Below are 144,179 nucleotides of genomic sequence, written 5' to 3'. Positions count from 1 at the left end.
TATAATTAATTCTATTGTCCAAATTCCTTTGAATAAGACCAGCCAAATTACATCAGTATGCTATGCAAAAGCATTTGTCATTGGCCCCAGAATATCTTGTTTTGACTCTGAAGCAACATAGATAGCAAACATGTCTTTCCCTCAGTCAGTGGTGTTGCATTCAAACACCCAAGCCACGGATGCCTGTGTGTCTGACATGCTTTTGAAGGTGCAGAAGCCAGCTCTGCTAAAGCTGGTGAAATAAAAGAAGTCCCCAAAGACCCAGTCAGCTCAGTTCTTTTCTAACTCTAACTGGTGAAACTGAACATATTCTGAAACTGGGAAGGCAAGATTGCATGGTTGTCCCAGTGGGCAGAACAGGCATTCTGTGATTCACCCACAACAGGAAGGCACAGGTAGGAGACTAGAATACATTCCTACTTTTATTAGACTTGTTCTGAGAAAACAAAGGACTCCATATCTTCCCACAAAAGTGGAACTGCACAGTCATGGGTACAGACTGTGAAAGCAGAATTGCTTGGTTCAAATTGTAGTTGCGGTATTTCCTATCTTGTATCATGAATAAATTACTTAATCTCTCTATGCTTCTGTTTCCTCATCTGTAAAGTGAGAATAATTACAGGGTTGTTCTAAGGCTCAAACAAGTTAAATGGGTACAGAATATAAAATGGAGTCTGAGTCATAGAAAACACCATGAAATTTTTCTTAAAAAATATAAAGTGACATAGGTATGAGTACTCACCAAAATTTCTCCAGAGAGGATGAAATTTGCCCAAAGTTTGATTTTGATAAAAATTCAGATTGTACTAAGTATAATGCTTAATGGGTCTTTTTAATCCCTGTCTCATTTATTCAGGAGTTTAGCCCCACAGTATCTTCTAGTAATCTCTTTCTATCTGAGACACTTCTGTTCCAGCTAAAATTTAACAGAAACACATACTAATAGAAGGTTCTTACATCATAGAGTATTATAGAATGCTAGAACATTTTCAGTGTGCTCCCTTTGACGTCTGATAAGAAGTTTTATTGTAGTCACTGACTAGAAGTAGACCACATTTTGCATTCTGTAGCATCAAAGCAAAGCATAAAACACAAACATGATACTAACAGCAATGAAAGAGAATGTTTCCATTTCCTTTTACTTAAAAAGAAAATCCCCAATGCCCTTCCCATGTTACCTTGATGACAGCTACATATTATTATTTAAAATGCCTGCTTCTGAATCTCAATTATGCAACTCACCATGCAGCTTCAAACACATGCTAACACAGGATAAGAGGAAACATCGGTTCACCTTCTAAGATCTGAATGCAAGAATAGTTTCTAATTGCTTTTCTTCTGCAGTGAATTTTATTTTAGTCGCCAACTGGAGACATACCATGCTTTGCATTAATCTGTAGGGTCAAGGTAAGCATTAAAGCTACCAGAAATGTTTCCTCAAAGCTGTATTTCCTAGAAGCTAAGTCCCAATTTCAGCTCAGTGTCTTCAGTAATTAGGAGTCAAGGCAGTGACAGCCACTTAGCTTCTAAATCTGAAATTGGCCACAGTTGAGAGGGCAGTAATAATCGTAGTCATTGGGTGTTGAGGAAGGCTGTAACTTGTATTCACAACCAAAAATGTTTCTGCAGGAAAGAAAGGAAGTTCATTGGAACATCAAATGTAACATATATTTTGTTCTAGAAATTACATCTGTTTTTCAACAAAGCTAAACAAAAAATAAAATCTCCCCTATAGTCCACATTAGGTAAAGTCTTAACAAGCCTTTTTCCAATTGAAGAGATCATAGACTAGTGGCCCCACCCTCCACTTAAATAATCCAGAAATACTAGTGGTTTATTGATCCTATTTCAAATTAGCTTGATGAATAACAATTCAAAACCTTGTCAATCAAAATGCTTAACACATTTTAAGCTTAAAAGCTCATTCTTTTTGATGGGTTCTCTCTTAACAGGTTTTAAATTAATTTCCTTTTTCCCCATTATCTATGAAAAAAAAGAATAAATGGTTTATTTATTAAATCATGATGATAGTGATAATATAATAATAACAGCACTAGCTGCCACTGAGTGCTCCTTGTATTTAAATATGATGGTAAATTGTTTATTCATTAACAAATTTTATTCTCAGAGTCATCCTAACAAAGCACTATTATTCTAATTTTATAGATGTGGAACTGAGGCTTAGAGGTATTAAGTGACTTAAAGATTAGATGATTAGATATCTGATAATGCTAAAATCAAGATTTGACTGGCTCCAAGGACTCTTCATCTTAAATCCTCTTTCTGTCTCTCTCTGCCTCTCTCTCTGTCTCCCTCTTTTTTCTAAAATTTATCTTTATTGTTGATATTATTACAGGGTGTCCCAAAAAATGTATATACACTTTAACAGCTGATAGCTCAATTGATGTTTCTTCCTTTTCAGATTTTTTTTCTTTTTTTTCTTTTTTTTATTTTATTGCTTAAAGTATTACAAAGGATATTACATATGTGTCCTTTTTTCCCCCTGCCCTTGACAATCCCCTGGCCTCCCCTACCCCCCAGTGTCTTATGTCCATTGGTTATGCTTATATGCATGCATATAAGTCCTTCGGTTGATCTCTTACCCGCCCCCCCCCCCCCCCGCCCCCCAACCCTCCTTGGCCTTCCCGCTACAGTTTGACAATCTGTTTGAGGCAGCTCTGCCTCTGTATCTATTATTGTTCATAAGTTTATAATGGTCTTTATTATCCATGAATGAGTGAGATCATGTGGTATTTTTCCTTCATTGACTGGCTTATTTCACTTAGCATAATACTCTCCAGATTTAACACATTGGAATTAATAATTCTTCAAAGTGTGTATACATTTTTGGGACTACCCTATATGTGTGTGTGTATATATATATATATGTGTATATATATATATATATAATTTTTATATATAATTCATATTATATACATATTTAATGTATTCATAATATATTTAATTATAAATATATTAATGCAGGTATTAATATATTTAAGAAGTATTAAACTCAAATTCCCTTGATTTTTTCTTTAATAAGTATTTATTTATACTCAGACCACATTTTATTCATATCTACATTTCATAAAATTTAATTTATCTTTATTATTGGAAGTATTACAGATGTCCTCAGTTTTTCCCTCATTGACCTTCTTCTCCCCTCTCCCACCCCTTCCCCAAGCCTTCATCAAACCATTGTTTGTGTCTATGGGTTATGCATATAAGTGATTCTGTTAATTTTTTCCCGCCTCTCTGCACCCCCTTCCCTTTGAGATTCATCAGTCTGTTGCATGCTTCCACACCTCTGGATCTATTTTGTTTGTCAGTTTATTTTGTTCATTAGATTCCACATATAAATGAGGTCATGTGATATTTGTCTTTCTTTGATTGGCTTATTTCCCTTAGCATCATATCTCCAGATCCCTCTATGTTGTCTCAAAGGGTAATAGATCCTTCTTTTTTACTGCTACATAGTACTCCATGGTGCAAATATGCCACAGGTTTTTGTCCACTCATCTACTGATGGGCATTTGAGCTGTTACAAGATCTTAGCTATTGTAAATAACGCTCCTATGAACATAGGGGTGCATATACTCTTTCTAATTAGTGTTTTGGGCTTCTTAGGATATATTCCTAGAAGTGGGATCACTGAGTCAAATGGAGTTCCATTTTTAATTTTTTGAGGAAACTGCACACTATTTTCCATAGCAGTTGTGCCAGTCTGCATTCCTACCAACTGTGTACTAGGGTTTCTTTTTCTCCACATCCTCATCAGCACTTGCTGTTTGTTGATTTATTGATTACTAGAGGCCCAGTGCACAAAAATTTGTGCACTCGGGGGGTCCCTCAGCCCAGCCTGTGCCCTCTCACAGTCTGGGACCCCTCAGGGGATGTCCACCTGCTGGCTTAGGCTCGCTCCCCCATGGGATTGGGCCTAAGCTGGCAGTCAGACATCCCTCTGGCAGCCTGGGAGCCCTTAGGGGATGTCCACTTGCCAGCGGGGAGCAGGTCTAAGCTGCAGTTGGACATTCTTAGCACCGCTGAGGAGGCAGGAGAGGCTCCCTCCACCACCTCTGTGCTGGCAGCTGGCAGCCTGGCTTGTGGCTGAGCAGAGCTCCCCCTGTGGGAGCACACTGACCACCAGGGGGCAGCTCCTGCATTGAGCATCTGCCCACTAGTGGTCGTGTGTCATAGCAACCAGTCATTCCCAGTCATTCTGCTGTTAGGGTCAATTTGCATACTACCCTTTTATTATATAGGATAGCCATTCTGGCAGGTGTGAGGTGCTACCTCATTGTTGTTTTCATTTGCATCTTATCTCTCTGATGATTAGTGACTTTGAGCATTTTTCAGATGTCTCTTGGCCATTTGTATGTGCTCTTTGGAGAAATGTCTATTCAGGTCTTCTGCCCATTTTTAATTTGGTTGTTTGTCTTCCTTTTGTTGAGTTGTATGAGTACTTTATATATTTTGGAAATTAACCCCTTATCAGATGAATCATTGGTAAATATATTCTCCCATACAGTGGGGTTCCTTTTCATTTTGATGCTGGTTTCTTTTGCTGTGCAGAAGCTTTTTATACAATGTAGTCCAATTTGTTCACAGATGACATAATATTGTATGTAGAAAACCCTAAAGACTCCACCAAAAAACCTATTATATTTAGTAAATGAATTTGGCAATGTAACAGGATAAAAAATAACACCCAGAAATTGATGACATTTTTATACACCAATAATGAACTCTCAGAAAGTGAAACTAAAAAAAAATCCCATTTACCATTGCAACAAAAAAATTAATATATTTAGGAATAAACTTAAGCAAGGAGGTAAAAGACCTGTACTCAGAAAACCATAGAACACTGAAAAAAGAAATAGAAGAAGAAATAAACAAGTAGAGGAATATACTGTGTTCATGGATTGGTAGAATTAACATCATTAAAATGTCCAAAGCAATCTATAGATTCAATGCAATCCCTATTAAAATACCAATGGCATATTTCACATATCTAGAACAAATATTTCAACAATGTATATTGAACCAAAAATACCCTAAATAGCTGCAGCATTCTTGAGAAAGAAGAACAAAGTTAGATGGATCACAATACCAGATATCAAGTTATACTACAAAGCCACTGTAATCAAAGCAGCCTGGTACTAGAACAAGAATAAGCATATAAATCAATGGAACAGAACAGAGAATCCAGAAAAGGGATCCAAGCCATTACACTCAATTAATATTTGACAAAGGTGGCAAGAGCATATAATGGAATAAAGACAGTCTCTTCAATAAATGATGCTGGGAAAATTGGACAGGTACATATAAAAAACTGAAACTGGACATCCAACTTACACCATACACAAGAATAAATGGAAAATGGATACAATATTTAAATGTAAGTAGTGAAACCATAAAAATCCTAGAAGAAAACATAGGCAGCAAAATATCAGACATTTCATGGAGCAGAATATTTACTAATACATCTAGGGCAAAAAATAAAAAAGGAAAAATTGATTTTGGATACAAAAAAACTCTCATCCATTATGATCCATTCTCCAAATGGAGTTTAAAATACCCACATAATTGCCTGGCTAGTGTAGCTCAGTTGTTGAGCGTCGACCTATGAACCAAGATGTCATGGTTGGATTCCCAGTCAGGGCACATGCCCGCGCCCGGTCCACATTGGGGGGCATGCTGGAGGCAGCAGCCAATCAATGATTCTCTCTCATCATTGCTGTTTCTATCTCTCCTCCTCTCCCTTCCTCTCTGAAATAAGTAAAAATATATTTTAAAAAATAAATAAAAAGAATCAAATACCCATATAACTGGCCAAATTTTAATGCATTAGAATTAGAAACTAATTGCTAGTCACAGTTTTGTCTCCTCAAGATGTTGTACCAGCTGATACATACACATGGGATGTGATAGGAATCAATATACTAGAATTATTTCAGATAGCATAGAACCGTGGTTTCCTATGCTTTCTTTCCCCTTGAGTGGAACTTAGGCACTTTGTTATGGAGCCAGCAGGACAATGCCAAGCCTGCCAGGCAGAGGCAGAGGATACCGGGTAGGAGGCAGGTCTGCATTACCAAGTCTGGTCTACACCCCAATTCCTCAACCTCACCAACCAGATGAACCTTCCTTCTCCCATCAATGGAAAGACAACGAAACAGATGAAAGAAAGAGCTGAGGTTTCTTCAAAGAAAGCTAAAGCTCCTCTTTAAAGGAAAAGCAATATCCTTGGGACGAGTAGAGCGAGGAGGTAAAACATCGTCCCTAACAGAAAACCAATTAAAAAGTTGTATTCTTACTAGATTCAGAAGGGTGCAATTGTTCACGTCTCTGGGAAATAGTTTGTATTATGATTGATTGCAAAAATGCTGGAGTCAGACAGTAAGGGCTCTAATGCTGTCTCTTCCCAGCTTAGGCAAGTAAATACCACTGTCTCAGTTTCTTCATTTCTATTCCTCAGAGTTGCTGTTGGTTGGAAAATTACTGAGACCATACATCTACATCAGATACAGTATTTTTGACATTGATGCACAATCAACATTTACGTGCTATTATTACTAATAAATAAAAGATTATCTTGGAAACATAAGATTCTTGCTGAATCAAATCCAAGATTACCTAATATTTGTTTTGAAATCGTACTTTGTGAAAGGCTTAATATTATTTTTTTAAATTGTCCCCAAATCCTGTGTGCCACGTTTTGTTTATTCTAATTTCAGCAGATGACTTGGAAGCTCAGAGAGACTGAATACCTCATTCAAGTTCACCTGGCTAATAAGCAGAACTGGGATTCAAACTCACGTCTTCTAACTTGATTTATTTGGCATCATCCAATCACATTCAACTGTGATTACGTTTGAACTCAGTTCCTGAATCAGTTTTGTTAAAGGAATCTGACATATTGTAAATAAATGCTTATAAAAATCCTCATGACTTAGGAACACATTTCCTGAATAAGAAACACAGTCTCAAAGTGTTTGTTCTAGTCGGGATATGTCCAGGATCCTATCCCAACATTTTTATTGCTTCCAGGGAATGCAGATAAAACTAAGATAGTCATCACCCTTATTGGCCTTTTAGCTGATCAAATGGGCAATAATAAGCATTCTAACCCTGCCATAAAACCCATCACAAATGACATTTCTCTCTCCAAGGTTTTCTTAAGGCTGCAAAATAAATGTATTCAAGGGAAACCTTAAATTTCCTGATATTTTACCTATATATAAATTAATGAGTACTCTCCCTCTCTAGATTCTAATTTTTAACTGTCAAGGAATCAGTGTTATTATATTTAGTTTTTTCATAACACCATCTCCCAGAGTGCTTTTACTTTCTGTATACTAAGACCCTCCAAAATACTTGTTGAACTGAGTTCAGTATAAGAGATTTCCTTCATACGATAATTTTAGAACCAAGAAAATAACTACAAAAAAATAAAACAGTAAATTAGTTCAAATTTGGATTGATGCAGTTTAAATTAACTTATCAAACTAGGAAGGAAGTGACTACACCAAATAAAATGATGCATCTGAGATAAGATATTCAGCAAATGAAAATTATTACAGTTTGGGGAATTAACTATGACTTTCCTTTTGTTTTCAGGTCTTAGTCTGAAGCCATCTCTGTTTTGTACTTAGTGCAGGGAGTGCATTAATCATGAAACTGTTGATAGGTTTAACTATGGGGAATGGGATGGTGATCTCAGTCACTCCCCCTGGGAATGAGATTGCTTCATGAAAGCTAAAGTGAAAATGGGATAATGTTGGATTGTGGGGGAGAGGAGCCAATTGAGAAAGTTAAGAGTATTGTTCCCCAGGTTCTATGAGGCCCAGCTGCTTTGATAAAACCAGGGGAAAGCTGAAACTCTCTGACTTGATGGGGAATTCAGGTGGAAGCAGCAACTCTTGGGATCATGGATGAGTTTTGAAATGGGTAATTTTATTTATGCCTTAATGACTCATGCTTCCTGAGTGGTGAAAATATATACGTTAGCATGCATTCTCATCATCGCTGTCAGAGGGATGCTTCCTTATGGAGTGGTTATGTAATAGATCATCATGTGTATCTCTCTACTCCAGGAGAATCATAAGGCACATCCTAAAACTCATTTTAAAGTGACAGATGGGATTATCCTTTAATTGGTTGAGTATCTCTCAGGTATCTTTGTAGCCATGGTGACTTGTCCCTGTATATGAGCATTGCTTAAATGTTTGTTGATGATATTTAGATTAATTACTTGATTTGTTCTTTTGTCCACATATTCACACAATTACTGTCATATTAGACTAAATTTAAGTTTTCAAATAAAGTCACATTACAATTTGCTTAAAGAATACAGTAAAGTGACAAAATAAAATTGACATTAAAAAGTTTTATTGTGTTACAATAGATTTTATTATAAAGCATTTTATGATATATTTTCATTGTGATAATTAGGGATAAATATTATAATAAACCCATTTCAAAGATTAAGAAAGTGATGATCAGAGATATTAAATGGCTAATTTAGTTTACCTAATTACTAGAAGGCATAAATGCATGAGCTCAGGTCTTCAGATTCCAAATCTAGTGCCATGTCCACTCTGCCATCTGCATTCTCTTCCTTCCTCCTGGATACTCTGTGTGTACACTATTTCCTCCTTGTACATGTATATATTATACATTTGTTTTTTCCCATTTAGTCTGATGTAACAATTTGAGACTGCCAACTGACTGGTGGTTTCTTTGGCTATGATCTACACATGTAACCAATGTTTTTTTTTAGAGGAATGGAAGAAAGAGACCAATATATATTTTTGCTCAATTATCTTTAGAAAATCTCATACTGATTGTCTGTACAAAGACTTTGAAATAAAGAGTCATCTTAATTGCTACCAGAATATATAACTGTTAAAACATATTTTAAAAGAACATGACAAACATTTAAAAACTGTGCTATAACACTATACATTTTAAGTAAAGTGGGATTTTAAATTTGCAGGAAGAAACACAAAGAGCATATTATTACTATTATGTTATAATATATAGAAAAAAATAAATGAATTGTGCACACATGCATAGGATGGGGGTCATTTGCCTTGACTTTCTCAGGGGAGGGTGACCCTAGAAATTTTTGGAAATCTCACAAAATATTACTGATTTTAAAATGCCATCTAACTAGCACTCTATTGAAACATCTCCAAATTTCCCAATAATATAATTGTTATCCTATATAATAAAGAGGTAATATGCAAATTGACCATCACGCCCTTGCACAAGATGGCTACCTCCATGTGGTCACAAGATGGCTGCCCCAAGATGGCCGGCAGAAAGGGCAGTTGTGGGTGATCAGGCCAGCAGGGGAGGGCAGTTGGAGGTGATCGGGCTGGCAGGGAAGGGGAGTTGGGGACAATCAGGCCGGCAGGGGAGCAGTTAGGCGTCGATCAGGCTGGCAGGGGAGTGGTTAGGGGGTGATCAGGCTGGCAGGCAGAAGCACTTAGGGGCAATCAGGCAGGCAGGTGAGCAATTGGAAGCCAGCTGTCCCGGATTGTGAGAGGGATGTCCGACTGCCATGATCGGGCCTAAACCAGCAGTTGGACATCCCCCGAGGGGTCCCAGATTGGAGTGGGTGCACACTGGGCTGAGGGACACCCTGCCCCCAGTGCACAAATTTCTTGCATCGGGCCTCTAGTAATTTTTAAAAGTGGCAAACATTAAAAAGAAGGAAACTTAAGATTGAGAGCAAATCTATTGCCAAAACTTGGAGAAATTATCAAAAATTATCTGGTTGATAGAATGGATTGGAAAATGTAATTGATGTATCCATTTGAATGAAGTCCAATGAGAAATAGAGAATGATGTTATATCCCACTTGATTGTCTGCCTCCTTCTGTGGATATGCAATATCTAGCTAGACGGTAAAGTGAGTATATATATTCACACATAATTATACAACTTGTCCTTTTGTATCTGGCTTATTTCATTTAGCATAATTCTATCTTAACTAGCAACTCCACTTTTACATCCAATTGGTGATTTCAGTTCTTTAAAAACAGCTGGGAATAAACTACGCTTGTGTGTCTGTTGTCTGTTGGGTGGGGCTCTGTGAGGTGGACAGGTGCCCCTAGTGGTGACTAATTGCATCATGGAATACAAGGAAAGAGATGGAAGAGTCAGTAAAAGCGATGGGAGCACTAATCTATGATTCTAGTTTTTATATATTCTACCTGTTCAGAAAGTTAAAGAGGTAGTAGGGGCTCTAAGCTTCTCTCGATAAAACCTGCTAGGCAACAACAATTGCACATCTTGACTTCCTAGTAGGATGTAAGAATAGAGCATCTTTCTATGAAAAAACACAGGGACATCTATAAAGGAAAACAGGTAGAAATGAAGACACAGAAGCCAAGAAGGAAAGGGATACAGTTATATAAGGAAGTCTTTAAAGAAAACTTAAAATGTGGTAACAACGTTTACCTGCTAATTGATGCAATAAAGAGCAGACTTGACATTGTGGAAAATACATTCGTGATGCAGAGTAAACTTGGGAATTTCTCCTATAGAGCAAAGGAGAGAATGACATTATAAGAATGGTGAGTTAGAACAGCAAAGATTGGTAGGCAAAACAGGGTCAACTTATAGATTAAATTTCCCTGAGGAAGAAAGTAGAACAATTGAAATAGTAACAATAAGAAAAGTCATAACTAAATAAAGCTTCCAAGAATTGGAATAATTCCTAATTATAGATTTTGACAAATTTCATTTTTTTTTGGATGAAATCAAAGAAGAGCAACCACATCAAGCAAGATACATTCAGACAAAACATTTTTGAAATGTACCAATAAGATTGCTTTAATAATATAAATAAAAAGGCAGAAATTTGGACTCTTTTTGGACACTTCCTCTATAACACTAATTTCCAGGAGACACAAGGCATAGACAATATTAATTTGAGGGAAAATGGGTAAGCTTTAAAATTGAAAACACAATCTAAGATATTTTACTTGTATTGAAAACAGAAGGACTTTTTTTTCAGCTGTGTAATGCTGATAATATATTTATTACTTAGGTACTCTAATTTAAAATGTTATTTGATATTATAGTTCAGATAATGGGGGAAAATCCAAAATAAAGAATTCAAGAAAGAGGAAGTGGCGGTATAAAGGAACTAGTGAACATGCAGTTAACAAATAGATTTCCCAATAATTTTTGTACACAACTCATACATGAGTAAAAATAATTATTAAAAGAGAAACAATGATATCAATACTAACTTTAAAAATTGGGGTCTAACATGTAAGTTACATTAGTTAAGTTGAGAGACAGGGTAGTAACTTGGATGGGCAGTAGAAGATGTGGAGAGGAGTTCCTCAGCAGTACTCTGTATCTGATGTTGTTATTCAGGAAATACATGTTAGATTTTTGTTTCAAAAAATTCAGTAGTAGTGATTAGTAGAACTCAAAAAGGAGATCATTATCTTCCAGTCCTCTAGAAAATATTAGAACAAATACAAGATGATCACAGTTTGTGTTGAGAAATGCATTCCCAAGGAGAATGGAACGCCTCACATATTAAAGAGTAGCTGTATCTGGATTGTGAGCCTTTACACTTTTTCCTTTAAGCTTTTCGTTATTTTCTAAATGTTATTCAAGAGCATCCATTACATTTACAAGCAGAAAAATGAATAAACGTCACGCAAGATATTGTTAGACGGCAACGTCAGAGAGAGAGAAAGATCACACTAGACGAGGGCAGGAGTTGAGGGGTGCTTGGTTATTCAAGGACCTTTCCCAAGGCAGGTGTCTGGAGAGAAGAAAGCTGGAGACAGTGGCCTCAGAGAGTCACGGGGCCTCAGCAAGATCACGATAGCACTAGGAGACCACATTAACGATTTTGCTTTTGATGTTCTTTAACAAAATAGCCATTGAAAACAGACGAGGTTTGTGTTTTTTTTTAAAAAAAACCACAATTTTATTGTTTGCCGTTGATTCAGGAACACAAGGTTTGTGTTAATCATGAAGCTGAGCATTTCTCCCTCAACCATGTAGATGTGTCTTTGATAAGAAGCCAATGGACTCTTAGGGTGACTTTGAGCCCCAGAAAATAAATGGGCTTTAGTAATGTGTGTGTGTGTGTATTTGTCCACACGTGTAGGAGGGGCAGTGCTAACAAATTTTTAAAAGACAAAGACTTTAAATATGTTTTTATTGATTTTTTTTAGAGAGAGAGGAAGTAGCCAGAGAGAGAGAAACATCAATGAGCGAGAAACATCGATTGCCTGTCTCCTGCACGCCTTCCACTGGGGATCCAGTCCAAACTGGCACACGCCCTGGCCAGGAATTGGACCAGTCACCTCTTGGTGCATGAGATGACTCTCAACCACTGAGCAACACCAGTTGGGCTGAAAGACAGTACTTTAAAAGTATAAACTATGAGGCAGCAAACTCTCTCTTTTTCTATAGAATCTTCATTCTACCTAATCACAAATTCGAACACCATTACTTTACTCCCCTGCCCCTATCATTTTTTTTTAGAAGTGACTATTTGCATCAGGGTTATGTAGATTACATGTATATGACCTGGTCATTTGGACTAGTCTCTTTATTTCTGTAGTGACAACCATTTGTGGGCTCTGCATTTTCAGAGCCATAAATACTAGTCGTGGGATGACTTGGATAAGCAAACGTAAATGGAACAGAAAAAGCAACGAAAAAGCACAGCTCTTACCTGCCTCCTAGGCACTTTGTTTTCACGCTGGGATATTTGCGGTGCAGAAATATTCTTCTCAGAGGTGAAGAATATATGAGAGCAAAACGAATTACTCTGGAGTTTCCTTTTCTCTTCTTCTATTCCAAAAATGGTTTGTAGGTAAATCATCATTTCCATGGCTAAATAATTAGCAAATTGCCACCAGGGCTCATTCCTGACACTGCCAGCATAGCCTCAGGGTTCAGAGCCCAATCAGTTATCTCTGAATCAACAAAACCAGCGCTCCAGAGGAGAGAGATCTGGAAAGCTTTTCTTCTCAGTTCTCTCATATGTTTTGTTTTAGCTTAATGTGTTTGTCTGGATACTTAGACACCATGGCGATAGGCGTCATAGAAATAAATAGAAAAAGACATAGAAAAGAGCTGAAAAATAAAACGAAAACTTGGAAAGACTAGGAATGACACTTGTTTCTGAGCACTTTTTTTTTTCAGAACTCAGTGAGGGGGAAATTAAAAAGGGACTCTGTGTCAGACAGGCAAGTTAGGGAATAATGTTTCTAACAGTGTTATTTTGCTGACACTAGATGAAGGGAGCTCATTAGCATGCTGTGGCTATTTAACTCTAAAAACTTGTGCTGTAGCTTTTGCTTTGCTGGATATTCCTTACATCTCAGCTCAGCTCAGCATTAGAAGAGTGGTAAGCCTGTTATAATTTGGCGGCATGACATGTGGGAAGAAAAGACTCTTTCGAGTGAGAAAGAGTAGGGTTTGAATTTTAGCACCGACCTTTATTACCAATGTTCTTAATCCTCCATGAGACTTCATTTTCTCATATCTTAAAGGTTCATGTTAATACCTACCTCAAACATTTGTGGCAGGATGAAACGCCAAGCGAAAGCTCCTATCATAGCTCCTGGTACATAGAAGCTTTTTAATAAATGTTTGCTCCATTTCCCACTGTCTACATCCTCATAAATCATTTGGTTTCATTTAGTAAGACGAGTGCCCAAGAAGAAGGAATGAGACACCCAGCCTAATTTGGATCTGCTGAATGATGAATGTCCTCCAGACATCAGAATCACTGTTGGCTGTTGCCCTGCCCACCGTCTCTCCAAGGCCAAAACCAAGGCCAAGACCAGTGTCCATGCCAGGAGGTTCCGGGTGTGAATCTTCCCCTCTGACTTCTGCAGATGCAGCCTGGTGTTTCTGTATGAAAAGAAATAATTAGAATGGGTACATCAGATCAGTTAGATTGTGGGAGAACAGCATTCAAGAGCTCAGAAATAAAAAGAGCCACATTATTCTCTCCAGTAAAACAACAACAAATAGAAATGCCCAGTCCTGGCTCCGTTGGTTGATTGTTGTCCCTTACACCCAGAATCATCAGTTTGATTCCTGGTCAGGGCACATGCCTGGGTTCGGGGCTCTATCCCCAGTAGGGGGCATACAGGAGGCAGCCAATTGATGTTTCTCTCTTCCTTCCCCTCTCTCTAAAATCAATAAAAAGATATATTTTTTTAAATGCCCAGAGATATAGGATGGAGCTGAGGGTTTTGATCTGACATGAGAGGCAGGGTTGGCAGATGTGTGCTCCCCTTCATGTTAAACATGAGCCCATAGCAGTAGACATTACCTGTTTTAGTTGTTGCAGAGAAAACCAATGACCTAATTGTTTTCATTATTCTAGCTCAGAGTGACATTGAATCCCTGCAGAATGGTGAGTAATAAACTCATTTCTTTGTTATTAGTCTTTTGATGTTCTCACTGGCCACCCTGGAGGAGGAGGGCTGGGAGAGTTTCCACCAAAGGTTTAGAAAGCCACAGCAATACAATTCTGTGCTTCTACCTGGCTGGTGCAGTGGAAAAAATCTTACTTGTCATGTCAGTCACTTCTGAGTGCTGTGATTTACCCAAAGACATTGAAGAGTATTTCTCTTTTCCTGACATTATCACAAATAATTTAAATGAATAAAACTGTAGATTTCTTGGGGGAAATATGATAAATGGAAATTGGGGAAAGCCATTCCTAAATTCTCTTATAAATGCCAAGCTTATTCCTAAGATGCTAAAGTCAATTCAGAATCCAACACTGTGTGCAAGTAGTTTTCATTTTTTTTCCTTCAAACTTCTTCTTGCATCTCTTGAGCATCTTATATCACCACATTTCCTAATATTTTTGTTGAGAAAGCAAACAAATTTAGATGTTCTCTTTCAACTTTGCATATAAACTTAAATCTAAACCCTCAAATATCATTTCTCCTTATTCCTAATCAAAATAAGCTCTGGGAGTAATTGGTGGGAACAACATGCAAGCAAATGGAATGTCAGAAAAGTCTTTTCTGTAAGCTTGGGCTGGTGCCGTTAGCCCCAGGGCAGAAGTAGCCTATTCCAGAATGAGAAGGCATGTGGCCATGCAGATTCCTGGTTCTGATGTCCAAAACCAAACTGAATGCATAATGACAACAGTTTGCCTCTTTGGATGAGCTGAAGCTGCCTTCTAAACAGTGGGCAAATTCTCTTGGTTGAGAAAGATAAATCCAACTTAGGAGAAGTTCATCAATCAACCTATATGTGCTGACTGCCCACAATGTGATTTGTGGACTGTTCTCAGGAATGTGAAGATTGTCGAAGGAGAATACCATGGTCCTGCCCAAAGCAACACACAAGCTAGTTAGGAAAACAGAACAAATATCCAAAAATTAGAGAATAATCAGATGCTAATGTATGTGCTGCTGACTTTCAGTGTAATAGGAATTCTTAGAAGGGGAGGATTAGTGTATGCAGAAAGAATTGGGAGAGGTTTCTTTGAAGAGATTGGAGCTGAGGTTTTAAGAAGGGGTATGACGGAGGAAACTCACCGCAGGAAACAGTATGTACTCTCATTGTGCCATAGCTCCTGTGGCAGAAAGGGCCAGTGGAATGCATGGTAGGAAGGGGTTGAAATAAAGATTGAAATGTAGGGTGGGGTGGAACTATTTGGATTTTATGTGACAAGAAGGAGAAAGCTACTGAAAAGTTTTGAGCTGGGAAGTGGCCTGATGAAAGCCATACTTTTACAAATATATTCTACGAACTGTGCATAGAATGAAGTTAACTTGATGTTGGTCTTTAAATGACTTCTGACAAAGATGAGAAAACTATCTCTTCTATTAAAGTAAGTGAAGGGGTAAAGACTTATATATTCCAACTTGCTCAGTAAAGCCCCAGTTTCTCTGGGATTGGAAAAACATCACAGAAGTTAGTGTCAAAAGCTTTCAGTAGTGTCAGTTTAATTTTAATCCCTGGCTCTGCACTTCATGTATGTTTGACTTAGGCCAGGTAACATATTGTCTCCAATTAGCAGGTTCCTCACTAGTTTTGGAGGAAGTTGAAACTACTTCAAATCTCAGGAGTGGGACCTAATTAACCTAAGTTAACTTGGCACATTCTCCAAAACCTGGCCTATCTCCTACTACTCCCCTTCCTTCCTTCCTTCCTTCCTTCCTTCCTTCCTTCCTTCCTTCCTTCTTCTTTCCTTCCTTCCTTTCTTCCTTATCTTTCCTCACTCTCTCTCTCAAACAATAAATATTTTGTTTTTTTATTCCTACTTTCCTTTCTACTATTTATAATCTATGATGTTCTAATTGGTACAGGGAACTGTTGAGAACCATGAAGGGTCTGATGTTTTATCCTACTTTCAAATGAACATGTTAGATTGACACAGTTTCATGGATCATAAATACTAATCCATGAAACATTCAAAACTCCTGGATAAAAACAACAGTGCACTCATATCAGTAGCAGTAGTCAGCATAGCACCATGGTTTGTACTGCTTTTCGTAGCTCTGATTCCTCCAGCGTGACTCCAAGGAACCCCAATGGCGCCTATAAACTCAGTGGGTTGCATTACAGGAGTGGAAATCTGAGCTTATGGACCCCAAATCTCTTATAACAGGCAATAAAGATGGCTGCCTTTGTTCAGGAGGGAAACACATGTCTTCCAAACCTATCCAGGAACATGTTCTTTTATCCAGAAAGAAACACTGTGTCTGTGTTCCAAGGCTCTTCTCTCTTAAAATGATAGTTTCTGACAAAGAGCAGTCAGTGCCTACTTCAGAGGACATGAAAGAATAAGAGACTTATGGAGAATGTTCTCCCTATGGGAACCATCAACATTTAGATAATGCCACTCAGATTGAGTATATAGAGTATAGACTTGGTCTAGGAACTGAAACCCAGGAGCCATAGTGTTTTAGGAGTAGATCGAAGAGGAGCCTGTTGGAAAAACTGAGAGGAGGCAGCCAGAGAGGAAGGAGGAAAACCAGAGCCAATAAAGAAACCAGTGGTTTTATGGGGAAAGAATGGTTGTCAGTGCCAAAGGCTTCTAGAGGCCAAGTGAGATGTACCCGTTGGTTTTGGCAATGAGAAAATGACTTCACCAGATTGCAGCGATTGAGCAATGAGGAAGTGGAAGCACTGAGAAGAAATGCTACTTTGAAGAAGGTTGGCCCACTGAGAGGCAGATACTCTGCCAGGTACATTAAAAAGAAGGTTTACAAAATAGGGGTTAGTATTTTTTCAAGGGTTTCATTCCCCTTTGTGAAAGAAAACACAGCATGGTTCTCTGTACAGGTGGCTGGAGTGTCAGCTATATGGATGCATAACATAACACTCAATCCAGTTGAACATATGTCTCATACCTTGGCATCAGGTTCAGAATGGCAATATGAGGCAGAATGCAGGCCTCATTTCTTATTTGGATACAGTATAGGCGGTGGAAAGGGCATTGGCTGTGGAGTCAAGTGAACTTGTATTAAGATACAGTTTTCATAATGTATTAGCTGTGGGATTGTTGCTCGAAACTAAATATCTTCATCTTTAAAATAGAGCTAATAATACATAACTTTAGGGGTTACTAAGATAATGTCAAGCACCTAGCAGTGGGCCTGCCATGTTAGAATTAGTTATTTTTAAAAGTGGACCCCTTTAACTGCTTTGGAGGCTAGGACAAGACCTTAATAGAATTAGTTGTATTAGCTGTTATAGAGGCAGTAGTGACAGTCTAGGGCTTGAGATTTAACTCCTGTGCCACCATTTTTCCCTGGTACAGTACATAGGGGAAGGGAAATATATCCTCACCCCCTAGCTTTATATATCTACTAGAGGCCCAGTGCATAGATTCGTGCACCAGTGGGGTCCCTAGGCCTGGCCTGTGCGGATAGGGCCAAAACCATCTTTCCAACATTCCCCGAGGGGTCCTGGATTGTGACCGGGCTGTTCTTGGGTGACACACCCTGGAATTGGGCTCTTTGGTTTCAGGTGCATGACCTGAGAACCACAGCTGCCAAGTCACTGCAGCTCAGCAGTTCCTGTGTTGAGCATCTTCCCCCTGGTGGTCATTGCGTGTTATAGCTACCGGTCAGATGGTTGGACAGTCAGACAGTCGCTTAGGGTTTTATATAGATAGATTAGCACCCAGGCACACCTGTCAACCAGTCCTGCAGGCTTGGCTATCAGTTATTTTAGCTTTAACTTTCACAATAAAATTATTATTTTATGTTTTCAGGGATGGGAATCCTTTTTTTTCTGGATAGTGATAGCATCATTCATGGGTCATATGAAATTATCAGCTTAAAAATTAGCCTGTTATATTTGGTCAAACATTTAATTAACTCACCCCTAATGCCTTGGCAGGTCTAGACCGAATGATTTCAAGGTCCCACGGGCCTAATGTTCTCCATACCAGGCATTTACCCCCCTATAGTCTGTGTCCCTTGGCTATGCTTATATGCATACAAGTTCTTTGGTTGATCTCTTACCACTACCACCTTCTTCCTGCCCAGCCTCCCTTGCCTTCCCTCTGAGGTTTGATGGTCTGTTCTGTTCAATGCTTCTGTGTCTCTGGAAACTATGTTTTTATTCACCTTCGATAAATCATCCCTCATTCAGAGAAGACATTTGCAGCTAGGTCACCAGAGGTGTAAGAATGATGCTTGTTATGCCAGTTCTATGTGTCCTGCAATGTATTGTGTTATTTTTCTCTCAGGGAGGCCGGTGGAAGGACTGGTAACCAAACTGACAATTTAGAGACCTATGAAGGTGCTAGATACATGTGGGGTTTTTTTTAAACATATAAAAGTGATTATATGAGATTGAAATGAAATGCATTGTTATGGGGCATAACCTTTATGACATTTCATTTAAAGATGGCTGTGAATCCAGTAGAGAGCACTGATTTACAACCAACCACCAGCTTGTGTCATGGAAGCAACCTCCAGTATGGTACTTAGCAACTAATTAAACTAAAAAGACAAACACGAGGCTTTTACATTTTTAATTTAAAAGCTGCTAAATATAATTCTTGTTATAGTGGTACCTAAGTATGGTAGCGAAGCCTGCATTTTAAACCTCTTAATCTCATTATATTAATTAATTTTGTAAATAAAAAGGTCTGTGTAGGGGTAGGAGATATATTATTTGTTTGTTTTTCTAAACATAAGAATGGTACTGGTTCCTTTGCAATGAAATGATTCTTTAGTGTGATTTTTCTCTCAGATGAATTATTAATTTGCTTATGTCAGTAATTTTGTCCAAATATGATTTAGACTAAAAAGTTCACCTTGAAACAGTCTTGCCAGATATAATTTAAAATCCCTTTTTATTTCTGCCTTCTAATTTTAAAGATAATAAAATTAGAATTCAAGTGATCTTGAATCTTACTGAGTTATATTGTGGATGCTCTGTTTCTCATCAATCTGAAGGCAACATTTCTTTCAAGCCATTATTTCATTGGAGAGGAAACAGGAGTCTTCAAAATCTGGCTGCTTCTTCAGATTATATATGACCTTGAGCGAGGCCCTTAGATTTTCAGCTATGCAAGAGGGATCATGGTTGCTAATAGAAATGAATGGGTAATACTCAGAACCAAGGAATATTGGAGTGAAAAGGAAGCAGGAATGAACACCTGATCCCATGCCTTCATCCTACAGATGAGTAAACTTGCATCCAGAGGTAATGAATCACCCATCTTTTCACTTAGGGCAGAAGAAGACTGACTGATATATCTGGGCTTCAAATCCGGTGCAGATGTCACTCTGTACTGAAGATTTCTATGCAAGTGTCTAAGGTTATATTGAAAGTATAGCATAGCATCTGTTTAGCGGGGGGGAGAGGGGGCTGAGTAAAGTAGTTAAATCATCTAGAATTTTGGGACAAATAATAAAGTGTTTAATAAACTAATAGGCAGTGTAATTAAATCAGAAGGACATCCTATTGGGTTTTTAAAAATCCTATTAACATGATCAAAGTTTTAACCTTTTTAAAACTTAGTTCATTTCTTAATACTAGGCTGTTTTTGAAGGAAAAGAAATGTCTTGAAGGCTCCTTACATCTACTGCAAAGATCGTTTAAGGCTGATCAAGAGTTGATGAAGTAACATGTCCCAGATTCCACGACACCCCTTTTCCAACGACCAAGGTTCATTTACTCTCCCTGAGAAACCCCAAACCTCAACAGGACTGCATTCACAGAACACACGATGTCTGTGCTACTTAGGAATCACTTATTGTAGCACCATGAATAGGCAACAGAAAGTGGAATAATAAACAATATTAAAATTAGAACAAAAAAAAATAGCGATGCATTATTCAGCACCAAGATAAGCTGATGTTCAGATCAGATAGAAGGTCACTGTCCCTTGGTAATCCTCCTCTCACACTGGGTCAGTACCAGCTCTTTATAATGAAGTCAGCTCTTTGCAGAAGCGATTTGCATCCGGCTAGGGAAAGGGGGCACATCATCAGTTTTCAGCATAAGCACTCTGTGCTGGTTTGATCCCTCTCCAGGTGCCAGGTGATGATTAACCAGGCTGCCTCCCCATATGCACATTTAGAGTTGCCGTTTTCTGGGAATTTCTCTCACCAACGAGACCACAAAGGTATCTCCCACGTGGCTCCAAAAAGCATGACCCTTCCACTGTGCCAATGCAAATAGTTCAGGAATTTACTTCCTCTTATCTGACCTCGCACATTCTGCTGTGCCCTCACTTGACTCGGAGTAGGAGCCCTAATCAGAGTTAACAGCCGGTCCTGACCTGGGGGTGTTGACACTGCTAAGCAGAGGTGGGAACCCGGGAGATACAATCTTCCTGGCTGGCTGCTCAAGGAGCTTTCAATCAGTTTCCTGACATACCCCGGGTGTACAATAGTTCCTCCTAGCTCTGATTGATTGCGTGCCCTGCATTTGTTTGTAGCTCTCTGGGCCCTAGTTTGTAAGACTGCTAACTGGAATGATTACAGCGATCATTGCCAGTCTTTGTGACTTTAATAGTTAGATTTACTTTAAGAATGGAAGTAAGTTATTTCTCCTCAAGGGTGCTCAGATAGGTGTTCTTTTCTGTTCTTTTTTTTTTGAAAAAAAAAATTATAGAACTACAGAAGTGTTGCTCTATTGCATGATATCCTTGGTGAATTTTAATATTACAGCTCATGAATGCCACCCTAAAAATAGCAATAGTTGTGGGAATTCCCCAAAGAAGTTGATATTGTATGACCAGTCTCATGTCTTTGGAAATATTTTTCCCTTCTCTTTCCTCCTACAGGAGCAATTATGTGAATTGCTGGTCCCCCAGGCGTCATATGAGAGGTGAATCACTTCTCTCTCTCCCCCACAGAGATGATGAAGCTCTTGCCAACTGCCAGCTGTATTAAACTCAGAAGGTTTGGGGAACTTGCCAGTCTGACAGTACATGTAGTATCACTTTCCCTTAATTTAAATATTGATTTAAAAGATAAGGGCAATAGATTAAGGAGAGCTTACATTTATAAACTATTATTTCTCCAGTGTACAAAGAACTTTCACATTAGCATCTCCCCCCCACTCACAATAGTCTTGTAGAAAAGTTTATTTATTTATGAACAAAATTTACATGTTGAGGCACTGAGCATGAAGGTACTAGAGGTACAGTCAACACCCTTCTAGTATTTATAGTCAAGTAGGGGAGAATGGTATTACTGAAGGAATTACACTTAAAAATAACATTGTCAACTGTGATTGAAACTGTGAAAGAAAATTGCAGGTCACATCATAAGGGGAATCATAAATAGGGTGGGGCAAAAGTAGGTTTACAGTTGTTTGTATGGAAAATAATTAATAAATAATAATACATGAATAATCTGTGTTTCTTGTACTCCCACCCTATATAGCCTGGGAGTACTACTAGTATATCCAGGAAGAGAGACAAGATTCAAAGAGATTAAGTGGGGGAGAGAATGTCACCGTGGACTCACTGCATTGGTTTTTTTTTTTTTTTTAAATATATTTTTATTTATTTTTTACAGAGAGGAAGGGAAAGAGATAGAGAGTCAGAAACATCCATGAGAGAGAAACAGCGACCAGCTGCCTCCTGCACACCTCCCACTGGGGATGTGCCCGCAACCAAGGTACATGCCCTTGACCAGAATCGAACCTGGGACCTTTCAGTCCGCAGGCCAACGCTCTATCCACTGAGCCAAACCGGTCTTGGCCACTGCATTGGTTCTTAACCAGAGTTCTCAAACATATAAAGCAATAGAGAATGTGACAGTATGATGGAGTTTTTTTTCTTCTGTGGTATATTTTTAATTGGTGCAAATTAGTGGGAAAAAGTAATACCAATTCATGAAATAATCTATAATGATGAGTTTACTGTAAGGAAATTACATTTTTAAGTTGTCCTTAGTTACTCAAAATGATGTGCTTGGTGTGTACTTTTTTTGGATTTTGATATAAGGGGAATTTTTAAGGTATGCTGAAGTATCTTGCGGTATAGTGATACAATGTGCAAATACATTTCATGAAAATGCCATTGTAGACAATTTTCGGTAGTACTGTATGTATATTTAGACCAACTTCAAAACACACACTGTACATTACTGTGGAGATGCAAGTATAACTGAGAATTTAAAATTGTCTCACAGTAGAAGACCCATCATCTATGCAGTTCCATGGTTGTTTTCCTGATATTGGCAGCCAAGATGTGGTTGTGTGTGTGTTTATTTTGAAATATATATATATATTTGTATGAAACAGAAAGGCTAATGAGCAAGAGTATAGGAAACTGACAGAGTGCTTGCTACTGGCTCTGTGGATCTGGAAAAGATTATTTCTCCCTTTGGCTCCCCATCTGTACAAGTATTAATCATTGATTATTACAGTGGCTAAGTGACAGATGCATAACAAAACTCAGTTTATCCTCCATCTCAGTGATATAAAGGTCAAAGGAGATGGCATTTCCCCACAAAATATTAGTTTTAGAGTAATCCATTATGAATTTAGCATTCATTAATTTATCTAAGCTATTTTTCACCAAGTCATTAACCGAACTACTTTGGAATAATGAATAGCACAAAATCATTACCAGGTGTGGCTTGGATTTTAAGAATAAAGTTGGGTGCAAAGATGGACACGAAGATATTGGGGCGGGCTGGATGAGGAAGACATAGGGCCCCTGATCAAGGTCTTTGCTCTACTCTCAAAAATCCTTAGGGCTTAAGGAAGCAGTTGTGATTGATCCAATCCCTTACCACTGTCCTAAGAGAGAACAGGCTTCTATAGACATAAGATTGGAGACTTTGGAGGGTATTCTTATGAAGAGCTAGTTCATAAGGGTCACACTTATTTTCTCCCTCCAGATTTCCTGTTCACCTAATATGAGCCGTATCTCAGTTATTGGATATGCCTTTTGTATATGCTGACTGATTATACTTTTTACTGAAACCAAAAAGTCACATGTCCTTCAGCCTTTCCTGTCCAAAGAACAGTATCCTGAAGCCATCCTTATCTTGAATGCTAATCTGTTGGAATTTTTTTAAGTGCTCACTTCATCGCTCATGTGCAAACTGCCACTATCTAAAGCAGGGGTGGGGAACATCCGGCCCATGGGCCATATAAGGCCCTTGAAATCATTAAATATGGTCCTGCTAAGTTAATTATATTGTTTAACCAATATAGCAGGCTAATTTTTAAGTTGATAATTTTGTATGGCTTGTGAATGATGTTGTAAACATCGAAATGGCCCTTGGCAGAAAAAAGGTTCCTCACCCCTGGTAAAGCTTTGTGAAAGGTGTGTATAGAGTTGAACACCCTTCACAGAAACAAGGATCATCAGGATATAGCTCCCCTCCCCAGTGGGGCAGGGGCATGGAGGCATTACAGAATCATTTAGAGAAGTGATGTGTTCTACTGTGTCCCTAATTCGGTCTGTCCAAAGGCAGGGTCCTCTGTAGGCAATTGTGGGAGATGGTGACCAGCGTGTGCGGGACCAGCCAGGCCAGGCTGCTGATGTGGTGGAGTCAGTGTGCATCTTGGATCTTGACCCTTGTATTAGGGTTACTCAGGGTCCATACATACACTATCATATACATGATACAGGAGGCACAGTGCTCCTTGCCTGGTGACCAGGCCACTCAGATAATATTTGCATGTTGTCCATAAAAAATGTTATTCTCTGAGGAGCCATTAGGAAAGCTGAAGACCATGACCACCTATTGGAATTCTAATGTCCCCTGATTTTCCTTTAATGCTGATGCTTAGTATGTTGGTCTTTTTAACTACAGAGTTAAAACGGTCTAATGAAAGGGACATAGGGTTTAGAGGCAGCCGTGGGCAAACTACGGCCCACAGGCCGGATCCGGCCCGTTTGAAATGAATAAAACTATTGGAAAAAAAAGACTGTACCCTTTTATGTAATGATGTTTACTTTGAATTTATATTAGTTCACACAAACACTCCATCCATGCTTTTGTTCCGGCCCTCCGGTCCAGTTTAAGAACCCATTGTGGCCCTCGAGTCAAAAAGTTTGCCCACCCCTGGCACTGAGCCAGAAGACAATTTTGCCGGAATTTGACTATGGGAAAATTATTTTGCCTATCTGAGTTTTTGTTTTTAATTCTAATATGGAGGTAATACCATGTACATCCTAAGACTGCCTTTATGATTAAATGAGTTAGTTTGTGCATGTGTTGAAGCAAAGTAGGCACTCTTGAGCATTTAACTGAATCTAAATGTTAAGTGACCTCCCAGGATACAGTCAGACTTTCCCAGGTTGATTACTCTGTATTCTATCATCTTATGAAATTTTGTGTAATTTCCCCTTAAAATCATCATCTTAAAATAACCTTCATTAAGTAATAATTTTAAGTAACATAAGTAAAAATGCTTTAAAAGTCAATCCAGAGGTGGTTTTTGGTGAAATGCTTTCTCATCTTCTTGTAACTCTAATTGTTTATTCCCCCAATAAAATGTAATTTTAAAAAATTTAAGGTCATAACTGTTCCATCCAGAAACTATCTAATAATTTCTATCATGTTTTTTATAATAAATAAGGAGCTGGTAGAATTTCTCTTGGTTTGTAATGGGAAACTTTGAGCTGTCAAGATTTATAGTGGTAGCCTAGCTGGCATGACTCAGTGGTTGATCATCCTATGTATCAGGAGGTCATGGTTCGATTACTGGTCAGGGCACATGCCAGGTTGGGGGCTCTATCCCCAGTAGGGGTGGTGCAGGAGGCAGCCGATCAATGTTTCTCTCTCATCATTGATGTTTCTACTTCTCTCTCTCTTCCTCTCTGAAATCAATAAAAATATATTTTTAAAAAAGATTTGTAGTGGTAGATTGTGCTTATATGAAAAATACTTATTTAAAAGTGAGACTATTCAATAATTTATATATTTACAAAAAAGTTATTATCTTCAAAATAATTGCTATATAAAATTCTCTCTTGTAGTAAACAATATTGCTTTTAGATTGCTTTGGATATTTTCTACTAAGAAAAAGTTTTTAACCTGCATAAAAACTTAATGTTTTATAGTTGCCTGTCAGATTTATTAAAACAAACAAATAAATAAGCAGTGTTATTTTGACAAACCATCTACTGCCGTTGACAATTCTTGTCACGAATTATTTTATTTATTCTAAAAGATCAAATTCAATTTCAAAAGACAAAGGTTTGCCAATATTTATAGAATCTGGAAGAATATATAAGGAAAAATAATAGTACAACAAACATTCCAAAACTATATTGAGCAATGCCATCATTAGTGAAGTAAGTGGGTAGTTTCCAAATTGGACTACCCTGAAAGTGGGTAGCACTCATGGGATTGTATGAATCATATTCTTGTTGTTTAAAAAAAATAAATCAGTATAAAGTTACAGCTCATGTAATAGTTGATTTCCAATTTCAAGAAAAGAATTAAATCAATCATGTAATTGTTCATATTACAGAACTGAGCTCCATGGAGTCCTGAGGAATCCATCAAGCATTATTCTCAATAGTGGTCAGAGGTAGAGATGCGGCCTTTAGCACCTTCCCAATCAGATTTTACCAGGAAGTTCCACAATATTTAGTTTTATTTATTGGGCCTCGGTAAGCAAATTTAATTATAATATAAAATTTCATGCCTTAAAAGATTGAAAATGAATGAGTTTTATTATTATACTTCTGAAAAGTTCTAAATGTCATTGACTACCTGAATGAAAATCTTTACAGAGATCACTTTACATTGGTTGTTTATCCTTCACATGGAAGATAAATGAGAATTATTTCATACCCTGAAATAAATACAGTGTAATAATGACACAGATGAATCTCTCTACTTATTTATTAACATCTCAATGGGTTAAGATAGGAGAGTCAGTTCTACCTGACTTTCAATTTGACGACTAAGCACTGTTGACAGATGGGTAACCTAGTAACAAATGATGACTAAATACCAACAGTAATAATAGTTTTACATTGGCACAAAATAGGAGATCTTTTAGATGAGATTCCCTTCCTATTGTAGATGGGATATTGGCAGCTTTTCACATGGTGTTTTGGTGGTTTTGTTTTGTTTTGTTTTGTTTTGTTTGTTTTTGGTCATCTTTGTCAGAAAATGGAGAAACATTATCTTACAGCCATTGCTCATCAACAATAAAAGCCACAATTTCTAGGGCTACCATGTGTGGAATGTTGACTGTATCTGACCCCGGTCTTTGCTCAATTCATTTGTAAGAAAACCCAACATAGTGGCCATGATGGTAGTAGTGCATTAGGTGTCTATAGCAAAGAGAAAGTTAGGGTTTGTTCATTCAGTGTTGGCGTTATTGCCCCAGAAGTTGAAAGTCACTTGGTCATCATCAGAATCCATCTTATACTATACAGTAACCACAGTTCAGTCTCCTATTCTCTGTCCCTCCCAAGCCACAACCCTTGTATGGTGAATGAATCTTATTAACTCTAACATAAAAGGCATGGGGGCAATAAGGCACATGTATCTTAACCAGTTGTCAGTGGCTTAGACATTATTGTAGCTCAGGGGAAAGAATGAAGAGAGGGAGAAAAATCTGGGTTCATATCCCAACCATGTATTTTGTAGAATTAGTGTGAAAGTAAATACTTAAAGTACAGACAAAAATAAATGACTGCTGGTTATTATTATTTTGTTAGTAAAAAAAATCCTATAAAACCCTCAGGGGATGACATAATATATATGAAATATCTAAATACATGGGGCAGTATTTGTATGCATCTGCTTTTAAACAAGCTGTTTTAATGTCTCGCTGACACAACCTATGATCCCCAGCAGTTGTTCTAGTTAGCAGAAACGTTTATATTTTTCTATTTTTAGTACTGTTTTTTCTTTCTCCTTTTGAAGTGTCTATTTTCCTACTTCTGACTTGTACGGAAATTCCCTTTAGAGGAATGAGTAGGGGATAATGGAGATGATGAAGGGCCAATCCAGAATAATCTCTGTCTTACAATATTTTTAGCCCTCTTTTTGCCCAAACCAAGAGATTATGTAACAAATTTGTTTATGAAAACTTAATTGATAGCCACCTTCTCCCTAATTTGACAATTTCCTTATTCTAAATTTATTGTACTATCATCAACTAACGTAAACAGTTCTGAAACTACAATGTTATCTTAACTGGCTTTATTTAATGCAAACATAAATTCATTTGTAAATAAATGATATCTCCTCCTATACCAAATTTCAATCTGGTCTTATAAAAGATCAACAATATGAGACACATTTTTAATATCCTGTGTTTATCAGATGTTCTGAAGAATCAACTCATTGCTGAAATTTAAAAAACAAACACGACATTCCATCACCGTAAGTTGGTGGTTTCCTTTGCCTACCCTGTGATGCTTCAATTTTAAGGCTGATTTTTAAAGTTCCATTTGGACACTATGTTAACCCTCAGGCCACAGAGTGTTGGCAAACAGTTGATTTCATTTTTCCCATTGGCATAGCTGCCGTTCACAGCAGTGCTCTCCGCGTTTTCTTTTGTTTAAATTGGCTGTGGTGTTTCTTGCTTAAGGCATTTACCAGAATGTGGCCATACCTGGGATTGAGCTACGCTCAGGATAAAGAACTGGGAGTGGGGAGGCTATAAACTGACCACTGGGTGGGTAACATCATTCTTTCAACTACTCAGCAAATACATGCACACCATGAGCCCTGACGTTCAGAGTTGGAAAATGAACTGAACATATGGTAAAGTTAAAAATTAATATTAATAAATGGAAAAGCTATTTCCCCAGTAGTCATTTTCAGATTGTCCTCTAGTGGGATGATTTATTTGACTCTCTAATTTACTTGAAATGGGCAACAGGTTAAAATTGTAAAGAACACTCAATGCAGCAGCGAGAAAGCAATGGCTATTGTATCTAAGAAGTATATTAATTCAAATTCTTGTTCAAGGCAATTTACACAGTTTGCTAAAGAAAACTTTATTCCCCTCTATTCTGAGTTTCAGGTTAGATAGCATATAAGAAAAATGCTTAGTAATGTAAGGTAGGCATTGTTATCATTTACTTATGCCTCTATTTGCACATTTATTTATTAGATTGAAATGAACTTGAGATGGAAAGAGAAATGGACCCAAGGTAAACAAAGGCAATTCTGTGTGTACCTAAAAGAGTTTTATAAGCCCTGACTGGTTTGGCTCAGTGGATAGAGCATTGGCCTGCGGACTGAAGGGTCCCAGGTTCAATTCGGTCAGGGGCATGTACCTTGGTTATGGGCACATCCCCACTAGTGGGTATTCAGGAGGCAGCTGATCATTGTTTCTCTCTCATCGATATTTCTAACTCTCTATATCTCTCCCTTCCTCTCTGTAAAAAATCAATAAAATATATTACAAAAGAGTTTTATAAAAGATTGTGTCAAATACAGCACTTGTAAACTTAACAATAAATTCTATAACTAGACCAGTTTAGTCTCCTTTTGTATCTGTTTCTTTTCCTTTTGTATCTAGATGACATCACATAATGACATGAATCTGAAAGAAGTGATGGAATCATTGATCTAGTAGTTATTGAGATATATAATTTCAACCTTCACTGAATCCATTATACCTGTCCCTCTCTCCCCTACTTTTCACCTGTCTCCTTTTATATCATTATAAACATATATTTCAATCAAAACAGATAATTGTCATTTCATTGCATTTTTCTTGTTATCCTAGGGTTTTCTATTTGATAATCTACTGACTAGTAACTGAAGCTTATTGATTGATATGGCAATAAAAGTGCAAAAGCAAGCAGACTCTGCTCATTGTTCATTAAAGAGAATTGTGTAAATGTAACACTGGTAGTAAATACTGGCCCTAAACTGAAGTTATTACTAGTTAATTTATTCAACAAATGTGATTATTTTCACTTAATGAGCTAGGCCTGCAATATTCAAAGTATGGTCCATTGGCCCCATTTGGTCTCCAAGATTCTTTTAGTGGCTCTGCGAGGTCAAAACTATCTTTATAATAATACTAAGAATGATGTTCATTATTCACTCTCATTCTCCCCCAACTGTACAGTGGAGTTTCCCAGAGGCTACATGAGATTCAATGGCATCATCTTTCTTTTTTTTTCTTTTAATTAAATCTTTATTGTTCAGATTATTACAGTTGTTCCTCTTTTTTTCCCCCCCTAACTCCCCTCCACCCGGTTCCCACCCCACCCTCTGCTCTTACCCCCCCACCCCCGTCCTCATCCATAGGTGTACGATTTTTGTCCAGTATCTTCCCGCACCCCCGACACCCCTTTCCCCCCCGAGAATAGTCAGTCCACTCCCTTTCTATGCCCCTGATTCTATTATATTCACCAGTTTATTCTGTTCATCAGATTATTTATTCCCTTGATTTTTAGATTCACTTGTTGATGGATGTGTATTGTTGTTCATAATTTATATCTTTACCTTTTTCTTCTCCTTCCTCTTCTTAAAAGATACCTTTCAGCATTTCATATAATACTGGTTTGGTGGTGATGAACTCCTTTAGCTTTTTCTTATCTGTGAAGCTCTTTATCTGAACTTCAATTCTGAATGATAGCTTTGCTGGGTAAAGTAATCTTGGTTGTAGGTTCTTGCTATTCATCTCTTGGAATATTTCTTGCCACTCCCTTCTGGCCTGCAAAGTTTCTGTTGAGAAATCAGCTGACAGTCGTATGGGTACTCCCTTGTAGGTAACTGACTGTTTTTCTCTTGCTCCTTTTAAGATTCTTTCTGTCTTTTGCTCTTGGCATTTTAATTATGATGTGTCTTGGTGTGGTCCTCTTTTGATTCCTTTTTTTGGAGGTTCTCTGCGCTTCCTGGACTTGTAAGTCTATTTCTTTCACCAGGAAGGGGAAGTTTTCTGTCATTATTTCTTCAAATAGATTTTCAATATCTTGCTCTCTCTTTTTCTGGCAACCCCATAATTTGGCTGTTGGTACGCTTGAAGTTGTCCCAGAGGCTCCTTACACTATCTTCATATTTTTGGATTCTTTTTTCTTTTTTCTTTTCCGGTTGGGTGTTTTTTGCTTCTTTGTATTTCAAATCTTTGACTTGATTCTTGCAATCCTCTGGTCTGCTGTTGGAACTCTGCATAATATTCTTTATTTCAGTTAGTGTATGCTTAATTTCTAGTTGGTCCTTTTTCATAACCTTGAGGGTCTCACTAGATTTCTTGAGGGTCTCACTAAATTTATCGGCGGTTTCTAGAAAATTCTTGAAAAACCTTATAAGTGTGGTTTTGAACTCTATATCCAGTAGTTTGCTTTCCTCCATTTCTGTCATTTGTGACTTGTTTCTTTGTCTCTGCATTTTTTATGCTTCCCTGTGTTGACAGAGTGGCTTTCTCTGCTAGGTGTCCTATAGGGCCCAGTGGCTCAGCCTCCCCAATTACCTGAGGTGGACACTCTTGGTGCACCCCTTTGTGGGCTTTGTGCACAGCCTTGTTGTAGTTAAGCCTTGATTGTTGTAGGTATCACTGGGAGGAATTGACCTCCAGGCCAATTGTCTGTGAGAATCAGCTGTGTCTACAGTGGGAGAACTTCTGTGCTGGAGACACCCTTCTGGGGCAATACTTGCTTCAGTGGGGCTTTGGTGCTCACTGAGTCTGCCCCCTGAGTGTGTCCCTTATGGATCTGAGGAGTTGTAATCTGGATGGTCCCACTCTGACCTCTGGGTACACTGACTCTTGGATCTCTAAGGAGGTGCTAATTTAGTCTCTGTCTGAGGCTACCCAGCAGGAGCTATGGAGAGATCTGCAGATTCCTCTTCTTTGTTTGGGGTTTGGAGGTGCCCAGATGAGGCCCAGCTGTGAAGCAATGCAAGCTGCTGTGGTGCCTTGGGCCTTCTTTTGGAAGTTCTGGGTCTCTCTGACCCAGCTGCAGTTTGTTAGGTAATTTTCAGGTTGCAAAGGGCCAGGCCTTTCATATGCAAAAGCCTCTCTGCACACAGCTTGAGTGGGGCGGGGTCTCAGGGGATCAACAGGACGGAGCAAGCAGCTATGGCTGCTCCTCAGTCCTACCCTAAGAGGCCCAGGGTCTCAGTGTCCTGGTAATCACTGCAAGCAACTCTGAGAGAAAGTCGCCTTCGAGTTCCGACCGATGCCACACAGTCCAGTTTCTCCTGTATGAGTCTGGGTCCCCAGAGATTTGCCCGGGACTGGAGTTCAGAGCAGTCAGGAGCTTGAGACTCCCTCCTGATTGAAAAAGACAACAGTGTCCTCAGTTGCCAGTCTTTTCCACGTGCGCCTCTGTACCTCTGCACTTTACTTCCGCACCTCCTCTGAGTCTCAGTGTGCTTTTCTCTTTCCTTCTAGTTGTAGAATTTCCACTCAGCCAGCCTTCCTGTGGTTCTGGATGATGTCCGTTTTGTCTTTTAGTTGTATTTTTGAAGTGGTTGTGGGAGGCAGCAATTTCCGGTGTTTAGCTATGCCGCCATCTTTGTTTTCCTCTGGCATCATCTTTCTGATGCTAATATGTGTGCATGTGGACTATTGTATTTATAATTTTGTTTCTATTTGGGTACAGTAAATAAACATCAATAAATATAGCTCACATAAAATTGCTTTATGGCTACTCAATAATTTAAAATGTGTAGATGGAGTCTGAAATAAAATACTTTGAGAACCTCTGTGCTAGGCAACATGTAAAAAAAAAGAGTGAGATGTAGATATTACCTAGGTTTCTTCATAGGGTTTTTTAATATAGTAGCTGAGAGAGGAAGAAATCTTCCTAAATCTATCATTTCTAGCCATTCATGAAGTTTATTCCTCATCATTTAGGTTTGACTGCTGTCATTTTAGAGCTATTTGTATTCAGTGCTTTAGAATCAGGGATATGTAGAAACATAAGTGCTGGCCTTGTGGTGGGTTAAGTCAAATTTGTATCTGTCAAGAACTGTGTGTAAGCAGGATGCTCACATTTCTATTTATGGGGGTATACTACTTGGTAATGGTGGTATTTGGCCTGTTAGAGGTTGAGCTAAATACCTACTCCTTTAACGTGCACTCTGTTAGAAAACCAGCAGAGGAATCCAGGAAATATATAGATTATCACTTAGTAATTTATATTTATATAACATGGTTATGGAATTAAAACTGGTGATTTCAGAAGAAAGGATAAAAAAACAAAAACAAAGCCCAGATAGTGGGGTTACACTTTTTTATTGATAAACATTAGAGTTTTTTTATACATTTTCTAAATGAAACTTAAATATTTCATTTAATGACTCAGTTATGTATTTTTTTCAACAAGCATTTATTAGAGGTTTAGTATATATACTAAGCATTTAAAAAATTTTTATTGTTGAAACTATAACAGATGTCTTCCATTCCGCTCCCCCTTTGCCTACCTCTACCCAGTCCCCATCACCCCTCCCCTGGCCTTCATCACTCTGTTGTCTGTGTTATGCTAAGTATTTTGAATATATAGATAAATAATAAATAACCCCTCAGGGAGCTCACAATTTACAACCCCAAATGCAAAGTGATGTAGAAGCAGAGAAGAGAGTATTATTCTGTTCAACATCACTGCAGAAAGTTTCACAGATAGGTGTGGAATATATGTGACATATACTATTCAGGTATAAGGAATAGCATGAATGAAGACAGATGTGATAAAACTCTTTGTATGTTCAGGGGCCAGCAAGAACCTATATGATTAGGTTATATGAGTAATGAAAGAAAATAGGCTAGAATTTTAGGTTGGGATCAGGTTGTGAGGAGGTTTGTAGGCCATTTTAAGCAGTTTGAATTTTAAACACTCACCAGAATTGTATATCCAATGGTCTGCATGAACAGGCAAATAAAGTGATAGTAGAATAGGATTTAAGCTTCCTCCTTTTGTTTTGTAATTTTGTTTTGTCCTTATGACAGTGATGTGCTGAAGATGGTATGAGAACTGTTTAGTAGCCTCCCTTGTCAATCTTGAAGTCAGTGAATTCATGTTGGTAGCATCAAATTTGGCAGAGGGGAAGTATTTACACCAGGGGAATTGGCAAATAGGACAAATCAGAGGGTTTTTTTGTTGTTTTGTTTTTGGTTTTTGTTTTTTTGTCTGTTCACTAGCACACTATGGTTTTGCCATTTGATGAAAGTACAGAGGATATTTCTCTCTCTTTCTAAAATTGAACAAGCCACCCAATAAGTGGCCACTGACAACTGCAAATATGGGCAGACTATGTGGACTGTGACAAACAGCAGTGTGAATACCCTACCCAACTTTAAAGAGGATAGTGGCCTCTCAGGTCCAGTCTAGGTGGGGAAAGGGGCCTGCTATGTCCAGACATCTCAATTTAACAACCAAAAAAGTTAGAAAGTCATATATATTGAGATAAAAATCTCCTGATTTTTCAGTGTTAGGAACTAATTTTATAACAATAGTAAGCATTACCTATACACTAAATTACAGTCTGCTTTTGCTGGAGGTAATAAGAAATCATTGAAGGTTTTTAAGCAGAACCACTAGAAGATGGGTTTTTACTTAAGAAAAGCAAGTCTGGAGAATGTATAGAGGACAGATTGAAAAGAACAGAGATTAACAACAGGAACTACAGTGATGGGGATGGTGAAGACTGATTCTGTGGAATCAGTGAGAGCCATTTTGAGGTTCCAGGATGTCAAGGATATGCCTACATAAACCAGGTAAAGGCTGTTTTCCAGCAATGGCAGACACATCTCATTCTGGAATGCTTTTTCCATTACCAACACTGTTTTTTTTTAGTCAACAGTGTAAGTGAGGACCCGTTTTCTCACCTGCAGTGAAAACTCCCAAAGCAGTCACTCAAGTGGTGGCTCAGTGGATTCACCTTTATAAAGGACAGCATTAATATTGATTCTGTTGCTCAGGCACATTTTGAACAAGCAGAGCAGATGCTGCTAGTGTGAAAGCTGTTACCTCAGTCGAGTTCACTGACATATTTGTTTTTCAGATTTAAACCCGGATGTTGGCAGATGAGTTTATCTGTGCTGCATACCTGATGGCTGTATTCCAACAGAATAAAAGATATTTAAAACAAAACAAAAGTGCTTTTGAGTGCTGTGCAGTCAATGCAAATAGGGCATTGGCAAGGATTTCTCCAGAAAGCTGCCCAAATCCCCCCCCCCCCCATTTCTTCCTTCCTTACTGGTTTGGGTAAATAAAATATTTATGATTTGGTAATAAATAAGCCCTTTCATATATCCACAAGGTGTGGGAATCTTCAGAAGAACCAGGTCTTAGGCACGGCCCTTCAAAGGGATTGTGTCACTTGAATTTCCTCCTCAGGTTGTTCTCAGTCTCCAAGAAATCTAGATTAAGTATTTGATTGGAATGGCACAGTCAAAGACACATGCAGTCCTTTTGTTGAATTTTCCCTTTGGGAAAGTTTCCAGATTGTGTCCTTGCAAAGAAAATCTCCTTAATGAAAAATCATGTGATGCTTCATTTTCAAATTCATAATGACTGGGTTCTGTGGACTCCAGGTTCAATTTGATTATATATCTGATCTCTGAGGTGAGATGGGCTGGGAATGGAGTTCCATCATATGGCCACTGATTTCATCAATCATGCTTATGTACTGCCCCACCAAGACCTCGTCCTCCCATCCCTCTGACACTCACCACCTTGTTGTCTGTGTCCCTGGGATAGGCACATATATTCTTTGGCCATTCTCTTCACCTTCTTTCATCCTGTCCATCCCACCCACCTCCCCACTGACATCTATCAGTCTATACCACGTATCCATGACTCCGGTTTTATTTTGTTCATCAGTTTATTTTGTTCATCAGATTCCACATATAAGTGAGATCATATGTTGTTTTTTCTCTGACTGTCTTATTTCACTTAGCATTATAATCTCCAGGTCCATCCATTAATTGTGAAAAAAGAGAAAAAAAAATTGCAGGTGCATTCACCATTTCTAATCTTCCTTCTAATCACAATTATTCTCTGACCTGGTGCTAACTCTTTCTCAGCTGAACACAAGTAGCATCATACCAACTGCAGGACTCCTCACGTGTTTCTGGTCCCCAGCTTCTCCCAGCCTTTCAGGTTCTCAGGCACGATTTCCTTGCCTGAATGTTGTGCTGTGTAAAATGGAGACAATATAGTAACTACCTTATGCTGCCATGGTGAGAATTAACTAAGAAAATGCATATAAAATACTTAGCAAAGTGTCCAGTACATAGAAAATACCTATAAGTGTTGACTATTATTACTCTTGTTACTGTTGTTATTATTGTTAATGTTTTTATTACCCTGGACAATAATGTTCAAAGCAGATGTCAGATAATTTAGTGAAAGCCCTAGGGAAACGGAACCTTTGGCACCTTAGCTGCATTATTTGATAATCTTTATCTTTTGCCCTAATCTCTTCCTGACTTCCTACTATCTGGGTTTCTTGGTGCTTGCAACTTCTTTATTCTGTTGACAGATTGGGGGACAGATATCTAATATGATATCCTGGCCATTCCCTTAGGCTGTATTCTCTATCTGGAGCCCTCAAGGCTGGAGTCTTTTCTTCTAATGCCCCTCATCTGACATTAGACCTACTCACCATTTGACAACAGCACGGCCTGCATTTAAGTGTGAGTCTCATTTTTTACTATAACCTACCCTCATCTCCTGATATTTTACTAAGGGTCATCTCCTTGACCTCACCTTTATGTAAACATCATCTGTGATTGTGTATGTAAATCTCTGATTGCTTCCGCCCTGGTATTCCCTGCACTCCTGCTATACCTCTCCCCACAAACACCTGGTAGCCCTTCCTTCAACCTAGCACATTCCTGTGGATGATGTTGACTTCTACCTCTGATTTCACTAAGATGAGAAAGATAGCCTGTCTCTTTGGGTTTGTATTATTGTCTTCTTTTGGCTAATTCTCAAATTAGAGATGCTCTTTTCCACCCAAAGTGAGCATAGGTCAATATAATTTTGGCACAAATTACACAGAGGTAGCATCAGATGCCATGGGTTGAAGGGCTCTGGGCCCCACTAAACTACCCTCCTCAGATGCCAGCTATAACTCTTGGGGATCACTCCCACTTCTGGTTCACTGGCTATAAATGCAGGGTTTTTTCATGATCCTATCAGGGTTGACAACTCTAGACTCAAAGGATGTACTGAAAGCACTACATTCATGATTGCAGTTTTGTTACAAAGAATACACATAGGGCAAGGTTGATAGCTTCCATAATCTCTCTCTGTGGAATCAGTGTGTTACTCTTCCAGCACGTCAGTGAGTTCACCAACCAGAAAAGTCTTCTGAGTCTCACAGTCCAGAGTTTTTGTTGGGCTTGTATTACTTAGGCAAGATTGATTAAATCAATGGCCATATGATGGAACTCCATTTCCAGCTCATCTCACCTCCACAGAGATCAGTGGGGCCCAAGTTCCAACCTCTAATCACATGGTTGGTCTTTCTGGTGAGCAGCCCCCACCATGAGTCACCTCATTAGCATAACAAAGACACTCTAATCACTCAGTATATTCCAAGGGTTTTGAAGTTCTGTGCCAAGAACCAGGGACAAAGACCAGATGTATCTTTTATTATACCAAAGAGAACATTTAAATTTTAACATTCATTGTGATTTCTGCCTAAGCTAAAATGCTGCACCAGTCTCCCATTATGGAGCCCAAGCAATACCTTGACACTCTTTTAAATTTAGGTGAGTTTCCAGCCCCAAAATATTTATCTTTAAGTGTCTCCTGTACTCAAGATTGTTAAGTTCAATTTTCCAGGGAACTGACCATCAGTCCCCAAATACTTGTTCACTGGTTCTTCTAATAGGAATATTAGATTCTCCTGGGAATCAGGCACCTGGTGGTGGACTATTTAGATAACTCATGATTCCTCAGACACATGCAGATTAGGGTCCTTTTGGGGGAACATAGCTCCATGGGCAGGACTTCCATTTTTATCGGCCACTTCAATTCCCCTTATCCAAAGCCATCAGGCAGAGCTTCTGGGTAGGACGCTGTTGTTTAAAGCTGTGGATAGGCCGCTAGAACATGCCTGTCAGGGATATCTGACTCTAGTCTCAGGGGTTTGTTTATATGGAATGCTATATACCAATGTGTTCATTTGGTTACACTATCACAGGGTTAACAGACATTCTTTGACCACCCTTCAAAGTGTATGGTGTCTTATTTCTCCACAGACATAGGAAAAATAAATCCGTTCACAATTTCTAACATCATCTGCTTATTTCACTAACAACCCCAACCCCCCCAAACTGGGCACCTTTCTAGAAAATTAGCATTCAAAAGAAATTTTGATATCTTTGGAATTTGGGATTTAGTTAAGGTTCTTTTTCTTCATTTATACCAATTCATATCTAGTGACATGTCTGAATTTTACAAGAACACTAGATGCCACTTGCTCAATAAACGATTTTCTGTAACTATGGTAGCCTCATGTGTCTGAACTCTTAGCTTTGGAAATGCTTGGTTTATTTTGACCTTCCACAAAATCAGGTTGATGTATGGATGCTTAATCAAATATTTAACACAAGCATAAATAACAGAGATTTTTACATGTGTAACATCCATAAACTTCCAGACTTGTTTTTCAAGTTTCTTATACTTGAACATCTCATAAAGGTCATTTTAGGACATGCTTTCGGTCTTAACACTTCAGCCTCATTCTTGAAATGGTTTTGGGAAATCATACAAAAGGCATTATAGAACTCTGTGGTGATGTCCGCAGATGTTTTATATATCTGCATAATTCTATTATATATTGGTATAACTTGAGAGTTAAGTAGATTTACCCTGTGACATTTCAGAAACATTTGTGCAATTCTTTTCTTTCTTTCTGTTTTTATTTCTTCTTGACTTTTAAAAGACAAGAAATTTGAGTGGAAAACAAACAAACAAATAAACAAGCACTGGATTTTTCAATCCTGGGGCCATAGTTGTATAACAACAAGAAAAAAATGAGGACATAAGAATATTTGGAATGTACGCTCAAACAATTCCTGTAGTGTCTACATCACAGACTATAAAATCTCAGAGTTGCAAGAGTCTCCTGGGCATATCACTAAATACAGAAATTTCTTCTGTAACAAGGTCAAACCAATCTCAAACTTCTGTTGGCCTCTGATAAGATGGATATCAGCTAAACAAATCAGCATTTTTTGTATCTCTTTTAGGGCAGAAATTTATTATTAATTTTAGATTTGCTTCCTTAATGAGCCTCTTGTTTATAGAATAGAATATTTTCATTAATGCATTTTTTTTTTTACAATAACTACTTTTGGTTAGGAAAAGGGTCTTGCTCTATTTGTGTTTTTTGTTTGTTTGTTTGTTTGTTTTTGCATTTAAAGTGGCTGCTATCACCAAATCTGGCTATGTTGAGTTTTGAAACTAAAGTTTTAAAGACAAGTGATACCTTAAATCACTCACTACATATCCCTATGTAGAAAGGATCAGCTATGCACAACAATTTAAAATCTGACATTTTGGGATATTATATGAATTAAAAATGAAGGCAATACATAAATCTACTGTTAAGAACATAGTAAGACTTATTAAAATATATATGGTTTAATAAATGCTAGTAAATATATACTTTTAAGAAATGCTAGCAAAAAGTATTACATATGTAGGGTAGACATATCAAATCTTAAAATATGAACAGAGAGATTTGGAAACTTCTATACACTGATGTGTATCAGTGTAGCTTAAAATTATAGAGAAATGAAAGCACTCCCCCCAAACACATTAGTTTAATTTTACTCTGTTTCATTTCATATACAATTATTTTATTTTGTTATGTTCTTAGGTGCTGTAGAAACTGAAATATAACTCCAAGGATAGAAACTAGTAGTTACTTGTTATCTATTCTTAACTAAGCACTGCTAGTTGCATCACAGAAATGTCTCATTATTCCCACTTCAAGCAACTGAGAACCAGTGAGATTAAATCATGTAATTGGGACACAGCCATAGTGGGAGATATGTTTCTAACCCAGGTCTGACAGATTGCAAGTTCCTCTTTGCATATTATTGTGTATGCCAATGTCTCTGATCAAAAGGGACATAAAGTCCTTTTGGTGACATTGCATCACACGTAGTTATCAGAGTTACATTCAGAGCTGTGCCAATTTACATGGTATCGCTGAGCATGCTAGTTCACTCAAGCGAGGACTTTTCAGTGGAGACTTTATATTTAAGTTCCAGTTATGTCTCAAATTCTTTTAAAAAATCATATCTGTTTTATAATTTTTTTAATTAAAATTCTTATTGTACACTATTTGGCACTACAGAGTTACACAAACCCATTTTGTGGTTATATTGTACTCTTCTGATTTTCTTTCCATTTGAACATGTATATGAAATGTGGTACATTTTAACTACCACGAGTTTTGCAGGAGAAAAGCAGTCAAATAGTAGAAGAATTATATTTATAAAGATAACAAGGAATCCTAGACTTGCAGGCCCTTCTTAGGATGACATGGAAAGCATGGAGGATGAGAGAGAAAATTATGGAAGTTACTTCTGATCAGCAGGTCAAGTGGCAAGGTTATGTTGAAGAGAAGACAATGAACAGAGAAAGAAGATGAGAGAATGAATTTGCCAGTATGGAGAAAAAGAGAGTTAGTTTTAGCTCCTACCCTAACTGGGAGCTCTAGGCAAAAGAATACATATCAAAAGATGAATGTTAGTAACCTTTGCCATGCCACAAGTGTGCAGAACATCTGTATGAGTTTGCGTTCTTCAAAGAAACAGAACCAATAGGAAGTGTGTGTGTGTGTGTGTGTGTGTGTGTGTGTGTGTGTGTGTGCACGTGTGTGTGTGCTTGCCCATATTATGGAAAATAATCTGTTTTACTAAAAATCTACTTATTTAATTGTTAATCTCATCTACAAATATCTTCACTGCCACATCTAGTCTGGTGTTTAACCAAACATCTGGGTATCATGACCTCATCAAGTTGACAGATAAAATTAACCATTACATCTTTCAGATATTCTTTGAACTTGATCTCTATCAAGCACTGTTCTAGATTCAAGCAACAAGGACATGTATAAGAGAGATGAGGCCGCACTTTTAAGGTGCTTACATTTTGAAAACTAGCAAACAGACAAGTTAACACATAAATAAACCAGGTATCAGATAGTGAGATGATCAATGAAGGAAACAAACAAGGCAACCTGATAGATGTTCACTTATTTGATTATGACCCGTAAGACCTGCATTTCACATTCCAGTCCAGTTCACTGAAGCAAAAGTGTCATTAAATTCTCTATTTTCCTCTCCTCCTGTGTGTATGTCTGTGCATATGGGTATGCATGTGCATGTGTATGTGTTTAACACATTCTGATTATGACCATTAATAGATTTTACTCCTACTTGCGTCAGCATACACCATGCTTTGTCTGGAGTGGCGAAAGGTGATATCTGAGGTGAAATCTAGGCTTGGAGGGAACCCAAACAGGGCAGTCAGAATGGCTGGAGCTTATTGACAGGCAGAGAAGGCAGATAAGTGAAGTTGGGGGCTTTGTTAAAGCCGATCACAAAGATTCACCTTTACACTAAGGAAGATGAAAAGCAATGATATGCTCTTGAAAGGTTTTGTATAGGCAAGTGGCATCATTTGATTTAGTTTTGGAAACAATTGCTCCAGCTGCTGTGTGGAGAAGAGGTTATAGCTGGACAAAAATGAAAGCTGAGAGGCAAGTGAGAAGGTTATGGTAGGGATGACCATGGGACATGAACAAATGCAAACATTGTAGTAAATGCAATGGTTCCAAATGACAGACTTTGGGAAGAGAAAGAAAAAAGAAGTATTTAAGATGTTGGTTTAAATCTAGCTAATGCTAGTATCTCATTCATCACAGTGCCAATCCAGATTAAGATACTATATATATATATATATATATATATATATATATATATATATATATATTTCAGAGAGGAAGGAAGAGAGAGAGAAAGATAGAAACATTAATGATGAGAGCTAATCATTGATTGGCTGCCTCCCACAAACTGGGGATCAAGCCCGCAACCTGGGCATGTGCCCTTGACGGGAATCGAACCTGAGACCCTTTAGTCCGCAGGCCAACGCTCTATCCACCCAGCCAAACCAGATAGGACTAAATATCTCTTTTTAATTCTCACCTGAGGATATGTTGTTTGTTTTTAATTTTAGAAAGAGAAAAAGGGACAGAGAGAGAAACATGAATCAGTTGTCTCCTGTACTCACCCCAACTGGGGATCGACCTCCAAACTAGGTATGAGCCCAAACTGGAAATCAAACCTGAAGCCTTTTGCTATCTGTGAGGACACTCCAACCAACTAGCCACCCAGCCTGAGCAAGATATCAGTATCTTTTAAAGAACAAACCAAAAGTTTTAAGGATAATTCAAACTAGCAAGTGAGAGGAGATACTTGAATGTGCAGACATTTCAGGGAATTGTCAACTTGATGACTCTTGATGCTCATGATATAATGTTGCATCACTGATGATGTTTCATTGAGAAAATGGGGAAAAGTAACTTTATTTTATGTAAATAATTTTGGCGATTTTCTATTTGGGAAGTTTCATTTCTTTCTTCCTTTTTTTTTTTTTTGCATGAGATCATTTTCTTAGTATTAGTGGAGAAAAACAAAGCCCCTTGTAAAATCATTCTTGTGTTGAAATGGCTACCCAGGAAGAAGCATTTCTGCTTACATGATCATTAAGCTAGTGTTAGATGACGGGATGTGTATGTCTGTGTTGATGCATAGGCATTACATTGGGAAATGAGAAATTGGAGTCTTCAGCAAATACTGCAAAATTAACTTTTCTGTTTGTTTCAAAGACCAGTGTTGTAAAATGTTTGAGAAAATGTGAAATGTAAGGTTCTATAATTAATTCTTCTCCCCAGCGCACTGCCTTTCTTTTTTTATTTTAAGGTTTTAAAGTTTATTTTCAGAGGCAGAGAAAGGGAGTGGGGAGAGAGAGAGAGGGGGAGAGAGGGAGAGAAACAGAAATGTGAGAGTAAAACATCGGTTGGTTGCCTCCTGCACACACCCCACTGGGGAATCTAACCTACAACTCAGGCGTGTGCCCTGACCAAGAAACAAACCAGCAACCTTTTGGTACATAGGATGACACCCAACCAACTGAGCCACACTGGCCAGGGGCCCACTGCATACACCCATCACTAGATTATTGAAACAGCCTCCTAGCTGGCTTCCTCATCTTTGGTGTCTCCAAATTCATTCTTTGCACTGCTGTCAAGTCTTCTAAGAAAACAGAATACTTGGTCCTTGCCTTCAGAATAAATCCCACACACCTTAGAAGAGAAGAGAACCGATGTCTATAGAGCACAAAAGCTGGGGCAGTCTCAAATGGTTTATGGGTATCCTTGGTTCTTCAAAATAAAGCTGACCCCCTTTTCCCAACACTATTCTGCACCCCCTAACCCCCAATCTCCAGTTACACAACATAATCACATTGCATTGACAATTACCTCTTCCCAGACCACTAGACTCAGAACTCTTGAAATAAAGGATGCTGTTTTGCATGTTTTTGTTCTGCACAATGGCTGGGAGATAGTAGAAATTCAATAAACAAAAGAGGTTTATTCTGTTTTACAGACTCCTCAGTGTTAAGAATGGCCCTTCTGGAAGCTGGACAAGAAGTAGTTTTTAACCCCTTGGCCCCTGCCCAATGTTCTATAAGTCTGTTCTTCCCCTTGCTTGCTGGCTATGTGAATTTAAAAGAGTTTCCTTAAATCCAGTAACTTGCCCACATTTTGTGCCGTAGTTTCTGTGAAATGGGTAGCAATCATGACAAACTTGAAGAGCTGTTGCAAATATTAAGTTAGGTAGTATCTGTAAAGCATCCAGTTCAGTGCCCAGCCCACAAAAATGTGCTAAATACATGATAGATAATATTGCGATTATTACTTTTTAAAAAACAAGCCAACATTCTGGTGCTTTATAAATTTATTGAGAATCTAGGTGATTCTGGCACAAAGACATTCAAAACTTTCCTTAAAAAAAAGTTAGAGGATAGCCGCAATTAGTATCCAGGAATGTATTCAAAGTCTGAAAAAAATTAGGTTAGACTTTAAAAAAAAAAATCATGGGCTTAAAACAGCAAATACTATTTTAAACTTAATCTGCAAGCAGAGTAGAGTCTACCCATTACTATTCATGGCTATTGCATTGGAAAAGCTGGAACTTTTTTTCTTTTCCAACTGATAGATTTTTCTAAATTTATATGTAAGGTTGCCTCTGAGATCACATTATTTTAATGGTTGTCATTATTATTATCCATTTAAATGCAGAGGAATTTAGTTTGAAGGGAAACTATAACCTTTCTTTATTTTAATTCACATTCTGTACAGGAAAACCATGACTTCCAGGTTCAAAGGAGAAAGCCTTTTAAAGGGCTTGTAAAAGGCCTCATAGGCTTCTTGGACATCAAATAGCTCAGCAAAACAGCATTATGATGATTTAAATGTAAATGAATTAGAAACATATGGATCACATTCCCTCAGAAATACACATGGGCTTAGAAATAAAGGGGAAACTGCCTGACAGAATGCACTGCACTTCGCTTAGCACAAAACGTTGAATAATGGGTTGAGTTTTTGGCCAAATCCTGAAGGCCATGGCTCTGTCCTATGGGTATTTGCACAAATCCTGTGTGTCTTGAGGTTCCTTGGCTTTGAGAGTTATGTTACCTGTCAAGGCCATGGCTCCTGTCCCTTCTGCTTACCATGCGCATGAGTGTGCTGTTATTAAAGAGAGACCAATTTCGGGAGAATGGAAGGAATGGGGTGCAGGGGGAGGAAGTTGTTGAATTTTTCTCTATTTCTCCCTTTTTTTCTCCAGCTCTTTCTCTTTACTTTTTTTCATTCTTCATTTCTTCTTTATTTTGCTATCTCTTTTTGCTTTGTCCCCACATTTCTCAAGCGGAAGAATGGATGAAAACAGCATGCATTTAAGGGAAAGTTTGCAGAATGGCGAATGGGTAAAGTATATGGTTTTCTTAATCATGCTTTTTCTTCAGAATCACTTGCTGTAAGTTCCATCAGAGAACAGAAAAGTTGCAAAGCTTTCCTCAGTGCGTCACTTAGCCTTGCCATAGCAAAAGGGGAAATACTGGGGCTCATTTTGTTGGGTTTTAAGCATTTTTAGGTTTCTTGAAAGGGGAGTCACTCTGATTCAGCTGATTTTAAAAAGCAATTTATCATTATTAATATTGATTCTCAGATGAATTAATTTCTCTAAAACGCGTTGGCACTCGAACTGTCAGAGACCCAGGCTGATTCACTGCTGCCCAGCCTGGGTGAAAGCAGGTGGCACAGTAACACGATCCGGCTTTTGTGAGCGCATTGCAAAATATACTGCCTATGGATAAGCAGCTACAGAATTGATAGTTAAATCTATCCGCATGGATTTGCTTCCCATATGGAACTAATTGCCTCTGGAATCGCTAAGCCAAAAGATCTCTACAATTTCAAAAGCTTCTCTTATCTTTCCTCTCGTATGGCTGTTGACAGGAGCGAAACACATCTATCCTCATTTATTATATTGGTCTCATCAAGTGAGGACGTGTTGATGGGGGACTGTTACAGAACCAGATGGTCCAAGTTGGTCTTTTATGTTTCAAGCATTTCCTTTTGTTGGTCTTAAAAGTCCAAACAAAGGCTGTCCTGCGGTTGGGCTGATTCTCTAGAATCTTTCCTGTTAAAGACCCCTTGCAGCAGTCCCTGGCTGGTACCTGCGGACCTCAGCATTGAGTGTCTGTGTCCTTTAACCCTCTCCTAAGTTCTCACTCACTTTATCTCTGTTAGAGCTATTGGGGGCTGACTGAGGGATGATGAGCTTTCCTGACCGCCTGGACCCTGACAACACGTCCTTTTCTCTTGCTTCTCAATTTGCCACCACAGTACTACCTCCCCTTCTTTCCCCAAATGCATAGGCCAGAGACCTTGACAACGAATTCTAAATCTTGACAACGCGCAATATTTTACTCTCATTTTGATAATGGTTTCGAAGGGCAGGGCTTGACCTCTTATTTCTACTCTAAGCCATGGAGGAAAAATTAGTGTAGAGATAAATAGGTGGTTGTCATCACCATCATTCTCATTGTCTTGTCATCTTAGCTCACGTTTCTGGAACATGTTGCTGAGCACGGCAGAAACACTTTAGATGTTTCAACTTAATTAGACCTCTCTACCGCCTCAGGAAGTGAGTAACGTTATCATTCCATACCATAGAGCAGTGGTTCTCAACCTTGGCTGCACATTAGAATCACCTGGGAATCTTTTTAAAAATCCTGATTTCTGGGCCTCATCCTCCAGAAATTCTGTTTCTTTGTTACTAAGGTTGTGGCCCCACCCCATAACAAAGAAACAGAATTTCCGGAGGATGCGGCCCAGAAATCAGGATTTTAAAAAGATTCCCAGGTGATTCTAATGTGCAGCCAAGGTTGAGAACCACTGCTATAGAGGCACAGGGAGATTAACTGTATGGCAGAATCTGTACATTGAGACCAAGATTACCAAATTTTATATAGTTTAAAGGGTGGGAATTATACAATGTAACAGGCTTTCACCTACACCTGTGTCCTCAGCATCGTCCTCTTCCCCTTGTCCCCAGAATAGGTGGGAAAACTTTCAGAAAGAGAGTTTCACCCACAGGAGCCTGAAATCCTGGATATGGAAAATGCTGTTTGGGGATGGGGAAGGCACTATCGCTGGCACCCCTCTGGCTGTAATGCTTTGGAAAAATGACTTACACTCTTTATGCTGCAGTTTTCTCATCTGTGAAATGGAGATAACAGAATACCTTCATCTTAGGGTTATTAGGAAGACTTAATTATGTGATTATTAGAAGACTGCTATAATACAAAAATAAAGTCAGCCATATAAAGATATTATTATGCCACCAAGAAATGCCCTCAAATGCTAGGCTGTACATTGTTTTTATGCGAGAAAGAAATAGGGTAATGGATCACTCTAGAACAGCGGTTCTCAACCTGTGGGTCGCGACCCCTTTGGGGGTCGAACGACCCTTTCACAGGGGTCGCCTAAGACCATCGGAAAACACATATATAATTACATATTGTTTTTGTGATTAATCACTATGCTTTAATTATGTTCAATTTGTAACAATGAAATTGGGGGTCACCACAACATGAGGACTGTATTAAAGGGTCGCGGCATTAAGAAGGTTGAGAACCACTGCTCCAGAATGTACATTTAGTTGCCTAACGAATATTTCAACCTTAGTAGCCCACCTCATACTTGATGCACCCAAACCAATTGTTTTTTGATCAAACCTACCAGTTCTGGTTTTGCTCTCTTGGTTGGTGGCACCAGCATATTCTAACATAGTGGTCAAAGAGAAATCTTGAGGTTGACTTTCATTTCTCTCACTAGATCAGTCATCAGATCTTTATTCTACACCCAGTATAGCTTTCAAATGCATCTCCTTCACCAATGGCCATCACTCTGACTGAGACCATTTCAGTAGCAATCAAGCAGTCTTTTCTATCACCTTTCTCCCCTCCATTCCATTCAAAGTGCAGCCAGAGCATTTAAATATATCTATAGAACACCAATAATGTTATTCTCATGAATGGCTCTACATTTCTAGAAAATGAATCTTAATCCCCTTGATATGTACAATATTTCTATTTGACTTCTCTTAATAACGCCATGCATATTCTCATGGCACTAGGCCAACAATTATAGTTTCTCTTCTATATGAGAGATCTTCCTGAGAGGAGACTGAGTTACTTAAAGTTTCAGGCCCTTAACCCTCTCAACCACCCACCCTGAAATAATTATAATAGCTCAGAGCAAATATTGTTGTGAGAATAAAGTGAGAACTCAGTCTAAAGCACTCAGCACACTGTTCGATCTTGCTGTGTGAACTTGGCAATTTATTTAACTTCTCTGTGTCTTATTTCCACTTTTATAAATTAAGAATAGTACCTACAGTGTAGAAATAGCATGAAAATTGGATTAACCAGTATGTGCAAAATACTCAGGACAATGTTAATGATTCCTGTCTTATTTTTCTTATTATTTCTTTAATTCAGTTATAATATGCCATTGATGCTAATTTGTGTTAAAGACTGAGAAGGATTTAAGGGGGATTTATTATAGTTTATAATGTACATTTTATACGTTCTGAAAATACTGCATTAGAACAGCATATTAAGGCAGAGCCCAAATGTCATCACTTTATGAAGATGTTTGCCCATGCTCTCTGTCTTCCCATAGACTCTCCTATTCTTCCTTCATGCTTCCTTAGCAGTTCGCCCATATTTTGATTGTAGCACTTTGCTATGCAATACAAAAATCATCTGTGTCTTCCACTAGAATGCGTGCCTTGTTCACTTTTTATTTCTTCTCACCCCCTGTTATACTCCCCACCAACCCCTGATGCCACCTCTGTGCCTGGCAACCAGCAGGCATTCAATCAACGTTGACTAAATACACCCTGAATTGAGTAATGTGCCATTGTCCCACCTCCGTGGCTGCCTTCACAAATACCTAGGGTTTAATTTGGGTCTGTGGCCATGTTGGATGAGCTTCAGAGACCAGAGTGTTGTCACAGCAGCAGGGACTCCAGAAAATTGGCTCCTAGAACATTTTGACAAGAAAAATGTCTGCATTTCAAGATACCTGAGGGCTTATTCCTGTTTTTCTCAAACACAGTCAGGCTTTCATGTGGTCTTACACTTGCTTATTGATAGCCAGTATTTTTCGTGTTGGGCCAAATGTGGCAACACATTATTTATTTGACACTGTGGTAATCCATTCAATTGGATGGAAAAGAACACATTAGTCAAATGAAACTGATGTCTGGTAGCCATGCACACTCACCCAAATAATCTGCCTCTGGACGCTGTTCATGGGCCAGTTCTCCAGCTGCTTGACACCGAGCCACATTCTCGCTCGGGGATTTATTTTCCCTGGCCCTGCTGGGATCTTAAAACCAACTTTCCGATTCAGCCTCAGCCTCAGCCTCTAGCCCCTGGACAATAGCAATACTGTGTGATGACTACCGAGGACAGACTAAGAGGGATGACTGTTTTAATAGCACTTTATGACTCCTCAGGCTGGACTGGAAACATCACCACAAGGAGAAAAAAGGTATTCGCCAAAGAGAGGGGACTTCTCTGTAGTCAGAATCTGAGCTGGAATCAAAACCACAGACAGAAATAGGGCTGAGGTCCTCCAGTGTAAATTCCAGGAACTGGGGAGGAAGCTTGAGGACATGGCCATTGGGCTTTCAGAAATATGCTAATTGTGTAATAGTCACAAGTAACACAGGAGAATAATAAAATAACAATAAAAATGGATGACTAAACCTGTGAGCTAATGATTTGGGGAGCAAGCCTCAAAACTATAGAAAAAAAGAAAAGGAGCATTCGGCAGTATCAATCTCATTGTGATCTATTTGTTCATGTTCTTTCTTAGTTCTCTCTCTCTCTCTCTCTCTCTCTCTCTCTCTCTCTCTCTCTCTCTCTCTTCTTTTCCTTTTAGAAGAGCAAGGCCCAATAAGTTTACAGAGTATTTATGGAAGCCATGTGTGCTTCATGATATCCCTATCTCTGACTAAAATATAAAAGATTGGCATATACATTTAGAAATTCATTGATCATATTTAACTTTCCAATTGTGTGGTCAGAAAGGTCAGATCTAGTTTTGAGTCTTGCTTCTGAACTATAAGTAGCATCTGAAATTCATTTCTAAAGTGGCCAGTAAATGAGCAGGATCCTGGTAGAAAAAACTTCACTTTTTATGAGCCGACAAAAAATATTTAGCCAAGGGTCAGCAAGTGACTTTTTCAACCTATGTTTGGCAAGAATGTTAATATTTAGGATTTCTCACTCAGGTCAAGTCCAAGAGGATGTCCTAATGAATCTGTGTGGGGAACTCTGTCATGCCAGAGCAGGCTGCCAAAAGTTGTGTACTCATGCAAACCTAAAGGGCCTCCTGGAGGAAGCACAGTCAGACTTACCAATATTTCCTAGAACCAAGACTCTTGAACAGCGAGGACAAAGGCAGCCTGAAGCTTGGAGCTTTGAACCTTGTATAGCAAGAAACTCATCTGGGGTGGAAAAGAAAATATGCTGCTGAAAGTACATATATTTCATGTCCCATATCAAAAACAGTTAATTGGCTATTACTTCTCAGAGTTGTGTTAAGAAGGACTCAGAGGCTGTATGCAGACCCAGCTTCTGGCTGAGTGGCACTCCCCCTGTGGGAGCGCACTGACCACCAGGGGGCAGCTCCTACGTTGAGCGTATTCCACCTGATGGTCAGTGCGCATCAATTTGCATATCAGCCTTTTATTATATAGGATGATAAGTGTCACAAGAACAGATTAGTCACTGAAGGTTCTCATTTCCTTCCCAGTGACTTCTCTACCTGACTTTGTACGTGGGACAATGTTCCGCTTACTTGCTTGAGATTTGCCATTTTGTCACCCAAATGTTTGGTGGGTGAGTAACCTTCCAAAGTGTTCTATCTATTCATGAGCCTCCCATCCTGCATGAAGGCTGACAGAAGTGGTGAGGAACCTACGGAATAGGTAGGCTTTGAGTAGCACAAGAACTGTTCATGGCAATTTTCTTGAGATTTGCAGATTTGAAACCTACAATGACCCAGCACTAGGATCTTAAAAAATCCACTGTTGTTAGACATGAAGCAAAGGGCACTTTTTACTGCTCCAAAGGAAGAACTGCATTTCTTATGCTTCTTAAAGATTTGCTAGACACATTTCTCCCTTTGCCCATTTCTTCCTGAGGCAGCACCCAAGCTACTCTGACAGCCAAGTTGGTTGATGGTCAAGGGAGAATGAGTTTGGTGCCATGAAAAGCTTCTCCTTTCTCATCTACCTTCCTTGTCACTTCCCAGGGGTGTGAGAGCTTGTGAATGTGAACATCTGCAATTTCATAGAAAAGTCACTCGTATGCCTGATACATAAAATGCAGAACAAACGTTGTCTTTGCTATGATTTCTCAATGTCAACTAGAGCGAGCTGGCCGAGGAAGGAGTGTAGAGAGGAAGAGAAAATTCACACACTTGAATTTACGCTGAGAATTTAAAAACAGATTTACCTGATTCAAATAACTAGGCTAACTTGCCTTAGCTTCAGAGTTCCTGTCTTGAAAGCCGCCGAAGTCACACTGTGCTGTATCACTTTGAAAACATTAATGACCCCATGTTTTGTGAGATTACACACTCCTACCTACCTTTGAATTTATTTGTTTACTTTGTTGGGTTTTAATTAAAAACCATTCTTCCAAACTGCATTACCATGCTGGGAAATGCGCTTGAAAAATCACCACTTTTCTTCTCCTCTAAATGTTATTCAAGCAAAGAAAGGATTGTTTCTTTTTGACAAATGTGTCTTGCCTCATTTTGTTTATGGTTCCCTTTTTATTTTCTGCCATCTATGGACACTTGATGAAACATCAGGGTGATACTAGACTCCTACATGGTGTCACCAGCAATTCTAGTTGTGCTGCCCAAGAAGCAAGAGCAGGAAAAAAAGAATGATCAGGACTGCTGAGTTAGGGCTAACTGAAATCAGTTGTTTACCATTCAGGTGATCTAAATTATTGCCTCCCCAGCTGTTCATTTCTCATCTACCAACAAAGACCAAACTTCAAGTATTAAATAGAATAATTGTTGAAATAGCAGTAACTTTTTAATTTTTGCCTATACAGGTAATAAGTTTTCATACATTTTAATGCGTCACTAAGGAATCTTTAAACCGAGTTTCACAGTTCATCTGCTTGCTCAACGAAGAGGCTGTGAAACACTATTTTAAAATGCCTTTCTTTCTTCGACTCCTTCATATGTTATCAATAAAATCAAACATAAAATTTAAAAATATTAGGCTTTAATCTCTCCCATATAGCATATTTTCAAGAAAGGGTTCCTGTATATTTTTTTCTTGATTTGTAGATGTTAAACTTTGATCCATCAGAGAAAGAATATACATCTCTTAACTTCAACAATAGATGTTTAATAACATCTATAAATAACACTTTGAATGTTTTCTATTTTGTGTTGTGAGTAAGTTCTCAAAGTAATTATTTGAACTAAGTAACTTGTTCTTAGATATTAATGTCCCAGTTAAATTTTTCTTATTTAAAAAAAATTCCACATTTACCATGCACTATATACATCCTCAGTATTTGGGTCATTTTCAAAAAAAAACAAAACAACACTCTGTTTTTATTTATAAAACATTTGTTTGTAATATTGTAATTAGAAGCATATACACTGAAGCCTTTCTTTTAAAACTCTTTCCTTTTTTTAAAACCTTCCAGCACAGAGAAAACTTTCCGTCACCTCTTTCTGTTTAAACTGGACAATTTAAAGGACTCCATTTTTGATATGACTTGTATTAATTATCCCACAGAAATGTTCAGGGAGTTGTTGTTTTTTTCCACCAAGTAGATGGAGTTGGTTATCATGTGTAATTCTTCACATCTCACAGTCTGTAACCTTGCAAAGAAACAATCTATGCAGTTGTCACTGAGGTGGCTTCATTTGAAAACATGCTCAAAGTCACTAATCATCCGAGAGATGCAAATCAAAACAACAATGAGGTACCATCTCACACCTGTCAGACTGGCTATCATCAACAAATCAACAAACGACAAGTGCTGGAGAGGATGTGGAGAAAAAGGAGGTAGGGGGGTAAGAGATCATTTTTAGTTATCTGTGGCACATCTCTTCTACGACATGTCCCACGGGTTTCATTTAGATAAAAACAATAAAGCATGGCATTGTATAAAGGAGTATATCAGTGTGTTCAACTGGTTCTCCAGTTTCACTGAATGCTAAGGCAAGCATGGGCAAAAAAACCCCTGTGGATTTCTAAAGGTCATTTCTATATCTGCATTTCGATGTCATTTCTAGGTTTATAGACATAAATGGAAATCTCCATTTTTCTTCCCAGACTTCCTCTCTTCCTAACTTCACAGTTTCTACGGCTAGTGTCAACACTCTCAATTTCCAAGCTATAAACTGGGCGATCAGCTTTGATTTAAAGTCTGATTCTTCCCATGGCTAGATAGTCTCCCTATACCTTTGGATTGTGTTCTCGCTTAGCTTTCTAATTCCACATACCCAGTGCTAGTCAGGCACTTACACATCAAATAAGTACCTTATCAATATATTTCTATCTACTTGCTCTGCCTTTAATTCATTTTTTTCACCCCATCCCAGTCCATTCAACCAATCAAATGTATGCAAGACTATGTAGTTCCCCTTCCTAAAATACCACTGTCCTATTTCTCTTCTGTTGTGCAAAGTCCATTAGTAATAGTTTCAACTCCAAACCCACTGGTCAGCTTCCTCTATAGACATTATTTCATGGTCTACTTTCTTAAATAATATTAATATTATCACTAATTTTTAAAATCTATTTTGGCTGCTACAATAAAAAATACAATAAACTGGGTGGCTTATGACCAAGAAACATTTACTGCTCAGTTTTGGAGGCTGGGAAGTCCAAGATCATGACATGAGCAGATTTGGTGTTTGGTGAGGATCTGTGTTCTAGAAGTTCTTCTTTTTTGCTGTAACCTCACGTGGCAGAAGGGGCAAGAGGCTTTCTAGGGCTTCTTTCATGAGGGCACTAATCCCATCATGAGAGCTCTGCCATCATGATCTAACCACTGGCCAATGCCCCCCGCCCAACCTCTTAATATCATCACCTAGGAAGTCCAGATTTCAACATGTGAATATCAGGGGATGGAAACAATCAGACCAAGGCACTAATACTTATAGGAAAAACTTTTGAGTCTTTTCAATAGGCCAGGTACTGAGCTAAATGCTTTAGCTCAATAATCTAATTTAATCCTTGCAACAACCAGGAAGTAGATATTATTCATGTCCACTTTTCACATAAGGATGTAGAAACTCAGGAAGATTTGAATGTAGCTCACACAAGGTTACATGGCCATAGAGGTTGCATGCTTTTATGTTGCAGTATCTATCCAGGCATATTATCAGTAGTTTGGCCTTCCTAAAGTTTCTTGTACATAGTAAGAGATAAGTAAATATTTGATGATTCGATTGTTTAAGAAATTCAGTTAGATTGGTTTACCACCTGATTATCTGACTATACTGACCAACCCAGCCATGTGATGAAGTCAGTTGTTTATGCCAACAATGCCATGGCCTTGACATATTGGGATTTCAAATGTAATTTAAACATTTACCCAACAGAAAATTTATTTTGGGTAATACAATTGGGGGCATAAACAGAAATTCTAAAATTCATAGTTTTATAGTAATATCAGGTCCCTTACAAGTCAATAAAAATAAAATTATATTTCGAAAAAAGTTTTCAAAAAAATCTGTGATGAGAAAGTCAAGAAATATTAAAAAATGCTTGGTAGATCAAAGAGTGATTTTCTCTGTATTGCTCTTAGACTTCCTTTAATATGTGATACACACTAAATCCAAATTATAAGTTATCATAGATGATATCTCCCCCCTGCTTTACTCCAAACATACTCAGCTATTAAATCTTCATCTCTCTCTCAGTTGAAATCATGGCAAGTTATTGCTGGAAGATTCCTTATAGATTCTGAGTCCAGCCTCTTGCCCAATGGAGAAAACTTCTAGAAAATCTCCCAGCCATATTGTGACTCTCTCATACTATCATTCAACTTTTATTTGAACACCTCCAGTAACAGAAAACTTAGTACTTTCAAATTAGCCCAGTCTATTTTTAGCCATTTATAATTGTTAAAACAATTCTTTCTGATAATAAGCCTCAATCTTCTTCATAACATTACCCCATTTCCCCTTATTCTGAAGGATGATATTTTATGTTAGATTAGATAAAAACAAACAAAAAAACACAAATCTTGATTTTTCCCAATGCAATTCCTCAAATTATTTGAGGAGAACTACTCTGTCTCTAATTCCCCCTCTTAGCTGTTCTACCCTCTGGGAAAATATGTCTACTTCTTGTAGCTGATAGTCATTTGACTTAGTTGCCAGATGTCTCACCATCCTAGTCTTTCTCCCCTGAATATTCACTTCCATCCTGAGAATACAATAAGCCAGATGTGGCCTCAGGAGGGCAGAAAACCCTGAAGCTATAACTTCTCTTGCTTTAGAAATGGTATTTCTGTCATGGCAGCCTAAATTTGCATTAGCCTTTAAAACAGTAGCTTTATGCTCATGGCTTTTATTGAACTTGTGGTCGAAAGCCCCAGGCCTTATATTTTTCCCCTAGAAGGTTCAGTCAAGCCATCAATTTCTCATCCTGTTCTTATGTAATTGACTTTTTTTTTTTAAACTATGGGTAGGGATTTTCCTTTCTGCTTTTTTGCCTTTTATCATGTCAGTTTCAGAATTCATGGTGGGACAACAGAAGAAAAACACAAGATTCTTGGCTGCTGTAGGTACTGAAAATCTGGAATGACTCTAGTAAATTATAATAGAATTTCACTCAATAAACCCCAAACCCTATGGATATTAAAAGCATAAAGACAAGCAAACACAAGAGAAATCCCCCAAAGCCTCTTGCTGATGGGAGCTGCATTTCACCTTTAGTCATACTAAAATGGGCAGATGAGGAGAGAAAATATTTAAATCCTCAGTAATTGAGGCCTCCTACTAGAACACTGCTTTTCAATCCCTGAAACTTCATGCAGTTAGTAGGGGATCTAGGAGATAGGGACACATTTAAAATATGGAGTTTCCTGTGCTGCCCCTTCTCCAAGCCAATTAGCACATGTTCAACAGCTTTCTCTTTCCTCCATATATTACCTTTGGCCCCCAAACATTCAACAGCTTCCACCTACTTGTACTACCAAGGCTGTTTCCTAGGAACAATTCTCTCTCCACTGGAGGATGGGGATAAACAAAACAAAATAACAACAACAACAACAACACATTTCTCTTCCAAATGTCCTCATCATGAAAACAGTAGTCTTTTACCCAGAATATTATGTGAATTTCCAATCCACAACCCCTTATTCCTTCCTTACACTTCCCTTTTTTTCTCTTTATGATTTTTTTTGGCTTACTGTGCTTGTTTCTGTATGCTTCTTTGGAGGATTGCATTTGGTTGATGAGAGCTGTCTCATGAAAAAGCCAAGGCTGAGAATCTCTCTCCCCAACTCTGCCATATCAATTTTATTAGGGGCTTGCGGGGCCTACAGAATTCAAGCTCTCTTGCATCTGGACAAGATAACCTCTGCAGTACATTTCTTGTTCCAGAGTTCCCCCTGGAGATCAGACTCAAGTTTGGCATCTCCTGTAACCGTCTCTGCCTAGTTTCATCCCCCACCTACCCAGCTTTTCTTCACTTCCTCATATGTTTCTGCTGGGAACACTCCCACTTAAAAATATTTGCACACAATTTCCATCTCAGACTCTGTTTCTTGGTAAAACACATTGAAACTTTTGAATCATATCACTGCTTTAGAAATTAAAAAGCAGATTTAATTTAATTCAATAAACATTTATGGAGGACAATCTAAAAAGCTGAGTTTATCCATTAGAGTAGAAGCTTCTTTAGGGTAGGAATAAGGTCTAATTGACTTTTCCTCCCAGCAGCTTGCATTGTGCTGAGCTCAATATAGATAACAGATCATATATTCTATTATGGAGGCACTGTGATGGGCATGACGTAGCCCCAACAAAACTTAAATTTACAATTTTAGTAGGAAAAACAAGTATGCCCCAATTCATTATAAAGCGAGACTGAACGCACAAAGTGTATAAAGAGCTATATGCAAAGCATTATGGGGGCATGGAGAATCAAAATAATAAGTTTAATTAGAGGTAAGCTTCTTCAGAGGAATGTGGATACATCAACAAGTTTAAATGTATGTATATTCTTTCTGGCTGCTTTCTACCTTGTTTTTTATTGGATCTGATCCAGTGGTTCTCACACTTATGAAAAATTTTAAGAGCCTTGATTTTCTACAACTTTGATAGAGTGACACTATTATTTGACTTTGTTATCTGCACTACGTTCTCGGAATAAATTTATTTCTTTTGAGAACAAGTGTAAAGCTCTCTTGAAACAAGGCAAATGAGCAATACACTGCAGGACACTGAGAAAACATCTAACAGATTCTCTTCCCGTGTCTCCGTGGAAAGTTCATTCGAAAGAGCCTACCAATTGTACCTCCTTTCTGATCTTAGCTTTGTTAAACTCCCCCAAATATCTCTGCAATTCTGGTTCTCCTTCCTCTTCCCCCTCCTTCCAACTTTTTCAATCCAGTGTTTTCTGAGCCAGTAGCTCTCCAGTACTTCTACATCAGATAAAGCTAGTAGTAATCTTCCTGGGCTCTTTCTCTTCCCCCCTGCATTCATTATATAGAACCTAGGAGAAAAACACTGAAATAAGGTCAGGAGCTCACAAATTTGTAAGTTTTCTTTCTGTGTCTTCTTTCTTTGTCTCTCTACCTCTTAGTAGCTCTCATTTATCTATATTCATTTTCCAGTAAGTATGTATTGCAGTATTTAAACCCCATCACTCCCTTTCAGGCGCTGGGCCTGCGCTATTGGAGAGATTTACCTTTGCAGAAGGAACAGTTGGTACTGAGCATCACATGACAAAGTTTAAAAGACTGAGTGACACAAGGACACGGTAACCTCATTTATTTATTTATTTATTTATTTATTTATTTATTTATTTATTTATTCGTTCATTCACTCATGTATTTACTTATTTGTTTGCTTATTTATTTACTCCTTATTGAGGTTTCACCATAGATGCAATCACTTAGCACTACTACTTTCCTGACTTGCTTGTTTTAGAAAGCAACTGTTATTTTTAATTCAAAAGGAACTAAATACGTCTCCAGCAAGACTTAACACCTGCCATCAGTACCTCCAAAGAAACTACCTGCTGTCTTTTTCCGTGTAGGGTTATGACTCACACCTGATCGCAGATGTTTGTCAGGTTGTCAATGACTACAATAAAACTATCTGGTTCACCAACTGAGAAGACTTAAAGAAATTGTGATGGGACAGCAGCCCCTCATATTTATGCGATCAACAGGCCTACAGAGATTTTTATGAATTTTCTGTGCCTTGCATTATTTAACCAGTCACCTAATATTCCTGTCATGTAGTAAATTCGGTAAATTACTATTTGCTGAAAATTTTCACTGCTTCATTTTATGCAGAGTCATAAGACAGTTTCCTGAGTCTGGAGTATTTCTGATTACAAGACAGAAAAATCTGGCTGTGTTTGACTTCAAGTCCGTCCAGTCACATTTCTAACCTGCCAATCCACTCCCCCCTCCCCAATTTTGTCAGTTGGTGTGTTGATCCAACTTTATAAGTCAGGAAGATAAATTAGGCAATGATGACAATTTATTTCTTATAGAGAGAAATAGTCTGATGATCCAAATGGTCTGTCTGAGGCTACTGAAGAAAGTAGACAGATATTGGAAGACAATGCAAATAATCTTCATAGCTGGAATTGCATTTGATGTTAATTGTTGTCTTATGAACCTAGAACTTATTTCTTTTCCTTATGGATTAGAAAAAAGTTCTATGGACTGATTTTCTGTATATTTGTTGCTTTATAGATAAATCTGCCTTAAAAAATTGTTGTTGATTCAGACAGCTGTCCTTTGATTGGGTTAACCTAATTCTAATCTACATGCAGCCACTTTCATAGCAATTCAAAATGCACCAGGCTCTCTACTTCTGGTATTTTTTTTTTTCGTTGTAATTCACAGAGTACATTGTTAATATGTTTGTTTTACTGTGACTGCACAACCTGGATTTACTGGTAGGGTTGCCAAATACAATGCAAGATGCCCATCTGAATTTAAATTTCAGATAAACTATGAATACATTTTAGTATAAGTATACCCCAAAAGTTACAATAATTTCCTATACTAAAAATTATTCATGCACTATTTTAAATTCAAATTTGACTGTATCTTTGTTAAATGTGACAACCCTACTTACCGAGTTATATAATTCCATGCAATTTTGTTCTTTTCAATAGATTCATTTCAATAATTATGTATTTAGTTTTTATGTAAGTTTTTATACAAATAAAATAACACATTAGGGAAAATCTTATTTTAGAGTAACCTTTCTTGAGATGCTCATTCTTGGATACAACAATGCTTTGCTGAAGCCCCTGTAGTCCATGGGTCCTCCAGCCTGCAGTTATGCCTCCCCAGCTTGCAAAAACAAGCTTATTTTATTGAGCCTTGCCCAAATTGCAGAGTAATGAGCAATATAAATATAGCTATTTTGTTGATGTTGTTTTAAGTCACAATTTTGGGTTGGTTTGTTTTGCAGTAATAGAAAACTGATATGTCAGATTAAAATTTTCATAAAATCTGTTTCCAAGTTCTCTATAGCAACATATTTACCAACTATCTCTTAGAATAAGTTCTATTTGCATTTATAAACTGTTATATATTTATTTTTAATTCTTTTAATTATTTTTTTGTAAAAGTGTTACATACGAGAATTTTTAAAACTCACATAATGCCAAAAGGCTTTTAATACAAATCAATATTTACTGCCTCATTTCCTCCCATCTCATTTAACTCCTCAGTTCAATGTTTTTCAACTCTTTGAGTTATTTCTCCTGTTTTGGCCTCCATCTTTCTAAATAATATCTATAAACTATCATTTCTTGATTCATCAATTTTACTCATTAATAATTTCCCCCTTATGAAGATTTTACCCTGCTTACATCAATCACTCTTTCCCAATCTATCTCATCCTCCCATTATATAACAATTTTGCTTTAATACATGGTCAATGCATGTATGGTAAGTAGTATCAATATCAAGCCAAATAGAGTACTATAATTGCACATTTTATTTTAAATGGAATTAATAAGTACTTCTTCTCTTTTACTTTTTAAGCTCTTTTAACATCAGACAAAATCTCTCTGTGTACTTCAATAGATCTGTTAAATGCCTGTCAGTACAAGTTTTCACATTTTATATGTTCTTTATTGTGTTTCTTGGAAATAGATTTTTGCAGTCCCAGTGTTGAATAAATAATTGTGAATGACCAGAAAGAATACACACCACGTCAGGAGCAGTGTTTATTGAGAGAAAACTTACAGTCAGGAGCAGAAGCAGGCTATGGCTCTCTTGTTGGCCATTGCCTTCTGAGACAGTGCACTAGGATCTGGGCCAGATATCAGGCTTCTGGAGAGGGAAACTGGCCTTTGAATTATTGTACTTAAAAGAGAAGCTTCCTTTTTATACTATAATCAGGTTCGATGGTCTAAGCCAGCGGTTCTCAACCTGTGGGTCGCGACCCCTTTGGCGGTTGAACAACCCTTTCACAGGGGTCGCCTAAGACCATCCTGTATATCAGATATTTACATGATGATTCATAACAGTAGCAACATTACAGTTATGAAGTAGCAACGAAAATAATTTTATGGTGGGGTCACAACCTGAGGAACTGTATTTAAAGGGCCAGAAGGTTGAGAACCACTGGTCTAAGCCTTGAGGTTATAGTTATGTGATATGATGGACCAGTTGTTTTTAGCTGCCACCTGCCATTTCTGTAATCTACTCAGCTAGTACTTGGTCATAGCCAATTTTTATGGAGCAACTGTAGGTAGCCATGGTCCTATTCTGCAGGATGGCAACTTCCTCTCTGGGACACCATCCTGCAGGATTGTCTTGGACAAACTTACCTTGACTTCTGTCCTTGAAACTTTTCCCATAATATGAAGTGGTTGTACTCCCGGCCTGCAGCAGTCACTCCATAGGACTTACTTCTGATGTCATCTTGGGAATCAACAGTCGGGGTGACTGTTTCCTGGACCTTATTGTCCTCTCTTTCCTGGATAACCCCCTCATTTTAGCGGGATAAATTCTCCAATAGCTTCCCAAGAAAGTTTACATGGAAGGAATTTTTTTTTTGCCATTTGCATACTTAAAATTGTCCTTTTTATATTCTTGTTTGATGGACTGACTGGCTGAGCAGTGGTTCTGAACCTTCTGGCCCTTTAAATACAGTTCCTCATGTTGTGACCCAACCATAAAATTATTTTCGTTGCTACTTCATAACTGTAATGTGCCGGAAGCCGGTCCATCCTTGCTGCTTGACACAGTCGCTGCAGGAAAGAAACATCTGCACAGCATATGTTTCAAGGGACCTGGCGTATATAGCATACTGTTCTTAATATGTTTGCTCCCCTTAGCGCTGTGTGTTTTAACCAAGGTCACCTCTCCGAGAAAGGTTGTTTCCCCAGGTAGGAATTTTTCCCTGAAGTCAGGGAGGGGATGCCTCTCCTAGAAAGGTTGTTTTCCCAGAAGTCAGGGAGGGGATGAAACTCCTTAACTAAGTGCCAGGCGGGCAGTTAATCACTACAAACAATCATGCTTAAACTACATAATCTTTACTCCCTGGAATGGAGATAAGAAATGCCCTAACCTTTGTAATAGAAATTGACAGGATTAAAATCAACTGGTATAAATACGGATGTAACAAGACAATAAACAGCAGAACTTCGCTGGAGATCCAGACCAGAACTTGGCTGGAGATCCTGGCTGGAGATCCTGGCTAGGCTGCTGATCAACTGAACACTGTCTCCGTGTCCTTCCTTCTTCGCCGACTCCGTCTACACCTTTGGGGACCCCTGGACCTGCTGGGGTTGGACCCCTGCAGTAATGTTGCTACTGTTATGAATCGTCATGTAAATATCTGATATGCAGGATGGTCATAGGCGATCCCTGTGAAAGGGTCATTCGACTGCAAAAGGGGTCGCGACCCACAGGTTGAGAACCGCTGGGCTAGAGCCTATTAGACTGATCTTCATTTCATTTGGACTTTTTAATACATTACTCCATTATATTTTAGTTTCCAATGTTACTCTTGTGGGGACAGATGTTAATCTGATTGCCTATTTTATGAATTGACTTGGTTTTTGTCCCTGGAAATGTTTAGGATTTCCTTAAAAAAAAAATTTCTAATAGTCTAAGACTTTATGATAATGTTTTTTTTTTATTTTTTTATTTAGGCTTCATGTTCAATATGGTTTATATCCTTTAGTTCCAAGAAATGTTCTTTTATTATTGTTTTGAAAATTTCTTCTCTTCCATCACCCCAGTTTTCCAGTCTTATTTGAGTTCCTGTTTGTTGGATGTTGGATCTCCTGGAAGGATCTTTTAATTGATTAACTTTATTTTCTGTTGTCCTCTTTCTATTTTATTGTTCTGAGTCGATTTAATGTTCAACCACTTCTGCTGAATTAGTAATATGACCTGTCACATTTTTAGGCTTCAAGTATTAATTCTTTCTCTATAATTGTTTCTTTTGTATACTACTTATTTCCTAGGTACAGGATTTTTTCCCCTTTACTAACGGTTATTAATTATATGTTCTTTGAGGTTTTCTTTGGGTCCCTACATCATCTATATCTCTTGAGTACCTGGTTTTTCTGTTTATTTTGGTGTTTGTGATAGACTTTCTTCAAATACCTTCCCATCTTTGACTATCCATTCACGTCTAAAATTGGACACTTAAAACTAGTGAGTTAGCACTGTGGGCTTGTAAGGCAATTACAAAGCCTGAAACTTTTCAATTGGTTATTTTTCTCTGGGGTAACTGATTTCGTCAGAAGGGTATCCCACTGTTTTCTGCGTGAAGGGCTTGTGTGGCTGTTGCTTTCCTGTAGCTGGCATCTTTCAGTAAGCACTTTCACTTTATTTGTTTTCAATATTGAATTTAAATGACAACTTGGGTCTGGCCTAACGAGGCAAAGCTTCTCTGGTTCAATTACCCAGGAGCAGTGGCTTTCAAACATTAGTATACATTAGAATCACCTGGAAAGTTCGCTCTGCGCACATAATTGGGCCTCGTCTCCAGCGCTTCTGATTCAGTAGGTGTGCGATGAGGCTAGGGGAATATGCAGTCCCAACAAGTTTCCAGATCCGGGTCTGGGGAGCACAGCTTGAGAAACACTGTTTGGAGCACAATCCTCCGATTATGCAGGAAGGTGAGTGAGAAATCCTTAACTGTGCCGCGCAGTAGTCTAATTTATGATGCTTTTAGACAACCCCTCCGTTTTGTCCTCTCAACCTTCACTCCTCATCTCAGCAATGTGGCCTCTCATTCCTGAGACTTTCTGGGATTCTTCAGGGTAAATAAGCAAAATTCTGTTTTGGCCGAGTCCCCTCTCTCCCCCCACCCTCCCTGCAGGAAGATTGGATTGATTTACATGCTCTTTGTTGGATTATTTGTCATTTTCCCCTCCCTCCGCACCCATGCTTTCCGCCTTTGTATTCTGAGGCTGAGTTACTCATGGCCTTGCTTTCCTGGTGGTGGAGTCTGAGTGTTTTTATTCTTCTTGTTGTTTGGCGGTATTATTTTGAAGGGAGTAAGGAAGAGAAACTTCGTACATAATTTTGATAGAGTGTTACTTTGAGTAGAACTGTGAGAAGAACCATTCTTAGTCCCATCATTTCGAAATGGATGAGTAAATGATATTTTGATTCTTGCTAGTTTTACTTTAGAGGGTATTTTTGTGAGAACTGTATATTTGTGGGGAAGCATCGTTTGAAAACTGGAAATCCATGGTAGGTAGTAATTTCTGGCAACTTAAAAATAGTCAATTGACCAGAACAAAATTTTTACAATTGCTGGAGAAATAGTTTGTACCTTAGAAACACTTAGACATCTGAACTGAACTGAAAATTATAGAGAAAATAATTATTTTTGCCCCTCTGTTTTCTAATATCAACTTTTTATCATATATATTTTTAATCCTCATCCATGAGTGAGGATATTTTTTCCATTGATTTTTAGAGAGAATGGAAGGGAGGGGGAAGGAGAGAGACAGAGAAACATGGATTGGCTGCCTCCCACACTGGCCCTGACCAGGGGCAGATACCGAACCTGCAACTCAGGTATGTGCCTTTGGCCTGGAATCAAACCGGAGACCCTCTGGTGCCCAGGCTGATACTCTAACCACATAGCTGATACTGTAACCGTTCATGGGTGGGCAAACTTTTTGACTCGAGGGCCACAATGGGTTCTTAAACTGGACCGGAGGGCCGGAACAAAAGCATGGATGGAGTGTTTGTGTGAACTAATATAAATTCAAAATAAACATCATTACATAAAAGGGTACGGTCTTTTTTTTCAATAGTTTTATTCATTTCAAACGGGCCGTAGTTTGCCCACGGCTGCTGTCTAACCACTTAGCTATGCCAGCCAGGGCTATCATATTTTGCCAAAATGTTTATTTGGCTAAGTCTCATTAATACTGAATTTCAAATTGTGAAATGTTCTCTTAACTGTCTAGAACTATGCTTTCTAAGGTATTTCCACTAACAACAAGACTACTTAAGTGAATTAAAATTTAGCTCTTCAGTCACACATGGCTAGTGGCTACTGTAATTAACAACTCAAATATGGAACATTTCCATCATTGCAGCAAGTTCTATGGGAGAGTATAAATATAAAGTCTCCTTTATTTATAGAAGGCAAAAGGGGGTGGGGGAGAATGGCTTTGACTTTGAATGAAAACACTCCTTTGTCAGTCTTTTACATTTTACTCAGCAACTTTTTGTTTGGAAATATCAGTGTCTTCAGTCTATGTCCAAACAGTCGAACACTCCATTTTCAGTTTGGTAGTGGTAATGTGGGAGATGGAAATGATTTACTCCAAAATGCCGGGTGGATTTGTGTTAAATCATTCATGTGCTGTTAAGGTGGAGGTGTCCTCATGGGACTGGAGGCTCACCTCCCACCCTACCGATTTCCCTACCTGGTTAGTGTCGGGAGATGTGTTGAAAGGCTGAACCACTGCAGGTGTGCTTTGTCAACTGGGAATGTAGCTCAGTTTCTCAGATCAGCAACAGTGTGTGGCTTATGTGCAGTTTGCCTGCTTGTAGCTGGGGAGTGTGTGCATCAAGACTCAATGGTGGGTTCTAAGTGAGAGAGACACTCTTGGATTCTGACTGTATGTTTTCTGACCTTCAGATCACAATTTAATTGTTTATTGATCAAATACACATTAGAAGCTATTTATTGGATCCCAATGGGGAGCTATTATCCCAGCCAAAGGATGATGAATATGTACGTATTCCTGTAGCTAATTTTTCAAATGTTGAAAAAGAAGTCTACTTAAACCTGCCAATGAAAATGAAGCATTTCTAATAATTATTTGCTCAATAAAAAGTATGTATGTGGAAACAAAACTGGAATATTTCCATGTCACAAAACATATGCTTTTAAAATCAGTAGGAATAATCATGAAGATGGTAGGAGGAAAGAAAGAAAGAAAGAAAGAAAGAAAGAAAGAAAGAAAGAAAGAAAGGAAAAGAAAAGAAAGAAAGTCTACAGGTGTCAGATACATAATTATACTAATAGTATTTTTATTAATTACATTAATTAATGACATTTAGGTGTTAATTACTTAAATTATCTAAATTTTTTAATCTTTCTAGATGCTTAGAAAGTTCATCTCAGAACATTCTTCCTAAAATTGCTGCAGCTTTTCTTTTTTCTTTTTAAATATATTTTATTGATTTTTTACAGAAAGGAAGGGAGGGGGATAGAGAGTTAGAAACATGGATGAGAGCGAAACATCAATCAACTGCCTCCTACACACCCCTTATTGGGGATGTGCCCACAACCAAGGTACATGCCCTTGACTGGAATCGAACCTGGGACCCTTAAGTCCACAGGCCGACGCTCTATCCACTGAGCCCAAACCATTTAGTCTGTGGTGGGCAAACCGCCGCTCACGCGCCACATGTGGCTCTTTGGCCTCTTGAGTGTGGCTCTTCCACAAAATACCACGTGCAGGCACGCATGTATAGTGAGATTGAAACTTCGTGGCCCATGCGCACAAGTCGGTATTTTGTGGAAGAGCCACACTCAATGGGCCAAAGAGCCGCATGTGGCTCACGAGCCGCGGTTTGCTGACCACTGTTAGGGCAACAGCTTTTCTTTTTAACTATAGAAAACAACCTGACTGTTGAAGTTATATTCTATATTATTGGGTTTATTGCAAACTGGTGCTCTCTGCCTGTATTTGTGAATGTCCTGTCTTAACCTAAGGCAAGGTTAGGTGTTGCCATGAAGAATCTTTGTTTGAAATGACTAGAAACAGCTTTCCAGAGGCCTGTAAGGAGGTGTGTCTCCCCCCGACCCCCATGCCCACCCCCCGCCCCACCCCATGCTGGTCGATACTCTTTTCAGTAAATGGAATGATCATGCTACTTAGATTTAAAGAAAAAACAAACTAGTAAGACTCATTGAAAACCAATTGGAAGGTGTGCAGATAAGCTACAAATCAGCAAAGTAAATATCATGGCAGAATTATCTATGTGTCTTTTGTTTCTAAGACCTATAGTGGAAGGCAAATAACGACAAAACAGGTATAATAGCAATGTATATAGAATACTTGATATATACTAGGCACAGTGACAAATGCTGTATGCATAAAGTTTTAATTGTACTTACAACTTCTAAAAGTTCTATGGGATAAAGATTCTTATTCCCAGGAAAGAAAATTAAACATTTTTAGCGCCTTATCCAATGTTCGAGTTGATAGGTGATGGTGTCTGGGACCTAAATTTGTCCAATACTACAACCCATTTTCTTAATAACTGTGCCAGGCATTCAATTTAGCAAGTGGAATATTAGGACTGTCAGGATTATGGAGCCTGGAATACTGTGTGGGTTAGAAGGTAAACAGATTTTAAACAAGGCCATTTATTAAATTCTCAAGGAAAAACAAATCAAATTTTCTAGGAAATGTAGCGAATCTCTGATATATCCCAACCATCGAGAATAGTGTCTGGCACAGAGAAAGTATTCAATGAGTATTGGTTAAATTAATGAATGGTTTAGGGTCATTATCTAACTATTATAATTTGGGATACTGTGATACTGGGAGGCCTTTAGCTGGTCTATGTTGTTACTGTATAACTCAGAGAATCTGTTCATATACATTTATATGTCTTCCCCTATCATATTAGCTATAAATTGTTGACTCTGGAAGACAATGAATTAATAGGGACTACTAAACTTAGAAATTGATATTGTTGAATAAAAACAAGTCCATTTGTATGACCCTATCTATAGTAGATACAGAGGGGCCTTGACTTACGAGTTTAATTCGTTCAGAGACCGAGTTCGTTAAGGAGCTCGTTAAGGAGCTCATTAACTCAAATTACTCTGTCAACTCAATGCAAAAAATCGGCCGAGAGACAGCTGGTATCTCAAAATACTCGTTAGTCAGGACACTCGTAAGTCAAAGCCGGGCTGTACTTCAAATGTCCTTATTGACTCAGGATGGTATTTTACTTTGTCTTTATCATCTAATATTCTTGAGGAAGTGGAGTATTCCTTGACGTAAGATGAATTTCTTTCCAAGAGAAACAATAAACATCCTGAATATAAGCTCCCTTTGGTTAAAGTACCTCTCAAATCTTTTGGGTTCAAGATCATATATCTTCATGATTATTTAACAATTCTTAAAAGATTTCAGTATTTTAAATTTTACTTTGGTTAGTATATCCTATTGCTGCTTTAATAGATAGTCACACATTTCGGAGCTTAAAACAACAAAAATGTATTATTAAACATTTCTGGATATCAGAAGTCCAAAACGGGTCTTATTGGGGGTAAAAATCAAGGTTTTGCAAGGCTGTGTGAATTCTAAAGACTCTAGACTCCAGAGGAAAATCCCTGCTTTTTCTAGCTTCTAGAGGCTGCCCACATCCCTTTCCCTATAGCCCCCTTCCATCTTTACAACCAAAAATGGCCTGGAGAATCTCAGATTGTATCTCTTCGACACTGACTCTGTCTCTTCCACATTTAAGGAACCTTGTGATTAGATTGGGCCTGCCTTGATAATCTAAGGTAATCCTTCTACTTTAAATTTAGTGGATTAGTGAATTTAATTTCATCTGCTATCTTAATTTTGCTTTGTCATGTAGGATAACATATTCCATGGACTGGAAATGAGGGCATAGGCATCTTTGGAGGGGCAATATTCTGCCTGCCACAGATAGAAGCAAGAATATGGACGTATTAAGTAACAGACTTGCATTAGTTCCCAACTATATATATCGGCTATTTGATCTTGGGTGAGTTCCTTAGCTTCCTTGCTTATCTGGATGGCAATCTGAGTTAATAATCACTACCACCTACGGTTGTCATGAAGATGATATAAGCATCGGAGAATTCAGGAGTCTTTAATCCCTGAAAGAGAATTATCTTGTTTAGTTTGCCATTCTATTGAACCTGAAAAAAACAAAAACCTACTCAAAAGCATATTGTGAGTTATAGCATTTTTTAAAGCTATCCTTTATTCTTTTTAAGTGAAGGGATAAAATTCATCCATTTAATAATTTCTATGTAGCTCATTATCTAGTCTTGTCTAAAAAATCATTGACTAAGGGCTGCTTATCTGTCTTTTTGTTCATCAGTTCACTATGCAGATACCACATTATGGCAGAATTCTGGAAGAGACAAGATTAATGAACTTGCACCAATTAGAGAAAAATTGATGAATAAATTTTGCTGACCAGGGATGCAATTAAAGTTCAAGAAAGAGATAGATGTGTAAAGAATGATCTAATTGTTGGAAACCTTAATGCAACATAGAGAGTATTGAAATGGACTTTCAAATAAAAGGAACAGAATTAGCAAAAATGAAAAGTAGTAGGTGAGAGACTGAACGTCGTATATGGGGGAAGGCAGGTGAAGGAAAGGAAGAGAGCTAGCTGACATAATAAAGGCCATGTCTGTTAAAGTCATAGTACTGTTTAACATGGAATACGGAATTGTGTCGTAAAAGGACTTGAAAGCCAGACAAGAAAGTTTCAAAAGAAGACACTGAAGGTTTTTGATTAGGCGGTGACGACGATGAATTTGGAAAGAGATGAACTTGCAGAAACCAGGGACTAGCATAGAATTGAGTCACAATTTTCTTCCCCCAAAATATAAACAAAAATTGATATTGACCAACACATGAATCATTAGAGCTGAATACCTTCCTTTCCCTTTTCCTCTCTCTCAAACATTCCTGTTTATATATATTAGAACTTTGAGGGGGGAAAGGTGACCCATTGATGGACTAAGAGGTATACTGACAAATAGCATCCTTTCATAAAAACCATTATGAAGGAGGGTGGGAAGAGGAGAGCGAAGACATATATTAAACAAAGAAAGCAAAACTTTTTACTTGAGATGAACTTGTTCTTACGATCTGATGTGGTCTATATTTGTGAGTTTTAATTCAATGATTATTTCTGGGAAGAGTATGTATTTATATAATTCTGCTATTACTAAACACCTTTATAAAAACAATAAACTCCTAAAACTCCCAAATTTCTTCATTTTTAATAGTAGGCTCATACTTTTTATCTAATAAGGGTTTTATGAGGTTTAATATGGATAGCCCACCTAAACAACTTCTGGGAAGAAAGAAAGGAATTCATTGAAAGGATATGGTGTACTAATGTCATCCCAATATATTTAATTTAAATAAATGAAGGTTATAGGGCAACTCACATGGTTAAAAAGAGATTACATGAGGGCAAGTCCAGAGATCTAAGGAGAAAGAACCGAAAGGGTTTGTCTTCAGGTTGCTACCATTGGGATATCTCATTTCTCCATGATTTGTGTCTTTGCATTATTCCATTAAAGATTCAAATTCCCAAAGGAAACAAAGTGTTTGAAGAGCCTGGTCTCACAGTAAAAATTGCAATGGGCAAAATTAAACTGTTAAGGAAGGCTTTAGTCAAGGCTATTGCAAAAGGGGAGAGAGGCCAGAACTTAGTCAGAACCCAACTCTGCCGAAACAAAGGGAGTAGGGTTTTTAAAGAGATGGAGTGAGGAGGAAATCCTGAGCCATCTGTGCTTATAATTAACTTACCACCCCCACCCCCCAAAAAACTTTCTCAGATCTTTATGACAGGAGATGATTTTACAACTTTGACCAAGGTTCCCACTAAAGTTAGTTTCCTGCCCTTCCACAGGAGAGAAACGAGAGAGAGAGAGAGAGAGAGAGAGAGAGAGAGAGAGAGAGAGAGAGAGAGAGAGAGAGAGAGAGAGAGAGAGAGACTGGAGGCACTCTCTTGACTGGGGATAGTTCTCAGCTCCTTGTGAAAGACAGTTATAGGTTGTAAAGGGCATCGTGATCCTGCCTTGGTTGTGGTGGTAGAAAGAAACAGTGTGACAAGGCATGTTCATTTATATTCCCACCAGTACAACACTGAGTGGGTGAAAGAGTCATTCTCAAAGGAGAAGTGAGAAAGAACCACCAAAAATAAAAAATAAAAAAAATTGAGAAGTAATGGTGTGCAGGACATTATGGATAACCAAAACGTGCCTGGCACTGTGTTAGAAATTAGAAAATAATTTTAACCATTGAACGATTTAACATTTACTTAGAAAAAATAAACAGATTCACTCAAAATAACTAGCCAACAATTCAAAGGCAATGAAGAATCAGGGACAAATCCTATATAATTGGCCCCTCCATGAGCACAGCATTGCATTCAGAAAAACAAAATCCTATCATTGCAAACAGTTTAATTTTTTCCTGTGACCCCTTCAACTTTCCAGATGAAGGATTATATTGAATGATGCGAAGCACCAGATTTAAAAAATCCTACTCCATCTCTTTAAAAACCCTACTCCTTATTGTTTTTCAGTCTCTATTAGGGTGACACTCTCTATCCCCAAAGTGTCCCAAAGCTGTTCTTGTTCATCTCTGCCTCTCCCACATCCATCCTTTTCTCTTCCCTCTCCTTCTTTCTCATGGTGTGAAATCTATTTCTCTTCAAAGTCTTCTCTACTTCTTTTCATTCAGATAATTCAGGATTTCCGTCTGCCTTTTCCACTTCTGTTTTTCTACCTTTTATTCTAACATAAACAATGCTCACTCTTCCTTGAAGTTAAAACTGGGATGTTAAGCTGTGGGATGTTAAGACACTAACTTGTCCCTTTTCTTTTTCCATCCCACAAATCTGAAAGACCATCGTACAGACAGTATATGTGTTTGTTGAGAAAGTCAAGATGAGGAATTATATTGTTTATTATATCTCTTCAGCACCTACTTACCACAGGGTCTGTCTCAGAGTTGGTGTTTATCAGATTTACTTTGTAAATTGAATTGTTGAGACACAGAGTTTCAAGGTTTTGAGGAATTAGAGATTCTTCAGCAGGTACAAACATAGGAACTATTCCATGCGTGCATTTGACATCTGAACAGCAGTGCCAAGGTGTTGCAGAAAGCTTTCCAAATTAGTGATGGAAAAAAAAATAGGAATTATTTGAATAACTTTAGTGATACCCTCACTGTCTAGTTTCCCAAGCTAAATGGAACATTCAAAAATCTGGCAGGAGATGGGAGGAGAGAAGAATGAAGGTGAAGGAAAAAAGAAGAAAGAGGTTTTGAACATGGCCACTACCACCACGGCCACTCCAGACTTTCCCCAAGTCTCAGGCACCAGACCAGGTCATTGGACTCCAGACTGTCTGGGAAAATACCAGATGAGTGGTAGCATGTGCAGGGTAGCCCATCTACCTTTATTTATAGATCTATAAAAATATTATTATAACAACAATGCTGTCTTGTTTCAAAAGGGTATTGGGTGGTTTAGCTAAGCTTATATGGCAATCTAATTATAATGTTCCTTTTCAGTGAAACTCTAGTTGCATGTTTTTCAAGAGACCAGACACTAAAACTTTTTTAATGGGCTCAAAGAATATCCCTGTGATGGTAAATGGAAAAACACATAGAGTGAACATAACACGTAAGAGGTTTATGAAAGAAAAATATCTGAACGACTCCTTACGATGTTTGTGTGCTACATAAATATAGAAGATTTCCCTCAGAATACTTGCATACAGTATAAAACTCTGATAACTAAGAGTTGAGTAGCAAGATGTTCTTTCTGGAGCGCTGCACGTAAACCCTCCGAGCGTAAGAACTGAAAGATCAATGTGGAACACATTACCGTGGCAGAAACGCAAAAGAACCATGGCTGGGAGCCACCGTTTCACTTTTCCAGTAGTTGTTAGAAGCTTTTGTGTGTTCTTGTCCCTGCATCAAAGGCCTGAAATCCGTGAGCTCTAATGATAGATTTACACTGGGATGCAAAGAACAGCCAAAATGCAACAGTGATCTCAGGTTGCCAATCACAGATGCTAATTTAATACAATGAGGGCCAAGATCAAGATTATAAATGTTTTAAGGCCCCTAGCTAGAGTTGATAGGACTAGTTAATTCAGTGTCAATTTGTTCACATTGGAGCTCAGGAAATTATGTCTCATTCATTTGGAAACATTAAATAAAGGGCAGGAAACCACATAGCAGCTGAAAAAAAAACCAATTCCTGGGCAAAGTCTATGTAAAGGTGATGCTTGACTTTGATCCATAAACTCATGATTGGACGGGTTCGGATAACCTGCAAACTATGTTAGAAACTCCAAAGGCTTATAAAGGGACTCAGTTCTCAGTCCATTCTACGAGTTGGTATGATTCCACTTTTGCATAAATTAATCACAGAACTATAATAATTTCCTGCTAGGGGAATTTAGAACCTGGTTCCGCCTCCCAGTCTGTACTACAGATCTTCCTAATGCTAGTCAAGTATTTGAAGGAGCTGACAGCACTAACCTCAACCCAAAATGTTTGATCTGCTTCTTGTCTCTCATCTTCTTAAAAGCATTGCTCTCTGATTTTCTCTCCTGCCTGCTGTAGTGGTAGATTTCCCAAAAGATGTATAGTTTGGGTGGCTTTGGCAAAATGCTTTTATGCTTTTCCTCTTACATAAGCCTGAAATTGTTAGATCTGGATTCAGTTTAAAAGATGCAGACTACAAAAAAAAAAAAAAAAGAAAAGCCAGAAGGAATTATTTTGATTCTCTCAAACTTCATCATATCAACAGACATCTAAGGAAGATGAGTTTACTTTCTCAATCACTTTTCTAAATAAATGTTTTCAAATGCAAAAATCTGTCTTATACAAGGAACTTGAAAATTGCTAGCTATTTTTGAAGACATTGAGCCTAAATTTTAAGCAGCAAAATGTTTTATAATGCTTCATATTTCTTTATGACAGGATTAGGGCCTGTCAATTCATCCCCTCAAATACCTCTCAAGCTGCTCTCCGCACCCCTGTTGTTGGAGTCCTAGTTTAAGGTTTCAGCCTTTCTTGCCAGGGCATAACAATGGCTTCCTTGAGTCATCTTACTTTTAGCTAGATTCCAGTGGCAGTGCCTTTCATTCCAAATACTTGGCATGGCACACATAGTTTCTTATGTGCTTTCTTTGCTGATATTCCAGCCTCACCTGTACCCCTGCCTACAAACACGGCTGTCGTTGGGTCTTCTGCCATGCTGTGGCCTCTTGTGCCTGGAACATTTCTGCTTAAATTCTGTTTTACCAAATCTCTGTTAACTCAAGACCTATCTCAGTATTACCTGTTCACTGTCAGTGTTAGAACAAAACATGGTACAGATCAGTGGGTAAATACTTAGGTCAGTGATAATATTAACATTAGTCTGCTTCCTATATTGAGCTGTACTTTAATTCAAATCTTTTTACACCAAGCTTCCTGTAAACGCCTAATTTTTGTGTCATTTTAAACAGATAAATGAGATGAAATGGCACATGACAGAAATTGGACACACCAAGACAAAGGGCCAAATTAAAAAAAAAAAAAAGAGTAGATGACAGAGAGAACTACATTCTTCTAAAATTTTTGGGATTTCTTTATAGTATATGTGATGGAAATGCAAACCTTGCAATTTGAAGAATAAAGAAAACGGTGACCCCCTAAAGGTAGAGGACTTGGGGATACACAGGTGGCAGCCATTTGACTTACATACCAATTTGTCTATCAACCTATATGCCACCTCTCCTTTAGCTATCATTGTCACTATTTGATGTTGGAGGGGATGGAGGCTTGTGGAAAATTCAGTTTTTCTCCTGCCTAATGGTAATCATTGAAAAGAGCAATTTTCTTCAGTGCTAAGGCCACTGTATCTGTTGAGAGCTACACTTCCCAGGAGTCTTCCTATTTGGACCCAAACGGAGACCCCATATTCTCCCTGCCCTAGACCCTAACCTCCCATGCTCCTGATTCCCCAGCTTATGAGAATGGCTGCTCCCACAAGTATAGTCTTAGTTCCCAGAAGCAGGCCGACCTGAAAAATGTCCCATATAATATTCTTGTGGGAGAAAGAAATGATTTAAGACCATGGGTGTTTTATTTTATTTTATTTTATTTTATTTATTTATTTTATATTTTATTTTATTTTATTTTTTTATTTTTATTTTATTATTTTATTTTATTTTATTATTTTATTTTATTTTAATGCTATTAAATAGTGAATCAAGTAAAGAGACCAGCAGTCTGTTGACTGATAAGGAAAAGATCAGAGATAAACTAATGGAAGAGCCTGATTCTGTCTTAAATGTAATTGATAACCTAGCCAAATACACAGAGTCCAAATTCAAAATACTAGAAGCAAAAGTGGACTTGATGCAAACCAATGTGTCTTTTATGCATTCCAGGTCAATGCAAGAAACTCTGCCAACTGGGAAGCTACAGGGTGTCCCAACAACATGTATGCACACTATAACAGCTGATAGCTGAGTTGTGAAAATGGAATGTATTTTAATAAACACTGCCTTTATAATTATTCAAAGAGTGTGTATACATGTTTTGGGGACACCCTGTCTCTCGAAGCCTTTTTCCAGATGAAAACAATCCCCCATGAGCTATCAGACCTTTTGCTCTGCCAGCTCAGACACAGAGCAAGCCTCCTGATCCATGGGATGATTGGTGGCTGTTCACCGCCATCACAGTCTTGAACACTTAATGTGAGAGACGCTACAATGTCTCTGCCCTGATTGATCGCTGTTTCACCACAGATTGTCCCAGTGCCATGTACTGTGTGCGCCATTGCCACCACGATCAATTAAAAAAAGGAATATTAAATTCTTTATTGCTTATTGATGCAGTTCATGCTCTACTTATTTATTTACATGTATGTGTATTGTTTAATCTTTTGGAAAATAAGCTTATGTTAGTTACCTAACAATATCTTTCAAATTTGCTTGAGTGGTGTTCAGGAAGCCAGGGTCACGGTGAAGCTGTAGGAGGTAGGTCCAGGGAAATCTCAGAATAGAAAGAAGGGCTGATGTTTGTTTCCCTGTTAACTTTTGAGCTACATTCATATTCACAAGACATGACACTAGTAGGCCAGATTTATACATCACAACGTGAAGTGGAAAGTAAGTAATTAATTATTCTGTCCTATGAGGAAAGAGAAGAGAGGAAGTGGTTTACCCAAAGCCTCTTCGGTGCTGATAACAGTCTGCATGAGCAGAGTGTTAATCTATGATTCAGCCTTCGCTCAGCTTTAAGTTCTTTACATAACAAGACTTGCGTGTGTGTTTTTATTTAAATTGAGGATTGCAATCTTCTGCCTATACTTGACTTGTGGAAATTTTGTTCTGTCACAGTTTATTAAAGACATAGACCAAATATCTTGCCCAAATGTTGCATTAATGTTGTAAGCAGACTAATAATACTTAAGAGATAAAGGTTATGCGTTTTGGCAAATTAATGTTGAGTTTAAAGCAGTTCTAAGCATTCAACTATAATACATGAGCATGATGTATTGCAAACTAAACATTTTACCACCATATGTAAATTTACTATCTAGTCTCATGGAAAAATGCCTATGAGGCTATAAAAATGTAATTCCCCTAAAGGAATAGACCACAGGCATCCCATTGGATATATCTGAAAGATAATACTGAATAGATCGTAGGGGCAAAACCACAAAGGCAACAGGGCTAAAGCTACTATTGGAATTTTTGAAGCTACTGTTAAAGCTTTTGTGCAGAAGCCAGATAAAAACAGTCTTGAAGTTTCGAGTCTTAGTGATAGCTTTTGGCAAAGAGATTTAATATCAGAACATTCTTTTAAAGTGCATAATCACTGAAAGTAGCTTGTATTATTCATGCTTACCTGTGAATCTTGGAGGTGAATTTTGGTATGTCAGATGAAATTCACTGTATAATGGCAACTGTTACTCTGTTCCATTTCAAGTTGCATATGCTTGATCACAAAAAACTAACAAATGAACCTAGATATGGAAAGCAATACACACACATACACACGGAGCTAAGATCCACGTGTGCTGTTTTGACAGAGTACAAATATAGCATGTTCAGAATCAAGTTTATTTAAGCAAATATGAGAAAACACACACACACAAAACAAAACAAAAAAACACCAAACACGTAATGCCTTGGCAAAACTTAGAAGGAGATATTTGGGTCAAAAACCTCATAAATATATTTCATCTGATTTCACATCCATGAAACATAGATTCTGATACCATGCGTGGCCAAGAGCGATCAGCTGTGCCTTGAAGGTAAGTTTTCTGCAGTTGCTAATAAAGGAACCTGTGTACCCCTGGCTGGCAGCATGTTTACTGGGAGAACTTTTAGAGTACAAAGAAAGGGTGGGAATGCATTTTGTATTGTCTGCTTGGGTTTCTGTAGAGCTGCAGGCACACGTTACCGTTTCTTGTTTTTTTGTCTATCATTCTTGGAAATTTACAAAAACCTCTTACTTCTGGAGAGTTGTGTTTATTGCCTTGGCTGTTTGGAACTTTTAAGATGAACTGGTTGACAAAGTGGTTAAATAAATAATTTAAAGTGAGGGACACCTTGCTATTCAAGAATTTTTCTTTTCTTTTTTGCTATTATATAATCTTGAAATGAGCACATTGGCCTACAAAAGATAGAATAATCACTGTAATACTGCATTTGGGTAAACACTCCCAAGAACTAAGGTCTCTGTAGTAAACAATTATCCAATAATCTTACACTATAAAGGCAAGGCCCCTGTAATTAGTGCCATCATCAACAACGACCCAAAACAACAGAAAACAAAAGTGAGTGAAATCATCTAATATAAAATGTTCATATATTTCTCAACATTCCAATAATTGGCAAAACTTTTTTTCAGCTTTACAAAATAATGGAAATTGATATATGCCTGAATCTATGCAAATTTTACTGAATTTAGGCTTGCTGTGCTCATTTTCAGCATTTTGACTTCTCTGCTCTCTCCCCCACAGGTCAGTGCAAGCAAACTTACATTTAAATGGGGGAAGGGACTATTTCTGTACTGACACTTGCAAAAGGGGAAACATTTGTTGTTTCTACCAACTCCCTTCCCCTTAATTCTGTTGCATGGGATTTAAAAAAAAAAAAAGACTGGGTGAGGGTATGTGTGTGTTGAGTCAGGGGAATCTGTTAAAAATGAGGCATCTGGTTACTCTAAGATGAAAACCAAATCTTCTTTGGTCTCACGTGAAGAACTCTATAGTTTGGGACTTGCTGCTCTTAATTCAATTACAGTCCCCCTTTTTATTTATTTATTTTTCTTAAATCGAAGGCAGAGTACAACACAAGACAGACAAGAAAAAAAAAAATATAAAAACACAAAGGGATGATCATGTTCTGTAGGCTCTCAAGACATTTTTCCCTGGGCTTCAAATCAACCGATTCTAGTTGCATGCGGACAGCTGAAGCCAATTTCACTCAGTTACAAAGAATGGGATTCTTTGTTATGGGGACTGCATCCCAAGCTGCTAAGTATGATGCTTACAGGCTTGCTCCACCCACTTTTGATCTTCAGATGGCCCTGCACCTCCCCAAACTAATTGTTCTTAGGGCATCAGACAGGCAGAACCTAAACCCTCCTTTGCTTCCATTGGTTGATTTATCTCTCCCCACCCCTCACCCCCCACCCCCGACCATCCCACCATCCCATGAAAGTGCCTCATTCTTTATTTGTTCTCAAGCACCTGATTTCATTCAGGCTAATAAGTTACTTCCCTCAGTAGTGTGCTTTCTAGCACCAAAGGAGTTGCTTAAGGTGTATTTGTTGCATAGTTTTATTATTATTGTTGTTGTTTTATAATTCTAATTATCCATGCTGAATTCTTCGTTTCCTATATTTTCCTCTTGCTGGGAACAGGACCCATTTGAAAGTCTTTTTACACAGACATGGGGATTTTATTCAGAAAGATTTACTAGCTACTTCTTATTCTCCGGATCTAGGTTCTTCCAACTTTTTTGATTGCCTACTCCATAAATAAAAACACTTAGCATCTGATACTGTGCGCTGATTTTTGTGTTATCTGCATGCATTCTCTATAAAATACTGTAAAACATTTATAAAAATTAAATCTAGAAACTAAATTAAATAATATAAATAATTTATCCTCTTCCTTTTTTTGTTGTGTTTGTTTGTACATACCCCTCTGATGAGGACAGGCCACTTTGGAGACCAGTGCTTTAGTCCAGCAGATTTTAAACTCCAGCTCACAAACGCTGTTCAAACACACATTCCTAAGCCTACCACAGAGCTTCTGAGTCAGGATATCTGGGGTAGCACCAGAAATTTCTGTAAAACTTCCAGAGGAAGGACTGCATTTTGAATACTACAGCTCTAATCTTTAGAATAATTTCTTGATTGGACCACCCTGGGTCTAGGTTCATTTTTAATGTAATCTTTCGCAGCGGGCATAAAATGTAGGACTTGAATTCATTTGACCCAGGTTATATATATCAGCTGACCATGATTATTCGTTCTTTTCCCTCCTCCTTTGAGAGTTATTTTCACATACCTCAATAAATATGCACTCAAACTTCCCTAATTCAGATCAACTGGACAAAAGGCCATCTGAATTCAGGGAAAGGTGCTTCCTGAAATGCAGCTTAGCCCCACAAAATGACTAGAGGCAACTGCAATGGAAGGATCATCTGGAAATAACCTACAGATTTATGAATTAGATTAAAATGCAATGAATAGCAGAGTATTTAGATTCAATTTGATGACTTCCAAGTAACTTAAAAAGATTTTGACCTTAGTGAGTTGAACATTCTCTGAAATATTGTTTACATTTCCTGGAAACTTGCTCACATAATCAATTTGCTTAGCAAACTTTTAGATTGAGGACAATTCAAAGAAAAATAGCCTCAGATGTGCAGGGATACCAAATATTTTCTGGGCTAGTGAAATTTTATTCTATTTTTGATAAAGTGAGTATCCTCAAATTTTCTATGTCTTAAAAGTTTGCTAAAAGAGATTTTTGTGCTAAAAATAGTACTTGTTTATCCAAATTCATTTATTTATTGAGAGTATTGCTTACCCATAATGCACCAAACTACATGGCAACTAATGTTGCAAGTTCAGGAATTCAAAACTCTTCATCAGGGTGATGCCATCCTGTAGTGTACACTTAAAAAGTATCTGTAATGTGTCAGATATTGTGCTATGCATTTGTGATTATATATGTGTGCTATGCAATTGTGGAAGAACTATACAAATACATGTAAAAGTATAACTATTAAATGAACTAAAAGGAGAGGTATATGGTGCCATGAAAGTATGATAGAGAAAAATGACTAAATTGTCCCAGGGGGAAATGTGTACGATCTCTTTCTAACCTAGTGGCTTGCTCTTAAGTATGTGATCTGTGGGTATTTTAAAGGTTATCAGTACATGCCTAAAGGACAGTCCATCAGATTGAACAGACTTTCAATGGATATATTGGTTCCTAAATGATTTCAGAACGGCAGCAAAAATAAAGAATATGGCAGTAGGAGTGGCTAAGCCAATGGCTAGGAACCTTGGGCCAGCAACTGACTTGTTGTATTTAGTTTATTTATTCAATGTGATGGTTAAAGAATGGGGTCGAATAATTTCCTTGCCACGCAGATCCTGAGACTCATAGCTGATATTGTCAGATATTCCAATTTTTTTTTTCTGAATGATTTGTGATCTGCCAGTTTCCCTAGTAAGCCAACTTCCTTTGCCAGTTTGAAAGGTCCACTGTTCTTAGCATCCCTTTCCTAGTCAACATGGCGATGAAGTGCATGTCCTGCAAAGGAAGCCTCTTAAGCATCCTTCAGGTTTTAGCCTGCTATGTGCACAGAAGGCATTATAACTCTTAAATTAATCACAGAGTAACATTTTCATACTAATCAGAGACTTGCTGACTTTAAGTACTACACATTATTCTCTGGGAAGGAAAAAACCCCACTCAAACAAATTTTAAAATAAGATGTTAGCAGGAGTGTGATAAGTGTGTCATTCTTCGCTTCTGGTCTACTAATAAAATGGTCTTGTGCTGGGTATCTTGAGAATATTTTCATTTGTATTTTAAACCAGACCTCAGTGCAGGATGTTTCCTGTTGAAATGGATTCTCTTTTCCCATCTTTTTGCAAGAAGAAAAACATATCAGTGTTACTTTTCTGAAGGAAACCACCTTCTTATGTTATCTTACTTATTTATTTATTTTAAATTTTCACCTGAGGATATTTTTCCACTGGTTTTTAGAGAGAGTGGAAGAGAGAGGCAAAGACAGAGAGAAGCATCCATGTGAGAAAGACACATCGATTGGTTGCCTCCTGCATGAGCCCTGACCAGGGTCCGGACCAGGGAGGAGCCTGCAACCTAGGTACATGCCCTTGACCAGACACGGGACCTTCAGTCTGCAGGCTGACGCACTATCCACTTAGCCAGACTGGCTAGGGCAGAAACCACCTTTTTAAAAAATGATTTGCAGAATGTGGTTTATCCTTTAAACTCTGTCTCTTTCTGACCCCTAAACCAAGGTAACTTTGTAATGAAGATTCACCAGGTTAGGTAACAACCATCATGATAGAGATGAGCAAGTTTACTCAAATCAGAGGAGAAGTTTTAAAGCCTGATTTATAAATGAGTCCACTTCAGTCTAGTTTGGGAGAGTGAAAGACAACATCTTGTACAAGGAAGCCTTATTAGAAAAAATGCATAAACTTTGAGCTGTGTGAATCTACCAGATTGTTACTCAAATAACTATTGTTCTGAATCCACATCACTTAGCATTTTTTTCTGAAATAATTCTAAAAACGATGAAACTTTCTGGTTATTGGTTTTTTCCTAACTGATTATGTTAATATGGTCTATAACAATTTGGGATAGAAATCTAAGTTTCTATACATTTTCATCAATGGATCCATTCTTTACTCCCCAAACTACATGACAACTAATATTGCAGTTTAGGAATTCAAAACTCTTTATCTGGGTGATGCCATCCTGTAATGTATACTTAAAAATGAGCCATGTCTGCTAATTATTACAGTAAGGTTGTAGGGAAAATGGCAATACATTATATTTGCTTGTTTATATCCTACCCTTGGATAACTGCTGCACCATAACCGATGACTGCCTATTGAAATATGAGAACTCAACACCTCACTATTTACTTCATTCTGTTTCAAACCTGGAAATTGAACAAAAAAAAAAAAAAAAAAAAAGGGCCTACCGTTTTCTTAGAACTGTGCAGAAGGGAATAAAATATAGTGTTATTGATGAAACAAACCATAACCCACATAAAAAAGAGAATATTATAAACTTGTAGTAATTTGAGAATCAAATATTATGTTATACAAGGATTTGAATAATAACCATGCTTGCAATTCACCCAATGCTTGGAGTACTCGCAAATATAGGTCATTAGCCTGGCTTTGCTGGTGTGTAGGCCTATGTTAGATTTCATGTTTCATTGGGATGTGAGGGTGTTCAGGAGAGGACATCATCAACCCTTTGATACCCGGGATCCATCTGGCTGACTTGAATGTTTTATAGCTGTTCATACCCTCCACTTACAGTTCTAGGCTTGTTTCTTCAGATATTGGTTCTCTGACAGTCTCATCTGAGAAAGAAAAAATATTTTTAAATCAAAGGTACCTAATAGGGTGTAGGATTCTAAAATTTATATTCTGGAAAAGTTTGGATTTGGAATTTGTTCTTTATTTCTGAGTTTCTTATGTAGGAAATAACGTTATAGCTGAGAGACCAAGTAAAAACAGTGATTTCAGATAGGTTACCCTTCCAGATAATTACGTTTTTTTCCCTCCCCTTGTTACTATTTCAAAACTTACAGTTGGGCTAAACCCCGTTGTCTCACTAGCTCAGTGTACAATGATGCGCACTTTTCCCCACTGTGTGCTCAGGAGAAGGATTCTAGACCACAATTACTGGATGGATGGACCGTGGTATGATAATTCCTAATATATTGTAACGAACAGGAAAGGGGGTGGGGAGACAACCAGACAAATACACTAGAAATTGCATGAAAGGAATCATTTGTAATGTAAGTATGTATATGAAAATGTACATTCTTCAAAACTGAATAATTAATTACATAGTTGTTTACTCTAGAGTTAGATTGGACTTGGACCTCTCACCAAGTAGGCTGCAATTTCTGTCCTATGACACTGACCCTAACCATCCAGATGACTGACTTGATTATTTTAGTTTTCATTCCATTTTGGTGTCTCCTCGATATAAATATGTCAACACATGCCACAGAAAAGCAATTATAGAATCATTTAGTGAAAGATAATTACTGGTCAGAACTTCTCCACAAATACTAATGAGAGCCTCAAGAAAAGGATGCATTTGGGTCTCTGTCCATGAAAGAAACAAACTCTTGGCAGTAGGCTCACCTGGAAGATGTTGTTAATATGATTTCATAAGCACATTTTGCCAAAAATATAGAAACAGACAGTTGAGACCTCATTTCATCCATGTTTACAAAACATAGGTTCATTTGCTAATTTACAGCTGTTGGTCATTTCACACTTGAAAATGAGCTTGGACACATGAACTTTTATTTATTTTTTTATTTTTTAAAAATATTTATTGTTGAGAGTATTACAGATGTACACCCCTTTCCCTCCCATTGTCCCCCTCCAGCTGGATCCTGCCCCACCCCAGGCCTTCACCACCTTATTGTCTATGTCCATGGGTAATGCGTATAAGTTCTTTGTTAAGTTAGTATTATATGAAATGTTGAAGGGTCTTCTTTAAGAAGAAGAAAATAAAGATAAAAAATATGAACAATAAATGCATATCTATCAACATTTAAATCTAAAACTCAAACTAAATGAACCAGGAATCTAATGAACAAAATAAACTCGTGAATAAAATAGAACCAGGAGCATGAAAACATGGAACAGATTGACAAATCTCAGAGGGAAGGGAGGAGGATGGGCAGAAGAGATTAACCAAAGGACACATCAACTTTTTATTCTCAATCAAAAAGTTCCCTTACTCATCTCTCTCAATATCCCACCAATATATTTGAGAGCATTTTAACTTTATATTTAATTGTAAAATTCATCATATAATAGGTGAGATATTTCAGTTTTCCCTTTGATGATTATGATTTTAGTTCTCTCTCTATATATACATACACACAGAGAGAGTTTATATATTGAAATGCAAAGTACATTTCCACTCTTTAAGAACTGTAGCAGGATTGCTATTTAGTTTGTGGCCTCAAAAATCAATCTCAATATTTATGATGAGTTTGATTGATTTTAGTTTAAAGAAAAGATTCCATTTGAAAGTGATCAAAAAAGCCAACCTTCATGGAACTAAATTATTCCTTATGGAGAACTCAAGTATAATTATTGTGAATGAATATCTTTTCAAAGTTACTTTCATAGAGTTTTATTCAGAGATGTACACATGACTAGAGATCGTCATTTCTAAATTTTTCAGTTAACTCTTAGAATCTGCTGTTAAACTATATCTCGCCAGAAAAATCATTATTTGTATAACTCACATTTCTAGCCCAATGATGGTTTGAGGAGACTCTCATTTAATATATACCAAAGAGTCTGAGCCTACAACTCTTAACTCCTAATTTAAATAATATCAAATTTAGTTTATTACCATTTGATTTTAAGGTCCACATATTTTACTATGAAATGACAATGAAAGGCATAACAGGTTTATTGAAGCATCTCATTGGAATATGAATATGAAATGGTTTAATTTCTCTCCTGTATCCTACTGGATAATGAGCTCTTGGGATAATCTCATCTGATAATTTATACTCAGTTCTCTTTATTTAAAAACATTTTTTTAAAATCTCAAGTTCAATTCAAAATTCCTCTCCTCTCCATAGTTATGGGTACTTGAAGAGAAAAAGGAATATATTAGTCTTACACCTCAACCTTCTCTCTCTTAGAAGTTTTAGCTTTTCCAATATTGATGGCAAGAGAAAGAATAGGGGTGGCAGAGGTTCTTGCATGTGGATGTCTTTATATCAGTTATCAGTGATGGGGAAATGTCCTTTTTTCTGTAACTGGTGGCTTCTGATATTGAGATGGTCTACCTAGTCTGCATATAGATTATGTTTGTGGCTTTCTAGTTTAGCTCAATCCAGTCCCTTTCAACTTCTCCCTCAGAGGGACAGCTATCTGTGCCTGCAGCTGCTCCAGAGGTATATTTCCAATATTTTCGTCATGTTGGGCATTCCAGTAGTCACTGGGTCTGGAGAACCCCAAGGCAACTTCCCATTCAAGTATCTTTTCAAGTAGTTCACTGAACTGGATGTGGTACTTTCTTGTTCCTTCTGAGATCCATAGAGAGAGGAATGCATTGGTCTTACATATCAATTTGCTCTATTGTTGTTGTTTTTTAATCGTCACTCCATTTGAGAGAGAGAGAGAGAGAGAGAGAGAGAGAGAGAGAGAGAGAGAGAGAGAGAGAAGTATTGAGATTGGTTGCCCTACCAACTGGGGATCCAACCAAAACCTTGGGATAAATCTGACCAGAATAGAACCCACAAGGTTTTTTGGTGCACGGAACAATCCTCAAACCAACTGAGCCACTCAGCCAGGCAGCCAGGGTGCAATTTGCCCTATTTTTATCTAAGTCTACACTATAGTCATTTCAAACTTAGCAGGAAGGGACTGGCCAATATGCCTAGGCAAGAAGTAGGTAGGAATTGTCTATATTTAAATGTGCCTCTGAACTTCAGGGGACCCAAGTGAAGTATCTCCCTATTTTCCATTGTGGGATGGGAAGTTTTGAGAACAATGATGTGCTATACTCATAATTTCTCAGGGTGCTCTTCCAAGAACTGTCTCTGTACACTCTACTGGGATGTTGCAGAATGAGCCAGACTACTCATTCAGGGAGCAGCATGCAGGTTCCCTTCTCTGCAGGGACTTCTATTATTGGAGTGACGCTTTTGGAGCTTTTCTTACTTGGCCACCATAAAATTCCAGTTCTCCCAGTATTAATGTTATATTGACTTGGGTAGGCTAGGAAGGGTGTGTCCTCAGAGGTCAGGGACCTAACTAGCTCTCTGACGATAGAATGTGGGGGTACTTAGAGGTTTTTTTTTTAAAGTTATGGTTATAATTCCTGGAAATATAAAAAGTGCCAGTCAACATTCAGTTATACAAATTTCTATAAATCCAGCATTGAAAAAAAAACAAACAAAAAACCATGGATTACTTATTTTCAGAGAATAATAGCAACTTGAGAGCAAATGAAAGTAATATATATTTTTTAATTTTGTAGTTCTTATTTTTTGCTGTTCTCTGAAAAAATTTTTTTTGGCATACCTCCACTATAAGTCCTATGTATTTAATTTTTACATTTAGTTTTCCCATTTGTCTCAAATTAGATTAATTAATTAATTATTATTATTATTTTAGCTACCAACATGATTTGTTGACCAGTTTACTCTTTGACTTGTCTACTTCTCATGGGTCTGCTTCTAAATTTTTTGTTCTGTTTCATTAATGTATTTGTCTCTCCTTATACCTCTACCTTGATTACTGTCATTATATGACAGCCCTTAAAATCAGACCTTGTATCTGCAAACTTGCTAAGTTTATAATTATTTCTGCTGATTCTTGGGATTTTCTGCACAAACAACCATGTATTCCACAAATTAAAGAAATACTTCTCTCTTTTTAATCTGGATGCCTTTTTCTTTTGTTTGCCTTTTTGCACTGATTAGGGCTTCCTGCACAATGTTGAATATAAGGACAAAAAGCAGATGTCTTCCTTATTCATAGCCTTAGGAGGGACACAGTTGATATTTCACTCTTAATATAATATAATATTAACCCTAAGTTTTAAAAAATGCTCTCAATTGAGGATGTTTCCTTTTATTCTTAATTGCTAAGAGTTTGTATTATGAACAGTTGCTGAATTTTATCCTGTAGATTGCTTACTTTAATTCCATAGATTTTGGCATGTTTTTATTATTATGTAGCTCAAGATATTTTTAATTTTCCTGTGATACTTTTTGAACTGTGGGTCAATTAGTTGTATATTGTTTATTACAAATATTTGTGGAATTCCTTGATATCCTATTAACATTATTGATTTTTATTTTTTTTTATTTTGGTAAAAAATATATACTCTACCAGATTCCAAGCCTTTAAAATTTGTTAAGACCTCTTTTATGATTCATTATATATATATATTTTTATAACTAATCCATGTATACATGTATGTGTATTTTGCTATTTTCTGCTAGTTATCAATTTGGTTAAATTTGTTGACAGTGTTCATTAAATCTTCTATATCTTTTTTGTTTTATGTCTACTTCCATCATTCACTGAACAAGAAATATTAAAATTTTCATCTATGATTGTGGATTTATATAATTTTCCCTTTTTATGTCAGTCTGTGCTTCATGTATTTTAAAACTCTATCATATCTATAATAATAAAAGTAATATACTAATTAGACCAGACCTCCTTCTGGACAAAGCCCAGGTCTCGGGTGCCTGCTGGGGGCTGGAGGGAAGCCCAGGTCCCCAGTGCCAGAGGGAAGCCAGTCCGGCAGCCGGGGGAAGGAAGGCCTATTCTTGCACGAATTTCATGCATTGGGCCTCTAGTGTACACATATTTATGATTGTAATATCTTCTTGATAAATTATCCTCTATTATTATGAAATCATCTTTTTATCTCTTTTGATTTTAACTCCTTCTTTTCAGATATCAATATAGCCACACAAGCTTTTTATGATTACTATTTGCATGCTACACCATTTTAAACTTCTACTTCCCATCTTTTTGTGTATTTAGTGTGCCTTTTCTAAACATATAATTGGTTTTGGTATATATGGGATGTAACAATCTTTGCCTTTTAATTGGAATTATTAGCCCATATGTATTTAATGTAGATACTGATATGATTTTTGTCTATCATCTTTGGATTAACCAGTGGTATTTTAGTATTTCATTCTATCTCTTCTATTGGATTTTACATACATTTTTTTCTATGTGAAATCTAAAAAACAAAAAAACAAAAGAAGATTCAGGACATGGAATAAACTATAGAGATGGCTGCTGCAGACCTGTTAAACAGGAATATCTGAATGCCAGTTGAGAGCCTCTGGGAGGTGTGTGAGTGGGAACATTTCTTTAAAATAAGAGGAAGCCATTCATCTTGGGCACCCAGCCCTCTTATAGGGTGAGGAAACCCAAGCATCATAAATTAGTGTGAATAGAAGGATTAAACAGTGATGTAGAGATTCCATTACTAGATAAGATGTTATTATCATTTTTTTTTTAAATAACATGGTAGACATGCCTGTTTACATTGGCTTTCAATAAATCTGGCCTTTGTTTTCTGGGGCATATTTGGGAAGCTGCTTATTATGATGATAATAAGAAGTGTTAGGAAAAGACATTTAATTAAGTGTTTAGGCATTTCTTTTAGATTTAACTGAATGACATGCAGCTTACCTTTATTTTTCTAGGTGCGGCATGTATTTCCTGAAATGACGGACTAAAAATATTAATTGATAAATGTAGCACACTTCCTGCCTTTGTCAATACATATCTTCTTTCTGTGTGTCAGCTTACTTTTAATCACTAAGTTAAACAGACATGGACAGAGAGAGATTTCTCATTTAATAGATTAAGATATATTTGAAGATACATACGAGAGAAGTCCTATAAAGGGGAAAAATGTTTCCAACAAAATGGTAGAGTATCCTGGAGGGAGTCTGGAAAGATGTGAGAAAGAAAGGAGCTGGATGAATCAACTGGAGGGGGGAGAGGAAGAGCCTGGCTGAAAGCAGAAAGGAAAGGAGGAAGTGAGAATGAGAGAGATCTGCCATCCCTGCAGAGTAGTAAATCAACTGACTTTTTATTTCTTCATTTTCTGTATCTAAGTATAATGTAGCCATTCAAAGCAAGTCTCTACTTATTGGTTGTCTAGATTGGAAATCTGGGTTTTACTTAACCTCTCCAAAGTTTAATTTTCACATCAATGAAAATGTTGTTTATTTTGTACCTAACTTATAGGATTATTTAGATGATCAAAGGAGGGGAACATTACCTGGCATATAGAAAACACTAAAGTTTTAAATTTGATTATTATTTTCAATTTATCTTTATTATTGTTCGCTCTACAGAACAAAAAAATGGGAGAGAGAGGGAGAGAAGGAGAGAGAAATCAAAACTGGTTCTCAGAAAGGAATTGATAAACAAATTTAAATGGAGGTGTTAAAAACAACTTATTCAGTGTGTTGGCACTTAATTAGAAACAATAATTTAAGCCAAAGAATAGTTTCTCCAACGAAGGCTCAGCCATTTTTATTCTCAGGGGCATACCCTCTGTCTCCTCAAGTAATACCTCATAGAGAACCACTGAAGTTTTCTTGCTTTAAGTCCAATCCTTCTGTACCTTTTATAAAAATTAAAGCAGCTGTTTTGCACTTTTTATTTTGAAATTATTGTCATTTCATGAGAAGTTACCAAAACATGTCCGGAGATGTTCTGTGCAGACTTCTTTCAGTTTTCCCCAATGGTAACATCATGAAAGACGACAATGCAGTATCAAAACTAGGAAATTGACATTGGTAGAGAACAGGGAATTTATTCAAACTTTATACATTTTTCATGTGCTTGTGTGTGTGTATGTGGTGTGTGTATATAGTTCTGTGGAGCTATATCACATGTGTAGATTCATGTAATTACCATCATAAATACAAAACTGTAGCCATACACATCCCTTTCACTTGCCTCACCCTTAACTCTTGACAATAACTAACTTGTTCTCCATCTCCATAACTATGTTATTTCAAATATGTTACACACATCATTCAGTATGTAACTTTTTGAGGTTGACTTTTTTTTAATTCAACATAATTTTCCTGTAGCTCTGTCCAAGTTGTGTGTGTTACTAAATTATGTCCCATAGTTTAACTACCCTTTGCAAAACATTTGCATTGTTTCTAGCTTGAGACAATTATGAATTTAAGCTGCGGTGAACTTTTGTATACAGGGTTTGTATGGACATAAATCGTCATTTCCTTGGGATAAAGGCCCAAGATTGAGATATATGGTAGTTGCACATTTAGTTTTGTGAGAAAGTACTCTTTTTCAAAGTGATTGTACCATTTTACATTTTCACCAGCAATGTGTAGTGGTCTAATTCCACAGCATTCTCACTAGCATTTAGTGTTTATCACTCTTTTTATGTTAGGTATTTTAATAAGTGTGTAATAATATCTCATTGTGCTTTCTCTAAAATTAGTTGGTTGCACTTATATGGATCTATTTCTGGATTCTCTATTCCATCTCATTGTCCTGTGTATCTATTCCTCTCCCACACTGCCATCAGGAAGAATCATTCCTCCAACCGTATTCCTGTTTCTAAAAATTGTTTTACCTACTCTAGACCCTTTACCTTTCTATATAAGTTTTAGAATTAACTTGTCAATGTCTACGAAAATCTTGCTAGACTCATTAGGTTTTTAAAATTATTCATATACCAAAAACAAAGTACTTTGTAACAATCACATTGCTAGCAAATAGCAGGACTGGTACTTGGATTGAGTCTGACCCAGAGCTATTTCTCCATATCACGTTATTCCCAAAGACCCCAAGTGTATGACAAGTCCCCTTTAGAGTTGAGTCTTCTGTGTAAGGATAGTGGATGGAAGAAGCTGGGTGGGGAGTTGTTCTAAATCTGCAAATAATTGGATATGTTCTATCAAATGCACACAATTCAAGAAATAATGTGTTGTCCATACCAGTTGCAAGACATTTTTTATTCATTCAAAATTCCCTTTAAGCAATGACCACTTCATTTACAAGAGCCCAAACTGTGAAGTTAAAAGAAGCATCATGCTAAACCATTGTTTTGCCTTACGATGGTCTTGGGCAGGGATCCTCAAACTTTTTAAACAGGGAGCCAGTTCACTGTCCCTCGGACTGTTGGAGGGCCGGACTATAGTTTAAAAAAAAAACTATGAACAAATTTCTATGCACACTGCACATATCTTATTTTGAAGTAAAAAAACAAAGCGGGAACAAATACAATATTTGTATTTGCATGTGACCCGCGGGCCGTAGTTTGAGGACCCCTGGTCTTGGGCTTTTAGTCATTCCTTGATAAGTGGCTGCCAATGTTTTAGAAGGTACTTAGGTAATTTCTACTTATAATACGAGGCAAATGTTCCATCACTCAGAATATCACCACCAAAGCTGAAGAACTTATTTTCTTGTAAATATTTAATTTTATATTCCCCAAAGCTAATTCCTATCATTTCTTCCCGTGGCTTGCGGAGCAGAAATTTTTGTGAGTTTAGTAATGTAGCAGGGATCTTATAGTAAAAGGACTTGGTGATAACTTGAGGTCTGAAGCACTCGTCTCTGGATACAGCCAGCAGGGATTTCTAGTTGAAGAGTTAAATAGGCACTGTCCATTTCACTGGGTTGAAACAGAACAGAAACTAGCAGCAGCCCATGTACTTGGCAAGGATGGTGTGTGTATGTGCATGAAAATGATCCAGCAGTTAGGACTTTTTACAGCTGTTCTTTTACCCGCTGTTGTATAAACAGAGGAGCCCACATTCAGGGTTTTATAGATTGCAAATCTATGAATATTTATTTTATGTGCAAAAACTGAGTTTGGCTATTAAAGTCAGACAGAGGACGTTTTAATTCTGTCCAGAATGGCTATATTGCTTTCGACCAGCGGTTAGCATCTATACGCTTCACTTTTCTTTTCCTTAGTAGGTTGTTTTGATTCTACCAAAACAACCCTTCCCTCTGCTCCCTGCTTTGTATGTGGCATTTGACTCTGTACCTTTCAGGCTGGGCTAGTTAGGATAATGCTGTATTGTAACAAATAAACATCCAAATCTCAAATCTCAATGATTTACAATCAAATTTATTTTTCACTAACATAATATTCCAGAGTGGGTGTTCCTGATGGGGCAGCTTTTTTTTTTTTTTTTTTTTTTTTTTTTCCCCTGCAGGACTTCTCAGAGCCTGTAATGTGCTAAATGTGAATCTTCAGTCTCCCAGAGGGAAGTGTCTTGAATTTCACTATTGATGGCAAGATTCGCTGGTAGTTTCTATTCCACTAAAGAGGAAAAGAATGGTAATTAAACTGTTACACATTACAGGGCAGGAGACACATCTCAACGTCACAGATAGAAAATCCCATCCATTTCTCCTATGCTCCCAACAAACATCTTTGTAAGATGCAAATCGGAACATCTCAAAATCCTTCCTCTGCTCTCCTCCCGGATGAAGTTTTTCATTCGTCGGCCCACCACGAAGTCTTTGATGGTCTGTCCCCCCTTATGTATCCTGTTTCTTCTCCTGAATGTCCTGTAGTTCCTCCACGAGTGACACACACTCAGACACCTGTGTCTCATATGTTTTGTTCCTTTTTCTCAAAACACTTTTTTCTTCCACTTGCCTGTCTGGCCAGCTCCTATATGTCCTTTCTCTCTCAGTTCAAACATTACTCCTCTGGTTAGCTAAGTGAATATAATTAGGATTGAATGTCTAATAAGTGTTAATTATGGCACCTAGTCCAAATGCTTAATTCTATGTAGTCAAGCTGCATGTTCCAATTTGGGGTTTAAAAAATTTGCCTCTGAAAGTGGCATGTGATTATTTCATGTCAAGGTGTGAATCAGACTTCAGTTTATCTGGGGTCATTTACATGAGCTGAAAGGAGTTTGAAAAGCCCAAAAGGGTAGAGGAGTACTCACCCAAAAGTTTCACTTTCTGCCAAGGGGTAAACTCCATGGGCTCAGCAAGTATCGGAGAGACTTCCATTGCATTTGCAAGTCTATCTGTCCCCCAGTGTCTTAGGGGAAGAGAGAGTGGGGATGGCATAATGCCCCCCAAACACCCGAAATTTCATCAGGAGATTTTGCTGTAGTTTCTACTAATGACTTATTTTGTAGAAATAACACTGAACAAGGAAAGGTCTGCCTGTTCAGATCAGCATCCCGCAACTATTATCCCGAAATCTGGAATAATAACCACCATGACCAATAAAAAAAAAAGTGCTATGTAGCTTAATAGAGCCACATCAGGATAACTCTTTAGATCCCTTTAGTTCAAATGACGCTGGGTTCAAACTCATTAATGACCTTGGGGCGGAGGGGGCATGTGCGACTGTTGTCTGGCAGCTGGGATACAGGCCAGAGGTAAAGCTGGAGTCCAGCTCTGGGCAGGACAGGGACTTGCAAGGGTGGAGAAAACAAGAAGGAAGGAGAGGCATGTGGGGGAAGTCCAGACCATGACAAAACTCACCAACTGCCACCAAAAGTGACAAGTAGAAAATGTGAACATGCAAATGTTACAGGGGGAAACACTTATGATTTCTTTGAAAAGTTTCGCAGTAGTGCCTTCTGCCAAGCAGTAACATTTTTATAAAGAGGTTATGAAGCAACCTCTGTAATGATTGCACTTTCCTGTAATTTTTTCCCCCCCGGTTTGTTTTCTAAAGTTTTCAAAGCTTTGGTTTTTCAGCTTCTTTGCCTTCCTTTCACTGGTTCGCTGTGGCTGCCGCTTTAAGAAATGTTTTTGCCGTTGCTGCTCCATTTTAATCTTTCACTTTGTATTAACAAAATCAAAACCAGCTCAATTAGATACCTCCTGATTCTGATTTGTGTTAATACTAAGAGAATGTTTGAAATGGTTGGGGGGATGTTTTCAAGTCGTGGTGGTGGCTGCAACATTGGAGCTCTAGAGGCAAACATCAAAAGATAGCTTGAAAGGAAGACCAAAAGCATCAAAACCAATAATTCTTTACATTTGTGTTTTTATTTTATTGTAGTCTTCACAATGAAAGCAAGAGGATCGGGTAGAGAGAAAAAGGCTCTTGTGAACTCATTTTAATCAGGCAATTTAAAATGAAGTCAAAAGGACTTTCTGCTTTGCTTTTTAAATGGACGATCAATCCGTGTATCTATAACTAAAAAAAAAAAATTAGTGACCAGAATATACACAACAGTCAGTGCCCAACTATCTCATTTGGTTAGAATAACTGAAAAGGAAAATAAGCAAGAATCAGAAAGCAGGATTATAATTAAGCTGCATTGATCCAAACACCCACTTCTTCTGTTTACACATCCTGCGTAAGGTTGAAATGCTAGAAATAAGACCAAGGAGAGATCTGCAAGTGATAGTCATTTGACCACAGAGGGAGATACATGAATAAACTGGCCGTTGAAACAGAGTAGTGGTCAGAATGAGCAAGAAATGGTTGCAGTTGTACACATGTGGATGGCAGTATCAGAGTTAAGAAACATCTAAGACTTTGATTACTCATTCCTTTTATTATTATTATTTTTAGTCTTCTAGCAATAACATTTCGGAGCTTAAAAGATTACCTTTGTTCCTCTTCCATTTTAACTCTGGCCGTTAAGTAGAGGTTCTATGGTGTTATACGGCTCTAGGCCTTCAAGGAGGAATTTTTTGATGTGAAATTTGGGTGGCCATAGTCTATTATCATTTTCTCTCATCATTCATTTAGGTCAGTTTTCAGTTGACTGAAATGCAGTAAGTGTTTTGGTTTCCTGTTAAAGGCTCGTATATTTATTACACATAAAAGGAATAACCACTGGACATGATGAGAAGTTTTTGAATTCTGTTTTCCGGGTGATAAATGAGTGAAGTGAAATGATGTATCAAACACCAGCTCCCCCGTTGTCCTTCCCTTCACTGCATCTCTATTTATGGGTCTATGTTCTCTGTTCCCCATTGTCAGATGTACGGCGATATGGAGGGGAGAAAGACAAAGAAAGAGAGAGATAGACAGAGAGACAGACACAAACAAATTAACAGAACAAAATCCATTAGGAGACATGTTGCTCATTGAATCACAGTGGCCCTGGAAATAGTGTCCTATATGGAAAGACATTTTCATTTGTACTGAATATACTGTAGACAGATCCAAGAATTGTCCTGCCAGAGCTTCCTGCTATTATTGCATTGACATATCTGAGTCAAGGGATGTACCTGAACTTCAGGAGCTCTAACAGGATGAACCCCCACCCCTCCCTCCTCACCCCCAGTTCCTGCTGTCCAACAGTGCTCCGAACAAGACAGCGAACATTTCTGGGTGAAGGGAATAATTTTTGTTTCACATGATTAAATCCAGAATCTTTTTGTTTGAGTTTTCTTAAAAGACAGGAAGGAGCATTTTCTTTAAAAGGCTCCAGAATGGGCCAGTTTGAATGTCAAAACCTTTCTCTGCCTATCAAGCATTGAACCATGATAAAGAAAGGATCTGTTTTTAAGTCCCTGGGCCAGCTTACCTCAGTGACATGCAGGGACTTCAAATGGCAGGGAAATCATCTCCCAGTCCCACTGAAGCAAAGTTTCCAAAAGGGAGGATCAGAATACAGCCTACTGATAGCAGCTCCTGGTGAGCTGGGGAGTGTAACTAACAATGGAAGCCGTGGCCAGGAAGAAGCCTGCTCTCCCAGGAGAAAAGGCTAGCCAGAAAACGTCCTGGCTCAGAATTGCCAAAGGCTAAATTAGTGTGGCGCCTTTTCTCTCCTGCAGCTTTATGAATTTTGATATATTGTTCAGGAGACTTTCTGTCATGAATTCTAGCGCACTGTCCAGTTTAGGGTGGGGCGGTATCTATTTAAGAGCACAGTGGGAGTTCAATAAATCACGCTTTTAAAGTGATTCTCTGCAAACGCACACGTATCACCTTTCACACAGGGTGTTTGTGAAAAACGATTATTGTCAAGGAAAGCATTTGATTTCTAACCAAACCAAGCAAGATGCACAAAACTTAGCAACCACTGAGATTAGATAGTGCTGGAGTTCCAGGCCTTGGAGATGTGAATACTTTCAAATATCATGCAGCTTTTCTTTTTCAAATGTCACGTCTTCTCAGCCAGAGAGCAAACTGTAAAGAAAGTGTTAAAAGTCAGCATTAAATTGTTCCCCTATTATGCCTTTTTATTTAGATGTTGAATACTCTCATTTACTAAGGTTAGAATAACAAAAGCTGGCTTCACTCACTGTGCTTTGCACTTTACACACCTTATTACACAATTCCATTGGTAGTTACTATTACACCCATTTTATAGATAAGAAACTGAGATTTCCAAAGTTTCAGTGACTTGCCCAGCCTAAATGATTGGGGATCCAAACGCTGATTCACCTCCGCTCTTCTGCCAGAACTGAACTTCTTACAAAAGAGTTCCCCTCACTTCTTAGCTAAGAGACTCACCTCACTGGATCCTTGAGAAAAAGCTCTTTTCTCCCCATTTGTCTCGATGTGCTTAGCCATGAAGAACTCAGGCCCGCCAAGAAAACAGTGTCTAGGTCATTTATTGGCAGCTATGATTTTGGTTTACTGCTTCCTGCTACTTACTCTTCAGCTTCTCCAAAGAGCCAGTGGGTTTTGGCACTCACTCTCCTCGCCCAGTGGCTCTGGTGCTCTGTGATTGAAACTAGCAGCTCCATGGCAACTAGCAAAAACAAAGGAGCCCAGCAGCCCTTACCAGCTCTGGGAGCCCTTTCCGAACAGATTTTGAAAAGGAGTGCACTGGAAAAGAGTTCCATCTGGAAACTGGCACTCAGAGCTATCTTCGCAGCGTGTCCCGTCTGCCTTTCACCCAAGGATCCTGTGGCACCAGGCAAATGTTCAGCCGCGCTGGCCTTCTCTCAGAAACTTGCCAGCCTTTCAATATGATGAAACTTTACTGACGGGAGCTCCCGGCTCACAGAGAGGTTACGATGCACACAATCCCATCTCAGGGTCAGTCAACCGCAGGACAGAAATAGAAGGGCATTCTTGCTTCAAAAATCTACCCAGTTAAAGAGAGCTTCTGATGGTTTCAAGAATCTAGATTTGGCTCATGTGGATTTTAAAGCCTTGGCTAAAAGTACAAGGAAATAAAAAGTCTGTCTAGAATACTCCATTAATTTCGATCTTTCTTCAACTAAGAAAAGTGGCAGCTCAGAATTAAAGGACCAATGTATCTTATTTTTATTGAATCATATCATTCCCATCAGCCTGGGAGCCCAAGGACACAAAACACATACAACTGTACAAAGCCTGAGGCTTTCTTAAAGAGAGGATAAATAATTCAATTATTCTAGAGGCAGATTCGAAAGGAGTGAGGATGGAACCCCTCTCTCCAGATATATAGATCACTCAATCCATTAAACAATCAGTAGATGGACAGAGATGTGTTTCTAAGGATAAATAAAGAATTCTGAAATGTTGAGGGACCCACCCATCTACTGTCCTGGTACAATTTTATTAAGATGATTTTTCTTTTTAGTGCTATTTTCTTAATTTTCTAGAGATGAGTTCAGGCTTCGTGATCTTGAATTCCCTTGGGCTCTGGGACGTTTTCCAGGAGGCCTGGCATGAAGTGGGCAAAAGATTAAATAATCTTGTGAAACTTTGGGAACTAGACTTACAGGACTAACTTCTAGATAGTAGGGGGAAGTAATATTGTTCTGCTTTCTGAGTGTTTACTATGTTTAATAATGAAATAGGGAAAAAGTAAGTAATAATGAATTAAATTCAATCAAATGAAATATTTCTGATTCCTTTTCCTTCACCTGGGAATAAAATATCCATTTGTTACAATTTTTTCAGGTCCAACTGAAATTGTTTTCCTCTTCCTATCATTAACTTAGAGATTCCAGAAATTCAAGAAACTTGTGCACTTAGCAGTGTGCTTTTCAAAAGTTTTTCATCAAGTGCCACATGTGGAAAATTTTTTTCAAGAATACACTCCTAACTTTTGAATATTTATTTATAAATAACTAATGAGCAGTCAGAACAATAGAGCAATTGAAAAGATGACAAACGTTTATTTATTTTACTTAATACATTTATTTATTTTAATTAATACACATTAGTAATACATTTATTTCTTTTCCTTAATGGTGCAATTGTTCAGGATGGTCACCGTCAATTTCTGATGGACAGTTTCTTTCGCCTCTACCTTCTTATCAGCTGTTCATGTTTTAATGACATAACGTGGCGGGCAAGGAGCTCATGTAAAGAATAGGGATGTGCCAGTGCTGCCATTGTCTTGAACTTGTGCATTTTTAATACCAAATTGAACTCATAGTTTCTTTGCGGAAATTATTCCAACCATTTGCTTTTGAAGATAAAAATAACATAATTTATAAATAATCACAGTATGTAGCAATATGTAGCAGGCACCATGTCAACCCTTCCTCACTGAGGACACTCCATTCTGTCCCAGGAGACAAAGCAATACAGCGATCAAGTATGAAAATGAGTGTTAATTCATACTTTAACTATTAGTAAAGCTTAATTTTTTTAGGTTTTATGTGTATATACAATACACTCATGTAAGTTCATATATTTTCATCCCACCTCTCAACAGTTAATGACATGCACACTCGGAGTTGCACACATCCCACTTTGGAGACCACTCACCAAAAGTAACAAAAGTAATGACATCAGTAGTAGTGTATATAAAACCTATAATTGCTACTTCATGAGTACTTACTAAGTGCCCAGCACCAAGGAAGGTGATTACATATATTTAATGCTGACAGTAGCCCAGGCAGTGGTTTTTATTATTGCATTTTATAGAGGCAGAAACTGAGGTTTAAAAAGAAAAACAAAAAGCAATAGACCCAGAGTGGTTGAGTGATTTAGCCAAGGTCACACAGTATGTAGTGATAAAAAGTGGAAGGTCAGCTTTATGTGCTGTCTGAGTTAGAAACCCTGACCCTTTTAGTTCTGTCCAGTCTTGGTGTTGCTGTTGGAATTCCTTTAACAGAAATTTGACTTTCACTTTCAAAATCAAATTAATGGTAACATTCAGATGGACTCATTTATATTAGCATTTCAGTGAGAGGCACCTGATCTTATCTTCCATTGAGAAGAAAGGAAAATGGGAGACCAGAAGGTTACTGGGTAGTAGAGTGGGAGGAAGTATCAGAAAGCCCAACTAGGCACAAAATGAAGGTTTGGATGCCTGAATACAATCTCTGCCTCGTCCCCACTTTTGCCTCAAGTCAAGTTTACAAAACAAATATGTTGTAAATCTTATGTCCTCTTCTATGTCTTCTAGTCCTGTGTTATTTGTCTTTTTGTGTAAACCTTTGGCCATCCTGGACTCTTGACTTTTTGACTTCCTTTATCAAAGGCCATCAGCCTGCTAGGTTCTGTGGTTCTTTGGTTTCTCCAATGTGTGTTCATCAAATTCCTTTTGCCCTTTTCGTCCCCTTGTTGTCTGTCTATGGGAAGGGGTTCTTCTAATTTTAGATTCGAATTAATTTACATTTCCCACAAACTTGATATTTGTCTCACTTCTGTTATAAATTATTTACACTGGAAAGGCTGAATCATGAAACTGAAGCTAAAAATAATGTTATTTTCATGTGCTGATTTTTAAATGGATGCATAGATCATATTTTACTATATATATATATATATATATATATATATATATATATATATATATATTTGCCCCCTTATTTGCCTTTGCCTATGTGGCTCTCTAGTCTTTGTCTATTATTGAAGAGGGTATGGTTTTCTTCACCTCCATTTATCACAGTTATTTTATTAATTCAATGACTAGTCTTTTAATGGTCTCTTACAGGCCAGTGCCTAGTAGACTTAGCATGGGATATATAAAAGAAAAGTCAAACTCCCTGCATTCTAGAACTTTTCTAGAAGTGATGATATACAAACCTGTCACTGTAACACAAAACAAAGTTAGGAAAGAAAAATGTGCTCTGAAGCAGTCACATTTGATTAGGGCTATAGGATGAAGGTAGGATTGATATGCTAGAGGTGCCTAGATCTCCACAACTTCCCCAAATACAAAGGGCCAGCATAGTAACTGTAGCCCTTTGTCTTGGTTGATTCAAAGGTAGATACCTGACCCAAGCTAGACCTATAAGCATCTCTTCTTCCAAATTCTGTAATTTTTAACTGAGCCACAGACATTGGGGTTGTTTGAAAGGGAACCCTGTGATCCTGTGATTGTTTGAGTAACTAACTGGGTTACCATAACAGTTTGACTGAATCCAGTACCTTGCAATGCCACTGACTAGCAATATCATCTTGGGAAATTTATTTAACCTTTTTGTCTTTCTTTAGTTGTTTTTATTTGGAAAACAGAAAAAAAGAATGTGAACTTTCTTATACAGCAGCTCTAAAATATAGATAAGGGAATTCATTTAAAGTGTGACATAATGTGTATTCAATAGATGTTAGCTCTTAAGATTATTATGACTACCAATATTATTAAAGATATATCTTATGAACACCATGGATAGGACCCCAAAGCAACATTGGGGCCTCTTTTCATGAGGGGTTGGTTAGTCATTAACTTCTTTTAGGGTCTCTTAATATCCTTCTAAAAAATATTTTTTTTTCCCAAAGCTATTCTGGGTTGACATTTTGTTACTTGAAACAAACAAACAAAAAACTATAATAAGGTAGTGGAATATAACTGGAATTCTCTTTTGTTCTTCTTTATTTTCTTTCTGGCCATCATTATTGTTTTTCCCTGTGGTCATTTTCAGGACATTAAAAAAAATTTAAATTCAAATTTCTCTACATTTTTGCATATTCATATACATTAACAGAATTTGTTAACTCTGTAAACCTTGTGACACAGATGGCAAAATAAAATCACAAGCAAAAAACAAACAGATGGATGCAGATGACCTAAATCTGTAATGGAAACCACATATATGTACACACACATAAACTCACATACATACACACACATATGGTGACTACATTCTATATATCATTCAACATTAGAAGTTTCCTTATGCTGTACTTCCACAGAAGGCCTATGTTGTTATGAAAGAGAAATACATCTAATGTTTAGAGTTATTCATATATGACTGCCTTTGAAAAGGGGTGGGGAGACATAGCTATATGATGAAAAATATCAGATAAAAAATAGTTGATCTACATAAACACACACACGTATACATAAGCATGAGTCATCACTTCCTCCAAATTTTTGCCCTAGAAAACACACCTTCAATAAGCTAACAATAGTTACATAGAATTCTATAGCTAGAAACCATACTCTGGTTGGAGGTATATGAAATAACTGAAACAACTACTTTTTATTATTTTAATTATGTGTTACCTATTCCTTTTAAGAGGATTTATGGAATTCCTTTATGAAGTAACCCAATTCTGGCTTTATTCTACCCTTACCCATTTTTATTATATTTATTTTATTTTATGTTTTAATTTAATTTTTATTTTAGTTTTGTTCATTTATTTGTTTAGATCTGGCTTCAGTCTTTATCAAACAATAACAGAACAACAAAAAACTAAAACCATGGCATTTACATTTATCAACAAATAATTCTCATCTCCCAAGGAAATATTGCATTTTAAGAATTCTGTTTGGGTGGTGGGCACACAGTGTAATACACAGATCTTGTAATATAGAAACCCACAACTGAAACCAATATGTTCATGTTGACCAATGTCATTCCAATAAATTTATTTAAAAAAAAAAAAAATTCTGGAAGCTTCAAAAACAAATAATAAAACCAAGACCAACGATTAGAATTGTGTGAGAACTCTTTCTGTGGCTAAGGAAAGAAACTCGTTAGGAAAATAGAAAAGAGATTTGTTGGCATTAGGGATTATAAAGCCCACTGGCTGCCTGGAACTCTGACTGGTTACAGGTGGGGAGCCCAGGCACCAGGGCGACCTCTTACCTCTGCCAGAGGTGGCCTGACTCCCAGCAATTATTTCTGCTCCCTGGGCTGCTGCTGCAGAGACTGCAGTGAGATTTTGTCTCACAAGGGTTGGGCAGGGCAGGAAGCTGAGGGGTGAAATGCTGTGACAGAGATAGATGGCTTGTACCTTAAGTATCTTTTTTTCCCATTCTTTCTTTGGGGGGATAGCCTGTGTAATAAACATGTAGAGATGATGCAATAAAAATAGCTGCCATTTATCAAATGCTTACTCAGCCCCCAGCAGGATGCTAGGTCTGTGGGGTGCATGTGGGGATTCATTAAGAGGAAGAGGGGGCCTGTGCCCTAAGGGGAATTCAGATGGAGGAGCCAGAGGGTTGATCCTTTCTCTGGACCTGGAGCATTCACTGGAAGGCCAGTGAAGATGATCCAGATTTCAGGGCTGTTGGCCGTGTTTCCATCACATTGTGTTTACTCCTCACCAGCTCTTCTCCAACCTTTTCCCCAGGAAAGTCAAGGCATACCTTTGTTAATGTAGCTACAAGTTTCTGTAGGAAAACCAGACATAGAAACCATTAAGTATGCAATGAGCAAAGTAATAATAATTGATTAGCATTTTAAAGTCCCATTTCTAAAGGGAATGTTATTGATGGCAATCTATGATATCATAGTTTACATTAGATCACACAGCTTTTAATTGCTCTGCAGTTTTCAACATTTCATGTTTTGTTTTCAAACAAGTGAGATATACTTTTTAGAACGTAAATTTATTTCATACTGGGCATTCAGAGTTCCACAAGTTATGTGTAAGTGAAAGAAAATATATCCTTCCACAGTGCATTTTAAATGGGAAGTTAGAACCATTTCAACAAATATGAAGTAGTATGTTTTTACTAAAAGAATCAAAATGCTTTTACTCTGTAAGGATGTGATTACCCTGGAACAAACAGATATCCCATCTTAGACAATACTACTTACTCATAAAGAAAATTTAAAGGGAGATTGTTTATTTCATGGAAAAAATATTCAGATTTAAATTACTTCAACCAAAGGAAATTTCTTCAAGTTAGCCAAACTCAAAAGCATTCAGCTCACAAGATGGTTAGTTTTCTAAAAGAAACCACTTTGCTTTATATGGGATTTTTTTTTTTTTTTGCATACACATTTAGGGTTTCAGAGGAGCAATTTTGACTATATGAACTGATTGGTAGCATTTTCTGTGTGAATATATCTCATGCTGGGAAAAGAAGTATTCTCCCCAGTCCCTAAGGAATTTGGAAGTACATTAAAATTCAAAATTCTTGATTTAGGACTATCAGCCTTTTTTTTTTTTTTTTTTTGGATAAAGCTGTCAACTATTTATTACTTAAAATAGCAATGTGATATATGAGAAAGATGAAAGCCAGACCAAGAGAAACCTTGCTATGCAGAAATTAAAATATTCAGCACCATTACATGGTTGTAATCTGTCTTACTGGTATACCATTAGGACCATTCCTTTCAGCCTCTTGTGCTAGGTTGCACGGGCACACAGAGTGAAGTCTGGAAGGATGGATTTGCAGCAAGGCTGTGTTGACTCACTGAGATGTACAAATATATTGTAATGTCACAATTAACTAGAAGAGGCAAAAACCTAGTTGAACATAAGTCATGTTCTAACCTCGTAATAATAAAAAATGTTCTATATTGAAAGACACAAATATTCCTCAATTTCCTAAATGTATTTCCTGGTCATAAGTTGCAAGTGATAGATAATCTGAAAAATTTCATGTTTAACTTATTCTGTCTTTACTCTGTACTTCTCCCCTTAGTCAGCTCCCATTCCTATCCCAACAAATTGGCCACAGGAGGGCCTTAGGTTTGCTGTACATATAATACTGACCATAGTCAAATACATAAAAGGCTTGTTGGGTATTATTATTATTATTACTATTATTATGCTGCATAATACTGAGAGTGCACTAACCATGTTTCAGATTAACTTTGTTGTGGATTATATTTGGATATAAAATAAAAATTGTTCATGGGTGCTCTGACTCAGGAGTTACTCACTTGAATAGATCTGTTAATGAGCGGCCACTTCAATAAACTAGGAGAGGCAAATGTAAATTTAAATATGTATTGGCTCCATGTGCCTAACTTTGTAAGCATTACCTTGTAAGCTCCCACAGGGTAGGAATTCTTGTCTGCATTGCTATTGTCATGTCTTCAAAACTGAGCAGTGCCTGGCGCATAGGAGGTGCTCAGCAAATACAGATTAAATGACTGAATGAGTGAATGAACTACGTATAAGAAATCTTTTGTTTTAGCAAGATCCATATGGAAAAGAATTGTGAGATCAAGCTAGGAAAGTATCTTCCCTAAAAGTTGTTTACAAAATATGCTAGGTCGAAGATAAAACCTGGGTTTCATTTCATTACCAAACCTGACGGATTAATAGTGACTTTCTTGGACGCGATGTTGAGAAGAATTCTGTGACTCATCCAAGCTCAGTGGGAAAGAGTGCTCTAGATAATCAAAGTCTGCTGTGGGGATAAGGGTGGCCCACATGACCAATATTTGCTGTCTCCCACCTTGCTGGGTGCATACTATCCAAACTTTGCCATTCTTAGGATAGTCTCTCATCTGATTGAATGAACACCATCCTTTATAGATGCATGTTGATCCTAACAGTTCAAACAGGAATTAATTTAATTTCCTTTTCCCTATTAGATTCTGTCAGCCTGACATATTGCCAGACAAAAATCTCTCCCTCATAAATTCTGTCCTCTGTAGAAATCTGCATCCTACTACAGTATGCAAGTGGAACACGATTCCATTTTGTGCTACCGGTTCCAGGAGAATATTAATATAACACTCTCTCACCTATAACACAGTCCCAGGCCTCCAACCTCATGTCAGCATAATTCCAAGGTTCCAGGGTAGTTGTCCAAGTCTGTTGAAACACTATTTCTTAAAATGCATTCTTTCAATTTTCTTTGTTTTTGCCAGAATGGACAAAACTGATTTTTGTCAGCTGTCAAATAGAGCAAGATGTTGGGGGGTGGGGGGGAGAAACAAACAACAACAAAAAGGTTTTCTTTTCTATGCTTTTAATTCTCATATCCGGAACGAAGGATCAGGCCATTGGCTGTCCGCTCTGGGAGAGGTTTATGTTTCCAGTATTGCATAGCGCACTCGTATCTAAGCAGATTGGAAACAGTGCTAAGGTCAACAGGCATGTTGGCAGTCTTGCTTAATAAGCTATTGGCACCTTGGGAACAGCGGTCTGAAAGTCCTAATTCCTTTAGAAGTGTGGCCTCCCTTTTAGGTGGTATCGAGTGATTCTAACAGGCTTCCTCGACACTTCCAAACATATTGTGGGATGTTCTTTTGTTAAATTCTCAGGTCGTGTTAGTGAGTGTGTAACACATACACAGCCTGTGTATTCCACAGCGGAACTCTTGCCAACACATCTTAGCTTTGACCTGCTAAGTGATTCAGACTATTTATTCAGTCACAGGGTTGAGTCTCCCTTAAGTTAGAAAACTACCACTTAGGCAAAACTTAGGCAGATCACAGAGCGGTTTATAACCATCTCAGCCTGTAAATTCAAACCAGTATTTTTTTTTTTTTTATCAGAATTAGATCAGTCCTGCCAGCTTGACTTTCCCTTAGCAAATGTTATTTCTATGACACTCTAAGTGTTTTTATTTCCACTGAAATTGACTCAGACTACATAAAGCTACAGGACATCTGCAGACTTTTGATATGAAGAGTATTTTTCCCACCGTTTTTAGGACTTGTGTTTAATTTGTATTTTAATTATACCATGTATCAGTATGGCTTCAGTGTCCAGAATGGTCTTCATCTCTTCACCACTCTAGGAACCCAAATGGTGTGTGGGAAATTTAATGGATCCAACGGGTAAAAAGATTAACCTGGAAACAAAGGCAGCCTGATTGATTGCTGTTTCCCTGGCTGCTATTTGCAACAGCTCATACTGTTTATATCACAAAAATCGGCTCCCCAGATCCCACCAATCAGACATAGTGACTGTGAAACGCATGCCTTTTACTGTCCCAGTAAAGGTAGCCCCGGACACTGGAACCTGTGGTATATAAGGATGTTCTCCTTATGAGTCCACCTGAATTCACATGTTGTTTTATTGGAAGTTGGATCCTCATTCTGTGCTGCTCTTATGGGTAAAAGCTAACTTACCCAAAGTTGTTGCTAATATGCTGCTATGCTTCAGAATTATCAAGGGTGCTTATCAGAAACGAAAATTATTGATCCTTATCACACCCCAGTACTGCCTTATAGGTTAGCATCTGCCTTGCCCATTACTCTAACTCTAACTCTAACCCTAACCCACCTGCTCCTTTACCTGGTATAAACCAATACTCGATCTTGAGTAATACTTGGGATTGACATTCTCCCTTCATGCACAGGTATAGCTAAACAAGGTAACATAACAAAATATTTCCAACCAAGTTGCTAAGTAGCCATTTCCCAGAATCCTCTGGGTACTCTCTTTCCACTCCAGCCCTTCATACTGAATCCTTTAGGCCTCTCTTTTTTCTACAATCCACCAACTACAGGGTTAATGCCAGGCACAACAGTTCTCTCTTTTATGCGGTATCGAGTGATTCTAACAGGCTTTCTTGACTATAGCCTTATGACTATAGCAATTAAGTCTTTGGTGGGTAATCATCAATTCCCATCTCCTGGTCATGTCATCTGAGCTCAACGTTCAGTTCCAAATATCTAACTGCCTGCCTGGTGGGCGTTTCATTGGCATGTGCATAGCTAATGAAAACACAACTGTGTCAAAAAACAAATTCATCATCTTCCTGCCTACATTCAGTCCTCCTCCCAACTTCTCTCCAGATTCCTGACTTTTATTCATTTTGCCACCATTTGCCCAGTCAACTAAGCATAAAACTGAGTCATTCTTGACTCCTGGCTCTCTCCATCCAATTAGTCATCCAATTAGTTGAATTTTACTCTAAAATTTATCTTACATTCATCATTTCCTTTCCATTCCAACTGCCACCACTTCACAGCAGACTCATTGCCTCACTTTACATAAATAATAATTTCCTTACTTACCCCAATCTTTCCCTTGATGCCACCTCCAGATGAATCCTCTTAAAATATCATTTGATCATGTCAACTTTCTATTCAAATCCATTCAGTGGCTTACACCTAAAAAGACAACACCGTTGTCTTAGACTGGCATATAAAAATTGTGTGATTTCACTTGGCTATAGTGGCTCAGTGGTTGAACGTTGACCTGTCAAACAGAAAGTCACGGTTCAATTCTGGGTTGGGGCACATGCCTGGGTTGCGGGCTCAATCCCCAATGCTGGGCATGTAAGAGACAGATCAATGACTCTCTCTCATCATTGATGTTTCTATTTCTCTCTTCCTCTCCCTCCCTCTCTGAAATAAATAAAAATATATTTTAAAAAATTGTGTGATTTAAAAAAATATCTGCTTTTAGACCTACCTCTCTGGCCTAGCCACTTTATTAGTACATATTCTAACTACAGCTCTTATTCTCTATATAAAAAATTAATCTCCAGCAGGAAGGTGTTCAAGTGATGCAGCCAGGATAATAATCTGTTTTCCTGCCTCCTTTCACTACACTGCATTCCTGCCAAGCCCTTCAGAGAAACTCCAGGCCTAGCTTTGCCAGACACCCCTTTGGTTTCTACCCCTTGCTGTGTTTCTCTAATGGATGCTGCACTGACCTTTTCTTTTCCTTCCACCGATTGCTTTTCTGAAGACTTGTGCTGATTCAATTCTGCCTTAATCTTTCTCTCATCACATCAGGGACCTCATGTCACTCTTAGTTGCCTAGTTGAAATTGGATTTGTGTCTTTTGTGTATCACCTGAAACCACAAGACTTTTTTTCTCCATCCTCTTAGCTGATAACTTTTCTTCCTATTTCATTGAAAAACATGGGAGAAATTATAAGAGGGATCCTATGTTATAGTGGTTCTCTGGGATGCACCATAGAAGCTCCAGCATCCTAAAACAAACAAGCAAGCAAGACAAAAACAAGGTAACAATACCTAGTCTGCAACCCAAACAATTAAATAAGAAACTCAGGGTGTTGATGTGGCAGGGGGTGGGATAGGCATTCATATTTTAGAATATTATATAGGCGATTCCCAAGTACAAAGATGAGAATCACAGCTTTAAAAATTCCCATCACCATCTACTCACCTGTACTGAGTCTCATATACTCTGTCTTCTCTTTGAATGAACTCTACGCTCATAGCTTACATCATCCCTTCCACTTGTACACAAGATTCATCTCCTCCCGTCTACTCATATCTACCTCAAGATCTAGTCATCTTCCCTCATTCTTATCAAAATACAAATATGTTATGGCTTCTCCTCTTTGGAAAAATAATAAATGAATAACTAAACCTCTCTTAGTACCCAGTTCCAAGCTATCATCCTATTTCTGTTCTTCTTTACCATAAAACTTCTCCATACTCCTCTCTTCATTGTCTGATTTCCATGTTGCTAAACCCTGTGATATTCAGTCATTATCTTACTTGAATTAATATGAGTTACTTAATTCAGTTGATCACACTTTTTGCCTTGATACTCTTTCTGTCTTTGGGTTATAGCTTCTCACTTACTACCAGGTGTCCTTTTACTTTATTGGTTGATCCTTTTCAGGTCCCTTTGCTCATTGTTTCTCATCTTCCTATCTCAGAATACTGGAGTATAGCAGGCATTAGCCTTAGACTTTTAAAAAATATATTAATTTCAGAGGGGAAGGGAGAGAGAAACATCAATGATGAGAATCATTGATCGGCTGCCTCCTGCATGCCCCACACTGGGGCTCAAACCCACAACCGGGCATGTGCCCTTGACTGGAATCAAATCCGGAACCCTTCAGTCCACAGGCTGATGCTCTATCCACTGAGCCAAACCAGCTAGGACAGCATTTGACTTTTGTTTCTCTTTATCTGCTCTCATTTCTTTGGTGATCTCATCCATTTTTTATAACTTTGAGTTTAATTGAAGTAAAATGAACTACACTTATTTAAAGTGTACAATTTGATCCATTTTGACCTATATATACACCTGTGAAATCATCATCATCCCAATCTAGATAACACTTTCATGTCCCCTCAAAAGTTTTTAAATTTCATTTTGTAATCTTTCAGGTCAATCCACAGGCAACCATTGATCTGATTCCTGTCACTAGAGATTAATTTCCTTTTCTACAATTTTATATAAATGTAATCAGGATTCAGGAAGATGGCGGCGGTATAGGCAGACGCGTCCCAGGTCGTGTCCCTGAGCAAATGGAGTGAGCAGCTGAAACTAGTAACATCCACCCCGAATTGGCGAAATTCCTCAGCTGGCGAGACGGTTTACAGCCGGGAAGAGCAGAACTCCCCTGGAAAGGTAAAAAAAAACCAGGGATTTGGGCAGGAAAGTTTGCCAGACCTCTGAGCCCAGAGAGTCGGAGGGAGACCGCGTGGCAGACAGCCGCGTCCCTTGGGACAGGCACAGCCCCTGACGGGGGAAAGGAGAACCGCGGGATTCCTGGCGCTGCCGGGGGAATTGAGAGCTGGGTCTGTGATCACAGAGGACTGAGCCTAAAGGGGGCAGCCTGAAGAGCTGACCAGACCATGCAGTCCCGGTAAGAGAAGAAGCTTACAGAAACCAAGCCTTCCCCGTTTCCGCGGCCGGCATTTGTTTGTTTGTTTTCACTGAACCCTCTTCATGGGACATTTCGGATACAGACACTCACCTGTGCTGAAGAGAGGGAGAGTGTGCGGAGGAGTGGAATCTGGGGAGAGACTGAGGAGAGAAGGGGGGCCGGGAGAGGTGGCAGCGAATTGAGTGCTGAGACACCCCTGAGCCCAGGGCTGAGGCAGCCATTCTCTCCGGAGAGTGAGACTCCTCCCCCCAGCCCTCAGGCAAGGAGCACAGCCACACCCAGATTCCACCCTGTAGGAGATCAAGGATTAAAATAACCTGATCAGTCCCTGGGAGTTAACAGGGTCTGGCCTATAGAGGGATTTTCAATCCCAGCAACAACACAGCACTGGTAACTCTTACGCAGCCAGCTCTGGGCAGTGAACTTCCACTGGACAGAGAGGCCCTGTAGCCTCAGAGGCCAACCCCAGAACACTGCCACCCAGAGGCTGACCCACAAACTGACTCTTTGCTAAACACAAAATAAGGCAATCTGGGAAACAAATGCGGCTTGCTTTAAAATAAGGACTGTGGTTTACAACACAGAGGAACAGTGTATCGCAGGGAAACTCAACACTCTCCTGAATACCTGGCAGGTCTAAGGCGAGCCACACTGAAGAATAGAAGAACCGAAGGACCTTCACTACTGCAATATTTTTTTTTTTTTCACCTTTTAACTAAGAAACCAATTTTTTTTCTTTTTTTTTCTTTTTTTTCTTTTCCTCTTCTTCTTTTTTTTTTTTTCTTCTTTTTTCCATCACCTGATTTTACCCTTTTAATTACTACCTTCTTATTTTTAACCAGTATTATTACTGCTACCATTTTACCATTTTTTTTAAAGTGCCATTTTATTTTCTCTTTATTTTATTTTGGGATTAGTGTTCTCCATTCTATTTTCATCGTTATATTATTGGTTGTTTCTAGTTTGCATTTATCTCCAGGAAGCTGTTGCTGGAATTTGTTGGGATTAATGGCTGTTCTATAGGAGTATTCTCCTCATATTAAAAGTCTCTTCCCCTCTTCCACTTCATTCTCTCTTTTCGCTCTTTTTTTTTTCTTTTCCTTTCTCTTCTCGCTTTTACTTTCCCCCCTCCTTTTTCCCACTTTCATTTTTGCACTCCTTTTTTTGGTCCCTAATTTTCTTTTCTTTTTTCTCTTTTCTCTTTTTCTCTTCCTTTTCCTTATCCCCTAATTCTCTTAATTCAGGTGCTCACCTTTATTTGGGGTTATTAATATCGTGAATATATTTGTGTATAGTGCCTGGTACGTGGTGCCTTGTTGTGTTGTATTTTGTGCCTTTAAATCAACACAGCAGATCCAAGCAACAGCAACCTCCTGAGCACCACACCCTCTGCTGAGGAACAGCAGCTGTACGTGAAACCTCGCCCCACCAGCCAGAAGAGCCACCACAGCTGTGAACAGCACCCACCAGAGGAGTTGCTGCCAACTGAAGAGCAGCTGTTACCGCAACCGCCCGAAGAGGAACCGCAGACCAAGGAGTCACTGCCACCAAGGGAGCAGCCACTGAACGACTCAACGTCTAGATATGTCAGTGAGATCAAACATGGGTAGACAAAGAAACCCCCAAAGGAAAGAGAAGGAGGACTCTCCAGAAAAGCAGCTAAGTAATACAGAGGCATGCAACATGACAGAAAAAGAATTCAGAATAAGGGTCCTAGAGTGCATAAACCGGATGGAGGAAAAAATCGACAACCTCAGCAAGAAGCAAGAAGAAACAGATGAAAAAATCGATAACAAATGGAAGAAGCTAGAAGAAACAGATGAAAAAATCAATAACATATGGAAGAATCTAGAAGAAACAGATGAAAAAATCAACAACTTAAGTAAGACCCAAGAAGATATGAAGAGTGATATAGCTGCAATGAAAAACTCCATTGAAAGTATCAACAGTAGACTAGGAGAAGCGGAGGACCGAATTAGTGATTTAGAAGACAAGGAAGCAAAACACACCCAAAATGTACTGCAATTGGAGAAAAAAATGAAAAGACAGGAGGAGAGCCTAAGGGAGCTTTGGGACAACATGAAACGAAACAACATACGAATAATAGGGGTACCAGAACAACAGAAGGATGAACAAGGATTAGAAAACCTATTAGAAGAAATAATATCAGAAAACTTCCCTGAGGTGGGGAAGAAAAAAGTCACACAAGCCCAGAGAGTCCCAAACAAGGTGAACCCAAAAAGACCCACACCAAGACACATCATAATTACCATGGCAAATGTTCAGGACAAAGAGAGAATCTTACAGGCTGCAAGAGAGAGACGGAAAGTTACATACAAGGGATCTCCCATTAGATTGTCAAATGATTTCTCAACAGAAACACATCAGGCCAGAAAAGAATGGACGGAAATTTACAAAGTGATGCAAAGCAAAGGACTGAATCCAAGAATACTCTATCCAGCAAGGCTATCATTCAAACTTGAAGGGGAAATAAGAAGCTTCACAGACAAAAAAAGGCTAAGGGAGTTTATCACCACCAAGCCAGCAATGCAAGGAATGCTAAAGGGACTGGTATAAAAATAAGAAATAAAAAGCTCAGAAAGAAAACAGCCACACAAAAACAGAAATGCCTACAAACAAGTACCTTTCAATAATAACTTTAAACGTAAACGGACTAAATGCTCCAAACAAAAGACATCGAGTGGCTGAATGGATAAAAAAACATGACCCATACATCTGCTGTCTACAAGAAACCCACCTCATTAGAAGGGACTCACACAGACTGAAAGTGAAAGGATGGAAAAATATCTTTCAGGCAAATGGAAAGGAAAAGAAAGCTGGGGTAGCAATACTTATATCGGACAAAATAGACCTCAAAGTGAAGGCCATAACAAGAGATAAGGAAGGCCACTTCATAATACTAAAGGGATCAATACAACAAGAAGATATAATCCTGGTAAACATATATGCACCCAATGCAGGAGCACCCAAATTCATAAAAAAACTCCTGGAAGATATCAAAGGAGACATCAACAACAATACAATCATAGTAGGGGACTTTAATACACCACTGACAGCACTGGATAAGTCCTCTAGACAAATAATCAGCAAAGATATAGCAATCCTAAATGACTCACTAGATCAGATGGACTTAATAGACATCTTCAGAACACTTCACCCGAAAGCCAGGGAATATACATTCTACTCAAATGCTCATAGGACATATTCAAAAATAGACCATATATTGGGTCACAAGCAAAGTATCCCCAAATTCAAGAAAATTGAAATCATAAAAAGCGTCTTCGCAGACCACGATGGCATAATATTAGAAATAAACTACAATAAAAACAACCCAAAATACTCAAACACCTGGAAGCTGAATAGCATGCTATTAAATATTGATTGGGTTACCAATGAAATCAAAGAAGAAATTCGAAACATCCTGGAAACTAATGACAATGAAAACACAACAATCCAAAACCTATGGGACACAATGAAAGCAGTCCTGAGAGGGAAGTTTATAGCTCTACAGGCCTATCTCAACAAACAAGAAAAAATGGTAGTAAATCATCTAATTCTACAACTCAAAGAATTAGAAAGAGAGCAACAAGAAAACCCCAGAGTGAGCAGAAGGAAGGAGATAATAAAGATTAGAGCAGAAATAAATGACATAGAGACCAAAAAAACAATACAGAAAATCAATGAAACCAAGAGCTGGTTCTTTGAAAGGATAAACAAGATTGACAAACCTCTAGCCAGACTCACCAAGAAGCAAAGAGAGAGGACCCAAATAAACAAAATCAGAAACGATAGAGGCGAAATAACAACAGACCCCACAGAAATACAAATGATTGTTAAAAAATACTATGGACAGCTCTACTCCAACAAACTAGACAACCTGGAGGAAATGGACAAATTCCTAGAAAAATACAACATTCCAAAACTCAATCAGGAAGAATCTAAAAATCTCAACAGGCCAATAACTATGGAAGAAATTGAAGCAGTCATCAAAAAGCTTCCAGCAAACAAAAGCCCAGGACCAGACGGCTTCACAGGGGAGTTTTACCAAACATTCAAGGAAGAACTAAAACCTATCCTCCTCAGACTACTACAAAAAATTCAAGAGGAAGGAACACTTCCAAGCTCATTCTATGAAACCAGCATCACCCTAATACCAAAACCAGGTAAAGACAACACAATGAAAGAGAATTACAGGCCAATATCCCTCATGAACATAGATGCCAAAATCCTCAACAAAATCTTAGCAAATCGGATCCAGCAGTACATCAGAAAGATCATACACCATGACCAAGTAGGATTTATCCCAGGGATGCAAGGATGGTACAATATCCGCAAATCAATAAACGTGATACATCACATAAACAAATTGAAAGAAAAAAACCACATGGTCATATCAATTGATGCAGAAAAAGCATTTGACAAAATTCAACACCCATTTTTGATAAAAGCTCTCAGCAAGGTGGGAGTAGAAGGATCATACCTCAACATAATAAAAGCCATATATGACAGGCCCACAGCCAACATCATACTCAATGGACAAAAACTAACACCATTTCCCCTAAGAACAGGAACAAGACAGGGATGCCCCCTCTCACCACTCCTGTTCAACATAGTACTGGAAGTGTTAGCCATTGCAATTCGGCAAGAAGAAGAAATAAAAGGCATCCAAATTGGAAAAGAGGAAGTAAAACTGTCCTTATTTGCAGACGACATGATATTATACATACAAAACCCTAGAGACTCCATCAAAAAGCTACTGGACTTAATACATGAATTTGGCAATGTAGCAGGATACAAAATTAACCCCAAGAAATCCGAGGCATTTCTATACACCAATAGTGAACTTTCAGAAAGAGAGATTATAAAAACAATCCCGTTTACCATCGCACCAAAAAAATTAAGCTACCTAGGAATAAACTTAACTAAAGAGGTAAAAGACCTCTACTCAGAAAACTACAGGACGTTGAAAAAAGATATAGAGGAAGACATAAACAGATGGAAGAACATACCGTGTTCATGGATTGGTAGAATCAACATCATTAAAATGTCCATACTACCCAAAGCAATCTATAAATTCAACGCACTCCCCATTAAAATACCAACGGCATACTTCAGAGATCTAGAACGAACTCTCCAAAAATTCATCTGGAATAAAAAAAGACCTCGAATAGCTGCAGCAATCCTGAAAAAGACCAAAGTAGGTGGGATCTCAATACCAGATATCAAGATGTATTACAAAGCCACTGTTCTCAAAACTGCCTGGTACTGGCACAAGAATAGGCATATAGATCAATGGAATAGAATAGAGAGCCCAGAAATCAGCCCGAACCAATATGCTCAACTAATATTTGACAAAGGAGGCAAGAACATACAATGGAGCCAAGATAGTCTCTTCAATAAATGGTGCTGGGAAAATTGGACAGATATATGCAAGAAAATGAAACTAGACCACCAACTTACACCATACACAAAAATAAACTCAAAATGGATAAAGGACTTAAATGTACGACAGGAAACTATAAAAATTCTAGAAGAATCCAAAGGCAACAAAATCTCAGACATATGCCGAAGCAATTTCTTCACTGATACAGCTCCTAGGGCACTTGAAACTAAAGAGAAAATGAACAAATGGGACTACATCAAAATAAAAAGCTTCTGCACAGCAAAAGAAACCATCAACAAAACAACGAGAAAACCCACTGTGTGGGAAAACATATTTGCCAATGTCATATCCGATAAGGGCCTAATCTCCAAAATTTATAGGGAACTCATACAACTTAACAAAAGGAAGATAAACAATCCAATCAAAAAATGGGCAAAGGACCTAAATAGACACCTTTCAAAAGAGGACATTCAGAAAGCCAAGAGACATATGAAAACATGCTCAAAGTCACTAATCATCCGAGAGATGCAAATCAAAACAACAATGAGGTACCATCTCACACCTGTCAGACTGGCTATCATCAACAAATCAACAAACGACAAGTGCTGGAGAGGATGTGGAGAAAAAGGAACACTTGTGCACTGCTGGTGGGAATGCAGACTGGTGCAGCCACTATGGAAGACAGTATGGAGTTTCCTTAAAAAACTGAAAATGGAACTCCCATTTGACCCTGTGATCCCACTTCTAGGAATATATCCCAAGAAACCAGAAACACCAATCAGAAAGGATATATGCACCCCTATGTTCATAGCAGCACAATTCACCATAGCTAAGATCTGGAAACAGCCTAAGTGCCCATCAGTAGATGAATGGATCAGAAAACTGTGGTACATCTACACGATGGAATACTATGCTGCTCTAAAAAGGAAGGAACTCTTACCATTTGCAACGTCATGGATGGAACTGGAGAGCATTATGCTAAGTGAAATAAGCCAGTCAATGAAGGAAAAATACCACATGATCTCACTCATTCATGGATAATAGAGACCATTATAAACTTTTGAACAATAATAGATACAGAGGCAGAGCTGCCTCAAACAGATTGTCAAACTGCAGCAGGAAGGCCGGGGAGGGTTGCGGGGCAGGAGGTAGGGGGGTAAGAGATCAACTAAAGGACTTGTATGCATGCATAGAAGCATAACCAGTGGACATAAGACATTGGGGGATAGGGGAGGCTAGGGGATTGTCTAGGGCGGGGGGATAAAATGGACACATATGTAATACCCTTTGTAATACTTTAAGCAATAAAAAAAAAAAAAATAAATGTAATCATATAGTTTATTCTGTGTGTGTGTGTGTGTGTGTGTGTGTGTGTGTGTGTGTTTATTCAACATAGTGATTTTGGATTTATCCATGTTGTTGTGTCTCAATAGTCTGTTGTCATTTATTGCTGAGTAAACTTCCATTGCATGAATATGCTATAATTTATCTACTTAATTGTGGTTAGATCTTTGGGTTATTTCTGCTTTTTGCTATTTCAAATAAGCTGATACAACATTTGTGTACAAGTCCTTGTCTCAACATATGTTCTCATTTCTCTCAGGTAAATTCCTAGAAGTAGAATGATAGAATGCTAGATTAGGTGTATGCTTAACTTTTTAAGAAAATGCCCAGATAATTTCCAAAGTGATAGTACCATTTCATATTTCTATCAGCAGTGTATAAGAATTTCAGTTACTCATGTCCATGCTGAGACTTTATATTACGGCAAACTCTGCCTTGAGATCTAAGTCTGGCTTGCCACTTATTTGTATAAGCAATAGAGCCATACCCATTCATTTCCTAATTGTCTACGGTTGCTTTCTTGCTATGACTGCAGAGTTGAACAATTTTGACAAAGACCATATGGCTAGTGAAGCATAAAATATCTGGGTTCTTTATACAAATGGATGACCCCTGCTTTATATGGTCATTTTCTAACTATTCAAATCAGTTATAGTAGTATCTAATTGTGGTTTTAATTTGCATTTCCCTAATGTCTAATGAGGTGGAACATCTTTTCATGTGATTACTTGCCATTCACTTATTTTCTTTTGTGAAATCTCTATGTAATTATTTCCCATTTGCATTTTTTATTTGTTACTTTGTTTTGGTTTGTTTATTTTGTTATTGAAGCATGTAATTTTTTTATGTATTTGTGAAACAGATCCTTTCTATGATATATGTGATGTGAATATTTATTCCCATTTGATGATTTACATTTTAATTTTCTTAATGACACTTTTATAGGATAAAGCTTTTAATATTAAGGAAGTCCAACATATCAGTTTTCATTTTTATGGTTAATTTTCTCTTCTATCTAAGAAATATTTTACTTGTCTAAGATTACAAAGATTATATCCTATTTTTTCTTCTATTTATTTTACCTCTTTAGGCTTTACTATAAGACTAATATCCATTTGGAGTAAATTTTTGCATATGATGGAAGGTAAAGGTCAATGTTTGCTTTTTCCCTTGTGGATATCCAGTTGATCCGAGAAGATGTATTGAAAAATGTTTTCTTTCCCAATTGAACTGAATTGGCAACTCTGCCAAAACATAATAGACATATGTGTAAGTGTTTTTCTGGGCTCTATTTCATTTCATTGCTATATATGTGTATCTCTTGGCCATTACCAAAGTATCATTATGATAACTTTATACTAACCCTTGAAATCAAGTGGGATTCTTTTCTGTTTTCTAAAATTGCTTTACTATTGTATGTCCTTTGGATTTCCATATATATATATATATATATATATATATATATATATGATTATTTTGTCTTTAAAAAAAACAAATAAACATACAAAAACAAAGCATGCTGAAGTTCTGACAGTGTTGAGTCCACATATAAATTTTGGGAAAGCTGCCATCTTAAAAATGTTGAATCTCTTAATTCATGAACATGGTATATATTTACATTTCTTTACGCCATTTTAAATTTCTCCCAACAAAGTTTTTTATTTTTCAATATAGAGACCATCGATATATTTTATTGTACTTATTTTTAAGTAGACAGCATAAGAGTATGTTTTTTGGCATTAATGTAAATTGCAATATCTTTGAAATTCTACATTTCTAATTGTTCATTGCTAATATGTAAGAATATAATTTATTTTTTGCATATTAACTTTCTTCATTACTAGTTCTAGTTTTTGTTTTCAAAATTCCTTTCAATTTTCTATTTTAAAAATATGTCATCTACAGATAAAGTTTTATTTATTAATTTATGATATTTTTATTTAAATTTTCTTTTTTTGTTTTCTTGCAATCGATGGAATGCAAATATAGTATATAATAAAAATGTTAAAGTGAGCATCCATGTTCTTGATATTGAAAAATATTAAGTTTTTATCGTTAGCTATGACATTAGCCGAAAGTTTTTTGCAGCTGCCCTTTAATTAGAGAATATCTTCTGGTATTACTAGTTTTCTTAGGGTTTGTTCATGAATGGATGTTAATTTTTGTCAATTGCTTTTCCTGAATCTATTGAAAATATATTATTTTCCCTTTAGTCAATCAATATGGTGAATTTCACCAATTGAGTCTCAAATATGAAAACTTACACTGTTTGAGATTTGCTAAACTTTTACATTTGTAAATTTATGTGTTTTCCTGAACTGGGGGAGTTTTCAGTCATTGTTTCTTTCAATATTTTTTGTTCCTTCATCTCTTTCTTGCTTCTTTTTGGAACTACATCGCACATGTTAGATTGATAAATATTGTCACACAAATCCCTTGGGCTTTGTTGAAATTTGTTCACCTCCATACATTCCCTTTTCCAACTTTCAAGTCCTTTCCATATTCTACAGACTTTCGTGTATTTTTCATTGTCCTCAGGTGGCTGTTTATACCATTTTTCCCCCTAGAGTTTTTAGTTGTAATCAGAAGAAAGGTAGAATTGTAGTTGATTTATGCTGCCATAGCAGAATCCAACCTCCATTATCCAGTTTTATGGTTTAAAATACCATCTTATATTTAATAACTTCCAAATGGTTATATCACATTTAGATCTCTCTCCTTCACTCCTACTATATATCCAACTATATATCCAGCTACCTGCCTGGCATCTCTAATTTGATGCCTAATAAGTATTTTAAACTAAATTTGTCTAAGACTGAGCCCCTGATGCACCCAAATTCCTAAAACTGGCTCTTTTAACCTTTCAGTTTCTTTGGAGTTATCCTAAACTCTTTTCTGTCACATACCACATTTGAAAATTAGCACTTCCTGTTGTCTCTATCTTAAAAATATTTGAGTATTTCTGTCACCCTCCCCTTACTATGACCTTTGTTTATGCCATTGCCATATTTCGCCTGTATTATCACAATTATATTCAGACTGATCTCCTGCTTATAAATGCTTGTTGAATTAATGATCCACCAGCCTTAGATACCTGAGATACTTGTACAATATTTGATTGTTAGGACTTCCCTTCAATGTTGACAATTAAATTATTAAAAAGGTGAACATCACTTCCAGCCAATTGGACCTGTGGTTATAAATCAGGGAGCTAAAATCAACAAATCTTATAAAATGGGTCCCGCCTAAGTTAGACTCCTGAATTTAAAAATTATTTACTAAAGACATATTAAATCATGCATTGTATTTGCTTTTTCTTAGAACATGGCCACACCCATAAACTAGACATGTGGGTTAGCCCTACATGGTAACATTATATCATCAGAGTTTCATAATCAAATTTCCTTTAACTTTGTCTGATTATATGGTATTTGAGAAGCTTTGAGTTGTTTGACTGACTAGTGGATATTCATAAGAATATCTATCAGTCTCATTCAGAAGGTATAAGAATAACTTAAGGAATTTTCTGAACTTATACATGCCTATTTTCCTACTCATCCCCTTCACCCTTACCAGCATTCTTGCATGTTCCCCAGAGGGTATCTTCTAATCTCTGAGAGATACAAAAGTTTAAAAAAATTTCCCAAATAATCTTTATAACTAAAAAACCTTTCTTCTCTTACACCAACCAAACTGAGTACCACTGTTGATAATACAGATTCTTTTTTGGCCGTTATACTCTCTCTTTCTCTCTCTCTCTCTCTCACTCCCCCCCACTCCCCCCCCACTCCCCCCCCCCACACAAACACACATGGTAAAAGTGCCTGTTTTATATTAAATTGTAGAATCTACAGGAAAAACACTTATAAAATTATTAATATGCTGAGAGAATGAAAAAATTGGAAAATTTTATGACTCATTATACTTGATAATGATACTGTTTATACTTCCTTTAGAAAAATAATATTGCTTTACTTTTACAATTTTGTTTTTTGGTTGCCATGAAAGGATATGTTTACCATGTTTACACTGGAATCCTTTGCCGTCACTTGTGTATTTATTCAATCATTCCAAATATGTTATTGAGCAGTACCTTTTAATAGGTCTAAAATAAAGACCATAAGCATCAGAAATGAAGATAAAAACTAATTATTTACCTCCCGTTGAACAGTTTTTCCTAAGGGTAGATTATCTAGTATACAAAATTACTACCTCCAATACTTTAATTAAACCAAGTGGCTTAAAGAAAAACTTTGAAGGAGGGGAATGAGGTGGGGTCATCTAAGTAACATGAAAAATAATTTAAGTGCAAACCAGGGGATCAGCAGGAGATTGTGTAATATATCTTTTATGGAGGGAGCAACTCTACATCTTTTATGCACACAAAAATGGAGAGAACTGTATGTAAGACTCATCATTTGATCTTTTTTGTTTAGTTTTATTCCATAATAATAAACTTAACTCTGCAAGCCAGCTAGACTCGGAAAGGGTAAGAAAAATATGGAACCCAGTGAACGGTAGGGAGAGCACAAAGTTGCAGATGGGGATGTAGGGATGCCCTCCTGAGCTACAGGAGGAATGGTCTGGTGGCTAAGATAAAACACAAGGCAAATTTCTTAAAGTTGTTCACAGTCAGCAATGGTGATTGTGCTAGTCTTGCCATTCCTGAACCCAAAGCTCTCCATGATTACCACAATATTCATGCTGTCTTTCACCTGGCTGAAGACCCCATGCTTACCATCCACCCACTCAGTACTGGCAGTGCAGATAAAAAATTGGGAATTGTTTACATTGGGTCCAACATTTGCCATGCACAAGCTATCAGGACCTGTATGCTTCAGGATGAAATTCTCCTAATCAAATTTCTCTCCATAGATGGAATCAGTTACATTTTAAAGACAGAATTACACAATTTGTAATGGATTATATCTAGAAGGAGGTGATCTAGAGGGCTTATAAAGAACTATCTAGGTTCTGGCTGAACATTCTGGTGGACAGGAATGCCTTTTAATTAGATAGGAGGAATTAAGCAAGGGAAGATGGAAAATAACTTAATAAAATTAAAGGAAGTTCAAGAAATGAATTTATATATAATGATTTTTGTGATCAGGCTGTCTACCACTTGTCATGGACTAGACTGAGCATTTTATATCCATAGTATTTCCAATGATGTCAATAACCCTGTGAGCTTGATGATGCTTATTTTATAAAAGAGAACATCATGACTTAGAGAGGTAAAATAACTTATGTGAGACTAGTAAATGATGGAGAAGGATTCACATTCAAATTTAGTTGACACTGAAACCAATCCTTTTTACGATTAAGCTATTACAAATGTCACACACAAAAAGATAATGTGTTACCTATACTATTTTAGTTCAGATATTATGAAGATAAACATGGTAACTGATTTATGGAAAAGAAAAGAAATATATTTCATTAAAGAAAGGATTTCCATGGTAATCTGGGGCAGGAGCTACCACCAACAACTATTTCAAGAAATAAAGAAAACTTTACTGATGTTAGTTTCAGTTCCTGTTACATCTAGTGAAAAAAAAATAGAACATAAAGTTAAAGAATTATCATTCCTACCCTTGATTAGATCAAACCTCATGTTTATGCTTTAAGATTATATACTAGAAATTGATTTTAATATATAAGTTAATAAAGCTCTAAGTGTTTCGAGTATAATTGTGAAATATTCAGAAAATAATCATTTCAAAATTCACTGGAGTAGAGTCATAAAGCCAGATTGACAAATCTCTGGCCAGCAGATCTGACATTCAGCACTTTGCTAAAACTAATAAACAAATTTGATGAAACTAAGAAAAGCAACATGGAACATTGAGAAGTATCTTGGCCTAGTGAAGTGATAGACCTGAATTGGCCCCTAAATCTATTAGTTGTTAGCTGTGAGACTTGGGACAACTTACTTAACCTCTTTGAAACTCTACTGAATTGTTTGTGAAATAGGATGATAACTCTAGCAGATATCTGGTAGGATTAAAGAGAATATGTGTACAATAAGTGGCAATTTAATTATAATTCTTATTTTTGTGACAGTGATGATGATGATGTCAATGATGATGATAATGGCACTAATTATTATTATATTTCAATAGAAATGGGGTAAGAAGTATGGACTTTGGAGTTAGAGAGTCTCATTATTTTGGTCTCTTACTAGAACATCTGTAAAATAGCAATCATAATCCCTACTTCACAGGATTATAGTAAAGATTATGTAAATTAATATATAGTGATTAGCATTGTGCATGGCATTTAGAAAGTGCTCAGTAAATGCTGAAGTTGTTATTTATTGTGATACTAGAGTAGGTATAATAATGTTAACAGTAATAAATCTTAACAGAAAATAGTAAGTCCTATAAAAACCTCTGTTTATGCAAATGGTAAATTTCTTTAAAATGATCTTAGAATGACCTCTTAAACATACCTCACTAGTCTTAGTGAATCTGCCTCAGTTTCCATGATGGTAACTAACTTTATTTTCATGTTTATTAGTTTCCACATTTGTTTTTATTTATCTTTAATCAATTTGTATTAAGAAATACATGTGAAAGTACTTTTAATGCCATAAAAGACAACATAAATATAAAATATAAAGCAATGTTTGCCCTGACCAGTTTGGCTCAGTGGATAGAGCATCGGCCTGCTGACTGAACGGTCCCAGGTTCGATTCCGGTCAAGGGCATGTACCTTGGTTGGGGCACATCCCCAGGAGGGCGTGTGCAGGAGGCAGCTGATCGATGTTTCTCTCTCATTGATGTTTCTAACTCTCTATCTCTCTCCCTTCCTCTCTGTAAAAAATCAATAAAATATTTTTTTTAAAAAGCAATGTTAATAATTATGATGAAAGATTCCAAAATGTATCATCTATGTATAATCTGTCTATTTACCTACTTACCTACGTATCTATATCATGGGTTTTTTCCATTTTTAAAAATACTTTCATGTAGTATATTATTTTCACTTGAAATAATGTTAGAAAATAAGTAGGTTAATTGTTATCCCCATTTTAGAAATAAAAGATGAGGTGCGAGAAATAAAATACCCATCTTTAGAAACCTTATTTCAAGACAAAATGTTATATGCAGATCCAGCTCTCACATCCACTTTTTATGAGTGAACCTGCTTTCATCCATATTTTGAGTACTTTAAGACTGCTACGATAATCTTGTATTCAGCTACTCGTTCATTTATTTAATCCTTCTGTTCTTTTATTCACTCATTTCATTCAACAAATGCTCACTGATGCCACCTGATATATCCATATCATCATAGATATGGAAACACTTATGAAAAACAATGGAAAAGAAATCAGTAGACCTGGGTCCAATTCCTGCCTCTACCACCAACCATCTGTCTGATATGGGTCTTTTCCATATGGATGGGCCACCAGCAACTTCTAGCTTATAGGCCACCACCTCCTTTGTGAAACCCTCCAAGAGCATACTATATAAACAATTTGTGCTTCCATAGAACATTGCTTCTATTGCTGATCTCCCTTACTGCTTATGTTGTGCTGCCTTGCCTAACAGTACTTGCCCTGAGTGAGTTAGATTTTTCACAATAGATTAGGAGAATAGAAGAAAATAGTCAGGAGGAAAAAAAGGCAAACCAAGCAGGAAAATAATATGAGTAACTATGAGAATTGGAACCCTTCATGTCAGGAGTCTTTTTTTTTTTAGTTGCAACAGGAGCTTTACTCAAACTGACAAAATATCATCTTGTGGTTGCAAGTAATATGAAGATTATGCTAAGGATGTAGGTGATATGTAGACAATGATGGTCCCCGTAGGATGTTTGCATCCTAAGCAGCAGAAATTGATTATGTGATATTGCATGGAAAAGGGAAAGTAAGGCTGCTTCCTAATTAGCGGACTTAAAAGAGATTCAAATGGAGTAAGGTTGCTAATCAGTTGACCTTGAGCTGGGAAGATTGTTCTAGATTTTTTTGCATAGGTTAGTGTACTCACATGGTTCTTATAAGTGAGAGAGAGGCAGAAGAGTTAAGTCAAAGAGATTTGAAGAGTCTACACTGCTGGCTTTGTAGAATTAGAAGAGGCTATGAACCAAGGAATGTGAGCTGCCTCTAGTTGGAAAAGTCAAGAAAACAAATTCTTCCCTAGAGCCCATGAAAGAAACACAGTCCGGCTGACACCTTGATTTTAGTCCACTCAGGTCCATTTTGGACATATGACCTCCAGAACTGTATGATAATACATTTGTGTTTTAATCCACTAATTTGGTGGTAGTTTGTTACAGTAAAAATAGGAAATGGATACAGGTAATAATAAAGACCTCCGGCATCTAAGCCATACATCCCAGCATTATAGAAACCCAAGAACAGTGATTTGGCCCAGCATCTCAGGAAGACCAGTCTCCCTGGGGCTGGAGTGTGGAACAGTTTCTTCAGCAACTAAAAGATCCTTTGAGAGCCAGCTTTGCTCTAAGTTTCTGCCTATCTATAGCTGTTACTATAGGAGGATTTTGTTGGTATTTACTCTTACAGTTTATCAATAATATGAGTCAGGCCTTCTGTGTCTCTGCTTTTCTCTATCTTTCCAGTTCTAATCCCAGTGCCAGTTGGCTACACCACTCTTTCCTCTACTTGATCATGGATTGGGTAATTGGGTATGCGACAGGCCTTTGTTGTGTGTGCTTTCAACATTTGCCTTCCTCTACCAATAGCTCTATCTCTGTCCATATGACTATCACCAAACAAGAGAATTTTATTCATTTAATTAATCAACATTAGCCATAGAGGTCAGGACTCTGGTACCAGGAAATTTTAGTAGATGCTGCCCAGACTGTATGAGCTGTTCTTGGAAGGTATCTAGTGTTGGTGTAATAACCTTGGCAGACAGGGAAGTGTTAGGAATTACAAAACATGGCCACTGAGGGAGCTTACCCAATAAGGTGTGTGTGTGTGTGTGTGTGTGTGTGTGTGTGTGTGTGTGTGTGTGTGTGTTTAGCACTTAGAACAAAATAGATCCTCTTTATTACTAAAACTTTGGCTTTTGGAATCAAACACCATGTGTTCAAATCTTGGTGCTGCTATGAGACTTAGGGAAAGTTGCTTAATGACTCTCAGTTCATATTTCTGCATTTATACAATGGGGATAGCATTAGTATCTATATCATAATTGTTGTGAGGATTAAATAAAACAATCTAATGAAGATACTGGATTTTTAATAAGCCCTCAGTACATGTCAGATGCTATTTTTATTGTTTTTATAGCATCCTTGTTCTTGTGAGGATTAAATGAGTAAGTTTATACTCTTTACTGTTACATGTGAAAAGTCCTTAACTCCTGAGTAGAGCAGATGATCCTTGGAGATGGGACATGGTACCTTATATTGCTATGGAATTAGTCAAAGAAACTCATGCAGTTTCTTTGTTATGTAGATGTAATATAATTTATTCCTTCATTCAGTCAGAACTCTGAGCATCTATTATGTGTCAGAATCTGTTTGACATGGAGGTACAAAGATTAATGGGATATAGTAAGAAAATAAGGAATTTTGGAGGCATGTGGAAGGTAGACTCAATGAACCCAATTTATTGATCACTTGAACTTTGGGAGAGAAGAAAGGGAAAAGCAACAAAGGTGTGGTAACCTTACAGATGATCAAATCCAACTCTTTCATTTTATAGAGAATGAAATCGGGTTTATGTACACATCAGTCATTCCCTGAAGGAACTCTCTAAGCCACTTGGCCATAGTGAATCCAGCAGTGTATGAGAGGTCCTTAGATTGGCTTAGAAGCAATCCCCTGGGTTCCTCCTGTGAGAATCTGTCAGAGCTCAGCACATGATACCTTATTAAATATGTATTTGCTATAGAGTACAGCCTGGGTCATCTTGCCATTGTTTGAAATTGTGAGCACCAGGATAACATCCAATGCTTAAAAACCTGTGAGATCAAATTCGATGTATCATTGTCTTTTCTGTGAGAGGGCATTGTAAATCATAAACATTTTCCAAGTCTGACTAAAGAACTCTGTACAGAACCATCATGACTTTCTACAGTTTTTCACATGTGCATTATAACATAATCATTCTTCATTCTATCTTAAGGTATCATCAGCCTATCACACTCCCAAAGTGTTCATCATAGTCTAATCATTTTTTTGGTCAGTTGCCTAGTCTTCATTCATTCTTTTGAAAATATATTTTTCAAAATCAGGGTGCTGATTCTAATGATCATACTTAAGAACATTTTATGTTACTGATAAATTCAAATTGTTTGAATAATATGAATCATAACAAAAGTTTAGCATTTTTTTTGCAGACAAATTGTTTAAAATGTCATGTATCACACCTCCCATAACCTTGTATAAGTTCTGTGCTCCCTTAGCACCCTATGAATTTTTTTTATAATTGCATTGACAACACAATTACAAATAACTTGTTGTATGTTAGTATTGTATGAGAGATGGTGAACCCTTTGGCAGCAGAATGCCTCTCTCTCTCGCTCTCTCTCTCTCTCATTTTTGTACCCCCAATCCTAATTCAATCATGGGATCTAGCATTAAGTAAGGTGTAATATATGTTTGCTGAATTGAAAAGAACATGTTAGTCTTATTCAATCACTCATTCAACAAATACCTGTATGCACTTACTATGCCTGGCATTGGTCTGTGTGGGAAGGATACATTGATTTATAAGAAACACCAAACCACTGTCTTTGTGAAACTTAAGTTTAGCAATTTATTTTTAATAAAGTCTATAATAATAGTGATATTTTACAAACAAGTCTTACTCTTATGATTTCCTTAGAATAGTGAACAGCTGTGAACTTAGAAAATTTCTATTTACATAATGTTTCCAGTCAAACTTATTTAATAATAGTTATTTCAAAGGTGGTTTCCAATTCTTACAAGATTCATTGTAGTCTTTGGAGCACTATGTGTACTATTTTTAATGGCCTTCTGCCCAAAACAGCTTTGCCTAATTGGGAAGGGATGTGTTCTTTCCTTGATAAGAGAATATCTCTCATGAATGAGAATAAGAGTTATGTGTGAACATGAAGAAAAACTTGACTTTTAATACTGTAGGTTTTATAATAGCCTTTTAGAGACTGCTTTTATGATCGATCATCTCTCTCTAAATGGCTTCCACCTATCAATATCATTTGAAGAAAAAATTGCTTTTTTATCCTGGGTAAGTCTCTCAAAACAAAGACCAACTAATTATTTGAAAATTCCAAAACATACTTTAGGATAGTGTTACAGAGTGAAAACACTTCCATGTGGATATCCCATAGGAGCTGCCATTCATTAATGTTTAAAACAGATGCTTCAGTGAGCAACATATTTAATTAAATCCAAACCTGTTGTTATTATTCCAGAAAATATTATTATTAGCACAAGTTCCAAATGGAACTCACAGCAACTTCTGGTTGAAGTTTGGGGAAGATAGTTTAATTTCTAAAGTAATTTACTTAAAGTAGAAATCACCACAGTTATCTACATACATCATTTTAAACTCAAGGCCATGGTAGTTGTGAGAGTTAATTAATTGCCACTTCGATAGAGTGACTGAGCAGACGAGCTGGCTGGACAGACCAGATATGTCATTATAAAATACTGAAATATGCACATGGAGTTTTTAATCTCTGCTTCTACAAAAGGAGAAAGAAAAAAGGAAAAAAATATCTGCAAATTTTATAACATGGACCTATTAGTTTGGCAGATGTGTCACTAATTACATAGTTGCTATCTTATGTGGTTCTAATAAAATTATTTGAAGCCCCCAAAATGTCTAGTGATGAATTATTTAATTTTATACACAGTTATAATAAAAATAATTAGTATTTACTTAAAACTCTAAATTGTCAACAAAAATCTTCAAGTAATTATTTTCATAGTGCTGCATAATGAAATAAATGTGTAATTAGTGACAGATGGGACTTTAAAAATTTTAAACGTAGAAAAAAATTGTATCACCTGTTCTGATTATTTTTTACATGAGTGAAATTAGAATTTGTGAAAATGAGGTACAAAGAGAACGAAAAGAATAAACTCTATCTAAATGAATGCAATAGTGCTTGTATATCTTTCCCTGGGTCCTACTATCCTACTTAAAGTGTCTTTGGTTTTGAAGCCTGAAGATAGGTTTGAGCCATGTCATGGCAACTGTTTCACACTGTTTTAAAATGAATAGCTCTAAGACAAAGATCTCTTAGAACTTAGAGATACCATTTTATGTGAGGCCATGTTTTAATAATAGGGTGGAATCTTAGGTTAAATTACCAGAATGTGTTTACTTCGCCAGTCTTTCTAATGTATTTTTCTGTGCAGAATGATGACATATATCTTCCTGTGACCCATAAAATGGCCTGCGCCATGGATAAAATAATCAATATGTTCTCATCCTGTCAGTCAATAAGATGAGCACAGCCTGCTATGCTTCTGTTGATTATGTTATGGAGCTGGACTGAATATGAATGTCTACAGATTTCTTATCGGCACTCACTAGCAAGTGGCTATGCATTTTGGTCATCTTATTTACAATGTTAACTAGATTATGACACGCTGTACCAGAGGGATCTTATTCTCATTTTTTCTCTCTCTCATTTATCCCCCTCTTGTTGGTCATATGACTCTGCAGCTCACCCAGCACCTGCCCTCCCATCCTAATCAACTCAGGAGGCGATGGCAATGATCATAATTAAATGAGTTCTGCTTTTGACAAGTTCCCTTCTATAGTTTCAGTCTTTTTCTAAAGAAATACACCGTGGAACTCTACCGCACACCTGTAGTTGGAAATACAAACTTATATTGCTAAACTGTGAACTCCTGGAGAGCATGGATCACATCTAATTTACTTTCTATCTCTAAAACCAGGCATAGTGGTAAATCAATAGGTGCTCAATAAATATTGAAATTTGTATTAGCCTATGTAATAGATCATGAAAGGAAAAGAATGTAGTCTCATACTTCATATTAAAAAATGGAAAGGTGTGGGAAATTTCAGGTATTTGAAAGGTCCCAACAAGTAACATTCCTTTCCTTCTTGAATTTGGAACCGAACTGAGAGATATATACAGAAATTAGATAAATATAAAAATATTAGTTTTATTATTGAGAAATACTATATAAAGGTTACTTGTGTGGCTAAATGTAAGCACACACACCCCCAACTGCAGTGTACTGCCACAGGGACAGGCCTCTGTCTGCATGGGGGACAGCAGACCAGAAGGTTCCTTTTCTGCAGGTAGATGGATCCTGAAGACCTAGAAGGGGCAATGCTATCTATGTCAGGTCTGTCCTACCAAACTCACCTTATAAATAAGTATATTGGTGTTCCTTCCATGGGCAATAAAGAACATTGGGCCCTGGCCAGTTCGGCTCAGTGGATAGAGTGTTGGCCCACAGACTGAAGGGTCCGGGGTTTGATTCTGATCAAGGGCACAGGAGTGTTCCCCAGCCCTGGTTGGAGTGCGTGAGGGAGGCAACCAACCGATGTGTCTCTCTCATGTCAATGTTTCTCTCTCTGTATCTCCCCTTCCCTTCTACTCTCTGCAAAAAAAATCAATGGAAAAATATCCTTGGGTGAGAATTAACAACAACAAAAAGAACATTGAAAGTAATAAGGAAGTTTCTCAACTTGGAAACCTGAGTAATGGCAAATAAGAATTTCCCTTTGTGTTCTCCATTTGTTTTTATTTCCTATAGATAGAGGTAAGGTTTTCCTATGAAAGTAACCCACCTATTAAGAGTTAGGCATCAGAAAAATGGCAATGAAATAGTTGTTTTTTTTATTATTGACAAAAGCTAGGTCTTCAGAACATGACTTAAATCTGTGGTCTTACAATAGTCTCCCAAGCCAAACTTTCCCCCAAACTGCAGACTCTCCCACAAGGGCAGTGCCTTACCACAAGCCGGGATAGCAGCTCACAGTGTACCCTCTTCAAAGTGAGTGCAGATTTACAAGGTGCTGACCCTTCCTTCCTTCCTTCCTTCCTTCCTTCCTTCCTTCCTTCCTTCCTTCCTTCCTTCCTTCCTTCCTTCCTTCTTTCCTTCCTTCCCCCTTTCTCTCTCTCTCTTTCTTTTTTTTAAATATATTGATTTTTTACAGAGAGGAAGGGAGAGGGATAGAGAGTTAGAAACATCAATGAGAGAGAAGCATCGATCAGCTGCCTCCTGCACACCTCCTACTGGGGATGTGCCTGCAACCAAGGTGCCGGGAGCCGGTCCATGCTTGCTGTTTCAAGGGACCTGGCATATATGGCATACTGTTCTTAATATGTTTGCTCACCTTCTTGGCACTATGTGTTTTAACCAAGGTCTCTGAGAAAGGTTGTTTCCCCAGGTAACAGGATTTTCCCCCGAAGTTAGGGAGGGAATAAAACCTCTTAACTAAGTGCCAGGTGGGTAATTAATCACTTTAACTACGAACAATCATGCTTAAGCTACATAATCTTTACTCCTTGGAATGGAGATAAGAAACGCCCTAACCTTTGAAATAGAGATTGATAGGATTGAGTCAACTGGTATAAATACAGTTGTAACTAGACAGCAAGAGACAGAACTTAGAACACAGAACTTAGAATACAGAGCTTAGAACACAGAACGAAGAGAGACAGAACCTAGGCACAGAACCTACACAGAACGTTCTCTAGAGACAGAAGAACTTTGCTGGAGAGAACATGGCAAAAGATCCTGGACTGAACCTGACTACAGAAATGGGCAAGAGAACCTGACTAGAACATGGTGACTGAACCTGGCTGGAGAACTTGGACAGAACCTGGCTGGAGAACCTAGCGAGGGAACATGGCTACTGAACCTACCTGGAGAACCTAGCAAGAGAACATGGACACAGAACCTGGCTGGAGAACCTGGAGAACCTGGCTGGAGATCCTAACCAGAACTTCGCTGGAGATCCAGACCAGAACTTCACTGGAGATCCAGACCAGAACTTGGCTGGAGATCCTGGCTAGAGATCCTGGTTAGGCTGCTGATCAACTGAACACTGTCTCTGTGTCCTTCCTTCTTCGCCTACTCCGTCCACACCTTTGGGGACCCCTGGACCTGCTGGGGTTGGACCCCGGCACCAAAGTACATGCCCTTGACTGGAATCGAACCCGGGACTCTTCAGTCCCCAGGCCAACGCTCTATCCAGTGAGCCAAACCGGCTAGGGCTCTCTTTCTTTTCTGACTCTTTCTTTTGACAAAACGATTCTTTTGGCAAAATCTAGGAGGTAGATAAATGAATCACTCCTCTTCTCTTAGTAGTAAGAGTTAGAGATTAGCCAGAGTGTTGTGCTAGTTTGCATTCTGTCACAGTAAACAACAAACAAACAGAAATGTGAGGAGTAGAGCCTAAATGTTTGCAGCAGGAGCCAAAGGAAAGTTTTAAGCATGATCACAACTGGTTTGCAGAAAGATCTCTCTGAAGAATGTATTCAGAATAGGCAGTACTGAAGGCTGGAGACAAGGTGACCTGTGACTGAAACCTCAGGATTAGATATGATGGCTCAGAGGGAGTAGGTGAAAAAAGAAGTGAATCAAATAGGAGGAAAAAGAACTGAAGATGAATCTCCAAGAAATGCAAATATTTACCAGATAGAGGGAGGGAGAGAGGGTGGGAGGGAGGGAGGAAAGAAAGAAGGAAGAAAGAGAAAGGAAGGAAGGAAGGAAGGTAGCTGAGAAAAAGCATCCAAGCGAGTTTGAAGAAACAACTGGAAGAGAGTTGCTTAAAGGAGGGAGTGGCTAATAGTGTGAAACCTTCAGTGGTCAAATGAGATAAGGACTGGCAAATCTCCCTGGGATTGAGCAACAGGGACAGAACTGGTAACATCTGTAAGAAGAGTGTCACCAGAATTATTGGATCAGAAGTCACACTACCTTAAATTGTATGGGGGTGGGGTGGGGAGGGGGTTGAGGAAGTAAAGATGATTTTTAGAAATCTGACGACAAATGAGAAAGAAAAGCCCAATTGGCTATAGTCCTAAGCCACATTCTCTAACAGTTTAACCATGAAGTGAGATGATTTTTGCACTTTGCCTGATTTCTGTATTTCTCTCCCAATTAGTTTCAAATTGTGGTGAGGTCCGGGCAATGGGAGAACAGTGATTATTTATTAGGTACTTCCAAACTCCAACAAAGAAAGGATGAAGATGGACTGAAATAAGTTGTGTGTGGGAAGGGATTGAGAAAGGAGCAGGCTTCTAGCCTGAAGATTTCTATCTTTTTTTTTTTGAAGTGGGAGGAAAGATCAGCTAGTGATAGGGCAGGAGAAAAGCAGTAGGTGGGAGGCTAAAGGACAATGATAAAGATTCAGAAGAGATTCTGTGTTAAATGGGAATCTGAGAACAAATAGGTTATTGTAAGTGCTAATTAAAAAAAATTGAAGGGTGAATTTTTAGTGGAACCTATGTACATGAATTGGGAAATGATTCCAAATTCAGTCAGTTTTCCAAGAAGAAAGTAATTTTGCAACTGAGACTCTTGGCTTCTGAGAAGCTAGTTATTCCTGGTTCTTTTGCCATTATGAACACTTCTCATGGTCTACTTGTTCTCTGCTGTCAAGTGGTGATGTGCTCCTGGGGCTCACCATTGACCTTCTGTGCCTTTCCATTCTCTCCTTAGATCTCATCCACTTCCATGGCCTCAACCTAAATGCAAATAAGCACCACCAAATCTTCAACGTAGCATTCTGTCCACTCCAATCAATTGTCACTCAGGCACCTGAAAGTCAGCAATGCAAATGACAAAGCTACCAAAACCCTTCACTTGTTTCCCATCTCAGTTACCCTGACTTATGTCTTAATCTCAAATAGCTCAGAGCAGAGTGGTAAGTAGTTAGAGGGCTTTCTAAACCAAGGGCAAAACAATAATTTCTGGCATTCTGAAGTCAAATATAAATGATTCCTAGTTACCTACTGGGCACTGCTCTCCTCCTAATTGACGTGTTTGTCTAGATCTGCTCCATTCAATGTGATAGCAGTTTGCCACATGTGACTATTGAGCGCTGGAGATGCAGGTAATGAGCCACATTGGGATTCTCTGCAAGAGCAAAATACACACCAAGTTGCAAAACTTAATACTGAAAAATAATGTACAAATATCTCATTAATCATTTTATATTGATTAAATGTTAAAATAATATTTTGATATCAGTAGCTTAAATGTTATTAAAATTAATTTTAAGCATTTCTGTGTGCTTTTAAAATGTAGCTACTAGAAGTAAAAGGTACATATAATGCTAAGATTTTCTATTGTACAGCACTGGTCTGAATGTAACTACTTATTCTGTATTCCAGTTGAATCAATTTATACATCCACTATTGCACTTCACACATTTTATTGAATTATACTGGATCTGTGTAATTCTTTTTGTCAAACCCATCATTTTAATCTTCTTCTTATAGTTGGTGAGTTTTTTGATATATAGGTTGGAGGCCTCCCTCCAAAGCAAATATAATTACTAGCTATTCACTTTTGGGATTAGGGATTGACTAGGCTCAGCCAATTATATGCACCTTCCCTAGATTTGGGACTGGAAATTGGTGAGGCAAAGAAGCATGGACAATGAGGTCTTTGTTCTGGAATGAAAGGAAAGCAACAGTAACAATGAGATTCCAACACCCCCAGCTTGCTGTGGTGCAAGCTGAGGTATCCATGTGAAATCAAACATACCAAAATGGAGATGGTGTCAAGAGTAAAAGTATGAGGATGTTGCATATGATGGTTTGTTGTTCTGTAGAAGATGATGAACTAGTGGACTATGTTGAGCGGGAAAGTGGCAAGGTCACAATTGCAATAAAGATAGATTACTCCATGAATTAGGAATGAGTTGGTTGTGGATTAAGAAAACCTCATTAATAGAAGTTAAAACCCAAGGGCACATATTGCATCTCTAACAAGAAGTCTAAATGCAGTCAATATAAGGCAGTCAGTATTCATGCTGAAGGATGTGGAAGATGAAAATCACTGAGCATCAAAGCCAATAAGAGAAACTACTCTGACCACCTCATTCTTTCTCCCTTCACTTCTCCCGTGGAAATACCTCTATTGTCACCGAGAACCACCAAATCTGACTTTTACATTTGTTCTCAGAATTTAGGTTCCTGCCCTGTTCATTTTTTTTTTCTTAAACCATTTTCAGAAGTTCTCAAACCCAAGCTCTTAACACCCTCCTCCCCTTCACCTTCCCCTGTGTGCTGACTTTTGTCAGACTGATGCTTCATGGCCACAGATCGGTCACTCCACTCATCATGTATTTACCCCAGACATCTAAATTAATAAGAGAGTGAAAGGGGCAAGCTGCTACTGAATCACCTAACCACTGCTAGCTGAAATGAATATCTGGCAAGGACAAAACAAACAGAATAACCCCAATGTATTAGTCAGAAAAAAATTGACACACTCAAAATGGATAATTTAAAGAGACTTTAACAAAGGAACTATTTACAAAGAGATACTTGAGGTGCAGGAAACCACAGAGGCAGTTCACTCACTGAGGGCTGTTAAGAGTAGGGGGTTCCACTCACCTTGCCCTGAAGGGAAAAATGCAGGAAGTGGTTATTAAAATTGAAAACAAAGAGTTATATGGAAAGGACCAACTGATGGGAGTTGTGGTTTTTGATCAGATGGTATTGCAAAAGCACAGTGACTACACAAGGAAGGAACTAGCAAAAAACTAAAAAACTAAAAAACTCCAGCCTTACTCATTTCCCTTTGTCTGACCACCAGTTAGCTCACTGGCTGAAATAAACTCAAAGCCAGATGACAAAGGAGTCCATTGATATTGTCCATAGAGGTCAACCTTGTGGGATAGACAACAGTGTGAAAAAGTAGGAAGGATCGATTTGGACAGGTAGATGGAAGCTCTCCAGCACAGCTTGCCTTGCTTGGATTAATCTTTGGAGATGGACACTTTGCTGCCAAACAGATTGAGGTGCTGCTAGAAGGACGAAGTGGTGTAGTTGATGAATACTGTCTGCCGAATTCACCTTTGTGTCACTTTGGAGATGGACTTAAGATGGGGAATTTATCACAACACTCCCTTGTTAGAGATGATGGGAGAGGTGCCTATTACTACTTGAACATTGTCTAAGGAGGATTTTATGTGAGATTATAAACTTGACTATTTCTTGATCAGGATATGCCTTTATAAATTTAAGTAATGGCTAGATTCAGAGAGTTGGGTTATATGTCAAATTAGTACATTTTGGTCTGCCTTAAATAAGTGTAGTAAAATTTGAAAATGTTGTGCATTGCAATGGACCCCAATTATATGTGTTGTGCTAACTGGTAAAAGGAAGAGTGAATTGAAAATAGAGTTAACTGGTATTACTCAGAGAGAATTTAGTTGTTTATCAGGGACAAGAGTCTGAACTGTACTTTCGTCATCTCTAAGTCTGAAACATTATATTTAGACTGATCTTCTTGCTCAACTGTATACTAGTACATTTGGCTTCTAATTCAATACCTGCATGTAATCATACCTACTTTCATCCCACTCCCCCCCCCCCCCCACTCATCCTTAATTTCTGATAACTACTAATTTTTAATCCCATTCTAAAATTTTGTTATTTCAAAATGTTATGTAAATGGAATCACAATATGTAATCTTTTAGGATTTTTTTTCCCATTCAGCATAATTCCCTAGACTAGAGATCCATCCAACTTGTGTGCATCAATGGTTCATTCTCTTTTTATGGCTGAGTAGTGTTCCATGGAACATAGGGACATTATTCAGTACCATCACTCTGCAGTCAATCGAATTTTTAACTAATTAAGAGTGTTGAGCATTTGTGGACCAATTGCTTAGGTGAATTACATATAAATATCTAAATCATTGACATTCAAATTGTGGTAGGCAGATCAGCAGCCTGAACATCAGTGGAGCTTGTTGAAATGTGGAATCTCAGGTTTCACTCCAGACCTCCAGAATTAGAATCTGGAGTAGAACAAGACCCCTAGGTGATTCTTATGAGCAATAGAGTGAGAGAAGCATTGATCTATATCATGCTGAGGACATTCAACAAATGCAGAGCTTACTTGAGGGTAGTTCCCCTCCAGGTGGGTCTCTACTATACCCCTTGGATGTAATTAATATATATATATATATATATATATATATATATATATATATATATATATATCCCTAATATGCAAATAGTCCAAATCACGGAACAACCAAACAACTGATCGCTATGACATGTGCTGATCACCGGGGGCGCACGCGGAACATGACAGGCGTCGGCAGCAGGTGGCAGAGTGAGGAAAATGGCAGGAATTGGCCGCTGCGGGATGGTGGAGCAGGTGCTAGCTAGACCAAGGCGGGGTATCAGTTGCTGTCATTGGGGCGAGCCTTTGGTGGTTACTGAAAATTCTTTGCTCCCATGCACCATGGTCCTACCGGGTGCTTGCACCTGCTGCTGCCACCAGCCCCACTGGAGCCGCACTGGAGCCGCCACTCGCACCCACAGCCGGTGCCTGGTGTCGGTCCCAATTGCTTGACCCTGTCAGCAGGTGCGAGTGACGGTTTCCAGCCCTGATCGCTCCTGAGGATTTCTCTACATCCCCCTGCTCCTAAGGGGTGATCAGGCTAGCAGCTGCCACTCACACCTGCTGCTGGCACCAGCCCCAATCGCTCTGCACCATCAGTGGGTGCAAGTGGGGCCAGTGCCATCAGCACATGGGAGCAGCGGCAGGAGCAGGGCTGCAGGCAGACGGGACCAGAGGCTACGGTGGGAGAGTCCGGGCGGGGGTGCGGAGGATAGGCCGAGACCCACTTCTGTGCCCACTGCAGGCTCATGGCCCATAGTTCCTTTCAAGGTGCATGAATTTTTGCACTGGACCCCTAGTTATATATATTTCCTCTGAGCTTTCAGGCACTCACTTAGAAAAAAATTAACTAGATTAATTTTCCCCCAAGTTTCATTAGACTTGTTACCAGTCTGTGTGAAAATATTCCCTCCTGCAGCCAATCTGGCAAATCCACTGGAGAAAACTGAGAACTGGCTTGTGGCCATTCTATGTGTAGAGCGCCACCATTTCCACTACAGAAAGCCCCATTGTCTAGAAATAATAGTGAGGTTTTGCCCACAGCTGAAATCTGCATTCAATCCCGCTGTCCCTGGAGTGGAATTTCGCTTGGAGCCAAATTCTCAAGTCTTCTTAATTTTGGTGAAGATATGTGTTTTTGCAAGTGCAAATTCATGAAATTAAAGTTGGATTTTTCCTAGCTTTCCTCAATCCAGTGTTTTATGACAGGAAGGACCTTTGGGTATTTTCTCAAAATAGCAAGTGCCAGTAGACCTAAGCCAGGTTTGCTGTTCAGCTCACCACCCAAGTCTTTCTGAAAGACTGGCCTTAAAACATAAGGGTATCAGTGTGAATTTTGACAATCATCCAGAATGTTCCAGTCAGGTGTAGCCAGTGGTTCAAAGGAGCATCACACTGGAGAGTCCTGTACCTGAACCCATTGGCCAATAAGATCCCCCCACCTTCTGTTACTCTTAGGAATATTCTTCTAGCTTCTGCTTTCTCGTGTCAATTATAGATACAGCCTTCAAGATAAATAGAGTGCTCAGGGAACTGTGAAGACTGCCAAGTAGTCTGATTTAAAAAAAAAAAGATTTCTATTAAAAATGTGTAAAGTGGCTTCAGTGAGAAAAACGCAAGCTGACGTGATTGCAAATACACCAAGTGGTATGTACTACAATTTCATTATTGCAAGCAACAATTCAATTGGAAAGGTTACTTTGACTATTGTTTTAGTTGGAACGAAGTTTGTTTTCATATTCCCAGTTGCTAAATGCAGACAGTCAGAATTTCTAACAATAGCAACAGTATGTGGCCATAACAGCAGCATTCTTGCCTGACATATAGGTGGTGTCAAAATAGTTTCAGTCCCAAAGGTAATTACCCTCTTCAATTGCATTCACCACGTATAATGCTCTGATGCACTTTATACAGTGAAGATTCACTGCTTTTCACTACACTGTGCTATTTATATTGGAACGATATCTTAAAACTATACATTGTTGGATGAGCAATGAGTTTTTAGTAAAGAAATGAAAAATAACTTTTTTGTTCAGAAAACCTGTAGTTTGTCTATTGGCTTATGGCAGATTTCTGTTATATTAATTTTATAAATTTTTAAGTTAGATCCAACTGAAGCTGAACAATCATTTTTATGCAGTTATTAATAAAATACTCTTGTCTAGCTATGGGGGAAATGAGTTAAATAAATCAGATACAGAGTAAATATCTTGGGATTAAGAAACCATCTCTAGGATGATTCGATAATGAAATTGTGTTACACATAATACAATAGAATATTACTCAGCCATAAAGAAGGATGAAATGCTGCCATTGGAACAACATGGATAGATCCTGAGAGTATCATGCTAAGCAAAATAATTCAGACAGAAAAGGATAAGAACCATATTATTTTACTCACATGTGGTATATAAAACAGCAACAAATAAACAAACAAAAAACTTATAGACACAGACAACAGTATGGTGGTTACCAGAGATGAAGATAGGGATGAGGGAGGATGAAGACAGTAAAGGGGTCACATTTTTGGTGATAGAGGGAGACTAGACTCTGGGTGGGGAGCACACAGAGCAATATACAGATGTTGTATCATAGATTTGTATACCTCAGTCTTATATGCTGTGAATCAATGTCACCCCAATAAACCTAATTTAAAAAGAAGCCATCTCAGTATGAGAATTTCAATATGTTTTTTTTTTTATATATCTAGGATTTATTTCCATTGCTATACTTTTTCCTAAATGCATCAAAAGAAATTTCTTTCAGCCTCTGATGTTGGTGAAGGAAACATCCAAATCCAGTTTTTGAGTGTTTTTTTCCCCTTGATACATTCTTGAATCCTAATATTCTAGTACTCTTTAGAGAGGTTTTTGGCTCTCTCCTAAGTCACATCTGGAGAAGCCATGTTTCCTGTGTGTATACTCATACCACTTGTAACTTAAGAAAATCTAACTAAAATTTTACTTTTTGAGTAGCTGGACTTTGTGTTTTTTAAATTATTATTTCAAGGGTATTATTCTATTCAAAGATATAAGAAGGAGAGAACAGATTTGCAATTAAAGGTGGATACGGAGCTAATACCACTCACAAGATTTCTCAAAAATGTTCATGTTGTTGAACTTCTAAATTGCTTTTAAGTAGCAATTAACATGAAAATTAAGTACATAGAATGCCAATAATTGCCTTTTTTTCTTAAAAAAAGTCACAAAGTATTTAAGGTGAATTTTTGTTTTATTTTTTATTTTTGGCTATGTTATCATTATAACTTTCCTGAAAGAGTGAGGGATCTTAAGAGTACTTTTCATTGAGTGTTTTTCTTTATCAAACCAATGTTACCAAGAGGGTCAATCTTTTAGTCAATACTTGGAGCCATTTCCATAAAATTCGAAGACAATTTGTTCCATTAAATCTTTAAAATTAAGGGTATCTTTCTCCAGCTTACTGATATATAGATTATTATTCTCAACCCAGATTATTCTGCGTTGCATTGTTTTGGATTTTGGAAATGTCTAGAAGGTCTTCAGTCACTGTTGCATCCTCTCTTGATGATTTACTGCTCATTTTAATGATTGCAGATTTGCATGGGCCTTGAACCTGAGGAATGGAACAGGCTTCTGGTGATAGGCCGATTCTTCCTCTGTAAGTCTCAGACTTCTGGATACCTCCTGAATTAGCTGATGCTGATCTTTAGCCAATCAAATGTTTTTTTGTTTTTTGTTTTTTGCCAGTTTTTTTTAAAATTACTTTTTCTCAATTTTAGCTTATTATTGTCAGTTGCAAAGAACCAGGACTTTTTAAATCTTAAGTGATTTAGTCTGTCATTGTTCTTTTTTCTAACTTGAATTTCTGATATTTGTTATTTTATCATTGTTTCATTTTTTCCTGTTTATTTCTGTTTTAACATATTTTTACTTGCAATTTAAATACTACCGAGAGAAGTATCAGTCAGAGATTAGTCAAGAAAATAAGGCCTGTACCAAGTAGCTGAATTGAGAGACCATAATATGGAGATTAGTTACAAAGATTATGGAAGATCAGTACAGCATATAGGGGACAAAGATTAGCAACATCTTGGATCCACCAAAATTCCTTGAACTGAGGCAACAAATGGAAAAGAGATGTTATCAGTCTTAGTAGAATCTGGGATTAACAAGATGCAAATCCAAAAGAGAAATAGAGAAGAAATATTCTGTCTCCTTCTCTTTCTTGACTTGTAAATTTTTTCAGTGTCTACCATCACCAGAACCTACAAGAAGCTACTGGGAACAAAAGGAAGATAAACAATCCAATCAAAAAATGGGCAAAGGACCTAAATAGACACCTTTCAAAAGAGGACATTCAGAAAGCCAAGAGACATATGAAAACATGCTCAAAGTCACTAATCATCCGAGAGATGCAAATCAAAACAACAATGAGGTACCATCTCACACCTGTCAGACTGGCTATCATCAACAAATCAACAAACGACAAGTGCTGGAGAGGATGTGGAGAAAAAGGAACACTTGTGCACTGCTGGTGGGAATGCAGACTGGTGCAGCCACTATGGAAGACAGTATGGAGTTTCCTTAAAAAACTGAAAATGGAACTCCCATTTGACCCTGTGATCCCACTTCTAGGAATATATCCCAAGAAACCAGAAACACCAATCAGAAAGGATATATGCACCCCTATGTTCATAGCAGCACAATTCACCATAGCTAAGATCTGGAAACAGCCTAAGTGCCCATCAGTAGATGAATGGATTAGAAAACTGTGGTACATCTACACGATGGAATACTATGCTGCTCTAAAAAGGAAGGAACTCTTACCATTTGCAACGTCATGGATGGAACTGGAGAGCATTATGCTAAGTGAAATAAGCCAGTCAATGAAGGAAAAATACCACATGATCTCACTCATTCATGGATAACAGAGACCATTATAAACTTTTGAACAATAATAGATACAGAGGCAGAGCTGCCTCAAACAGATTGTCAAACTGCAGCGGGAAGGCCGGGGAGGGTTGCGGGGCAGGAGGTAGGGGGGTAAGAGATCAACTAAAGGACTTGTATGCATGCATAGAAGCATAACCAGTGGACATAAGACATTGGGGGATAGGGGAGGCTAGGGGACTGTCTAGGGCGGGGGGATAAAATGGACACATATGTAATACCCTTTGTAATACTTTAAGCAATAAAAAAAAAAAAAAGAAGCTACTGGGAAAGGGAACCTGGGAAATATCGTTCATAGAGGGGTCAGTCACCCCTGATACAGAAGAAAGGTGAAGGAAGGAACAGGGAGGGATTTGAAATTCAACAGGCAGATAATTTTGTTGGGTGTTGGCAGAGTGGATATAGTTTTATTCAGGAGCATAGTTTTATCAACATTTATGCAAATGTTCATGTCTCAAGTTTATACGTAGAGTATTTTCTAAATATTGGAGGCTGCAGTGAAGTGCAACTGTAAGCACTTGTAGGAATTAGAAGTAGATGTATTTTTTGGAACAAAACTATTAGTAATTAATACGTAATGGAAAAGATTAGTCATATGTAAGAGTTATACCTTCTGTATGATAAGCTTTGTAAATGTAGGTCAGAGGAGAATTGGGACACAACCAAGGTTAATTAAGGTGCCTGGGTTATATCTTCTGATTGAAATGTGATGGATTTTGAAAGAAAACACCCACTTAGTTAGTATTTAGGTGTACAAGTAAAGAATGTACTATTATGGTAGGGTTATCTACATGATGTCCAGAAAATAAGAATTATAAGATTTTTGTCAAGGGCCTTTCAACATTGTCCAGAGAAGAGGGCATATTGACTAAGTATTTGATCTGCAATATTTGGCTTTCAAAATTGTCAATCAATCTCACATTAAACAATACCTCTGACTCTGGTCAATTCTGGGTGGAATTACCAAGTCCAAATATAACCTAAAAAGCAGATTTGTGGCAATCAGACATACGTAGCTTGCTACCTTTTCCCATTAGTTATCATTTGGGAATCTGGGCACAATTACTTAATCTGACCAAATCTTGGCAGTTACATCTGCAAAATAGAAGAATAATTTATTCCTTGTACTTGAACTACACATGCGCTAGATTAATGTCAGTTCTTGTCATTGCCTCTTTGTCCTGACTTGAATGGAAATGGATATATAGGATTATCATAACTTCTAGCTATAACTATAAAAATAATCTTGTCATTCTTTGTTGAGTATCCTTTGTCTTTATATAGCAACTAAAATACTTTTGCTGTTATACTTTACTTGCTATATTGCAATTGTAGAAGACATTGGTCATTATTGATGGTTGCATAGAACTTGACTTCCTTCTTCTGTTTAGAATATATCTCTATATTGAGGTAACCAATGCCTAATGTCCTATGGAAGTTGAAAGTGTCATATGCTAGCTTACCCAGCTTCCTTTAAAGGTAATATGCAAGCATGTAACCTAGGTTCTACGAGTCAGTTGTGCAAATCCAATACTAATTGCAGGAACTGTGAGAGACTGTCAGCATCTCAAACTTCAGAGGTCACAATGGCAGAGGAGTGGTGGCAGTGAACTATGAATGTGGGTCTAGAGAGGGCCAGGTGTAGCACTGTCTGTTTGGAGATGGTGGCAGTGGTGTCCTCACCATACTGGTTCTCCTGTGTGATTTTGGTCATTAATTCTTTTTATGGGACCCTAACATTATTTTCTAGTAATTCCTTGAGCAAGTAACTCATTGTTTTAATAACGATTCAGCATGAACATGTTACAGCTGGTTTACGTTATTTGCAGTTAAGAAACATAGCTGGTACATTTATGTTTCTGTTCCCTACTTCATTGAGTGAACTTCTCCATGTGGAGCCTTGTCTTCCTGATCTTTGTATACTTAGTGCTAGGCAATACCTGAAATATACTAGGAGCTAAAAATGGACTGTATAGGAGCAAACTCCTTGCTTACCAAGTAGTCTTCTAGTGTAATTTAATTTACAGATTTGCTTCTAGAGGGGAGCAGTTGACATAACTACTAAACAGACCTGAACCCTCTTACTTTTCTTTGTAAGGAATTCAGTGACATAATCTCAGAATCTTGTGTCTGTGCTTAGCATGAATCAGTTTTCAGAAGCCTATTCCTTAGAATGGCATTAACAAAATCACATTTCCAGGGCTGTGAAACTGAAGTCAGCCATAGCCTATGGAACTACCAGTCTGTGAGGTAGCACTTGTGGCCAGCCAACCTATTTTAATAAAATTTCCAAATTAGGAAATCTCTAACTTGAGCAATGCCATCTGTATCTGCTACATTTCTCATTATTTTTCACCCATTTTCCCACAAATATTTTCCTTTTCACTTTTACCACTCTTTGGCAGAAATAAAGCTGGATAGTTGGAAAGATAAAGTCATATTTATCTTTTTATTGCATAACAAAATGCTGTGCTGTTGCAAACACTTAACTGTCCCATTGCTTTGAGTGTAGCAGCATTGGCTGCCAGCGGAATTTTAAAGAGAGGGACACGAAATAGGAGAGTTGACCCTACTCCAAAGCTCTGCATTAGAAAATCATAATGACTTTGACTTTGCATCAGCCTGTGAGTGTGTCAACTACAAAAGAAAGAAGGATAGATTATTTAAAATTATTCCTTGGGGTTGCAACTGATTTAAAAAATTCTGAGTAGGACTTGAGACTTGTTTAAATCATTAGTCAAAGAGTTTTATATGTTTATTAAATGTTATATAGATTTTTAATGTCACTGAAGTCTTGTTATGCATGATTCAATTATCTATATTCTATAAACAATTAATTAGATATAAAGTACTTTTCACCTTGCAAAGAATTTCCCCATGCATTTGGCTCATGTGAACATCACAACAGCCCTGCATAATGGGTAAGTTTGAATAACCATACAAGATGCTGAAATTTTATAATTTTTCTCAGTACCCTCTACTATCAACATGAGTTAATAATATCTACAGGACTCATAACATACATTCTCAGCTCTATCCATTTGAAAGTTTTCTGAGAAAAAATTGATTCTTTGGCTTTATTCATATCAACTACACCATGCTCAGAATAAGGCTCTCCATTTTCAAGGACTATTTTAATAATATTTATTTTTTCCCTTCTTATTGAATCTTTTGGGGTGACACTGGTTAATAAAATTACACAGGCCCTAACCAGTGTGGGTCAGTTGGTTGGGCATTGTCCTCTTCACCAGGAGGTTGCCGGTTTGATTCCTGATCAAGGGCAAATGCTAAGTTTGCGGGCTCGATCCTGGTAGTGGTTGTGCAGGAGGCAGCCTCTCCATATTGTATTCTCATATGGATGTTTCTCTCTCTCTCTCTCCATCTTCCTTCCTCTGTCTCTAAAATTCAATAAACGATTTTAAATAATTATACATGTTTCAGGTGTACAATTCCACAACACATCATCAAACACAGTTTCCACTAAAATGTGTAGCTACCAATAAATTTACTGTAGACATGAGATACAGCTATGGTTGTTTCTCTTTAGACCCATGTTTTTAATATGTTCCAGGGCAGATAGTAACTAACATGAACTTTAAAAAACAGCCAGTATGCCACGGCTAGTCTTAAACCACAAATGAGCATTCTCTACAGGTTTAATATAGAATGAAAGATTTACCTATTCTACTGTCAGGTGAAGAATCAGAAAGCAGTAAATTGCTGAGTGATCATTAAGTAAGGTGGTAGAAAATGTGATAAAAATATTAAATTCAACATATTTAGTTGCATAAATAACATCTATTTTAGTGGACCTGTAATTTAGTTATAAAATCTGTGCATTTAGCTTTAAAATTATGTAATTATCTTATTAGAATGTGAATACAGGACATAATAACTAAATAAGTATTGAGGGCCTTGTAGCCCAATAATGTGTCAAGTGATTTACACTTTTCATTAAAAGATATCCTTACTCTAACAATGATAGCAAATATAAGAGATGAGGGGAAATAATGTTTAGGTACATGCCAAACACCATGTCATAAATGGACATAAGAAGCCAATGGTATTTAAAATGATATTTGGTAAAAACAGAGACTCCTTCATTTAACCAAGGTCCATTTCCTATTTAAATAAATGCAAAGAATTGTGATATTTATGTCAACACCTATGTAACATAGCCTAATAAAATGGTATGACAAGGGACTAGTAAACCAAAGCTTAGAAATTAGCTTCTTCTCTCATGATCTTGGGCAGATACTATGGTTTCTACTTTGACCTTCTTTTACCTGGTGAAATGGGAATCTTTTCCCTAAAAATGGGTTATTTATGAAAAAAAATTTTTAAATTTCTGGCAGGCATGTCAACTTCGAAAAGGGAGGCAACCTTGCTATTAAATGATATTGGGAGAGCCTGGTATTAATGATGAGAAACCAACTAACCTAATTTAAACTAAATTTCAGTCATTGTAGCTTTAAGTATCTCAAGCTTAATAAAGTTGATGAAAATAAAGATGTCTAGTGGGCA

The sequence above is a fragment of the Myotis myotis genome, unplaced genomic scaffold, assembly GCF_014108235.1.
Source record: "Myotis myotis isolate mMyoMyo1 unplaced genomic scaffold, mMyoMyo1.p scaffold_m19_p_16, whole genome shotgun sequence".
Taxonomy (NCBI): domain Eukaryota; kingdom Metazoa; phylum Chordata; class Mammalia; order Chiroptera; family Vespertilionidae; genus Myotis; species Myotis myotis.
Note: the sequence above shows the minus strand (reverse complement) of the source record.